The following is a 144,179-nucleotide window of genomic DNA, read 5'->3' as shown; positions in this document are numbered from 1 at the left end:
GGAGGGCCAGAGAGAGAGGGAGACACAGAATCTGAAGCAGGCTCCAGGCTCTGAGCTGTCAGCACAGAGCCCGACGTGGGGCTCGAACTCACAAGCTGTGAGATCATGACCTGAGCCGAAGTCGGACGCTCAACCGACTGAGCCACCCAGGTGCCCCTAGGTGAGTCCATTTTAGGTTTTCTAGACATTCTGACTTCAAGCCTATAACATGTGGAGCATAATAACTTCTGGGTCAACCCACAGAGATGTAAGAAGTAATAAATTGTGGGGTACTTGGGTGGCTCAGTCGGTTAAGTGTCTGACTTTAGCTCAGGTCATGATCTCGCAGTTTGTGGGTTTGAGCTACCCATTGGGCTCTGTGCTGACAGCTCAGAGCCTGGAGCCTGCTTTGGATTCTCTGTCTCCCTCTCTCTCTGTCCCTCCCCTGTTTGCTCTCTCTCTATATCAAAAATAAACATTAAAAAAAGGAAGTAATAAATTGTGGTAAGTGGGGGGTGGTTTGTTATGCAGCAACAGATAACTAAAACAGAAACTATGACCTGGCATTGATTTTGAGTCTGGTAGAAGGAAGGGAGAAATTTGGAGGAACTACAAAAAGACTGTTAGTGGAGTCTGGAAGGGCAGTGAGGAAATTCCTATTGGAAGCTGAAGAACAGAGAACCTGAGTTATACGTTGGCAGAACAATGATCAAAACTGTTTGCTTGTGGTATTCCGGGAAACAGAGAGAGTACCTACTGAACTTGTGGATCTGACTAAGGAGATTTCTGGGAAGGATGTGGAAAGTGCCACTGGCTTCTTTTTGCTCCTGTGGTAAAGTACAGGGGGAACAAGCTGAACCAAAGAAGGAACTGTTCAGATTTCAAGCAGAACTTAGAACTAAAGAGGCTCTAAACATGTGGGTTTGTTAATAAAATTGTTTTTCACCCTCAGTCTCTACAAAAAAATTTCTCAAAGTATGAAATGACCTTCATTTGAAGATGAAATCCAAGGTGTTGGTAGTGAAATATGTCTTCAGGGTTCAGGTCTGTGTTATGGGATCTGAAAGACATAAGGAGTATCTCAAAGATCCTCTCCGACAAAGATATTTCTAAGAAGCTAAAGAGTATTTTCCCATGGGATTCTGATTTGCACTCCCTAAACAGAGAAAGGATTGTCTTGAAGAGATTTGTGTGTGTGATTTTGTTTATTAGGGTGAGTTATAATTTGATACATAAAAATGCAAAGTATGTACTGAAATTATACTGGCCTAGATTAAAAGGACAGAGACAAATTCAAAATAAGAAGGTGCCTTAAGATCCTCAAACTCCTCTGGGGAGGAGGAAGCAAGCCAAGGAAAGAAGCTTAGATGCAAGCCTGGGTCATTTCTCTTGGAAAAATAAGGATAGCTCAGAACAAAGTCTAGAGCACAGAGGGTGGAGGTAAGAGCCACAGAAAATCACTCTCAGGAAATTGAACTAGGTCATGATAAAAAAACAACAACAACAACAACACTGCCTATATGTGTCTGGCTGAATTTAAAAATTGCTATGGACCAGTAACTGCTGTGTTTTTCCCATTTTCAATCTTTTTGAGTAGAAGTACCTATTGAAGTTTTCCTTGCCTCTTCATTGTATGTTGACTGTGTGAGGATCAGAAAACTTGTGTCTTTAGTTGACATGTCTTCAGATCAAAAAGAACTCCACTCAGGAGACCTTGATCGCATCTAGACCTGACTTAGATGATGAGATTCTGTACTTGATGAGATAAGACCTTGAGAGCTTTGGAGAGGGTGAGTGTATTTTGAACGTGGGAAGGGCAGGACACATTAGAGGCCAGAGGGTGCTTTGTGGACTGTACTTTGGTGGTCCTTAGTGAAACTTACCTTCTGGTATTCCCTTCCTTATTGACTCTGGGCTTGGCCACATGGCAAGTTTTGGAAAATGGGAATTTGGCAAATTTGATGCAACTGAGGACTTGATAAGCACTTGTACATTGGGAGTTGCTCTCTTGGAGCAATACTTCCTGAAACCTAGACACCAAACTATGAAAAGCCCAAGAAACCATATGGAGGAGAACTGAGGTCCCAGAAAACACTTCAAGCTAAACTCCCAGCCAATGGCTAGCACCAACTTTCAGCCATGTGAATAATGTCATGTTGGATTTTCTTATCAATCCAGCATCCTAGGCAATATCATATGAAGTGGAAGAGCTACCAGATTAACTAATAGAATTGTGAGAAATGTTATGTTCTCATTCTTTTAAATTATTAAATATGTGGCTGGTTTGTTATGCAGCAATAGATAAACCAATCATGAAGCTAATAATTTTTATTTCATTTACTTATTTATTTAATGTTTACTTATTTTGAGAGATAGAAAGAGTGTGAGTAGGGAAGAGGCAGAGAGAGGGAGAGAGAAAATCCCAAGCAGGCTCTGGATTGTCATTTGATTTCAAGAACCATGAGATCATGACCTGAGCTGAAATCAAGAGTTGGACGCTCAACCAACTGAATCACCCCGGTGCCCTGGGAGGCTAATAATTTTTGGATAAAATTGTGCAATAGCAGGATAGAATATCTTTTACATTATGTTGAACTTTTGCCATATTATCACAAAAGAGCTATTTTTGTAAAAATAGTCAAAAGTTGTATTTAATTTTTCCCAAGCACTTTGTGAATCTGTTGACAGTTGAATATCTTTATTTATTTTTTAAATGCTTATTTATTTAAGAGGTGGGGTGGGAGGGAGACTGAGCCAGGAGGGGCAGAGAGAGAGGGAGAGACTCCCAAGCAGGCTCCATGTTCGGTGTGGATCCCAGTGTGGGGCTCAATCCCATGACTGTGAGATCATGACCTGAGCTGAAATCAAGAGTTGGACGCTCAACAGACTGAGCCACCCAGGTGCCCCCTGAATATCTTTATTTTGAACGTATCTTTTATGTTATCATTCTTGTTTATTTTCTCTTTGTTAACTGGCAAATTATGCTATATCATTTATTTCTGGCTTTGCATATATTTCAAATAGTTGTATAATATTTCTTTAATCAACTAATGAAATTCTGCATCTTTTGCAGTATTTACAATTTCTTTTCACAGTAGGCTTCTACTGTATTTGACTTTATTATCTGCTATAATGGTGAGGAAGATATTGATATCTTGAAAGGGAGGGGCTTTGGTTAGAGATTAATTTCATCAGAAGTCAGTTTATTAATACATAGGTTTGCTTTATGATGACTTTGCTTCTCCTAAACAAGTCAGATATTGTACACTCATATACTAAGAGGTCCCCTGTACTGCCATAAATATAGCTGGGCAGGCCCTGGTACCAGACAATGCTGCACTTTCTGGTGAAAGCTGAGTTGAAGCATGTGTGTTTGGCTTATGGTCTAAGAGGAGTTTCCTACTTTTCACCCTGAATCCAAATCTTGGCACAACCCACTCAGGTCAAACTTTGGGGAGGGAGAGAGCTAGAAAGAAGTCTGGGTCCCCACACCTGTCTTAGCATGCCATTATAGGTGTGAAAGAGGTGGGAAACAAAGAGATGAATGCCCTGAGAATTGATCTTTCTCACAGCCTGCACAGGAGGAGGCTGAAGAGAAGTTCTTGGTGGCCCTTAAAGGCACCAAGAACCTACTTACGGTAGATGGGACCTAGTGAATGTCCTATGCTCTTATCAATAAAATTAGCAACTCTTCATCTCTTGTGGGAGGGTGGAGGAAGGAGGGGGTAGAGAAATAGAAAAGTAGAAAGGATGGAAGAATCCCATCCCTCTTCAATATCCATCTTATTGGAGGAGAATCTACCCATTGAGGGATGAGATGTGGGGAAGTCACAAAGTTGAGGAATGGGGGAGTTCTTCCACTCTGAGGGCAGATCACTCTGTAATTTTTTCTTCATTCTCCCCCATGGAAAAGAGGAGAGAGAACCAAGCAAAAGAATTGCGCCTCTGGGCAGAACCATTTTAGCAATGGACTAAGAGATGGTGCTCACAGGACATGAGCTTGTCTGAGTTGAAGTTCTCATTACTTGTTGTTGAAAAAAGTTGCATAATTTTTTAAAGCCAAGTTGTCCTAAAGTCTGGCACTAGAGCTAGAAGGATATTGACTCCAAGGGATGCTTGAAGTGGAGGGAGCAGGTCTTGAGAGAAGATCTGGAGGTGGGGACAAGATCAAGTTGTAACAGAGGAGCACAAAGACGGGAAGGAACGGGTGTACTTTGAATTGGTTTACTTTAAATTTTTTTTAATGTTTATTTATTTTTGAGACAGAGGGAGACAGAGCGCTAGTGGGGGAGGGGCAGAGAGAGAGGGAAACAGAATCCAAAGCAGGTTCCAGGTTCTGAGCTGTCAGCACAGAGCCCAACTCGGGGCTCAAACCCATGAACTGTGAGATCATGACCTGAGCCGAAGTCGGATGCTCAACCGACTGAGCCACCCAGGCGCCTCTGAGTTGGTTTACTTTAAAGGGTTGTTCCAGAAGAGTTAGATCTACTTTTTATTGGTAAATGTTAAGCTTAGTTATGTCCACAAAACTCATTTTTATAAATAATTAGCAGGATATTTATAGTTATTTTATAGCATAGCTATAATCTATCCCTTTAAACACACAAATTCAATACACAGGAACATTTAAATGAAATAACCAGTTTTAGTGTTGAACAAACTTCAGAAAGCTGATGTACATTTATAGCTACAGAACATGTGCATTCATTAATTCATTCAACAAATTTGGAGCACCTGATGAGTGCCAGTCACTATATCTAGTGTTCATATTATTAAAGCAGATTCAGGAAACTTATTTTTTTTTAAGTTTATTTATTTTGAGAGAGAGAAAGAGAGAGAGTGAGCGCACGTGTGGGAGAGAGGGAGCAGAGAGGGGCAGAGAGAGAGAGGGAGAGAGAATCCCTCATGGAGCCTGACACAGGGCTTAAACCCATGAACTGTGAGATCATGACCTGAACCAAAATCAAGAGTTGGACACTTAACCAACTGAGCCACCCAGGTGCCCCTGGAAACTTATTTTTAAAAGCTGTAATGTATAAAGTGGGGTCACTGGCACTAAGTCTTAATGTTTTTAAATGGAACAAATGTTTTAAGTGGAACAAAGTCAGTAATGGAAAATTTGGGAAAAGCAGATATTCTTGTACAAAGTACTTTACCTTAGGTGTAGAAGTTGCTAGAATACTGACCACTTATTCCTTGGCAATAAGAGCAGGGATAGAAAGGTTAATAAATGCAGAGTGCAGGTGAAGAATCACTTAGGGAAAAACCACTAATTGTAATGCCTTTAGGGTTTTGTTAAAAATGCATCAGTTGGATACCAAAAAAGGCCATAATCAGTGCTATCTACTTTCAATTATGTTTCAGAGCAGTATTTGTTAACCCCTTTAATGTGATGCTTTCATAGTAAACATAAGAACACCCAAACTTCTACACTTTCTATTCATTTCTAAACAGTCCTCACAATGTCCTACCAAGCCAAAACGCCTGTGAGACTCTTCCCCCAGAATAAGAGACCCTTTCTCCAGCAAACTTTTCAACAGGATTTTAATTCTTCTGTCAGCTGGCAAAAACATTGAGCCAGCAGATTGAAAACACACAGCGGTGTGTATATTTGGAGTCTTTGTAAACTTTCCCATGCATGCAATGCCATTGGCTTTGCACATCCCACCCCCCCCAGCAGATACTGACAGATACTGATGAGCTGAGATATCATGCAACTGCTCAGAGGTGAAAACCGGTCTATGCAGTTTTGCATTTGCAGTCTATTGAGTGGGCCCAGCTGCGGGCCTCCCCTGCAGCAGGGGGGCGCTTCCCTTTTAAGAACTTTGCTCCACTTCAGCCTCCGTGGCTTCCAACACTTCCCCAGGAGATTTCACTTCCTATGGGAAAGAGCCACTGTTGACACTGTCTCAGGGAAACTCATGGCAGCTTTGTGATAATCACACATATACCCTCTTTCCACCCCTCCTTAACGTTGGCTTGTTTTTTTTTTTTTCCCTTTCATTCCAGGGACATTGATGTGAAAGGAAGGTCAATGAAAACCACCTTGCTTTCAGTCTGAGGGTTAGTTGTACTCTAACATGAAAAAGGAAGATTTTCTTTCAGAGACTGGCCTGGCATGCTTAACCTTAACCTTGTCAGTTACAAGGACGTTTAAACATTTAAATGAAGGCGTTTCAGAGGATGTTGAACTAGAAGATTTTCAAGTTGCTTTCTCAGATAAAGGTTGTTCTTTCTCAGATAAGGTTATGTCTTCAAAGGCACTTTTTTTTTCTTTCTCCAACTTATCGATGGTACCAGTTTGACTTTTGGTGGATGTATACCCCAAGGGCACATAGTCTCTGCTTTATTCATTTCTATACTCTCAGGGACTGAAAAGTGCCTGATGCACAGTAGTTGAAAGGTAAATGTTGATAGTTATTTGTTGAAACAAATATAGAGTGATTACTATAGAGTATAGAGTGTAAAATGCTCAACCCATGCCTCATATTTCCATTTAGTATCTAAAAATTTACACAAGAGGATGTTGGGAACTTGATTTGATAGACTTAAAATTACAACAGGAATTCTTGATTACCTGAAAAATGAACTAGTCTCCCTGTTTCTGTTTTGCCAACCACTGCCGTTGGCAGTGACTTCGTCAAGCAGTAGAGTGAGGAAGCAAGCATAGCACATTGTTATGAGGTGCTTGTCCACCCCAAACTTAGCTCGTTTTTCTTACTGAAATGCATATACTTAAAATGGCACAGATTAAGATGTCTATCATGAGGTTAGGCCCCTGTTTCTGTCCTCTCCTGACCGGACAAAACTGTCATAGACTCATGGTCACCGGAAGGGTCATTTAGTCTAAATATTAGTCCCCAAATTGGATGTAGTTTCAACTACTGTAGGCGATGGCCACATGTTCTAAACCTTCCTCCTGAAAATGTACCATGCATTAATGTTTTTTTCTCAGCAGTCCCATAACATTCCTGTTATAGAGCAAGATTCCAACTATTTTAACATACCAAGTTATCTTATAAGAAAGAGGCCCCATTTAGGAGCCAGGGGACCCCAGGCAGGGATTCTTAACCCCATACCCCATTCCCAGCACCCCCAACTGCCTGTAGTTATGTGACCCCGGGGAAGGCATTTCACCTCTTGGGACTCTAGCTTCTTTATCTGTGAAATAACATTGGCTTCCTGCCTCCCAAGGATACCAGAAGGAAGAATGAGTTAACATTTACATAGCTGCGTTGGGAGACTCCAAGAAAGGCAATGCATAAGTAGGAAATGTGATATAATAGAAAGAATGTCTTTTATTTTTAAGTTGGTCTTTGGTCAATCTTTCTGGGTCTAATCTCTATGTATAATAACAAAAGAACAGGCAAGTGTAAAAGAAAGCTCTGAACCTAATTCAGGTAGGATCACTCTGAATGATAGCTGCTGGGGTGTTTTGTTCATTTGTTAACTTTGGGGTGAGGTAACTTGCTATCGGGAGAAGCATTTGACTCGGGACTGTATTTAGGCAAATCAGTAGGCACTCCTATTGGAGAAGAGCAGTTGGCATAGATGGACTGGTTGAAATTTGGAGTTTATCACAATGGTAAGCTCCCAGAGGGTAGGGATTCTGTCTTGCATCTTTATGTCTCCCATATCTTTCCAGAGCCTGACATAGAGCTGCTAATTAGTTAGTGTTTGTCTAGTGAGTGCACTAGGATCTGAAGTGTAGCCTCACTCTTTGCCTGTATTGTGTCCTTCTTCCTGAATTGCAAATTGGGAGTAATGATACCCTCTTTGCAGGCTACTGTGAGGGTTAGATGACTGATATGTGTAAAGTGCCCAGAGCAGTGTCTGACACACTTTTGGGGCACATAATCACAATAACTGTTGTCTCTCTCACCACTAATGTTGGGGACACAGGGTAGTGCTGTGGCCAAAGCACAGAGGGGTCTACATCCTGACCTTGATACCTATCAGTTCCCAGAGAGTAATGGTTTAACTTTTTGAAACTCGGTTCCTCATCTGTGTAAGAGGGTGCTAAAATTTGATCCACTTAGCAGCTCAATATCTACACTATAGTCCAGTATAACAAAGGGTCTGGTATCCTTTTAAAGCTCTTTTGTTGTAACATACATCAAGAAAATACATGGAACATATTTATGAAACAGAGTTAATGACTGTATGGCTACCACCAAGGTCAAGACATGGAACATTGCCAGCACCCCAAGAACCCATCATGTGCACACAGATCATTTCTACTCTTCTCTCATTTAACATTATATCATGTGCACGTCCTTTGGAATTTATAAAATTTATGTTTAATTGTGATAACCTACTGGAGTACATAAATGTGCGACAATTTGTGAGGCAGTCTCTGTTGACAGGGTGGTTCCCATATACTATATTAAGTCCTTATAAACACAGATCTGTTTTGTTCCCCTTTTTGAAATATTTTATTTTTGAAAATTATTTTATTTTTTATTTTAGAGAGGGACAGAGAGGGCATTTGAGTGGAGAAGATGGGCAGAGGGATAGAGAAAGAATCTTAAGCAGACTCCACACTCAGTGCGGAGCCTGATGCAGTGCTTGATTCCATGACGCTGAGATCATGACCTGAGCCAAAATCAAGAGTTGGATGCTTATCCAACTGAGCCACCCAAGCGCCCCTGTTTTGTTCTCCTGATATGCAAGTTGCTCCTTGCATAGTTACTACCATTTCAAGAATTGTAGCTGTACAATATACTTTAATATCGGAAGGGCAAAATTATTCATGCTAATCCTCTTTTAAACACATCTTAACTATTCCACTTATTAATTTTCCTTTTTTTTTTTTAGTTTGAAGCATCCTCAAATGGACACAAAAGTTGCAGATTAAGTACCAACAAATTTTTTTCCTGAACCATTTGAGAATAAATCGGTCCATGATGCCCCATTATCTGCAAATTAGTGTGCATTTCCTACAATCAAGGGCATAGAAATAGAAAATTAGCATTGATAGATTACCATCATTGAAATGTCAGGCCCTATTCAAGATTTGCCACTTGTCCCAGTATTGTCCTTTATAGCAAAAGGACCCAGTTCAGAATCATACTTTGCTTTTACTCTTTTGCATGTCTTTTCCATCCCCTTCAATCTGGGACAGCTGCTGGGTCTTTCTTTGATTTTTGTGAATTTGACACTTTCAAAGACCATAGGCCAATTATTCTGTAGAATATTCCGCAGTTTGGTTTGTCTGATATTTCTTCCCTATTATATTTATGTTACACACCTTTAGCAGGAACATGATAGAAGTGATGTTGTTCTCACTACGTTTTATCAAGTGTCACGTGATTTCAATATGTCCCATTACTCAGGTGGTTTCTGCCAGACTGCTCCAACTATAAAGTTATCCTTTTTGTCCTTTGTAATAAATAAATATGTTGTTGGGAGCTATGTGTAACTAGGTAAATATTCCTGAAATGTTTTTCATTCATGGATTTACGATTGTAAATAGTAAACTACAGTAAAACCTTGTCTTGTGAGCAACTTGTTCTGCGAGTGTTCCACAAGATGAACAACATTCATTTTTTCTTTTTAAGTTTTTAATGTTTATTTATTTTTGAGAGAAAGAGACAGAGCACAGATGGGGGAGGGGCAGAGAGAGAGGGAGACACAGAATCCAAAGCAGGCTCCAGGCTCTGAGCTGTCAGCACAGAGCCCGATGCAGGGCTCGAACCCACAAACCATGAGATCATGACCTGAGCTGAAGTCAGCTGCCTAATTGACTGAGTCATCCAGGTGCCCCCATGAGCAAACATTTCTAACAATTTTAACTTGATAAATGAGTGATGTCTTGCAATATGAGTAGTATTTGATGCCGAACGTCACATGATCACAAGTGAGCCATTGGTTCTTGAAATTCAGTTTGATATACAAGTGCTTTGGATTACACGCATGTTTCTGGAACAAATTATGCTTACAGACCAAGGTTTTACTGTATTTATAATTACAATTATCATGCATAGTAAACTATAGAATCCATTTATTAAAATTATTTAAATTATAAAATCCATTATTATCATTATTAATTTTAATTGATCACTGAAGCTCCTTCAGGCTAGGCTGTGTGTGTGTGTGTGTGTGTGTGTGTGTGTGTGTGTGTGTGTGAGGATGTCCCCATAGTCTTAGTGCAGTCTTAGGCTTTAACAACTTCAGAAGTACAAGTGCTATAAATTAACAAAAAAATGTCATTGGGAAGTTTCGTTATTTATACTTGTTTACACTTAGCTTTTTGAATTTTGAGTAATAAATTTTTATTTTAAGGTTTGTTTGAACAGTTTTATGGATGAGAATTTCTGAGACCAGTGGCTTGGTTCCCATTAGGGGAAGTTTCCTGGTTTGGTCAGATCTGTCACTGGATGTATCTCCATTAGATTTTTTTCTTGTGAGATCACATCAAACTGGCATGTATGCATAAAATCAACTTTGTTCCAACAAACTAGATAACCTAGGTGAAATGGACAAATTCCTAAAAGGCACAAGTTGCCAAAACTGACTCAAAAAGAAACAGAAAATCTGAATGGATTTATAACAGGTAAAGAGATCGAATCAGTAATCAAAACACTTTTGACAAAGAAAAGCTCAGGAACACATGGTTTCACTGGTATATTCTATGAAACATTTAAAGTGCTAATACCAATGCATCATAAAATCTTCCAGAAAAAAAAAAAAGATGAGAGGAAACTCTCATTCATTCAATGAGACCAGTCTTACCTTGATACCAAAACAAAACAAACATCATCACAAGAAATGAAAAATACAGACCACTATCATCACAAGAAATGAAAAATATAGGGGCGCCTGGGTGGCGCAGTCGGTTAAGCGTCCGACTTCAGCCAGGTCACGATCTCGCGGTCCGTGAGTTCGAGCCCCGCGTCGGGCTCTGGGCTGATGGCTCAGAGCCTGGAGCCTGTTTCCGATTCTGTGTCTCCCTCTCTCTCTGCCCCTCGCCGGTTCATGCTCTGTCTCTCTCTGTCCCAAAAATAAATAAACGTTGAAAAAAAAAAAAGAAATGAAAAATATAGACCACTATCTCTTATGAATATAGATGCAAAAATCCTCAAAAAAAAAAAACCTAGCAAACTGACTCTAGCAACATATAAAATGGATTGTACACCATAACCAAGTCGAATCTGTCCCAGGAATGCGAGGTTGGTTCAACACATGAAAATTAATACACCATCTTACTAAAATTAGAAGATAAAAATCACATGATCGTAAACAGACAAAGGAAAAACATTTGGCAAACCCAATACTCTAATGAAAAAACATTCAACAAATTAGAAATTCGAAAAAGGAGGGAACATCCTCAACGTGATAAAGGTCACCTGTGAAAAGCTCAGGTGGGATATTTGTCATATTCATAACAAACTATTAAATGAAATTAGTTAAAAAAAAGATTGAGGGGAGAGGAAATTGGCAGTGACTGTTTATGGGTATGGTGTATCCTTTTGGGGTGATGAAAATATTCTCGAATTACATAGCAGTGATGGTTATGCAACCTTGGAATATACTAAAAACCACCGAATTGTACACTTTAAAGGGGTGAATTTTATGGAATGTCAGGTCTCAATAAAAAAAGCAAAGCAAATGAGAGTCTCAAAGGAAAACCCTCATTTTTTGTATGACCTGAAAGCTAGAATTTTAAAGGAAATCTTTTATGTCACTGGAGAGTAACTGATGAAAGTTTTACAAAGTTTAAAAATTGACTAGAATCATGTATGGCACAATATAGTAATTAAATAAATTTAAAACCGTTTTCTTTGTGTTTTTTTTTTATATCTTATTTTAGAGAAAGAGAGAGAGAGAGAGAGAGAGAGAGAGAGAGAGAGAGAGAGAGAGAGAGAGAGACAGTCAGTCTTAAAGCAGGCTCCAGGTTGAGTGTGGAGCCCGATGTGGGTCTTGATCCCATGATCCTGGGATCACGACCTAAGCCAAAATCAAGAGGTGAACGCTCAACTGACTGAGTCACCCAGGTGTCCCTAAAACAGTTTTCTTTGTATACCATTGACATACACTAAACTGCATATGTTAAAATGTACATTTTGGTAGGTAAGTTTTGACACATGAATACACTAAAGAGAACATGACCACAGTAAAAATAACTAGCATATTCATTATCCCCAATGGTTTCTTTATATCTCTCTGTAATTCTACCTTCTCACAATCTCTCCCTGGGCTCTAGGCACCCCCTAATCTTATTTCTGATACTATATATCAGTTTGCATTTCTTGGAATTTTGTATAAAAGAAACCATATGATGTACTCCTTTTTTAAGAGTCTGGCATCTTTCACTTGGCATAATTATTTTGAGATTCTTCCATGTTTTGTGTTTGTTAATAGTTCATTCCTTTTCTGCTGAGTAATATTTCGTTGTCTGTCAGTTAGTTTACCCATTTACCTGTGGAAGGATGTTTGGGTTGTTTCTAGTTTTTAGCTATTTCAAATAAAGCTGCTATGGACATTGATATACAAGTCCTTGTATGGAATATGTTTTAATTGTCTTGGGTAAATACCTGGAGTAGAATGGCCTGATCATATTTTTAGCTTTTTAAGAAACTGTCGGGGTGCCTGGGTGGCTCAGTCGATTGAGTGTCCAACTTCAGCTCAGGTCATGATCTCATGGCTCGTGGCTTCAAGCCCTGTGTCTGGCTCTGTGCTGACAGCTCAGAACCTGGAGCCTGCTTCAGATTCTGCCTCCCTCTCTCTCTGCCCCTCCCTCCCTCCCTCTCTCTCTCTCTCTCTCTCTCTCTCTCTCGCTCAAAAATAAATAAGCATTAAAAAAATTAAAAAAAAAAGAAACTGTCAAATTGTTTTCCAAAGTGGTTGTATTGTTTATATTCCCACCAGCAATGCATGAGAGTTCCAATTCCTTCACATTCTCAGCAGTACTTGGTATGGTCAATCTCTTTAATTTTTGCTCTTCTGGTAGATTTGTAGGGATATCTTGCAATGGTTTTAATTTGCATTTCTCTAATGACTAACAATGTTAAGTATTTTTCCGTTCAATTGGTTGCCAACCTAACTGCAAGTAAAGTGTCTGTTCAAGTGTTTTACCCATTTTTTATATTGGGTCATTTGTCTTTTTTTTAAATTGGGATTTGGATATTCTTTTGTGTCCAGATATGCATCCTTTATAACATATATGCTTTGCAGATATTTTCTTTCAGTCTATAGCTTGATGTTTCATTCTCTTCACAGTGTCTTTTGAAAAGCAGAAGTTTAAAATTTTGATAAAGCACAATTTTTGTCTGACCCAAGTTAGGAGAGGTTTTCTCTTAAAAGCTTTAGAGATAATTTTTGCATGTGATGCAAGGTATGGATTGTAGGTTTTTATTTTGTTTTTATTTGTTTTTTTTTTTTTTTATTTTTTTTCAACGTTTTTTATTTATTTTTGGGACAGAGAGAGACAGAGCATGAACAGGGGAGGGGCAGAGAGAGAGGGAGACACAGAATCGGAAACAGGCTCCAGGCTCTGAGCCATCAGCCCAGAGCCCGACGCGGGGCTCGAACTCACGGACCGCGAGATCGTGACCTGGCTGAAGTCGGACGCTTAACCGACTGCGCCACCCAGGCGCCCCTATTTGTTTTTTGGCATAGAGATATCCAATTGTTCTAGCACCATTTGTTCAAAACACGGCCTTTCTTCAATGGATTGCTTCTGAATCTTTGAAGAAAATAGTTGTAGAAAATCATATATATATATATGAGCTTATTTCTGCACTCTTTATTCTGTTTCATTGATCTATGTGTCTGTATTCACACCAAAGCATGCTTATTGATTAAGTTTGTAGTAAGTCTTAAAATGAGGTAATGTTAGCCTTCAAACTTTGCTCTTTATTTTTCAAGTTATTTTGGCTATTCTAAGTTCTTTGCATTCTGTATGAACTTCGGAATCTGCTTGTCAGTTTCTACTGAATAGTCCACTGGGATTTTGATGGGATTACATTGAATTTGCAGATCAGTTTGCTTAAAATTGACACCTCAACAATATTGAGTTTCCTGACCTATTGGTAAAGCATATATCATGATTTTTCAAAGTTCTTCAATTTCTCTCAGTAAATATTTTATAGTTTTCAGTGTACATTCTTTCACATATTTTTTAATGAGATGTATTCTTAGGTATTTCATGTATTTTGATGCAACTATAAATAGGTATTTTTTAAATTTCAATTTCCAATTGTTCATTGTTAGTACATAGAATACAACTGATTTTTGTATATTGATCATGTATTCTGCACCTTGTTAAACTTGCCTATTAGTCCTAGTAGCTTTGCTATAGATTCACTTGTATTTTCTAGATAGATGATCATGTAAGCTATAAATAAGTAGAATTTACATATTCCCTTTTCAATGCGTGTTACTTCTTTTTATTGCCTAACCCTGGCTAGAACCTTCAGTAATTTGTTAAATAGAAGTGGTGAGAGTGGTGTTAGGTGGAAATATTCGGTCTTTCACATTAATGTTAGCGGATTTTTCACAGATGCTCTGTATCAGATTGAGGAAATTCCTTTCTATTGCTAGTTTGCTGAGAGTTTTTAGTTAAGAATTCTCTCTTGTTCTCTCTTTTTTTCTTTTTGTAATCATGTAACATGTATATTTCTGAGTTCATAAAAGCTTGAAATAGCACTAAGACTTTTGGGACAAAGATGTATATTCATATACAGATAGTCACATACAGTTACATTTATTTCTATATTATTTAAAAATAATTTATATTATATTGAAAACAATGAACCACAGGGTTTATTCCGTTTTTCTTCCTTTCCATAATTTTAGCTCCTTTCTCTGACAGTAGAAAACTGGCTTCCATTATCCTTAATATATTTGTTTATTTGGTCAACTTCCTGTGTGTATCCATTCTCCCATCACTGCCACCATCGCATATCTCCTGCAGATGCACTTGGCCTCTGACACTCACTGCTGGTAACTTCCTGATATGGACACTCTCTTTACCTTGCTAAGCCTCTGACTCCATGCCCTGAGCTGCCCTTCTGCATGGACACCACCTTACTCTAACCATCCTCTGACACTCTGCACTTGTTATCACCTTCCACATGGAAGCCCTTTCCCCTGGCTTATGCACTGACATCCTGTACTGTACAACTATGTGAATGTCCTCCTTACCCCTGTTGGCTTCTGAAGCTCATGTTGGGCTGTACCCATATGAGGCCCCCTCTTTGCCCTACTTAGACATGAATCTCTGAAAAAATTGCTCTCCCCCATGGTTATCTTCCTCACCTTCTTGGGCTCCAAAGCCCATGACATGCTGTTCATATGCAGAGACACCCCCCAGCCCTGCTGGAGCTCTGATATCCTACACTGGGCCACTCTTTTGCATGGATCCCTCTTTACCCTTCGTGGCTCATTCCTGTGGTGGGCAGTTGTATTCTGAAATCTACTTCCTTTATTTGGTCTCCTCTATCCCTCCTCCCATCCCAGCTTGGAGATGTAATATGCTTGGTCCAAACCAAAGGGTTTAGGACTGAGTTTTTCAGGAAATAATATGAAGAAGAGGAAGAAGAGGAAGAACTCACTCATTTGCTTTTTGCGATTAACTTAGAATAATTTTTTAAAATCAAACTCAAAAAAGTTCCATTGTGTTTTTGAATGAGATTTTGTTAAACTTATTTTAGAAGGAAAGGCATATTGACAGTACTGGCTCTCTCCATCTTTAGAAGATTCCATCACTAATGGAACTGTCATGTTTCATCACTGCAGAAGAGTCTCCATAAGGCAATTGTAGCCACAGTTAAGGTCAGCTAACACTATAATTAAGGTCAAAGCTCAGCATGCTTCAGGGTACTGAAGTGAGTAGAGTATAACACTAGTTCTGGCCAAATTTATTGATATTGATGCATTTACTAGAGAGTGTAGATTTAAGTACTTCCAGAGATGGCTCAATAGGTTACTTGATTGGTTGACTAAAATTTGGATTCAATGATAGCATGTATTTAATGAGATTGAGATGTCATAGCTTCCAAGGCATAATGTGCAGGAGGGAATCCAGAGGCTTAGGGGGTTAGGGATATCGAACTAAATGTTTTATGCATTACCTGCACAGCCAGCTCACAACTACATTCCACAAGATGGCCCAAAGATACTCCCTTCCCAAAGGCAATGAGATATATGTTAGTGAGGGGAGCACCTGCATCCTTAAAAATCTCTGTGGTTGCTCACCTTTCTAGGCAAGGTATGACTATAGATGCTGTTGTTTAGTTGGGTTCCCAGATTTTAAAGGGGATGATGGGATTTTGAAGTAGCAGGGGACAAGTGGTAGCATTTAACTGCCTAAGACAAGGTGAGGATATCCAAGGTAAAGGGCAGGAAGGACATAATAGTAATCAGAATGTTTTGAATGGCAGAGATCTTTGGCAGTGGCTAGTTGATCATGGTGTCCCTTAGAACTAAATATATAGAGTCTGCTAGAGTATTGCTTGGTCTGTAGAACAGGAAAAACTGCAGGCCTCATAGCAGAAAACCAGACTTAAGTTGTCACAGAGGAGAGCTGAAGCTTCTTACTCAGTTTCCAGACATAAGTAAATTCACAGAGACAGAGCCCCTGGATTGCAAGATAGACCAGGTACCCTTAAGGAAGGACTTGACACCATTGCCACAAGTATACATTGTAAATATTCTTCTAAGATTTCTTTTTTTTTTTTTTTTTTAGATTTTTTTAATGTTTATTTATTTTTGACAGAGAGAGAGGCAGAGCATGAGCGAGGGAGGGGCAGAGGGAAAGAGGGAGACCTAGAATCCAAAGCAGGCTCCAGGCTCCGAGCTGTCAGCACAGAGCCCGATGTGGGGCCCGAACTCACAAACCGTGAGATCACGACCTGAGCCGAAGTTGGATGCTCAACCGACTGAGCCACCCAGGCGCCCCTTCTAAGATTTCTTTAAAAGGACCAAAGGCAATTTACTAGAATGTGCACTGGAAAAAGGAAATACCAAGAACTTTTGGGGGATTACTAGACCCTGGCTCTGAAATGGCCTTGAAATCCCAGAGGGTCCCAAAATCAAAGTGAAATTTTACCATGTTCAGATTGTAGATGAAGTTTAGGTCAAATCAGACCCATATTGGGCCGGTTTGGTCCAGAGACTCAGCTAGTCGTTATTTCCCCAGTTTCTGAAGGTATAAATGGAAGAGACACGGTTGACAACTGGCAGAATCCCCACATTTGCTCTCTGACCCGTGGGTGATGGCCACCGTGGTAGGAAGGGGTAAGTGGAAGCCCCCTAGGACTTCCATTCATACCGAGACAGTAAATCAGAAGTAAGACAGTATCCCTGGGGGGATTGCAAGAACTAATGCTGCCACTGAAGGCTTGAAAGAAGTGTAGATAGTGGTATGTAGTGTAAGCCCGGATAGTTGGTTATTTTTTTCTTTTTTTCTTTTTTCCTTTTTTGTGATGCAAATTCTTGATTTAAGCTTTGATTGCTGAGGCAAGCACTTCAAAGAAGCATGCACTTCAAAGACAGCTATCTTGAATGAACACAGTGCCAGCCACAGGACTGGATGAAGAGTCAAGCTGCCCCGAGTCTCCTTTCTTTTAGAGATCTTAGTTGCTTTTGATAACTGAGCATTTGGGCTGCTGGTTTTTCTCTTCCCAGGCCTTAATTTTCTGCTTTTATGTTTTAAACTCATCAATAAAGAATGAGTCTGCTAAACCCTAGGCATCCCACCCTCAATCCCAATAAAAGCAGAACTCCAGCCTCCTGCTCTCTCTTCCTACCCATCACTTTGCTCTGTGGCCTCAGGTGTGCCATGTAATTTGCAGGACTTGTAAGAAATATACTTGTTTTTCAAAGTTTCCTGATGGCTATTGCTGATGGTGTCTTGCAATCATAATAAGAACCACAAGGGCTGGTCCAGCCACAGCATTGGTTATCAATAGGCTGAGACCGATGCAAAACATGATACTACGCATCTCCATTGAACTCATCAGTTTCGCCTTTGCAAAAGTCACATGGATCTTGAAGAATGAGTGAAGTCTACTATAAACTAATGAGGTGATAACTAAAGTTTCAGATGCTGTTTGAGATGTAGTATCTTTCCTGGGGCACATTGACACGTTCCTTGGCATTTGCTTCACAGCTCCTGACCTGGTATATGTCCTTTCCTCCATATCAATTTGTAAATACCACCAGAAATAGTTTGCTTTTACTTGTCAGGGCTGACAGTACACTTTCACAGACTTGCCTCAGGGTAAACCAATTCTGTTGTTACATTTATTCTGCAAGATCTTGATTGTCTTGACATTCCACAAAACATCATACTCTACCTTGCTGATGGACATGATGATGATTGGATTTGATGTTCATAAAGTGGCAAATACTTCAGGGAGCTTCTAATGTGAACTGGAAGGTGGGCGATCCCACAAAAATTCAGGGGCCTGTGACCTCATTGAAGTTTCTGGAGCTTTAATTTTTTTTTTTAATGTTTATTTATTTTTGAGAGAGACAGAGACAGAGCGTGAGCGGGGTAAAGCAGAGAGAGAGGGAGACACAGAATCTGAAGCAGGTCCCAGGCTCTGAGCTGTCAGCATAGAGAGCCTGACATGGGGCTCCAACCCACAAACCCTGAGATCATGACCTGAGCTGAAGTCGGAGGCTCAACTGACTGAGCCACCCAGGTGCCCTGAAGTTTCTGGTGGTTTAATGTCACTTTTCCAAAGTGAAAGTAAAGTTGCTGTTCTTTGGACCACCTACAATGAAAAAAGAGGAAAAATGCTTGGTGAGCCTTTTTGTATTTGGGGAGTACTTGACTGTGTTACTTGGGTCATCTACAGAATCAACTGTAAGGCTACCAGTTTTAAGTAGAGACGAGCAAAAGGATGCCCTGCCATGAGTTCAGGCTGTAGCCTAAGCCACCGTATCACTTGGGCCTTTTTACCCATCAGGTTCAATGATAGTTAAAATGTCTGTGGCAAACGGGCATGCTGTAAGGAGCCTCTGGGTGAAGACCAACAGGCTAGTCACAGCACCAAGCTGTAGGATTTTGGAGCAAATCTATGCCTTGTGCTGGATATGAGTATTTTCCTTTTGAAAAATAGCTTCTATCTTGCTATCAGGCCCTGGTAGAGAATGCCTCACCATGGTGTATTGGGTGACCATGTGATCTGAGTTTCCCATCATGAACTAGGTATTGTCTGACCCACCAGCCATAAATTGTGTGTGTGTGTGTGTAGCAATCTATGGTCAAATGGGAATGGTTTGTGAAAGATTGAACAAGGAAGTCCGAAATACAAGTAAGTTGAGTAACAAGTGGCTTAGATTCCTTTTTTTTAAAATTTATTTATTTAAACAAATTTTAATGTTTATTTATTTTTGAGAGAGAGAGAGAGAGAGCGTGCATGAGTAGGGGAAGGGCAGAGAGAGAAGGAAGCACAGAATTCAAAGCAGGCTCCAGGCTCTGAGCTATCAGTACAGAGTTCGATGTGGGGCTCGAACTCATGGACCACAAGATCATGACTTGAGCCGAAGTTGGACGCTTAACCAACTGACCCACCCAAGTGTCCCTTATTTATTTATTCTGAGAGAGAGAGAGAGAGAGAGAGCATGTAGAGGAGGCGCAGAGAGAGAGAGGGAGAGAGAGAATCCCAAGCAGACCCCATGCTGTCAGTGTCCCTTATTTATTTATATTGAAAGAGAGAGAGAGAGAGAGAGAGAACATAGGAGAGGGGCAGAGAGATAGGGAGAGAGAACATCCCAAGTAGGCCCCGTGTTGCCATTGTGGAGCCTGATGTGGGGCTCGAACCCACTGACCATGAGATCATGACCTGAGCCAAAAATCAAGAGTCAGATGCTTAACTCACTGAGCCACCCAGGTGCCCCTTAGATTCCTTTGACTCTGAAGGTGCATCGCCCCTTCCTTTTCCTTCATCTGTGGCCTCTTGGCCATGTTTCTGATGACCAGTTGACTCAGGAAGAAATAACTTAAGCCTGGTTTACAGATTGTTTTGTATTTCAAATGGGTATCACTCAGTGTTGCTCAGGCCCGAACATGAAGGATACTGGTGAAGGAAACTACTCCCAGTGGGTAGAGCTTCAAGCAGCACGTTTAGTTGTACACTGTGTCTAGACTCAGAGATGGCAGGTAGTATGGAAAGACACTAACTTCTGGATGGTTGTGGTGAGCTGGTCGGATAGTATATTACTAGTCAGGGTTCAACCAGAGAAACAGAAGCCATAGGCTTTTTATATATGAATATGGCTTATATGTAATATATACTCTCAGCCTTATATATATAAGCCATATATAATATATAATCTAAGCCATATATATATATATGTGTGGATATGGATATGGATAGGGGCACCTGGGTGGCTCAGTCAGTTAAGCGTCTGACTTCGGCTCAGGTCATGATCTTGTGGTCCATGAGTTCGAGCTCCGTGTCGGGCTCTGTGCTGACAGCTCAGAGCCTGGAGTCTGCTTCAGATTCTGGGTCTCCCTCTCTCTGCCTCTCCCCTGCTCATACTCTGTCTCTTTCTCTCTCTCTAAAAAAAAAAAAAAAAAAAAAAAAAAAATTAAAAAAATATGTATAAGGATATCTATAGTTACGTATACTTAGAATATAGATGTGTGTATCTATCTATATGCATATACATAAAAGGAGATGAATTGGTTCACATGATTGTGGAGGCTGAACAGTCCCCACGATCTGCCGTCTGCAAGCTGGACACCCAGGAAAGCCGGTGGTGTGATTCAGCCTGAGTCCAGGGGCCTAAGAACGCGGGGACCTAATGGTGTGAGTGGAAATGCTTCGTTCACTTTTAAGCCCGATCTTTCATTGGTAGAATTGTTGCTTCCCCTCCGGGCTACCTTGAGCTCTGCTTGTGCAGAACTTAGTCCCCAAAGAGAAGCTGCTTGCCGGAGGACACGCCCATGGCCCCAGGTAATGAACCCCCCCATCGGTGAGGCACTCTGCCAGACGTGACAAAGAAGAGAAGCATGACTGATGTTCCCGGTGAGGAGTCCAGGAGAAAGACAATCTCTCAAAGGCACTTGTTTCTGGAAAATCCATTCTGGGTAGAGTTGGAAGAGATTTGATTCTGTCCGGTTTATACAAGAAGAGAGAAATCAGCCATACATACTGACTTTTTTTTTTTTTTTTTTTTTTTTTTTTGCTTGTCTAAATGGAAAGAAAAGTCAGGGTTTTAAGGCCTGTTGAAGTGGACAGATCTTTTCCAGGCCTTGGAGACGCCTGAAGATGCATTTGAAAAACTTTCTTACCATCTTGTCTGTATAAATTGCAGCATACGACAAACACAGAGCAGGGTCGCCGGTTAATTCAAATTTCATGTTAGTCCAATTACATACTGATTTAGCCATCACTGGTGATTATGCTAAGGTTATTACTCTGCATATATTTACTTCTAGATGGACGGCCCACTTGTACCTTTAAAACACTGCCTATTTTGTCCATATTCTCATAATGTAGTTAAACGCATATATTCTGCAGTCTGATGCTGGGGTTTGAACCCTGGCTCAGTCACTGTCTAGCTCTGTGATCTTGGGTCAGTCAGTTAACCTCTCTGTGCCAAAGTTTCTTTATCTGCAAAAAGACGATGATAGTAGTATCTACTTAGGAGTGTTGTTTGGAGAATTAATTCAGATAACACAGTCAAACTCCTTACAACTGTGCTTGGTCCACAGTAAGCAATAAATACATGTTAGCAATTATTAATATTGTAATTTGGCAACACTTGCTCTAAGTTGGCTTGCCAGGAATATAAGTCATTGTATATCCCCTCTCTCTCTTTCTCTAGCAGACCTACAGAATACCTACTAACTAGCTGTTACGGACTAAATTGTCTCTCCTTCCTTCTCCTCCCAAATTCACACGTTGAAACACTAACCCACAAGGAGACTGTATTTGGGGGTAAAGACTTTAGAGAAGTAATTAAGATCAATGAGGTCACAAGAGTGGGGCTATTCGGATAGGATGGATGTCGTTATATGAGGAGGAAGAGACATCAGATCTCTCTCTCTCTCTCTCTCTCTCTCTCCCTACATGCACAAAAGGAAAGGTGGAAAGGCCGTGTGAAGACACAGAGGGGAGGCAGCCATCTACAAGCCTGGAAGAGAGACTACACCAGAAACTGACCCTGATGACGTCTTGACCTTGGGCTTTTGGCTTCTAGAACAGTAATAAAAGAACTGTCTGTGCTTTGAGCCACCTGTCGGTGGATTTCGCTATGGTAGCCCTAGCAGACGGAGACCACGACATTATGAAATTTCCTAATTTACATATTCAGTCAGAGACAAGCGAGCAGTGCTGATATACGGTGTCTGATGTTATCCTTGAACACCATTTACCCATTGTGTGAAAATCTGGTATCTACCAGGGGGCTTGGGGGTGGGGGTCATATACCATGAGGGCTACTGTTATCTCAAGCCCCACTCTTTTATTTTTTTAAAGATTTTTTTTATGTTTATTTATTTATTTATTTTTTAATTTTTTTTATTTTATTTTTTTCAACGTTTATTTATTTATTTATTTATTTATTTATTTATTTTTTCAACGTTTATTTATTTTTGGGACAGAGAGAGACAGAGCATGAACGGGGGAGGGGCAGAGAGAGAGGGAGACACAGAATCGGAAACAGGCTCCAGGCTCTGAGCCATCAGCCCAGAGCCCGACGCAGGGCTCGAACTCACGGACCGCGAGATCGTGACCTGGCTGAAGTCGGACGCTTAACCGACTGCGCCACCCAGGCGCCCCAATGTTTATTTATTTTTGAGAGAGAGAGAGAGAGAGAGAGCATGCACAAGTGGGGGAGGGGCCGAGAGAAAGAGAATCTGAAGCAGGTTCCAGGCTCTGAGCTGTCGGCCCAGAGCCCAGTGCAGGGCTGGAACCCACAAGCAGTGAGATCATGATCTGAGCCGAAGCTGGATGCCTAACCGACTGTCTGATCGGCGCAGACACATCTGTCTGTTTTTAGGCGCATCACAGAGGGTTTTGTAAGAATAAGAATTTGGTTGATTGAGTCGCTGAGCAGATTCTGGGCTAGTGTGACAGAATGTTAGCTGTGGTTTCCCATTCTCTTAACAGCGCAGGGCTGCCTGGAGTCCTGGTGATCCCACTTCCGGGGATGCCCAAAGCCCTCCCTTGCCCAAGACAGCCTCTCTCCTGGCCTTTTCCTCCTGAGTCCCTGTCCTGCAGGGGAGGGACCTGCACGGAAGAGTTGCCTTCAAAGACTGCCCTTGCTGGGTGGCAAGCAATCATGAATTAAATTCCCCCGGCTGAAGATTTAGGGGCCACAGGGAGAAGACTTGGGAGCCAGGGAGAGGTGAGGCCCAGGCTTGAACCCTTGTCTCCTGCAGCTTTATCCTCTCTTCTCCTTACCTTTCCTTCCAGAATTCCCTGAGTTTTCCCTTCAACGCATAGAAGAATTTAGCTGTGTGCCAAGGCTCAGACTTGTAGAAATAAGATGCTTAAGGAAAAGAGGCTTCTGTTTTAAGGCAGTTCTGCTTATAAATTTATTATAAATATATCATACATATAATACCTATGATATAAGTACCATGGGATGCACATTACATGCATGATTATATGTATGATGTAACACACATATAAAAATATAAAAGTATTTATAAATGATCATCCTCTTTTTTCTTCGTACTGCATTGGGAACACTTAATGGTAGTTCAGAGATAAAAGGAGCTGGTGAGTTTAGAGAGAAAGAGACTGTTGAGCCTGTATCTCCCTCAGACTGACGCACGGACGTGTGAGAAGCTGGGTGGAATTTACTGCATTTATTTCTCAGGTGTAGGGTGTTCAGAAGCTGTAAATAGGAATTATGTAAATCGTGCAGCTTTAGGAAAATCAGGACAGCATGGCTTTTCGAATCTTTTATGAAGGCTTTCCTGAGATTACCATTAAGTCATAAGCAACATGAGAGAGAGCGAGCGAGACAGATCGGCAAAAGTTTATTGGCCCGCTCTGGGTTTCCCAATTCACCGCTGCGAAGCAAAAGTCAGATTTGATCTCGACACGCGTTGACTCTAAAAGAACGACCCAGAAAATGTCAACACGTCTACACGGTACTCACGCAAAGGAACAGCGATTGTTGGTTTGGAACAGGCTTTCCGCCTGGAGAGCTCCGACACAGCGCATCGTGGGGCGCGGGAGGAGGGCCGGGCCGCGGCTCCCGGCAGTCAGTGACCGTCTCCCGCAGGCCCCGCACTCCCCCAACGGCGCGCGGGGCCTCGGGGGACCTGCCCTGCGCGCCGCAGCTCCCGAGCGCCCCTGGCCGGCCGCCCACCTCCGCCCCGGCCGCCTCTCCGCCCTCTCCCGCCGCAGCCCACGCCCCGTCGCGGGGGGCAGGGCGAGAGGCGGGCGGCCGGCCCGCCCCGAGACCCTTTAAAGCGACGCGGACGCGGGCCGGGCGCCGCGAGCTCGGCGGCGGACAGTAGCGGCGCGCCGAGCCCAGCGCGCAGGGCTGCCCTTCGCGGGCCGGCGGGGCGGGCGCTCCCGGCTCCCCGACGCCTCCCGCGCCCGGCGGCCGCGCGCCCTCGCTCTGCCCTGCTGGTCCCGGGCGTCCCCGCCATGCGCCCTGGCTAGTGCGCCCGGGGCGCAGCGCCGACCCGGGCCGCGCCCGCCGTCCGCTCCCGCCGCCGGCATGCTGCGCCCGCTGCTGCTCGCCGCGCTCTGCGTGGCCGGCCGGCTCGGGGCCGCCCGCGGCTGCCAGCTGCCCTCGGAGTGGAGACCCCTGAGCGAGGGCTGCCGCGCCGAGCTGGCCGAGATCATCGTGTACGCCAAGGTGCTGGCGCTGCACCAGGAGGTGCACGGCCTGTACAACTACCTGCCGTGGCAGTACGAGCCCAGCGACGCGGGGCTCTTCTACTCCGCCGAGATCGAGATGCTGTGCGACCAGGCGTGGGGCAGCATGCTGGAGGTGCCCGCGGGCTCCAGGCTCAACCTCACCGGCCTGGGCTACTTCTCGTGTCACTCGCACACCGTGGTCCAGGACTACTCCTATTTCTTCTTCCTCAGGTGAGCGCGGCCCCTCCCGCCCACACCACCTCCTCCGCCCGCTGGCCTGACCTCCCGAGGGCACCGTTATCTGGAGCCGGGTCAGCACCTCCAGGGAAAGCTGTCCAGGCCCTATTAGAATGTCCCTTGGGCTCCTTTCCTTGCTCTTTATTCTCTCCTGCTCTGTCCCACGTCTAGACATGGGGGCCTGGGGGCCTTTGGCTAAAGCTGTCGAAAAAACAGGGGTGGTTTCACTGCTGAATGCACAGAGGAGTGTTTCCAGCAAAAGCTCAGGGTGGTTTCCAAAATCCATTTGACTCCTTTTTTTTTTTTTTTTTAATTTTTATTATTTTAATTGGATTCACTGGGAGTAGGTTGAGATGCTGAGGGGTAAAAAAAGAAACAAACTTTGAAATCAGACTGTTGGAGTTCTGGCTCTGCTCTTCGTGTGATTTTTGAGCAAGTTGCCTTCTGAAGAACCTCCATACTCTCCCTTTCATAATGTGAGAAACAAGGTTGGTGGAGACTAACACACAGTAATCATGCAGAACACCTGGTACAGGTTAGAGGCAGAACAAATAGTCCCTCTGCCATCCCGCCCCCCCTCCCCTCCCTGCTTAAATGCCAAGATAGGAATCGTGTGGAATGCAGCCCAGCTGTCCCTTTGTTTCCCCCCCCCCACCCTTGTCCACCACCGGCAGACCTCAGTGCTGGGCTTTTCAGAATAGCAGAGGTTTGTGTGGGGGCCTGCTGGGGGGTGGGGGGAAGACTGTCTCCCAGTGCTTGGAAGAGAATAAATGAATCGGGCTGGAAGTCCCTCTCTGACTGGAGACTCCTGGAATCTTGTGAAGTTCGGTGAAGATTGGCCTGCAGTCACGATGGAATTCACGTGTATAAGAATTCAGTCAATGGGCTTCAAGTTTGAAATAGAGACTGGCAGGTGCAACCCTAAATGCATTGGCTGTCTCCAATTGAATGAGAGTGACACAGAGCAGCTGAGAGGAACATGGAACTGGAATCTAACCTACATGTCAAGCGAGTGAGTGAATTGATCCACAGTTAACACTAGTGATGGTTCCAGTCTTCTCAGTCCATAAAGTAGCACTAAGAATATTTGGAATGACTATGACCTCAGTCTGCAGATCACTTTTAGCTCTTGAGATTTCCCACCACTCTGGGAAAGAAAACCTTAAGGTCCACCGAGGGGCGTTCATAAGCTCGTGGCAACACATGTTTTCTGTATCGAAGCCAGATCTCTAAGTTTAGAATACATGGCGTGCTTTGTGTTTGCTGCCGTGGTTTAGCTAGATTAAGTTGTTTTTCTTCTTTTAATTGCTGTTGAAATATAGTTTCTAAATAAAGGCAGCAAGGAGTGAGACCATATTCTTCTTGGTACAGAAACTTAGACTTTTCATATTTTTCTTTAGGAAGGACACCGAGAACCCAGCTATAAAGCTATTAATCACTGAAACTTTATTTTCCAAAGAAGTAAGAGCTGGAGAACTTGAGCAGACATGATTTATTTTCTGATTTTATCATGAAAGAGTTTTGTCCAGGGGCTCTGTGGTGGTCAGCCAGCTCTTTCTTCTTTCTCGTTGACATATTTACAAAAACTTAGGGCAGAAATACAGAGTCAACTGGTAGTCTGACAGATTTCCATTTCACAGAGCTGTGTTGCCCCGAAGTGTCCTAACAACTGCATACAAATCATTTCTCCGCTGTTACTCCGGACCCAGTGAGGCAAGAACAGATTCTGGGCACTGTCACTGGGGAAAGCGGCAGTGGCCACTCCCTGGTCCGCCCTGCACCACCTTTTTGTGCTGGAGGTTAACTTCTACCTGCCCTGTCTCTGCGTGATTTATCTTTGCAACAGGCAATTTGTCCTTTGTAAAAATGTTAACATCTGAACTGCACTCACTCCATGCCAGATACTTTTTCTTTCTCTCTTTTTTAAAACTTTTTTTTAAATGTTTATTTTTGAGAGAGACAGAGCTTGAGCAGGGGAGGGGCAGAGAGAGAGGGAGACACAGAATCTGAAGCAGGCTCCAGGCTCTGAGCCGTAGCACGGAGCCCGATGCGGGGCTCGAACCCACAAACCTGGAGATCATGACCTGAGCCGAAGTCCGATGCTCAACCGACTGAGCCCCCCAGGCGCCTCTTCACTTTACAATGCAGTTCTTACACTACCACCAAGAAGGTGCTATTCTCTTTTTACAGACTGGCACAGTGAAGCTTAGAGAATTTAGGAAATTTGTGTCTCCTGTCAGAAGACAAGTAGCAATGGCAGGATTCGAACCTTACAACTGGCTTATAACTGGTCCTTATAACTGGCTTTCCTTTCATCAAGAAATAAGGGACACCCTGTGAGAAAGGCCACTTGGGCGATATACAAATAGACCAACACATCTGCATCCCCTCTCTCCAACCCTTCACCCAAACTCATCTGTTGGAAAACCTTAAGGATAGATTCGTGCAATGTGAGGCAGAGAAACCATTAGAAATAGTAAGTCCTCTAATGAGAGCCATGAGAGACATGGTGGTGTAAAGGCAAGATTGTCACGGTCTTGACAACTGTTGATTAAAGCTGGTGTACCCTATGGCTGTCCAGTCTGCAGTTCTGCTTTTTTCCCCCCCATTAGGATGGATGAAAATTATAACCTCTTGCCTCACGGAGTCAATTTCCAAGATGCCATCTTTCCAGACACTCAAGAGAACAGAAGGATGTTTTCCAGCCTTTTCCAGTTTTCGAATTGTTCTCAAGGGCAGCACCTGGCAACTTTTTCCAGCGACTGGGAGATCCAGGAAGACAATAGGGTAAGAAATGGCTGTGCCCTACGTCACAGCAAAGTAATAGAAAAGCTGCATCTTGTCTGAATTTTGTGACCAAATGAGTCAAGAATACTCTTCCAGAAGCCCAGACCAAAGAGTATTATCCCTCCCACTCCTCTGGCAGTTAAAAAAAAAAAAAAACAAAACAGAACACTGTTCATAAACTGTAGCTTCCTGAGGCTTTACTACTTGGTATCGGGATCCTCATAAAGTGAGAGAACAAGATGGAGTGAAGGTGGGCACAGTGCCTCAGTTTCCTCTACTGTAAAATGGAAACAATCTACATCATAGGGTTGATGTAATATGATTTAGCTATGTAAAAAAAATGAAAATATGTAAAGCCCTTAGCGTAGTGCCTGACGGAGTATGTACTCAGTACATGAGAGCTGTTAGGACTATTATATCATTAATGTTGTTGATAGCATAAGGCTCTGGGCAGTCTTTTAAGGGAGAAGAAAAAGTCCTCAAGGAAATGATTGCTATAGCTAACACTTCTTTGATGGTTAACTCTATTTGTTAAGACGTAGAGATACAGGGTAGCCAAAATGGTTGTGGAACGTAAAGGTTAAGATAGTTTCGGGTAAAGGGGCGCCTGGGTGGCTCAGTTGGTTAAGTGTCCAACTCTTGATTTTGGCTCAGGTCATGATCTCACGCTTTGCGAGACTGAGCCCTGCTTTGGGCTGTGCCAAGATGGCGCACAGCCTGCTTGGGATTCTCTCTCTCCTTTTGCCTCGCCCCCTTCCCACCCGCCATGTGAGCACGTGTGTGTGCGCATGTGCTCTCTCTGTCTAAAAATAAACTTAAAAACAGTAATTTGGGGTATGAAAATATAAAAGGGATCTGTCCATCTGGGACAGATGCCAGAGTTGGGGGGAGATTTTGAAGACTGTCCCTTTCCCAAATAGCGTTGGCATATTTGAGCTGGGATGATTGTGGGGCTGGCTCAGTAGAGGAGGTGGCCAGTCCCAGTCTCTTAAAAACATCCGAGATGTTTTTAAGGCAGTGTGACAGACTGACTTCTGGGAGCGTTCTGATGTTGGGTTTTGGGTATACCACGGGACAAGGACTCATATTTTTTGAGTTCATAACCTAATTTGCACATGTTGAGTGGCTCACGAGGGTCCCCAAATCTAGAAGTATAAAATGGTAGTCAGTAGTTTCTCTCTCATCTCTGACACCCACCCACCCATTTCCCACCTACCCTCCAAGTAGCTACTGTTACTAGTTTCTTATAAATGTTTAATGAGTATTTTCATCCAAGAAAGAATTCACAGTTGTATATTGACTGTGTTCTTTTACGCAAATGGCAGCCCACTCTATACACTTTGCTATACTTTGACTTTATTCACAAATAGATCTTGAGGATCTTTCCATATTAGTGCAGATCAAGTTGCCTTAAAGAGCTGCATAGTGTATTCCATTGTATGCATGTCACCATATAAATATATAAATAAATATATATATATTTATTAAATATAACTTATTGTCAAATTGGTTTCCATACAACACCCAGTGCTCAACCCAACAGGTGCCCTCCTCAATGCCCATCACCCATTTCCCCCTCTCCCCCACCCCCATCAAACCCTAGTTTGTTCTCTGTATTTGAGTCTCTTATGGTTTGCCTCCCTCTCTCTAACTTTTTTTTTTCCCCTTCCCCTCCCCCATGGTCTTCTGTTAAGTTTCTCAGGATCCACATATGAGTGAGAACATATGGTATCTGTCTTTCTCTGCCTGACTTATTTCACTTAGCATAATACCCTCCAGTTCCATCCGTGTTGCTTCAAATGGCCAGATTTCATTCCTTCTCATTGCCAAGTAGTATTCCATTGTGTATATAAACCACATCTTCTTTATCCATTCGTCAGTTGATGGACATTTAGGCTCTTTGCATAATTTGGCTATTGTTGAAAGTGGTGCTATAAACTTTGGAGTACATGTGCCCCTATGCATCAGCACTCCTGTATCCCTCGGGTAAATTCCTAGCAGTGCTATTGCTGGATCATAGGGTAGTTCTATTTTTAATTTTTTGAGGAAACTCCACACTGTTTTCCAGAGTGGCTGCACCAGTTTGCATTCCCACCAACAGTGCGAGAGGGTTCCCATTTCTCCACATCCTCTCCAGCATCTATATAGTCTCCTGATTTGTTCATTTTGGCCACTCTGGCATGAGGTGGTATCTCAGTGTGGTTTTGATTTGTATTTCCCTGATGAGGAGTGACGTTGAACATCTTTTCGTGCGCATGTTGGCCATCTGGATGTCTTCTTTAGAGAAGTGTCTATTCATGTCTTATGCCCATTTCTTCCCTGGATTATTTGTTTTTTGGGTGTGGAGTTTGGTGAGTTCTTTATAGATTTTGGATACTAGCCCTTTGTCTGATATGTCATTTGCAAATATCTTTTCCCATTCTGTAGTTTGCCTTTTAGTTTTGTTGATTGTTTCCTTTGCGGTGCAGAAGCTTTTTCTCTTCATGAGGTCCCAATAGTTCATTTTTGCTTTTAATTCCCTTGCCTTTGAGATGTGTCAAGTAAGAAATTACGGTGGCTGAGGTCAAAGAGGTTTTTTTCCTGATTTTTCCTCTAGGGTTTTGATGGTTTCCTGTCTCACATTCAGGTCCTTCATCCATTTTGAGTTTATCTTTGTGTATGGTGTAAGAAAGTGGTCTAGTTTCATTATTCATGTTGCCATCCAGTTCTCCCAGCACCATTTGTTAAAGAGACTTGTCTTTTTTCCATTGGGTAGTCTTTCCTGCTTTGTCAAAGATTAGTTGGCCATGTTTTTGTGGGTCCAAGTCTGGGTTCTCTATTCCATTGATCTATCTGTGTGTTTTTGTGCCAATGCCATGCTTTCTTGATGATTACAGCTTTGTAGTAGAGGCTAAAATCTGGGATTGTGATGTCTCCCACTTTGGTCTTCTTCTTCAATATTACTTTGGCTGTTTGGGGTCTTTTGTGGTTCCATACAACTTTTAGGATTGCTTTTTCTAGCTTCGAGAAGAATGCTGGTGCAATTTTGATAGGGATTGCGTTGAATGTGTAGATTGCTTTGGGTAGTATTGACATTTTAACAATATTTATTCTTCCAATCCATGAGCATGGAATGTTTTTCCATTTCTTTGTATCTTCAATTTCCTTCATAAGCTTTCTATAGTTTTCAGCATACAGATCTTTTACATCTTTGGTTAGGTTTATTCCTAGGTATTTTATGGTTCTTGGTGCAGTTGTGAATGGGATCAGTTTCTTTAGTGTCACAATATATTTAATCAAGCTCTCTGTTAATAGGTGGTTGGGTTAATAGGTGGTTAATAGGACATTGCTATTACAGGATGCAGACATGTATGATATTATACATACCTCGTTTTGTAGGATTGCTGAGTCCAATTTTTAGCAAATACTATGTACCTAGTATAAAGCAGCTGCTGTGTTAGGTGCTAGACTTTCAACGTTGAGCAAAATACAAAGTCCCTGATCTCCTAAAGCTTACAGTCCTATTGTTGGCGATTGACACAATCAAAAGACCCCATTAGTGACTTCATAATTTTTAATGGAAGCAAATGATCCAAAAAATAAATAAAAAGAGAGAATCTGACCTCGACTTAAGGGTTAAGAAAGTCTTCTCTCCTGAATTGATACTGGAGCTAAAATGTGATGGATGAAGTGACCTCCTAGTTAATGTTGGGATCAGGGAGAGATGAGTGTAATCCAAAGGAGGACAGTCTGTGGAGAGAGGCCCTGTGGTAGCATAGTACATGGTGCATTTGAGGGCATGAAAGAAAGCTCCTGTGTCTGGAGCAAAGGGAGTAAGAAGGATGAGGCAAGAGCTTGAGGCAGTGCCAGACCTAGTGAAGATTTGGGTTTTGTTCTGTGAATGGGAAGCCTTTTGTGTTCTGAAAGGAAGGGTGATGGGATCAAATTTACATTTGGAAAAAACCAACTGGATTGGAGGAAATCCAAATGATGTGGTGAGAACAGGTAGTGGTTATAAAGCTACCAGATAGTTGCTGGACTAGGGTAGAGGCAGTAGGGATGGAGTAAAGGAGGCAAATTGGAGAGTGATTTGGGAAATGAAATTAGTAGGTATTCCTGATGGTTTGGTGGGAAAGGAGGTGGGCGAGGGTCAAAGATAACTCCTGTGTTTCTGGCAGGTAAACCGCATGCCAGGACCAACACTGAGAAATGTAGGCAGGAAAGGTTTGGTGGAGGAATTCATATGGCAGATGTTGGACATACTGAGTTGCAGTGTATTTGAACCATCTGAGTCATTTTGAGCCAAGTGAGATCTGGAATAGGTGGTTTGGAGCTTTGAGAAGAGCTCTGAGTAGAGGATAGACCTTTGGGACTTAACAATAATTGGGTGTCTGTTGAGACTGAATATGAACGAAACTCTCAAGGGAGAGTACATAGGAAGAGCAGAGCATGGGCCCTAGGGTAGGACTAAGCCTTGTGGGATGCTAAACCTGGTTGAGAAGGAGCAGTCAGACAGGGAAAGGGAAAAGTAGGAGAGTCAAGGATACAGGGTATTTGCATAAGTATGAGTGATTGACAGAGCCAAAATCTGTTGAGAAGTCAAGTAAATTGATGACTGAAGAGCAACCTCTCTTTGGTGGTCTAAATGAGAACCTAAACTTCCCTAAAAGAGGGAGTAGGGTTATGGGGGATGAGTGAGGGTGGACAACTCTTTGATGAAGTTGGCCTGTGGATGGCTTAATACGTATAAGGCTGCAGATGACAGGGCAGAGTAGTTGAGGGGAGGTGTCTTGTTGTATTTAAAGATGGCGGCCATTCTGTTCACACCACTTGGTCTTTGTTTTCCCACTCTGGAGACATTGCCTCCTCAAGTAGACTAAACTATCCAAGGGTAGGGAGATCTATTTTATTTACTGTTGTATATTTGGTCCATTTTTTTTTTTTTAATTAAAAAAAAATTTTTTTTTCCAACATTTATTTATTTTTGGTACAGAGAGAGACAGAGCATGAACGGGGGAGGGGCAGAGAGAGAGGGAGACACAGAATCAGAAACAGGCTCCAGGCTCTGAGCCATCAGCCCAGAGCCCGACGCGGGGCTCGAACTCACGGACCGCGAGATCGTGACCTGGCTGAAGTCGGACGCTTAACCGACTGCGCCACCCAGGCGCCCCTATTTGGTCCATTTTTTATGGGCCTTAAACATTTGTTAAATGAAAACTGTTTCTCATCCAGAGATATCTGTTGTCCAGAGAGATCTCTGTCTCTTTCTGATTTTCTAAACTATCTAAAATCCATACACAATAAAATTTGCTGTCTTTATATGCTGTTACAAGTTTTGATAAATGCCCATGGTTGTAAAACAACAACTACAACCACAGTGCAGAAAAGTGCCATCACTGCAAAGAGCCTCACTTCTGCCCTTTTTTGGTCAGACCCTTCCCTAACCTGAACTTGTGGGAACCACTGAATTGTTCTCCAACACTAGTTGTGCATTTTCCAGAATGCCATATGAGTGGAATCATACAGTATGTTGTTTTTTGTTTTTTGTTTTTTTTTTTCCAGCTTGGTTGCTTTTACTTAGCATAATTCACTTGAAATTTGTTTGTTTTGTATTTATTCATTTTTTTTTAAATTGCTGAGTATTCCATTGTAGGGAGGTACCACGGTTTTAATTATCTAGTCCTCAGTTGAGAAGAGACTTTAAGTACATGATTTTAGGCTATCGGAGCATCCATAAAGATCCATGTACAAGTTTTTGTAAGAACGTCAATTTCAGTACATTTTGGGTAAATACCTAGGATAGGTTCACTGGGCTAGAAGGTAGGTGTATGTTTAACTTGGTAAGAAACTGCAAAATTGTTTTTGAGAGTGGCTGTGATGTTTATTTGCATTAGCAATATATGAGAGCTCCAACTGTTCCTCTCAGTACTTCATATGGTCAGAAAATATAGACATTCTAATCGGTGTGTGGTGGTATCTCATTGTATGTTTTTTGTTTGTTTGTTTGTTTGTTTTAGATTCCACATGTAAATGAGATCATGGTATTTGTCCTACTCTAACTTATTTCGCTTAGCATAATGCTCTTAAGGTTCATCCTTCGTCCATTGTTGCAAATGGCAGGTCTAAATAATCCTTTGTTGTATATATACACCAGTTTCTTTATCCCTTTATCTGTCAATGGACATGTAGGTTGTTTCTGTATCTTGGCTCTTGTGAAAACTGTTGCACTGAATTTTGTGAGTGCAGATAGCTCTTTGAGGTACTGAGTTCATCCAATTTGGGTTTATACCCAGAGGTGGGATTACTGGACCTCATGGTAGTTCTATTTTTAATTTTCTTGAAGTTCTACATTGTTTTCCTTAGTGGCTGCACCAGTTTACATTCATATCAACAGCGTATGAGGGACCTACTTCTTCTCCACACCTTGCCAACACATGGTATCTTCTAGTTTTTGGATAATAATTGTCTTAACAAGCTTGAGGTGCAACCTCATGGTGCTTTTGGTTTGCGTTTCCCTGATGAGAGTGATGTTGAACTTCTTTCCATATGTGTTGGCCATCTGTATGTCTCTGGAAAAGTGTCTAGTCAGGTACTTTGCCCATTTTTAAATTGGATTGTTTTTTGTTGTTATGGGAGTTCTTTATGTTTTGGATATTAACCCCCTATTGGATAGATCATTTGAAAATATTTTCTCTCATCCAGTAGGTTGCCTTTTGATTTGGTTCACTGTGCAAAAGGCTTTAGTTTTATGTAGTCTGATTTTTTAAATTTCTGCTTTTGTTGCTTTTGTCTGAGGAGACTGATGGAAAAATATACTGTTCAGATTGATGTCTAGGAGTTTACTGCTTATGTTTTCTTTTAGGACTTATATAGTTTCAGGGCTTACATTTAGAGTTTTTAATCCATTTAGAGTTTATTTTTGTATATGGTATAAGAAAGTAGTCCCGTTTCATGTTACTGTTCAGTTTTTCCAACACTACTTATTGAAGAAACCATCTTTTCTCTGTAGTGTATTCTTGCCTTCTCTTTTGTAGATTAATTAACCACATATGTGTGTGTTTATTTCTGGGCTGTCTATTCTGTTCTTTTGATCTGTGTGTCTATTATTGTGCTTGTACCATACTGTTTTGATTACTATAGATTAGTATGAGATGTGGGAAGATGATACCTCCAGCTTTGTCATTCTTTATCAAGATGGCTTTGGCTATTCATGGTCTTTTGTGGTTCCATACAAATTTTGGGATTGTTCTGTTTCTGTGAAAAAGTGCTGTTGGTGTTTTGATATGAATTAGATTAAATGTGTAAATTTCTTTGCATACTATGGACATTTTAACAATACTTACTTTTCCAATCCATGAGTATGGTATGTCTTTCCATTAATTTGTGTTCAACTTATTTCATCAGTGCCTTATAATTTTCACAGTATAGACATTTCAACTTGGTTAAATTTATTCCTAGGCATTTTACTGTTTTTGGTGTGACTATAAGTGGGGTTGTTTTCTTAATTTTTCTTATTGTTCATTATTAGTGTGTAGAAATACAACAGATGCCTGTATATTAATTTTGCATATTAGGGTTTCCTGTATTTAATGTCCTATCATTTGCAAATAGGGAAAGTTGTACTTCTTCCTTACCAATTTGGATGCCTTTTGTTTCTTGTCTAATTTCTCTGGCTAGGACTTCCAGTATTATGTTGAATAAAAGTGACAAGAGTGGGTATCCTTGTCTTGTTCCTGATTATGGGGGAAAAGCTTTCAGTTTTACGTTGTTGAATATGATGTTAGCTGTGGTTTTTCATACATGGCCTTTATTATGTTGAGGTATGTTCCTTTACTCAGTTTGTTGAAATTCTTTATCATGAATGGATGTTGAATTTTGTCAAATGCTTTCTCTGCATCTATTGAGATAATCTTGTTTTTATTCTTTTTGTTAACGTGGTGTATCATGTTCAGTATTGTGGGTATTGGATCATCCCTGGAATAAATCCCACTTGATTGTGGTGAGTGGTCCTTCTAATTAATTTTTGAATTGAGTTTGCTAATAATTTGTTGAGGATTTTTGCATCTATGTTCATCAGGGATATTGGCCTATTTTTAAATTTATTTTTATTTTTTTTGTTGTTGTTGTTTGTAGTGTCTTTGGTTTGATATCAGAGCAATGCCAGTCTTGTAGAATGGATTTGGAAAACTTCCTTCGGTTTTTTTGAATAGTTTGAGAAGGATAGGTATTAACTCTATTTTTTTTTAAGATTATTCTAAATGTTTTATTTATTATTTTGAGAGCTAGAATGAGTGGGGGTGGAACAGAGAGAGAGGGAGATAGATTCTGAAGCAGGCTCCAGGCTCCGAGCTGTCAACGCAAAGCCCGATGCAGGGTTCTAACTCACAAACCGTGAAATCATGACTTGAGCCGAAGTCGGACATGTAACTGAATGAGCCACCCAGGTGCCCCTAACTTTAAATGTTTGGTAAAATTCACCTGTGAAAGTGTCTGGCCCCGGACTTTTGTTTGGGAATTTTTTTTATTACTGAGTTAGTTTCATAACTGAGTCTGTTCAGATTTTCTGTTTCTTCCTGATTCAGTCTTGGAAGTTTGTATGTTTTTAGGAACTTCTCTGTTTTAGGTTTTCCAATTTGTTGGTATATTATCGTTGGTAGTATTCTTACCCTTTGTATGTTTGTATTGTTGCAACTTTTGTTTCATTTCTGAATGTAAGTCTTCTTTTTTCCTTGATTTGGTTAAAGATTTATTAGTTTTGTTTATGTTTTCAAAGAACCAGTTCTTTGATTGATCTTTTCTATTGTAATTTTAGTCTCCATATCATTTATTACTCCTCTGATCTTTATTTCCTTCCATCTACCAACTTAGGGCTTTGTTCTTTTTCTAGTTGCTTTAGGTATAAAGTTAGATTGTTCGAGATTTTTATTTTCTTTTCTTTTGACATAGGCCTGTATTGATATAAAATCTCCCTTGGAAATGCTTTTGCTATGTTTCCTGGATTTTGGAACATTGTGTCTGTAATTTCATCTGTCTCTAGGTGTTTTTTGATTTCCTTTTTGATTTCTTTCCTGACCCATGGGCGGGTTAGTAGCATATTGTTATGCCTTCATGTATTTCTTTTTTTCCAATTTTTTCTTATAATTTCTAGTTTCATACTTTTGATGTCAGAAAAGATGCTTGATAGGAATTTAGTCCTCTTAAATTTATTGAGACTTATTTTGTGGCCTAACTTGTGATCTATACTGGAGAATGTTCCATGTGCACTTGAAGAGATTGTATATTCTGTTGTTGGATGAAATGTTCTATATATGTCTGTTGAATCCATCTGGTCAAACATGTCATTCAAAGCCACTGTTTCCCTATTGGTTTTCTGTCTGGTTGATGTATCAATACTGTGAATGGGGTGTTGAAGACTCTCAGTGTATTACTGTCAATTTCTTTTATGTCTATTAATATTTGCTTGATGTATTCATGTGCTCCTATGTTAGGTGTATAGGTATTTATAATTGTTATGTCCTTTTATTGGATTGATTTCTTTATCATTATGTAATGCCCTTCTTTGCCTCTTTTGACAGTCTTTGTTTCAAAGTCTGTTTTGTCTACTAAGTATTGCTACCTTGACTTTTTTTTTAATTTCCATTTGCATGGAATATCTTTTTTCCATTCCTCCACTTTCAGTCTGTAGATGTCTTTAGCTATGAAGTGCATCTCTTATAGGCAGCATATAGATGAGTCTTATTTTTTGAACCATTCTGTCACCTTATGTCTTTTTATAGGAGCATTTAGAAGACTTACGTTTAAAGTAATTCTTAGTAGCTATGCACTTCCATTTTGTTGATTAGTGGGGTTTTTTTTTGGTAGAATTTTATTTTTTCAAGTATAACCAACCTATAGTGTGATATTTGTTTTAGGTGCGCAATATGATTCAGCAATTCTATACATTCCTCAGTACTCATCACGATAAGTGTACCCTTAATTGTCTTTAATACGCGCAGTCCCTCACCCTACTTTTCTTTGACAGCAACTGCTTTGGTATCTGTATTTAAGAGACTTTTTTTTTTCTCTGTTTTTGTTTGGTGGTTTTGTTTCTTAAATTCCATATATGCATGAAATCGTATGGTATTTGTTTTTCTTGGACTGATTAATTTCATTTAGCATTACACCCTCTAGATCCATTGACATTGTTGTAAATGGCAAGATATCCTTTTTATGACTGAGTAACTCTCCTTTGACTATATATACCCCCACATCATCTTCTTTTTTTTTTTTTTAAATGTTTTTATTTATTTTTGAGAGAGACAGAGTTGGAGCAGGAGAGGGTCAGAGAGAGAGGGAGAGAGAGAATGCCAAGCAGACTCCATACTGTCAGCGCAGAGCCTGATGTGGGGCTTAAACCCACAAACCAGGAGATCATGACCTGAGCCGAAGTTGGACACTTAACCAACTGAGCCACCCAGGTGCCCCTACCCCACATCTTCTTTATCCATTTGTCTATGGATGGATACTTGCATTGCTTCTGTATCTTGACTATTATAAATAATGCTGCAGTAAACCTATATATCTTTTCAAATTAGTGTTTTTGTTTTCTTTGGGTAAATACTCAGTAGTAGAAGTACTGGATCATATGGTAATTCTATTTTTACTTTTTGGAGAAACCTCACCTCTTTACTATGTTCCACAATGGCCGCATCAATTTGCAGTCCTTCTAACAGTGCACCAGGGGTCCTTTTCTTCCACATCCTTGCCAATACATGTTATTTCTTGTCTTGTTGATTTTAGCCATTCTGACAGGTGTAAAGTGATGCCTTTTGTGGTTTTACTTTGCATTACCCTAATGCTGAATGATATTGAACATCTTTTCATGTGTCTAGTGACCATTTGTATATCTTCTTTGGAAAAGAAAGTCTATTCAGGTTCTTTGCCCATTTAAAAAAATTTAAAAAATTTAAGTTGATTTATTTATTTTGAGGGGGGTGCAGAGAGAGGGAGAGACAGGATTCTTTTTTTTTTAATATGAAATTTATTGTCAAATTGGTTTCCATACAACACCCAGTGCTCATCCCAACAGGTGCCCTCCTCAATGCCCATCACCCACCCTCCCCTCCCTCCCACCCCTCATCGACCCTCAGTTTATTCTCAGTTTTTAACAGTCTCTTATGGTTTGGCGCTCTCCCTCTCTAGAGAGTGTTACGCTAAGTGAAATAAGTCATACAGAGAAAGATAGATACGATATGTTTTCACTCTTATGTGGATCCTCAGAAACTTAACAGAAGACCATGGAGGGAGGGGAAGGAAAAAAAAAAGTAAGAAAGAAAAAAAAGAAAAAAAAAGTTAGAGAGGGTGACAGGATTCTAAGCAGGCTCCATGCTGTCAGTGCAGAGCCCAATGCAGGCTCCATCTCTGAGATCATGACCTGAACTGAGACCAAGAGTCAGATGCTTAATTGAATCACTTAGGTGTGCCCCGTCTTTGCCCATTTTTAAGTTGGATTATTTGCTTTTTTTGTGTTGAGTTGTGGAAGTTCTTTATATATTTTGGATACTAACCCTTATTTGGATATGTCATTAGCAAATATCTATTTCCTTCAGTAGGTTTCCATTTTGTTGTTTCCTTTGCTGTGCAAAAGTTTTTTGTGTTGATGTAGTCCCAGTGGTTTAATTTTGCTTTTGTTTCCCTTGCCAGAGGAGACCTATCTAGAAAGATGTTTCTCTTGCCAATGTCAGAGGAATGATTGCCTATATTTTCTTCTAGGAATTTTATGGTTTCAGGTTTCACGTTTAGGTCTTTAACCCAGTTTGAGTTTGTCTTTCTATCTGGTGTTTTGTAGTTACTCTGTTGCTTTCTTCTCTTGCTCCTTTTTTTTCCTTTGTGCTTTGATGACTGTACTGTTATGCTTGGATTGCTTTCTCTTTATTATTTGTGTATCTATTTGAAGGTTTTTTGGTTTGTGGTTACCATGAGATTTATATATAACATCCTATGTATATAACAGTCTATTTTTTTTTAATTTTTAAATATTTTGAGAGAGGGAGAAAGCGCTTATGCAAGAGAGAGTGGGGGAGGGGGAGAGAGAGTGACAGACCAGGTGAAGCCTGATTCAGGACTCAAACCCACAGACTGAGACCATGACCCGGACTGAAGTCCAGAGTTAGATGCTTGTTGGTGGGAATGCAAACTGGTGCAGCTGCTCTGGAAAACAGTGTGGAGGTTCCTCAAAAAATTAAAAACAGAACTACCCTACAACCCAGCAATAGCATTACTAGGAATTTATCTAAAGGATACAGGAGTGCTGATTCATAGGGGCACATGTACCCCAATGTTTATAGCACTGCTTTCAACAATAGCGAAATTATGGAAAGAGCCTTACTGTCCATCAGCTGACAAATGGATCAAGAAGGTTTACATATACAATGGAATAGTACTTGGCAATAAGAAAGAATGGAATCTTCCATTTACAATAACGTGGATGTAACTGGAGGGTGTGAGACTAAGTCAGTCAGAGAAAGATTTTATATGTATTCACTCATATGTGGAATTTGAGAAACTTCACAGAAGACTATGGGTGAAGGGAAGGGAAAACATAGTTACAAACAGAGAGGGAGGCAAACCATAAGAGATTCTAAATACAAAAACTGAGGGTTAATGAGGCAGGTGGGGGAGGGGGGAAAATGGGTGATGGGCATTGAGGAGGGCAATTGTTGGGATGAGCCCTGGGTGTTGTATGTAAGCGATGAATCATGGGAATCTACTCCCAAAGCCAAGAGCACACTGTATATGCTGTATGTTAGCTAACCTGACAATAAATGATATTTTAAAAAAAGAGTTCGATGCTTAACTGAGCCACCCAAGCGCCCCTAGAACAGTCTATTTTAGGTTGTTGGTTCCTTAAGGTCTAACACATTCTAAGAGCACTATGTTAAAAACCCCCCACATTTTAGGTAATTTGTGTCCTATATTACATGTTTTTATTTTGTGTATCCCTTAAATAATTGTTGTAGATCTACCTGATTTTGCTGTTTTTTTAACCTTTATGCTAACTTTATAAGTAGTGAATATAATATCTTTACCCTTTTTTAATTTAAAAACATTTTTTAATGTTTATTTTTGAGAGAGAGAGTGAGTGTGAGCGGGGGAGGGGCGGAGAGAGAAGGAGACACAGAATTCGAAGCAGGTTCCAGGCTCTGAGCTGTCAGCACAGAGCCTGATGCGGGGCTCAAACTCATGAACTATGAGATCATGACTTTAGCCTGAGTCGGACATTGAACTGACTGAGACACCCAGGCGCCCCTATCTTTACTCTTGTTTGCATTTATCAATGGGAGTTTTTTCTCCCACAGTTTTCTTATGTTTGTTTATGGCCTTTTCTGCTTAAAGTACCTGTAACATTTCTGTAAGGCCACTTTAGTGGTGATGAACTCCTTTATCTTTGGCCTGTCTGGGAAACTCTTTGTCTCTCTGATTCTGAATGATACCCTTGCCAGGTAGAGTAGTCATGGTTGTAGTGTTTTCTTCTTTGAGCACATAGATTATACCTTGTTCTACTCCCTTCTCGCCTATAAAGTTTCTGCTGAAAAAATCTCATGGTCTTACGGGTGTTCTCTTGTACATGACCAGTTGCTTTGTTCTCGATGTCTTTAATGTTCTCTTTTTATCTTTCACTCTTGACCTTATAATTATTATGTGTCTTGGTGTGAATATATCTGGATTCATCTCATTTGCGGCTGTCTATAATTCTTGGCCCTGGATGTTTGTTTCCTTCACCAGGTTAGAGAAGCTTTCAGCTGTTATTTCTTCAAATAAGTTTTCTGCCCATTTCTTTTCTCTTTCTGGGAACTGTACAATGGGAATGTTAATCTGCTTGATGTTATCTCAGAGGTCCCTTAAAATATCTTCATTTTTTAAAATTTGTTTTTCTTGTTGCTGTTTCTCTTGGATGATTTCCACCACCCTGTCTTCCAGATCGCTGCTCAGTTCTTCTGTATCCTTTAATATGCAGTTAAATCCTTCCAGTAGGTTTTTCATTTCAGTTATTGTATTCTTCAGCTCTGATTGTTTTTTATATTTTCTCTTTGTTGAAGTTCTCACTGTGTTCATCCATTCTTCTTCCAAGCTTGGTGAGCATCTTTGTGATGATTACTTTGGCTACCCTATCAGGTACGTTGTTTATCTTCATTTCATTTGGTTCTTTCTGAGGTTTTGTTGTCTTCTTGCATTTGGAACATTCTCCTCTGCCGCCTCATTTTGCCTGGCTGTGTGTGTGTTTCTGTGTAGATCAGCTACATCTCCTGGTCTCGAAGGGTTGGCCTTATGTAGAAGGAGTCCTGTGGAGCCCAGAAGTGCAGTTCCACTGGTCATCAGAACCAGGTGTCCCGGGGTGTCCCCTTTGTGGGTACATGCACCCTCCTGTTGTGGCTAGGCTGAGACATGTGGGCATGCTGGTGGGTGGGGCTGAGGATTGAAGCTGGCTCAGAGTTTCACCTGTGGTTGCTGTGTGCACTGTTGAGTAGGGCTTCATCCCCTAGCCCTAGGCAGGGGCCGCTTTGGTGGAGCCCTGGTTCTGAGGCCATTACCCACATCTGGGGAGACAGGAGCCACTTTGTGGGGGTGCTGGTTCTAGTTGAGACCACCTACTAGGTATGGCAGGGTAGGAGCTGAATTGGGGGGGGGGCATATCTGCCACAGCAGGAGCTGATTGGCGGGGGGGGGGGTACTGATTTTGGCCAAGGATGTGGGCTGGGTGTGGTGGGTGGGAGCTGGTTCTGCTAAGGCCACCTGCCAGATATGAAGTGGCAGGAGCCACATTAGAGGGTGGGGTGGGTGGGTTGGACAGGGCATGTTTGTGGTGCAATGCAGGGGTGACACAAGCAGTACTAGCAAGGTAGATGGAAAGTGTCAGAAGTGGTGTCCATCCATGTCAGGCTAGCTAGGCTGAAGGAGGGCAAGAAAAATGGCACGTGCCAGCACTTAACGTTCCCGGATAAAATTCCTGCAGATCCGAGCCTCTCTGGCACATGCCCTAAAATTGGTCAGTTCCTGGGGCGCCTGGGTGGCGCAGTCGGTTAAGGGTCCGACTTCAGCCAGGTCACAATCTCGCGGTCCGGGAGTTCGAGCCCCGCGTCAGGCTCTGGGCTGATGGCTCAGAGCCTGGAGCCTGTTTCCGATTCTGTGTCTCCCTCTCTCTCTGCTCCTCCCCCGTTCATGCTCTGTCTCTCTCTGTCCCAAAAATAAATAAACGTGAAAAAAAAAATTGGTCAGTTCCTGTCCTTCATGTATCGCCCAGGTGCTTTTCCAGCTGTTGCCTCTGTGCTGGGTCTTGGAGCAAGTGAGTTCGTGCATGGGCCCTTTAAGAGTGGAGTCTTGGTTTTCTAAAGCCTTTCTGTTCTCCTGGAGTTAAGTTCTACTTAACTCTAAAGCCTAAACTCTAAACTTAACTCTAAACTCTATTTTTCTAAAGCCAAACACTATGGTAGCTCATCTTGGTGCAGGCCCAAGTGGGGTTTGAACCCCTCACCTCTCATGGAGGACTTCAATCCCTGTACTGGTCCTTCTGCTTGTGGGTTGCCATGCTAGGGGTGTGGGTCCTGATCAGACTGTCTGCCTCTTCTACACTTCTTGATGTGGCCTTTTCTTTATACCTTTGGCTGTGGAAGAGCTGTTCTGCTAGTCTTTAGGTTATTCTTAGACTTGTTCTACATGTAGTTGTAGACTTGGTGTGTTTGTGGAATGAGGTGAGCTCAGGATCTTCCTATTCTGCCATCTTTTTTTTTTTTAAGTTTATTTATTTTGAGAGAGAGGGAGGGAGAGAGAGGGAGGGAGGGAGGGGCAGAGAGTGAGAGAGTGAGCGGTGGGGAGAGAGAATCCCAAGCAGGCTTCTCACTGTTAGCGTGGAGCCCATTGTGGGGCTCTAACCCACAAATCGTGAGATCATAACTTGAACCAAAGTTGGGTGCTTAACCAGCTGAGCCACCCAGGCTCCACCTATTCTGCCATCTTGATCTTAATCCCACATTGTGTTCTTGACATCACCATTTACTTTGACAAATATATTCATTAATATAATTGAGTTTTAGTTGTTTCTAATACTTCTATTTTTTAGCTTTTATAGAAGTCAGTGTAATTTGCTTACCACTGTTACTGCAGTGTTCTGTTTTTGTCTATATATTTACCTTCATGAGTTTCATACTTGTTTGTACTCCTAGATTTCTGTTAAGTATCTTTTATTTCAACTTGAAGAATTTTTTTTTTTTTTCTGTAAGGCAGGTGGTGAACTCTTGAAGCTCTTGTTGGTCTCAGGAAGTCTTTATCTCACTTTCATTTTTGAAAGTTAATACTCTTGGCCATTTGTTTGTTTCAGTACTTTGAATATATCATCCCGCTCTTTTTTTTTTTTTTTTTTGGCCTGCAAGTTTTCTGCTAAAAAGTCCTCTGATAGTCTTTTTGGGGAGGAGGTATATCAAGTCACTTTTGTTGTTGTTGCAACTTTGAAAATTCTCCCTTTCACTTTTGACAGTATGATAGTAATGTGTCTTTGTATGGGTCTCTTTAGGTTTATCTTACTGGTGTTCTTAAATTTATTTTTTTCTCAATGTTTATTTTTGAGAGAGTGAGCAGGGGAAGGATAGAGAGAGAAGAAGACAGAGGATCTGAAACAGATTCTGTGCTGAGAGCAGAGAGCTTGATGAGGGGCTCGAACCCACCAACTGTGATATCATGACCTGAGCTGAAACTGGATGCTTACCCCACTGAACCACCCAGGCACACCTATCTTATTGGTGTTCTTGAGATATCCTGGATCTAGGTGTCTGTTTCTTTGCCCAGGTTTGGGAAATTCTCAGCCATTATTTCTTTCAGTGAATTCTCCCTTTCTCTCTCTCTTGTCCTTTTGGGACTCCCATAATATATATCAGTTGGTCTTCTTGATAGTCTCTTAAGCTATCTTTGCTTTTCTTAATTTTTTATTGTTGATCTTTTGATTAGATGATTTCTGCTCACCTGTATTCAAGTTTACTAATCCTTTCTTCCACTCCTTATGTTCTACTATTGAACCACTCTATTGAAATTTTCAGTTCAGTTACTGTATTCTTTAGCTCGAGGATTCCTATTTGGTGCTTCTTTAATATTTAAAATAGTAGCATACAGATCCTATACATATTTTGTTGGATTTATACCTCATGATTCTATTTATTTGGTGTTATAAACAATGGTACTCTTTTTAATGTTTTTATTTCTAATTGTCTTGTTGCTTGTCTATAGAAATACAATTGATTTTTTTTCATATTAACCTTCTAACCCACAATCTTGGTAATCTCACTAGTTCTAAAAGCTTTTTGTAGATTCCATTTTCTGTGTAAATGATGATGTTGTCAATGAAGAGTTTTATTTCTTCCTTTCTAGTCTGTATGCTTTTTATTCTTACTCTCTAGGGTTTAACATATGAGCTGTGTAGCAATGGTGAGTGGACTGCCTATTTTAAGTATGTTAGGTACAGTTCTGTGGGTTTTGATTTTTGTTTTTTGTTTTTGTTTTGTAGATAGGTTTTATCAGGTTAAGGACATTCGCTTCTATTTCTAGTTAGCTAAGAATTTTAACCAGGAGTTGGAAGCTTAGTATGCTTTCTGCACCTTACATGATCATGAGATTTTTCTTTAGTTAATAAAGTGAACTGCATTGATAGTCAAATTCTGAACTACACTTATATTTTCAGGATAAGATCTATTTACATATTGGTGGAATTATTCTGCTAATATTTTGTTGAGCTTTTATACCTTAAAAAAATTTTTTTCGTTATTTTTGAGAGAAAGAGAGAGAGAGAGAGAGAGAGGCAGAGAGACACCCCGTGCAAGCGGGGCAGGGGCAGAGAGGGAGACACAGAATACCAAGCAGACTCCAGGCTCTGAGCTGTTAGCACAGAGCGTGACACAGGGCTTGAACTCACAAGCCATGAGATCATGACCTGAGTAGAAGTCGGATGCTCAACTGATTGAGCCACCCAGGCTCCCCTACACCTTCTTATGAGGAATATTTATAGTTGTCTTGTAACCACGGAAGGGTTATCAGGGTAATCCTAACTTCACAAAATGAGTTTTGTTCCCCCCTCTTCTTGAATGAGATTTTAGATAAGAAGTTTTGGATGAGATTGTGTAGAGTTGGCGATTTTTTGTTGTTGTTGTTAAATATTGATTAGTTTGCTACGGGTCCCATAACAAAATGCTGTACAAGGGGTGGTTTAAACAACAATTTTTTTCTCTGGCAGCCCTGGAGGCTGGAAGTTAAGATCAAGGTGCCATCAGGGTTGGGGTTCTCTGAGGCATCCCTTCTTGGCTTGCAGATAGCTGTACTCTTGCTGCCTATTCACATGTTACTCTGTGTGTGTGTGAGCATCACTAGTGTCTTTCCATGCATCTGTGATCTCCTCTACTTATAAGACACTAGTCAGGTGGGATTCGGGCACACCCTAATGGCCTTGTTTTAACTTAATGACTTCTTTAAAGGCCTCGTCTCCAAAAACAGTCATATTCTGAGGTAGTGTGGGTTAGGGCTTCAATATAGGAATTTTTCAGTGAATAATCTGGTCCTGGAGTTTTCTTTTGTTGGAAGGCTTTAAACTATTCATCAAATTTCTTTGATAGGTCAGTTCAGGTTACCTATTTCTACTTGGCTATATCACAGTGACCGGGCAGACCTGAGACTTGGTTGGCCTTAGGACAAGGTGGGTGAGAAAAAAGAAAGAAGAAATCCAGAGACTCACTCCATACTCTGTGGTATGCTGTGTCCCCTTTCCTGGGTCTTCTGGATGGGAGTAAGGAATTTGTCCTGGAGTTGGTGCTGCCCCGTTGCATGATTCAGCCTCCTTTGGTTCAGGTTTCATTGTCTCTACTTGCTTAGTTTTTAGAGTCATCAGGTAGTTGCTTTTTGTCTTCTGTGCAGAGACTTTCTTTGTCATCACCAGGAGTCATAGGCTGCGTTCAGCTTACTTTTATCCTGAATGGCACCGGAAGCCGATGTTTCTATTTGGGCCCATTAGGGACATCTGGTCAAGCTTGGGTAGACCTACTGCAGGGAGGGAAAGAACAGCATTTACTTGATTTTCTCATGATCAAAAGCAAATAGAAATGGGAAAGAGGATATTTAGTTTTTAAACTGAGTTTTGAGTCTGCAATGAATCAAGAAAATCGTAAAATCAAGACAATACCACATAAGAACTCAAAAAGTAAGTCTCTTAAAAGTTAGTTGCAATGCAGGATCTGAAACCTTATCAATGAAGTGTTTGCATTCCTACCTACAGGAAAGTCTGTCTTTAGTCTGTCTTGTACTTTATTTATTTAAATAATTGTTTATTTTTGAGAGAGAGAGTCAGCAGGGGAGGGACAGAGAGAGAGGGAGAGAGAATCCCAAGCAGGCTTTGTGATGTCAGCACAGAGCCCGATGCGGGGCTTGACCTCATGAACCACGAGATCATGACCTGAGCTGACACCAAGAGTTGGACACTTAACCAACTGAGCCACCCATACGCCCCCTGTCTTGCACTTTAAATGAATTTTTTTAAACCCATGTGTGATTTTGTAATGTGATGAATTGACTATATGGAAAATCAGTTCACAGAGTGACACAGATCTTGCAGATTGACTTTTAATTGTATTTAAAAATCCTAATATCACCATAGATCTCGTGAAGAAAGTCTTTTAGCCCTGGGAAAATGTCCGGCACACAGTGTTAAGTTGGCCAAAATTCCAATTTTTGCTTGAAATTTGAATTTTATCACTGGAAACAAATACTTTGAGTTTTTTTTTTTTCTTTGCAGTGACAGGCTTACTTTATCCATTTTAAAGGAAATGACTGTTAGATACTCAAATCTGAATAAGTATAGTTTGAATTTTTTTTTTTAAGTGAAAATAGTGTTTTGGGAAGAAAGCCACTAGATCAGCTCAGAACGCAATCACCTGAGTGCCTTTCCTCAGGATCATCTTTGTACTTTGATGAGTAGCAGTAGCACTTTATGTGTGCTTCTGATTTCTTCAGAGTATTAAAAAAGTGTATTCAAGGGTCAGGATTTAATTAATGATTTTTACTGCTTTACCAAAGATGCTAATTTAAGCTTGCTTCTCTGCCTACACAGAGCACTGGACATACAATGACTGTTAGAATTTGATGCTAGTGCCTTGATTTGCACCAGGTGCCAATGCTAGTCTTGCTTCGTTTTGCTTCTGTACCAACATTGCAAATGTCAATCCATTGACAGAGACCTCTCGGTATTATTCTGAAGAAGGTTTGCTCCCTTGGATGAGCTGAAAGGATCTTGGGATCCCCCAGGAATCCTAATACTTTCAGAACCACTGCTGTAGATAAATTCGATGACGGGAGAATGGAAGAGGAGGTGGTATTTGGGCTGAGTGTTCAAGTCTAACTGTGAAAGGGGTTATGTGACTTCACATGGAGGCCCAGAGTTTCACAAGACTTGGCGGATGCATTGATCTTGCGATGATTTCAGCAGTTGGGCACCCAGCATTTGAGAATAGTGGAAAAATGCATGGTTAGGGTTGGACCACCTTGTGGAAGGCCATAGATGACTTTGGAAAGAATCCAGGGCTGGGGATTCTGAGACACTACCAACTAAGTAATGTTAATCCTGGGCAAATCCATTTACCTTTATGGATCTTCATGCCTAGCACATAATTACTATATGCTTAATATTTTGTTCTTTGGGATTAAATTATATCATCTCTAGAAAATGAAGGTTTTTTTTTTTTTCAAAGAGTTCTATAAACACTAAACGTTATTTGTGTTCTTAATATCCCCACTGAATCAACTGAGTCCAGATAAGTCTAGTGGAATGTGGGAAGACCGTGACAGAGCTGGAAGTGAGACCATGGTCTCCTGACTTCAGGTCCATTCTCTTTATTTTCTCCATCCTTTCTGCTCAGTGGTCTCCTGCCTCCCATACCTGCTTACAGAATAACTATTACTTCCCTGACCTGCTTTCTACTTACTTTCCTTCCTTCATCCAGCTGCTCTGGTTTGGTCTTCCAGTTATGCTACTAGACAAACTTCATTTTCTGGGTGGCATTTTAACAAATACAATCAAGTAATTATTTGTGCAAATATTTGTTTAATATCTATGTCCCCCACCCAGAGTGTAAATTCCATATAGACTACTACTACTCATTGTAGTCCCAGGACCCAGCATGGTTTCCTCCCATGGTAGGCCTATATACTATTATAAATGAGGGGCTTATTAAATATCACATCAGGGATGAGGACAACAAAGGCTTTAGAAAGTCAGACAAAGAAGGGACCAGTAAGGCCTTGGGGTCTAGGAAGAGTTCAGATAAGAGAGAGGGCTTGATCTGGGTGTTGTAAGACACCCAGTAATAGATGGTTTTCAAAGTGCTTTTGAGGTATGTAGGATTCACTTACTTTTTAGGTGAAAATAATTAACCTACTCTCAGAATGTCATTACTAGGCCATTTCTATGGTTAGAATGAGCCCAAACTGTGAAGTATGTAGAGTGGTGGGTCTTTTTCATTCATTCATACCTTTATCTGATGCATGTTTATTAAACACCCACTTTGCGTCAGGCACTGAGAGTTCAAAAGAGAACAAGAAAAAAAGAGCTCCCTGCCCTTTTGAGGCTTACATTGCATCAGAGCAAGGGAGGGGTAGTCAATATATCAATCAATACATCAGTCAATATGAAAAATGTCAGATAATCCTGGGTGTTTGGCAAAGACGTAAGAGGATGGTATGATGGGGAGGAACAGGTAGCTACTTCAGGTTGAGAAGATAAACTGAAATCTGAATCCCACAGGGCTAGCCATACAAAGATCAGGCAGACAAGCATTTCAGGTAGGAAAAAAAGCCAGTGCCATTGACATGCCTAGCATGCATGAGGGATATGAAAATGTGAAGGGAGCACAGTTGTTGGTGAGCGAGTGGAACAAGGTGGATTTGGAGGGGTCAGCAGGGGCCAGACTACTTAGAATTTTCTAAACACAGATAGGAAGTGTATAGCCCTTTATACTTGGGAGAGCCGTTGAATGGAACAATCTGATCTGAGTGATAAAAGCTTGATTAGGGAATAGCAGTGGGGCTGGAGAGAAATGGCTGGATTCTGGATGTACTTGGGAAGTAGAGCATTTCTTTTGTTCTTCCAATTTGTCCTTCATCAGTCCATTCCTCTGTCCCTACTTTAAGATATTTACTCTGTGTCCTGTTCCTACAAGGCCTTGGCCACTCCCAAGAGTTGGCTAAATACTCTATTTTGTGCAGTAAAATGTTATACTTGCTTTAAGATCTACATCTATTAACTAATGATTTGCCTCTTAAAAGAACTTTAAGATAAATACCATGTGATGTCACTTATATGTGGAATTTAAGGAACAAAACAAATATAATAATAATAATGATGATGATGATGATGATAGCAGCTAGACTCTTAAATACAGACAACAAACTCTGGTGGGTGCCAGAGGGGAGATGGGTGGGTGGCGGGAATGGGGGATTAAAAGTACACTTAACATGATGAATACTGAGATATATATAAAGTTGTCATTATATTGTACACTTGAAACTAGTATAACACTGTATGTGAATTAAATGTGAAAAAAGTTTTAAGGTGACCATTTGCATCTTGATAGGGCTTTAGAATGAGTCTTGGGTTCTAACTCTGCCTCAATACCAACTGTGATTTGAATATCATTTACTCTGAACTCCATTCCCTTATCTACAAAATGGGTCTGATTATACCTACTATGCTTCATTCATGGCACTGTGATAAGTGTGATGACTTGTGTAAACATTGAAAGTACCAGGTATGTGTGAAACGTTGTATCACGGCTTTCATGCCCCTATATACGTTCTCCTTCATCACATAGCACACAAGACTAAGAAGAGAAGGTCTTGAAGCAGACAGGCTTTGATTCCATCCACAAGAATTTTTGAGTACCCCCTCCGTTCTGTGCACTGTGTCGTGTATTATGGAGCTCACAGAAGACAACTTGGAGTCTGAACTCCAGTGTCTACTTAGATCAAATTAACCCATGTGGAAGGCTGGATACTGCTGCTGGGTCTTTTGAGATGGGAGGGATTTGGATAGGTGTAGAGGAAGGAGGAAAAGCATGAATGAAGGAAGGCCCAGAGTTTAGACTGAGCATGCATTAGAGCACAGTAGAGCTGCAAGGCAGGGAACTGAGGGGAAAATGAGAATACACAAGTGAATGGGTCCATGCTAGAAATTCTTCACTCATTTTTTAAAATTTAAATCCAAGTTAGTTAACATATAGTGTAATAATGGTTTCAGGAGTAGAATTTAGTGATTCATCACTCACATATAACACCCAGTGCTCATCCCAACAAGTGTCCTCCTTAATGCCCATCACCCACTTAGCCCATCCCCCCCAAACCCCCTTCATAAAGCCTCAGTTCTCTGTATTTAAGAGTCTCTTAGGGTTTTCCTCCCTCTCTGTTTTTATCTTATTTTTCCTTCCCTTCCCCTGTGTTCATCTGTTGTGTTTCTTAGGATCTCACTCATATGTGGAATTTATTATATTTATCTTTCTGACTTATTTCACTTAGCATAATACACTCTAGTTCTGTCCACATTGTTGCAGATGGCAAGATTTCATTCTTTTTGATTGCAGAGTAATATTCCATTGTGTGTATGTGTATCCTCTTTATCCATTTGTTTCATTTGGTTTTGAGTAGGGGGAGTTCACACTAAGAGGAGGATTCCCTATGACACGTAGAGGTGATGGCTTGTGGTTGTATTGTGCAGGCTGTCCATTCTTTGGATAGCACTACACACTTGGCAAAAGATACCATCAAACTAAGTGTTTCATTGAAACACGACCATTGCTCTTAAACACTGAGGAATGCCATCACTATAGGGTTACTTTTTTTAAAAAAACGTGTTATTTTAGAATAATTACAGACTCACAGGCAGTTGCAAAGAAATGGAGAGTGGTATCTGGTATCCCTTACCTGTCTACCGCCCCCCGCCCCGGGAACATCTTGGTTAATTATGATGCATTAGCAAAACCAAGCAATGACTGGTCAAGTCCACAGAGCTGATATGGATGTTACCAGTTATAGACTGCACGTATACATATACAACTCTATGAAATTGTGTCACATGGATAGCTTCCTGTCCTTACTACCACATTTAAGGTATAGGACTATCCTGTCACCCCAAGGCTCCCTTGTGTTACTTCTTTATAGTGATACCTTCTTTCTTGACCATTCCTGAACACTGGCAGCTACTAATCTGTTTTCTCCCCCTCTAGAATTCTGTTACCTTGGGTGTTCTGTAAGGAGTGCCATACCCTACATAACTTTTTGAGATTGTCTTTCTTCATTCAGCATCGTTTCTCTGAGGTAATGTGAGTTGTATTTCTTTTTATTGCTGAGTAATACTCTGTTATGGATATACCATTATTGTTCAACCATGCACTCACTGAAGGATATTTAAGTAGCTTCTGGTTATTAGCTATTATAAATCTACTCTGAATAATCATGTAAGGTTTTTGTGGGGACCTAAGTTTTCATTTCTCTGCAGTAAATGCCCAAGAGTATCATTGCTGGATCATATGGGAAGTTCATTTTTCATTTTAAAAGAAACTTGCAAACTATTTTTCAAAGTGGCCAAATCGTTTACTTTCTCACCAACAATAGGTGAGTGATAGTTTTTGGCATTACTACCAGCATTTGGTATTACCACTGTTCTTGGTTTTAGCCATTCTGATAAGTGTGTAGTGCTATCTTTTTGTGGTTTCAACTTTTTATTTAATGAGCTGAGTGTGTATTTATTCACATGCTATAAAATTCACCTTTTTAAAGTGTACAATTCATCATTGGTTTTTAGTATATTCACAGATGTTTACAACCATCCATTTCCAAAGCCTTTTCATTTTTTCGAAAAGAAACCTGGTTCCCACTACCAGCCATTCCCAATTCTGCCCTCCTGCTAGCCTCTGGCAACCCCTGGTCTGCAGTGTGTATGGTTTTGCCTATGTTGGTCTCTTCGTATAAATGAAGTATTGTGGCGGCCTCTTGTATCTTGCTGCTTTAACTTCACATAATGTTTTTAGGATTGATCCGTGTTGTAATATGAATCAGTACTTCATTCCTTTATAAGGCTGAATAATATTCCATTGTGTGGTTATACCACAGTTTGTTCATCCGTGGACAGACATTTGAGTTTCCACTTTGGCCCGTTATGAATAATGCGGCTGTGAATATTCATGTACAAACTTGTGTGTGGATGTATATTTTCATTTCTCTTGGGTTTATGCCTAGGAGTAGAAATAGTAGGTCATATGGTATCTCTTTGTTTACCTTTTGAGGAACTTCCAGACGGTTTCCCAAAACAGCTGCTCTATTTTACATCCATTCCAGTGTATGAGGATCCTATTTCTCCACATTTTCAACACTTGTTATTTGCCTTACTGATTCTAGCCATCCTAGTGGCAGTGAAGTAGTATCTCTTTATTCTGTATGTATTTCCCTAATAACTGATGTTGAGCATCTTTTCATAGGCTTGCTGGTCAATAGTATATATCTTCTTTGAAGAAACGTCTGTTCAGGTCTTTTGCCCAGTTTTAATGGCTTGTCTTGTCTTTTTATCACTGGGTTGTAATAGTTCCTTATATATTTTGAACAGTAGACTGTTGGATCAGATTACAGCCTATCAATAGTAATGCTGTTGGCTAGAGATGTCTGAGGTGCTTGCCAGGTCTGTACTGCTTGTGGTGAGCCCCACAGACATGTGACCGTGCTGGAGCCCATGGTGTGGCTGGAATGACCCCTGTGGCTCTTACTAGGATTGCAAGATATACCTCAGGGAACTTTGCTGGGGGAAAAACACCAAAGACTTATTATAGGTTCTGGAGAATACACATACACTGAAGGCCAGAAAGCAGGGTTACAGGTAGAAAGATAGAGGGGGGTGCACGTACCTGGGGCCCCACCTTTATTAGGGTCCAAGGGCAAGTGGCTAGCATTTTGGAGTTTTATTCTTCATTGTGGAATGGAAAAGAGTAGGAATTGGAGCACAGGAATGGGAAAATGGGGTTACTCACATGGTCTGAGTACCTAGGTTACCTAGGGCTTCATAAAAGGGAAATTTCATAATTGGGTAGCCTGATTTCTTACCTAGTTGTCTAGCTAGTATCTGTGTTATCCAGCAGGCAGTGTGTTTATTCCAGATGGACGTCTTTGAAATGGATGCCTTGGCAATCAGAATCTTTATCACATATTTTACAATAAAAACTTAACGTCAAACACTTCCACTATGTAGACCATCATCAGATTCACGATTTGCAAACATTTTCTCTCAATCTGTGGGCTGTCTTTTCACTGTGGTCTCTAAAAAAAAAAATTTTTTTTTTCATTTTGGAGAGAGAGCAAGCATGAGCAGGGGGGAGAGACAGAGGGAGAGACAGTGAGAATCGCTAGCAGGCTCCACAATCAGCGAGGAGCTGGATGCAGGGCTTGATCCCATGACCTTGGGATCAGGACCCAAGCCCAAATTAAGAGTCCAATGCTCAGCTGACTGAGCCACCCAGGTCCCCCTCACTGTGTGTTGATTTGTATTTCCCTAGTGACTAATGATGTTGACCATCTTTCCATCTCCATGTTTACCATCTGATGGCCTCTTGGGTGAAATGTCTTTTCATGTCTTTTGTCTGTGTTTGTCATTTCCTCCCACTGCGCCTATGGCTATAGACCTTTCCCCTTATATATTAAGCGTCCTCAAGCTTCCTTGCAGTAACACCAAAGTGGATCAGAGACACAACTGTTAAGCCACTCATAGCTATAGATTTTTTTTATAGTGGTAAAAATACATAACATGAAATTTACCCTGTTAACACATATAGGCATATAGTGCAGTGTTGAGTATATGCATCTTGTGCTACAGCAGATCTCCAATCCTTTATCATTTTGCATGACTGAAACTCTAGATCCATTGAATAGCAGCTCCCCATTACCCCCATCCCCCAGCCCTTGGCAACTGCCATTCTACTTTTTGTTTCTAGGGTTTTGGCTAGTTAAATAAACACATTGTGATGTGCTCATCACAAGTGCACTCCTTAATCCCCATCACCTGTTTATCTCCTACCCTTTCCCCTCTGGTAACCAGCAGTTCTCTACAGTTAAGACTCTATTTCTTGATATACCCTCTTGTATCTCTTTTATTTTTTTTAATTTACTCATTCATTTTGTGTCTTAAATTCCACATGTGAGTGAAATCATATGGCATTTAGCTTTCTCTGACTTATTACACTTAGCGGTGTACTCCAGCTCCATCCACGTTGTTGCAAATGGCAAGATTTCATTCTTCTTTTTAATGGCTGAATAATACGTCGTTGTATGTATTTATATATACACCACATCTTCTTTATCCATTTATCCATTGATGGGCACTTGGGCTACTTCCCTATCTTGGCTATTGTCAATACTCCCGCTATAGACGTAGGGGTGCATGTGTCCCTTTGACATATTGTTTCTGTATTTTTTTTTCTTTTTTTGTTTTCTTTTTTCTTTTTTAAAATTTACATCAAAAATAGCATATAATGCAACAATGATTTCAGGAGTAGATTCCTTAGTGCCCCTTACCCATTTAACCCATCCCCTCCCACAACCCCTCCAGTAACCCTCATATTGTTCTCCATGTTTATGAGTCTCTTCTGTTTTGTCCCCCTCCCTGTTTTTATATTATTTTTGTCTCCCTTCCCTTATGTTCATCTGTTTTGTGTCTTGAAGTCCTCATACGAGTGAAGTCCTATGATATTTGTCTTTCTCTGACTAACGTCACTTAGCATAATACCCTCCGGTTCCATCCACACAGTTGCAAATGGCAAGATTTCATTCTTTTTGGTTGCCGAGTAATACTCCATTTTATATATATACCACATCTTCTTTATTCATTCATCCATTGATGGACATTTGATCTCTTTGCATACTTTGGCTATTGTTGATAGTGCTGCTATAAACAAAGGGGTGCATGTGCCCCTTCGAAACAGCACACCTGTATCCCGTGGATAAATGCCTAGTAGTGCAATTTCTGGGTCGTAGGGTAGTTCTATTTTTAGTTTTTTGAGGAACCTCCATACTGTTTTCCAGAGTGGCTGTACCAGCTTGCATTCTGATCATAGGGTAGTTCTATTTCTAACTTTTTGAGGAAACTGTACTGTTGTCCAGAGTGGCTGCTACAGTTTATATTCCTGCCAACTGTGCAAGAGGGCACCTTTTTCTCTATGTCCTTGCCAACACTTGATAATTCTTGTGTTGATTTTAGCTCTTCTAACAGTTGTGAGGTGTGGTATCTCACTGTAGTTTTGATTTGTATTTCCCTAATGAGTGATGATGAGCATCTTTTCATGTATCTCTTGGCCATTTGTATGTCGTCTTTGGAGAAATACAATGTTAGTGTCTTCTGTATTTTTAAAATGAATTATTTGGTGTTATTGGGTGTTGAGTTTTTAAAGTTTTTTTCCCTATATTTTGAGTACTAACCCTTTATCAGATATGTCATTTACAAATATCTTCTCCCATTTTGTAGGTTGCCTTTAGTTTTGTTGACTTTTTTTTTTTTTTTTTTTTGTCCTTTGCTATACAGAAGCTTTTTATTTTGATGAAGTCTGGATAGTTTATTTTTGCTTTTGGTTCCATTGCTCTGGAGACAAGATAAGAAAGAAGTTGACTATGGCTGATGTCAAAGAGGTTACTGCCTGTGTTCTCTTCTAGGATTTTTATGGTTTTAGGTCTTACATTTACATCTTTCATCCAGTTTGAATTTATTTTTGAGTATGATGAAAGATAATGGCCCAGATTCATTACTTTGCATGTGGCCCTCCAATTTTCCCATTACCATTTTTTGAGGAGACTATCTTTTTTCCATTGGATATTCTTTCCTACTTTGTCAAAGATTAATCAACCATATAGTTGTGGGTTTATTTCTGGGTTTTCTTTTTTTTTATTTTTAAAAAACATTTATTTATTTATCTATTTGGAAAGAATGGGGGAGGGGCAGAGAGAGAATCCCAAGCAGGCTCTGCACTGACATGTGATGTGGGGCTGAGTCTCCTGAACTGTGAGGTCATGACGTGAGCTGAAGTCAAGAGTCAGATGCTTAACTGACAGAGCCATCCAGGCACCCCTGATTCTGGGTTTTCTATTCTGTTCATTGACCTATGTGTCTATTTTTGTGCTACTACCATCCTGCTTTGATTACTATAGCTTTGTAAAATAACTTGAAGTCTGGAATTGTGATGCCTCCAGCTTTGCCTTTCTTTGTCAAGACTGCTTTGGCTATTCTGGGTCTTTTGTGGTTCCATACACATTTTAGGATTATTCTAGTTCTGTAAAAGTGATGTATTTTGATAAGGATTGCATTAAATATATACATTGCTTTGGGTAGGATGGACATTTTAACAATATTCGTCAAGTACATGAGCATGGAAGTGAAGCATTTCTAGAGTTTGGTAGGCTGGGAAATAAAAGTTCTGACTTGTGTTCCCCAAGTCTCCTGCAGTTGCTTTGTTCATTAAATTCTTTCTTAATGTTTCATTGTCCCCATGTGGACATGGAGGCTGAATGTGTTGACTGTCCTCGCAGGGGCTTTTGCAAAGAGGCACAAGGGTTTTGTAAGATCTCTGGCCATCAGGATGTGGTTTTAAATGAGAAATGGTGATCATTCTTTTCCCCTTCTGTCTTGGAAGCGGAAAATCTGCCACCATCTGAGCTCTCCCTGTGGGCATCTTAGCTCATGCAGGCTTTTCTTGCGAAGCTGAAACGTGTCTTTGCCTTAATCCGCCCCCCCCCCCCATCCTCGCTGTAGGCCCTTTGCTTCTGTATTATCCTTCCTGGCAACTGATCAGCAGCTTGGGCCCTTGCCTGTCTGTGCACACACTGTAGTTTTGCAGACAGGAGGGGACATTACTGAGGGTTGATCTCCATGGTTAGAACAAATGCTGCCCGTGAATCTTGGGCCATAGGAGGTGTCCCTTGTCTCCCCCATATTGTGCTGGCTGTCACTGGACAGACGCTCTGAGACACTGTCAAGCTTCAGTGCCCCTGGCTGGTTCTCGTCTTTTAGTTTAAGCATGACAGAGCCATGCTTTCCCCCTCAGCACCTCTCCCACCACAGGGCCTAGGTAAATCCAGATGCTGCCAGCATGTTGTGGGGGTCATGGTCTCTGGAGTGCACTCAGGGTCAGCCCATTATTTCTGCACAGACACAGGATGAAGAACATCTGGGGCTAGAAGGAGCTGAGAAGCCACCTAGTCCAACCTCTTGATACAACATCACAAAAGAATTTCCTAGGAAAACAAAGACCCACCCACAGCGACATCTCTTGGCGTGTGGCCTAGTGATGCTGTTTTGACTTTATATAGAATAACTGTCATTTGAATGATACAACTACTAATGAACTAGAAGCTAGCATAGGGTTCTAAAAGTGTGCAAGCCTTTGTTACAGCTTTGGAGTAAAGCGAAAACAGTCGTAGCCAAAGAGGAGGTGAAATCCCACGTGTACACACAGCCACACACATGCACAAAAAAGTAAAGGAAGGAAACTCTTGCACAGTATCAGATGGTAACTGTATAGGTGCTCTCTGTTTTATTTCTGTTTATTTCCTCTGAGAAGAGGATCCTTTTCCAGTTTCTTGTTCTCTGGACGGAGAGGAGAGTGGACTTCTCAGTTTTCCAGGCAATTGGTTGTAGTTGTGTGTGGAGACCAGGGCTGGTCTCTCTGTCTGTCTGGTTTTCCTCTCTGGGTTCTCCCTGCAGACCCAGGTTGGCTGCCCGCCTGATGCCCACGGCTTCTTGCCTGGTCTCGTTCTTAGTGTCCCATTGTCCAGGCCCCACCAGTACTTGGCTGACCCATGTCCTGTAGTAACCCCAAGGCTTTGCTAGAAAGTTGAAGCTGATCCCATAGAATAAGTCAAGTTAAAGTGATAAACGGTAGTAGTGACATCCTATGTTTTCTGTAAACTTGTACATTTGAAAGCTTTTGATCCCTTAATTCTAAAAAAAAAAAAAAAAAAAAGTGGAGCAGGCCTTTCGAACAAGAGGCAGAAATTAGCTTTTCTTGATGCTATACTGGGTCACTCAAGCCACATGGCTGATCTGTCCATACTCCAGCCATGCACAGCCTATGTCCGAGTTGGTTCCTCTGCCCTGTCTTCCCTAAGGAAGATTAAGTCCACGTTTATTTAGGCGTGTCTTTTTAAGTATCTATCTGTATATAATTAGGTCATAAATTACTAATGAACAGGAACCCTAGCTTTTAAATCTGATCATTTTTGTGGATAGCAGGAAGTCAATATGTATCTACTAATGATGAAATATTAATATGATTGAAGGAGTCAGCACTAAATCTTTCCTAGTGTGTGTAAACTGCTTATAAAATAGCCTTATTGGAAAGACCCTGTGAGGGCTTGGATTTTGTGTTATAAGAGACACTAGTGAATTAAAATCCTGTAGTGAAGGTCATTTGTTTACCCTCTAGCCCATGTTGGAAATAGGTTTATTTCGTGGCTAGAATTTTTTTTAATGTTTATTTTTGAGAGAGAGAGAGAGCGAGCATGAGCAGAGGAGGGGCAGAGAGAGAGAGAGAGAGAGAGAGAGAGAGAGACACACACACACACACACACACACACACACACACACACACACACAGAATCCAAAGTAGGCTCCAGGCTCTGAGCTGTCAGTACAGAGCCCGATGTGGGGCTCGAACTCATGAACTGTGAGATCATGACCTGACCTGAAGTCAGACCCTCAACCCACTGAGCCACTGAGGCACCCCTTGTGGGCTAGAATTTTGTGCTCTCTGGAGAGAGCTGAGGAGATGAGTTTAGTTCGTATTGTCAGTATTGTGATCAGCTACTCTGTGGGGCAGTGGGTTTACTTTCTTTCTTTGAGAAACTTTGTCAGTGTTGATATCACCAGGCACATAGGGATGCCAGGGAACAATGTAGAAGGTGCTGCTTATGCTTTTTTGTATGCGCCAAAAGTGATGGACGCCATATTGAGTGTTGGACTAGGGCAGACCCAGTGGTTGAAGCCTAGTGCTGCTCCAAACTGATGCTGTGACCGTAGGAAGGTCACTCAGCTTCTCTGAGCCTCAGCTGCTTTATCTGCAAAACTGGGATCACGTTTCACAGGGTTATTTTTAGATTTTTTTAATTTTTATTTTTCATCTTTGTTTTTTGGTTTTTTGTGAGTTTTTTTTTTTTTTTGAGATTAAAGGAGCTATTCAACAAGCTTGGCACAGAGTAAGAAGCATTTAGCTGGTGAATGGGAGCTAATTTGGTAAATCCCCAAATGGCTTGCTTTTTGGCCCATTTAATCGCCACCTTCGAATGTTGTGTGTGTATACGTATAGAGCTTGCAAATCGAGAAATGGTGGATTCCAAGTGGACATCTCTTCTCTCTCAATCTTAGACCCCAGAGGTTAGACAAGGAGACTCAAAAGCCTGGCATGCTGTGAAATGTCTCCTGTTTTGGCTTGTGGGATTTTCTCTCTGGGGAGAGCAGGTGTTTGATGCCTGCCACGGAGAGGGTTCTGTACAGAGAGAGTACTCAGGGCAGGCAGGCTGGCTGTATGCTCAGGACTCCTATTGTCATCGACTGAATGTGTTTCCCCAAATTCATATGTTGAAATCCTAATCTCCAATGTGATGATTGGGAGGTGATCGTGAAGACCACATGGTGGGATTAGTGCCCTTATAAGAGAGACTTTAACAAACTCACTTGTCCCTTCTGCCCTGAGAAGAGGGCCATCAGTGAACCAATAAGCCGTCCTATGCAGACAGCAAATCTGCTGGCACCTTAAACTTAGAATTCTTAGCCGCTACAACTGTGAGAAGTACATTTCTATTGTTTATAAGCCACCCTGTTTAGTAGTTTTTTAAAAGTTTTTAATTCCAGCTAACATAGTGTTATGTTAGTTTCAGATGTATAATATAGTGACTGAACAATTCCATACATCACCTGGAGCTCATCACAAGTGCACTCCTCAATCCCCATCACCTGTTTATCTCCTACGCTTTCCCCTCTGGTAACCAGCAGTTCTCTACAGTTAAGACTCTATTTCTTGATATACCCTCTTGTATCTCTTTTATTTTTTTTTAATTTACTCATTCATTTTGTGTCTTAAATTCCACATGTGAGTGAAATCATATGGCATTTAGCTTTCTCTGACTTATTACACTTAGCGGTGTACTCCAGCTCCATCCACGTTGTTGCAAATGGCAAGATTTCATTCTTCTTTTTAATGGCTGAATAATACGTCGTTGTATGTATTTATATATACACCACATCTTCTTTATCCATTTATCCATTGATGGGCACTTGGGCTACTTCCCTATCTTGGCTATTGTCAATACTCCCGCTATAGACGTAGGGGTGCATGTGTCCCTTTGACATATTGTTTCTGTATTTTTTTTTCTTTTTTTCGTTTTCTTTTTTCTTTTTTAAAATTTACATCAAAAATAGCATATAATGCAACAATGATTTCAGGAGTAGATTCCTTAGTGCCCCTTACCCATTTAACCCATCCCCTCCCACAACCCCTCCAGTAACCCTCATATTGTTCTCCATGTTTATGAGTCTCTTCTGTTTTGTCCCCCTCCCTGTTTTTATATTATTTTTGTCTCCCTTCCCTTATGTTCATCTGTTTTGTGTCTTGAAGTCCTCATACGAGTGAAGTCCTATGATATTTGTCTTTCTCTGACTAACGTCACTTAGCATAATACCCTCCGGTTCCATCCACACAGTTGCAAATGGCAAGATTTCATTCTTTTTGGTTGCCGAGTAATACTCCATTTTATATATATACCACATCTTCTTTATTCATTCATCCATTGATGGACATTTGATCTCTTTGCATACTTTGGCTATTGTTGATAGTGCTGCTATAAACAAAGGGGTGCATGTGCCCCTTCGAAACAGCACACCTGTATCCCGTGGATAAATGCCTAGTAGTGCAATTTCTGGGTCGTAGGGTAGTTCTATTTTTAGTTTTTTGAGGAACCTCCATACTGTTTTCCAGAGTGGCTGTACCAGCTTGCATTCTGATCATAGGGTAGTTCTATTTCTAACTTTTTGAGGAAACTGTACTGTTGTCCAGAGTGGCTGCTACAGTTTATATTCCTGCCAACTGTGCAAGAGGGCACCTTTTTCTCTATGTCCTTGCCAACACTTGATAATTCTTGTGTTGATTTTAGCTCTTCTAACAGTTGTGAGGTGTGGTATCTCACTGTAGTTTTGATTTGTATTTCCCTAATGAGTGATGATGAGCATCTTTTCATGTATCTCTTGGCCATTTGTATGTCGTCTTTGGAGAAATACAATGTTAGTGTCTTCTGTATTTTTAAAATGAATTATTTGGTGTTATTGGGTGTTGAGTTTTTAAAGTTTTTTTTCCCTATATTTTGAATACTAACCCTTTATCAGATATGTCATTTACAAATATCTTCTCCCATTTTGTAGGTTGCCTTTAGTTTTGTTGACTTTTTTTTTTTTTTTTTTTTTTGTCCTTTGCTATACAGAAGCTTTTTATTTTGATGAAGTCTGGATAGTTTATTTTTGCTTTTGGTTCCATTGCTCTGGAGACAAGATAAGAAAGAAGTTGACTATGGCTGATGTCAAAGAGGTTACTGCCTGTGTTCTCTTCTAGGATTTTTATGGTTTTAGGTCTTACATTTACATCTTTCATCCAGTTTGAATTTATTTTTGAGTATGATGAAAGATAATGGCCCAGATTCATTACTTTGCATGTGGCCCTCCAATTTTCCCATTACCATTTTTTGAGGAGACTATCTTTTTCCCATTGGATATTCTTTCCTACTTTGTCAAAGATTAATCAACCATATAGTTGGGGTTTATTTCTGGGTTTTCTTTTTTTTTATTTTTAAAAAACACTTATTTATTTATTTATTTGGAAAGAATGGGGGAGGGGCAGAGAGAGAATCCCAAGCAGGCTCTGCACTGACATGTGATGTGGGGCTGAGTCTCCTGAACTGTGAGGTCATGACGTGGGCTGAAGTCAAGAGTCAGATGCTTAACTGACAGAGCCATCCAGGCACCCCTGATTCTGGGTTTTCTATTCTGTTCATTGACCTATGTGTCTATTTTTGTGCTACTACCATCCTGCTTTGATTACTATAGCTTTGTAAGAAAACTTGAAGTCTGGAATTGTGATGCCTCCAGCTTTGCCTTTCTTTGTCAAGACTGCTTTGGCTATTCTGGGTCTTTTGTGGTTCCATACACATTTTAGGATTATTCTAGTTTTGTGAAAAATGATGTATTTTGATAGGGATTGCATTAAATATATAAATTGCTTTGGGTAGGATGGACATTTTAACAATATTCGTCAAGTACATGAGCATGGAATGTCTTTCCATTTCTTTGTCTCATCTTCAGTTTCTTCCATCAGTGTTTTATAGTTGTCAGAGTACAACTATAGTTAGTTGAATTCTTAGATATCTTTATTTTTGGTGCAATTGTAAATGGGATTGTTTTCTTAATTTCTCTTTTTGCTGCTTCATTATTGGTGTATAAAAATGCAACAGATTTATGTATGTTGATTTTGTATTCTGCAACCTTACTGAATCCATTCATCAGTTCTAGTAGTTTTTTGGTGGAGTCTTTAAAGAGTTTTCTATATATAGAATCATGTCATCTGCAAATCGTGAAAGTTTTACTTTTTCCTTATCAATTTGGATGCCTTTTCATTCTTTCGGTTGTCTGATTGCTGTAGTAGGATTCCTAGTACTATGTTGAAATAAAAGTGGTGAGAGTGGACATCCCTGTCTTGTTTCTGACCTTAGGGCAAAAGCTCTCACTTTATTCCCATTGAGGATGATGTTAGCTTTAGGTTTTTCGTATAAGGGCTTTACTATGTTGAGGTATATTCTCTCCACACCCATTCTGTTGGGGGTTTCTTATCATGAATGGATGTTGTACTTTGTCAAATGCTTTCTCTGCATCTATTGAAATGATCATCTGATTTTGAGCTTTTATTTATTGTGATGTATCATGTTGATAGATTTGTGAATATTGAAACACCCTTGTAACCTAGGAATAAATACCACTTGATTGAGGTGAATGATTTTTTAATGTAGTATTGAATTCAGTTTCCTAATATTTTGTTGAGAATTTTTGCTTCTATGTTCATCCGGGATATTGGCCTGTAGTTCTCCTTTATAGGGGTATCTTTATCTGGTTTTGGTATCGGGGTAATATTGGCCTAATAGAAGGAATCTGGAAGTTTACCTTCCTTTTCTATTTTTTGGAATAGTTTGAGAAGAACAGTTTGAGAAGAAGAGCACAATATTCTTTAAAAGTTTGGTAGGATTTTCCTCTGAAGCCATCTGATCCCGGACTTGCATTTGTTGGCAGTTTTTAGATTACTGATTTGATTTCTTTGCTGGTTAATGGTGTGTTCAAATTTTCAATTCCTGTTTCAGTTTTGGTAATTTCTGTTTTTAGGCATGCATCCATTTCTTTTACATCATCCAATTTGTTGGCATAAGGTTTTTCATAATACTGTCTTATAACTCGATTTCTGTGTTTTTGGTTGTTACATCTCTTCTTTCATTTGTGATTTTTATTTATTCGGGTCTTTTCTCTTTTTTTTCTTGAAACTATGACTAGATGTTTATCAGTTTTATTTTTTTCAGAGAACAAGCTCCTCATTTCATTGATCCGTTCAAAAAATTTTTTTTCTTAGTTTCTATATTCTTTGTTTCTGCCCTAATCTTCATTATTTCCTTTCTTTGCTGGCTTTAGGCTTGCTGTTTTTCTAGTTCCTTTAGGTGTAGGGTTAGGGTGTTTATTTGTGATTGTTCCTGCTTGAGTAAGGCCTGTATTGCTATAAACTTCCCTCTTAGAACTGCTTTTGCTGCTTCTCCAGAGGTTTTGGACCTTGGTGTTTTCATTTTCATTTGTTTCCATGTATTTTTAAATTTCTTCTTTTATTTCCTGGTTGACCCATTCATTGTTTAGTGGTATGTTTAACCTCTATGTATTTGTGGTCTTTCCAGATTGTTTCATGCGGTTGACTTCTAGTTTCATAATATTGTGGTTGGAAAAGATGCATGGTATGACTTCCATCTTCTTGAATGTGTTCAGGCTGGTTTTGTGGGCTATTATGTGATCTATTCTGGAGAATATTCTGTGTTCACTTGAAAGGAATGTGTATTCTGTTTTAGGATGGAATGTTCTGAATAAATCTGTTAAATCTATCTATTCCAGTGTGTCATTTGAAGCCATTGTTGATTTGTTTTCTGTTTAGATGCTCTGTCCATTGATGTAAGTGGAGTGTTAAAGTCCCCCACTATTATTGTTATTGATTAGTTTTTAAATGTTTGTTAATAACTGTTTTATGTATTTGGGTGCTCTTAAGTTGGGTACTTAAGTATTGACAATTGTTCTATCTTTTTGTTGGATTGTCCCCTTTATTATTGTATAGTGTTTTTCTTTGTCTCTTGTTAATGGTCTTTGTTTTAATATCCATTTTGTTTGATAGAAGTACCCAGCTTTCTTTTGATACATTTGCATGATAGATGTTTCTCCATCCCCTCATTTTCAATCTGTAGGTGTTTTTAGGTCTAAATTGAATCTCCTGTAGGAAACATATGGATGGGTCTTTTTTTTTTTTTTTTAATCCATTCTGTCACCCATTGTCTTTTGATTGGAGTGTTTAGTCCATTTACATCCAAAGTAATTATTGATAGATATACCTTGTTTAGTAATTTTTAAAGTAGGCTGAATAGACTAAGCTACCTGTCAATATTATGATCCAGTAGTCTTACTGGATTTTTTTTTTTAAATACTTAAAAAAAGAGTTTTATTTATTTTTGAGAGTAAGAGCCCGGGAGAGGCAAAGGTGGGGATGGTGGAGAGAATCCCAGGCAGGCTTTTTACTGCCAGCATGGAGCCCAACATGGGGCTCAAACTCACAACCCGTGAGATCATGACCTGAGCCAAAATCAAGAGTTGGATGCTTAACTGACTGAGTTACCCAGGTGTCCCAAAATACTTTTTTTTTTTTTAGAGCAGTTTCAGATTCAGTGAGAAATCAACTAGAAGGCACAGAAATTTCCCATATAACTTCTTCCAAATAAGCAGTATCAATATACCCAATATCCCCAATATCAACAGTCCCCACGGAGTCATATATTTGTTGCAATTGATGAATATTTATTGACTGATCATCATTACCTAGAGTCCATAGGTTACATTAGGGTTCAATTTTGATGTTGTAGATTCAATAGATTTGGACAAATGTATAACGACATGCATCCACCATTATAGTATCAAATGGAGTAGTTTCACCGTCCTAACTTTCCCATATACTCTGTCAATTTAATCCTTTGTCCCCACCCTAGTCTTACTGGATTTTCATAAAGAATTAAATTATTTTGCATATTGGACAGGGAATATTTAGAGGTCTATCTATCTTTTATCTATTTATATCATAAGACTATGAATAAAAGTAGGCTCATGGACCAGGTGAGAAAAACAAATTCTATATCCTGTTTCCTTGTGGCCTTGGATTCTTGCCTTGACAATTCAACTTCATGTGGTGGAATTTTGTCTTAAAATTCATGGTCACTCTTGCTCCCATCCCTACCACTCCTAACCGTTTACTTCTTCTTGCTTTTGCATTATACTAGGTAGTCTGGGGGGAGGGACCATGTCTTCCCCATCTTTGTCTCCTGGAGGTTAAAGCAATTGCTCAGTGAGTGAGTGCATGAATGCTCAGTTACCGGTTCCTAAATTGTCACTTGCTTTCATTCAAGACTTTCCATAATCTTCTGCTGACCACAGGCTGCCCTTCCCTCACATATGCTGCTGCCCTTGCCCATCTTTCTACCAAGCCATCTGACAAAAACAGGGCAGAGACCTGGGTTACCAGAGACATGCATAGATTTCTTCTCACCAAGCCAAGGCAGAGGCTTTGAGCAGAGAGAGCAAGGGTGTGAGTTGGTTAACATGGCATTGCTCCAGTGTCTGGACCTCATTTGGGGAGACTTGAGAGCTTAGATGTAAATCATGGCAATCTTAACCCTGAACAGATTCTAATTTGTCTTTAAGGCAGTGGGAGGCAGTGTGGAAGGGTATGTCTTAGGGACCAGGGTTGCACGATTGCACCATGTCCTAAATTTCTAGCCTACCTCATTGAAACCTGGCAAAGTTAAATCTTGCATATGCAAACTGGGACTGTGTTAACTGTCACCCTTATTAACACAGTTAAAGGATGATAGGAGTGCAATGCCTTGAGATTGTTCTGTGAAAGTTGCTGGTTAAAATGTACCATGTATCCATTTTTTTTGGTCAACTGCTAGGGGCAACTTTTTGAGTGGCAGAGGATGCGGGCAACAGAAGGACTACTGTTAGCAGGACTTGCCCACCTGATGCCTGGTGGTGGGCCCCTGCTTGATCAGAGCCTTCTGCTGCAGGTTTGGCCCTCTACACAAAGGAAGACTTTTGAGTCCCAAGACCGCAGGTGGGGTGTTCAGTATTGATAGGCCCATCCTTCCTCTAATTGAAAGGCAACCAGGGGTGGGTTGGTTTGGTGGATTTTCTTTCTCTTTAAGTCTTTTTCTTCAAAGGCTGTTGAAACCCATTGTGTCCTTTATAAGGCTGTGTTCCTTTATAAGGCCGAATTCATGTCCATTCAGCAGGTAGAGTAGGAGCTGAGAAGAATATGTGAAGGTTTTTGTGTGTTCAGAACTTGGGCCAGTGGCTATGCCCACAACAAACCTTAGTGTTTCTTTTGGAGGGTTTCCAGAGGCCTGGTGTGTGCATGTGTGTGTAGGGGGTGGGTGGGAGGGCCAGTGAGCACTTTTCTCACTAAGCCCTCTGAGATGGGCCAGGGAAAAGGAGAACCTGAGTGGAGGACATTTATTGAGACGGAGATGGCCCCTGCTCTCTGCTGAGTCAGGGGCTTGGCAGGAAGATGTGAACAGTGGGATTGAAGCCCACAGCACTACAATAGTTTAAACCTAAGAGTGAGACTGACCAGAGAAGCCCACATAATGAGTCACTTAGCATGGACCTGACTCCTGGCCTTGCTAGCTTTTTGAATCTCTTAACCACAGGAACCTCAGATTCTTCATTTATCACAGGGCATACAAGGTAGGCATAACAATACCTGACTTGACGGGGTTATGATTTCATGAGGCAGTGCATACAAAACCCAAGTCTCTGATACATAGTTACCATTTTCAAACACCTCCTATCAATTATTAAGCTGAGGGAGGACTGTTAGCAGGCTTGTTACTGAGGAGACTGTGCTATAGCTCCAATGAAATCCTAAGAAGATGCAAATCTGGTCATCAACCTTCATCCCTGGATAGGATTCAAGAATATGGTGGTGGTTTGTGCTGTACTAAGACTCATCGAGGAATCCAAGATATTGAGACATCAAAGGGCCACAGCAAGCCTCCCAGTTGGGCAGTGATATGAGATGATGGAAGCCTGCCCATGTAGTGGGCCCCAAGGACCCAGCTGCTCAGAATGGTGGGTTCCTCTGCCAGTGGGTCAGCACTGAAGGATGCCCCAGGGCTGCTCAGGGCTGCATCTACTTCTGTCTCCTACAGTCTTACAAAGCTTTCAACAGCTGCATGCCATGCTCCAATTTTGCCACACAGAATGGCATTTCCCAGACATGCTGCCTTTTTCTATTGGGCTACTCAAAGTGACCGTTAAATCATGTCTTGGAGGCCTTGGGGGCATGTTTTTTTCAAGATCTGTGAAGGTGAACCATGAATGTGAATGACTGTATGAGCTCTGGGATCAGTCTACTCATGTAAATGATGGGATAATACAACTTACTTCATGGGGGGTTGTTAGCATGGGGGGTTAAATGTGTTAGCTCATGCTTATATACTTGATGCACTTAGAGTAAGGGGTCAATAAATAATGGCTCTATTTTTATTTCTGTGATCATCTTCTATTTTCTCCCATCTACCTCCATTTTCTCCTTCCATACTATACTTTCATTTTGGGTTTCAAGAAGTTTCCAGGAAGGGGTTGGGATTGTTGGGACTGGCTGTCTTATATCTTGTATCCCATCCCCTTCTCTCACCCCCACCCCCCATCTCTGTCCTGATGCACTGAGTTAGCCCAGTTTTCCTCCTGTGTGCCTGAAAGAAATCAGATCTTGCTCTCCATAACGTTGGTTCTGCCATTGCAGGAGCTGGCAAGAGTGTGTCCTTATCAGACCTTGAGGGACGGGTCTCCAGGGCAAGGAGGAAATGAACAGACTATTGGTTTGGGTATACTTGGGGCTTCTCTGGGCTGTGGGAAGAACTCATAAAACAACGTGCAGTTGCTTTTTGGGGATTCAAGGGAGAGATCCTATCACTAGGGAAAACTAGTCCTCTTGTTGACCTTCTGGCTCACCTTTTCTCCTCAAAATCTGGTGGGGGGGGGTAGTCTGTTGGCCTGCAGGGTATAGCTCAGTTTTGGGCTTCTTGACTATGAGCTCAGCTCTGAGCCCCGCTGTTGACTGACAGCCAGAGCTTACTCCATCTTTGCCCCATGCCCTCCACTTGCCATTATCTTCGGGCCAGGTCATCATTCTTTTCTTCCCTCCCCACCCCACGCCCTTCTGCTTCTGAAGGATATTAGAAAGCCAAGTTTCAGTGGATACAATGGCCACATGTATGTTTTCCATATTCCTTATGATTGCTGTCTGTTAAATATATCCATCCACTATCAGCTCCATTCCTTCTGCCGGTAGAGATAACAACTGTAAAAACAATTTCACTGAAAAATAGGAGGAAAGGAATGTGGCCAGTCCCTGCCAGCAGGATAGTCATTTGGGTGGCAGTGGAAACCTCTGGCCTGTGCTGAACTGCCCTGTTCTTATGTTCTGTTGATGATGATGCCTTGCATGGAACATGCCAACCGGCTTGGCCAAGTACAGAAAGCAGCCCGTCTAATAAATGGAAACTCCAGACAGGAAGTTTGAGAATCTGGCCCTGATTTCCGCATGGGGTGAGATTTTTTTTTCACTGTACCTGATAGGTCTTTCCTATCCAAAACATTTCACTGTAGTGGCCTAGATTATTTCAGATTTGGGATGCTCTAGCCATTGCTCCTTATCCCTTATCATTTGAGGGGCTCCTGGCCATGTCATTTTACCATCTTGGACAATTCTGGATATCTGCCTAGTTCTTGGGTGTTTTCACTTCTCATTTGACCTTCACAACCACAAATGGCATTATAGGTGAGAACCTAGGAGGTAAGTGACCTACTCAAGATCCTATAGGTTAGTAACAGGTAGGAAAAATAAAATTCAGGTCCTTTAATGTTTTTTTTTGGCACTCCCTTTTTCTTTTTGTAGTACATCATGCTACTTGGAGAAGAGCTGAAGTGTCATTCACAAGAGGCCTTGGGCATTTGAGACCTGGGTTGGGTTAATCTGGAAGCCCAAAGTCCAGTACACATTGGGAAACCTGGGCCACGTGTGAGAGGATACCTTCTCATTGACATGGAGATAGCAACAGCCTTTAAGTAGCCCTGAGAGCCCACCTGATAATCACTTCCTTTGACTTTTTGGAGGAGACTTTCATATTACAGGAGTATGCTTGTCTCCCCCTACCTTTCCCTGAATAGACTATTTTGGTCCAGACAGGCAAGGACTCCTTCCCCAAAGGATCTCCTTCAGGAGTTGGGGATGAGGCCAGGATGTATTGCTTGCTGTCCTGTCCTTTTCCATTGCTCAGGCCTCCCACCTTCGTTGGACTTTCTGTTGAGCCTCCTTGTTCAGCCTTTTAACTTAGCCTGTGGGTTGATCTGCCAAACCAGTACTCCTGCTGGGGTAAGGGCTTGAACTATGCTACTGATACTGTTTCTTACATCCCTAAGGGCAGGGCTCAGCTAATCTATCCCCCCAACCATGATCCAGCAGACTATTTATTAGCACAAGAGACCTCAGGTCTTCAAGAAATAAAATAAGCTGTGCGCTTTGATTTGTCTTCTCTAGGTCTCTAGCAGAGCACATAGTGAGGGCTCTATAAATGGTTCTTACGTTTTTTATTCCTCACAACAATTCTGAAAGCAAGGTTGATGTTGACCCCATTTCACAGATGAATAACCAGGGTTGTAGGAGAAGCCTGCCCAGTCACACACGGAGTTGCAGCAGTGGGATTCAGACCCAAGTCAGTCCAGATCCAAAGTTGGGGTTCTTCTGTACCACCATACTTCCCCCTGCTGTGCTGTTCACTCTAAGCTGATTTCTGGGGTTCCTCATTTTTGAAGGCACTTGGGTTCTCTAAGTGGCTATGGAACAGGTTTCCCCACCCCTCCTGGTGGGAGGGGAGTTGGCAAGAACTAAGACAGGGCTCCAGCAAAGAATGGGGTGTGGCTTAGGGTAGCGAGTCAGGTCCAATAGGGCACCCAGAATGACAATCTGGAGAGTAAGGCAGAAGCCCAACTAAGTGGTTTGGACCTATGGCAGAGGCTGGGGGGCATTTGAAGTTTGGGCTTTGGAAATTGGGGAAAAGGTGCAAGTGAAGCCTGAATATGCTGTGCTTTCTTGGAGTTCGAGCCTGCATGGCTATGAGTAAAATGACAAAACCAGAATATCACAAGTGAAGTTGGGGAGAGGGGCTGCCTTGGGGGCCTTGGGATGGGAACAGTGAGCTTAGTCTGGGTTGTGGATGGTGTGAGAGATGATGGTTTGACATTGAGGGTTGCTGTCCTGCAGGCAGTGGGTGTGAGAGTTGAGGAGTCTAGGAGGAGATGTGTGAGGCCATGAGGAAGAGTGAGTGCATCCTGGAGGACACAGGAGAGAACCAGGGTTGAGGAGTCCAGCCTTGGGGGCTTAGCTGCAGTTGGGGCTGGGAATAGGGATAAGACTCAGCCCAGCAGACAGATGGAGAGCCATGGGAACCATGGGTGGGAGAACAGGAGTCCACAGTGTGGTGGGATGCACACATGGAGACAGCCAGGAGGAAGAGGGGAGTAGCCAAGAGCTGAAATTCAAGGCATGGAAAAGACACTGTTATGGATCTGGCGAGAAGGAAGTCCTTGGGGACTCCAGGGAATGGTTTCCTACTTTTCCATAGCTCCACCTATAGTGGTCTATGACGAGAAGTTGTGCTCTGAGGGAGTGGTGTGAGGTCCTCAAAGAGTAAGTTGTGTTCACTGTGTAGGATCTGTTTAGACAAGAAAATGTCCTAGTTCATTTTAGGAAGGACACTAGCCATTGTGTTTTCTACCCTGGTATTGGTGCAGCTGATCACAGTGGCCCCTTTCCCACTTACTTCAGCAAGGTAGTTTTATTCCATCATGTAAATAGTCTACAAGGCCTCCTCCAGGGATGGCAGGGAGGCAGGCATCTGAGGGCAGTAGATGGCTTGAGGTCTGATGCCATGTCATAGCAGTCAAGGACTTTTCTTCCATTCAAAATACACTAACTTTGTTTATTTCTGTATTAGAGAAATTAGCCTTGATGCCACACCTGTAAGTGGATAGATTCCCCATTTATTTTTAAAAAAATTTTTTTAACGTTTATTTATTTTTGAGACAGAGACAGAGCATGAACAGGGGAGGGGCAGAGAGAGAGGGAGACACAGAATCTGAAACGGGCTCCAGGCTCTGAGCTGTCAGTACAGGGCCCGACGCAGGGCTCGAACTCACGGATCGTGAGATCATGACATGAGCCGAAGTCGGCCGCCCAACTGACTGAGCCACCCAGGCGCCCCTAGATTCCCCATTTAAATGATGGACACTGAGAAGTTGAGAAGTCAAAGGATTTAATGACGTGCCTGCCTTTGCAAAGTGCTTTATAATTGCTTACTTTATTAGTCAATTTGTGGAGTGACTTTTAAAGAACTTTTTAAGATTCTCTAATTTGTGTAGAGACACACTGTTTAAGAAAGAAAAATAGGTCCTTTAAAATGACAAAAGAATTAATTTAATTATCTTCTTTGCCTGGGAGAAGACTCCAGAGCTTACAAAAATTCAAGTTGGGGCTTCTGGTAAATTAGGCTATTTATTAAATGGCACCAAGATCAGTGCATTGTGTTGTATATTGGATCAGCTTTTGAAAGGCAGAACTACTGTTTCGAAGGGAGGTGAAGAGAGGCCTGTGTCCATGTCCTGCCCCATCTTGGATAAATCACTCAGCTCTTAAGACTCTTAGGGTGCTGGAAGAAGCTGGGAGAGAAAGATATTCCAGAAAAAACCAAAAGCACAGGAGGTTGAGATTTGGAACCTTGTGTGGAACTGTGTACCCTGGACAGATGACTTAAAATTTCTGGGTCTCCATTTCCACCCTGGGGTCCAACTGGGATCATAAAACCTGCCTTCCTCCCAGGTTTGTTGAGATGATGCAAAGATAAAATATAGGAAATTGCTTGGACTGCCATCAAGCACTGTACAAAGTATGGTATGGTGAAGCCTCTCCATTTTTGGAAAATGTTGGGATTTGAGCTCACTAAGTAGTCCTTGGCTTCCTCACCTTTGTTCTGATTTAAATGTGTGGAGGATTTTTTGTTTTGTTTTTTAAACTGATCAAGATTGTATTGGAAAATCTGGTTCCTATCTGTAGATGAGTGGGCTGTTTCCCAAACTTAGGAGTTTATGGACTGGCCCACCCAGGTGGGCACAGGCAGCCCTAGAAAACCGCAGCCATGTCTGTGGGTCCTGATGATCTAACATTTTCAGCTTTGATGAGAATGCTGGACTGGCAGCTTTCAAGAGGATAAGGGGTGAGGGTAAGATGGAGTAAGGCATACTCCCTTCCTGGTCCTGAATACACCAGTGAGAATTCACTCTCTGTGTATGGGGCGATGTGAGTGAGGGTCCCAGTAGAGACTGGGAATGTACCTCTAACGAAGGACCCTCTACAGAGAAACTAGACATCAGGGGAGAGGAGATTACTCCCATGGATAGTACCATTTGGAAGTAACTCAGTGCCCAAGAATGGTTGCTGTGGGCTTTGAATTCAATGCAGACTATTTATATCACTTCCAGATGCCTCTTGTCTACAGACCGTGACAGGTATATTGAGACATCACTTTGGGAACATCTGGGAAAAGGCTTGCAAAGAGGACATATAAGTAGGATGCCTGGATGGGAGATTGACTTTCTACGCTGGAGACTCTTAATGATGTGCATTTGATATTCATTTTCATAGAACTCCAGGATTGATCATCCAAAGTGAATTGTATTCTGAATCCCTTTTGCTAGCCACTTGAGTGGGATCTCCTTTTTCCACATGTTATTTTATAGTTCGTATATAGTAATGGAGCCTTCTCTTTAAAGATGAGCTTCCAGAAGTTAATGACTCATGATCGCAGGAGAAGAGAAGCATTAATGATTAACGGAAGATTACTGCCTTGTGTATACATTTTGACTATCATGGCTAATCCTTGTTAAGATGAACTGTTAGTCATTTTTTATTAAACTCTGATGGTTTTGACAGTATATTTGCCTCTCTGTGCCTTATGAGACCTTCAGTGGCTTACAGCTATAATCACACACACACACACCACACTCGAAATCCCAATCTAATCTTTAGGAGTAGGAATCAGAAATACATATTGAGCCCTAGGTGATGAGCTTGCTAACCATAATTTCAAGATTAGTGTACATGTGAAGTGTGTGTGATTGTGAAAGTATGCATACATGCAGTTGGCAAAATACTAGTATTTGGAAGTCCTTCTCTTAACACCTTTTAGAATACTTTTATAGATAAACCTCAGTCCTGAAGGCCTGGTGTGTTTTTAGCACATCTACGACCAGTGTAATTTTTGGTAAGTCTTTTGCCCTCAAAGCTTTTCTTTTTTCTTCTGTTAACTTACATCACTAAGGATGCCTTTGGTTGCATGTAAAAGGGAAATCTGGGCTCAACTGATATGAAACAGTAAAACTAATATATTATCACAGAGACGAGAGAGCAAAAGCTATGGCAGCTGCAGACCCAGTGTCATCAGGACTCTGTGTCCCCCTGGGTGACTGTCTTGGCTGGCGTTCTCTCTGTGGTGCCTTTGTCCTCAGCCTAGCTTCCCTTATCATTGCAAAAAAGCTACAGTCATTCTACGCATCAACTCCAGACCTAACAAGATCCAAAAGAGGGAGACCTTCTCTCTTCCCGTGTAGCTTCTATTGAAAACAAAAATTATTCGCCTGAATGGTCCCCCTCCCCCACAACCAGCAAGCTTTCTCTCATGTCACTAGCCACAAGTGTGTCACATACCTGTGCCTAGTGGGGTCTCCTTAATTGGCTTACAACAATAAGGACCCACTTCCCAGGACAGCCCCTCCAGAAGTAATGGCCGTCAAAAAAAGGGTGAAGCTTTAACAGCAGGGTTAATTAGGATGGGGAAAGGATTGAACCAACCAACATCATAAACCCTATAGGATTATTGTGGAGAATATGTGGCATAACCTATGGCTTAATGAGTGAACACACACAGAACTTTTCAAACACTACTTGGGATGTGGGAAGTACTCAGTATGCGTTTGCTTATTGTGACGAATTTATGTTTTGGATGAGCTTGAGTGACTCACCAATAAAAATAGCATTGTGAGTGGTGGTGTTTTATTAAAGATAAAAGGAGGGGGGATGCTCAAGGGAAATAGGGGAGGAAATCCAGTTGATACTTGGAGGCAAAGAGGAGGCCGAGTGAGTAGCTGGCCTATATTTGGTCATCCTCTTTCCATCGGGAGGAGCTAGTCCAGCCTTCTAAATAAAGGAAAAATGCTATTGCCCAAAGTGTTAATGAATTCCAGCCCCAGGAGTCTCCTCTTTCCCACAGCTATTTTCTTTCACTGGTTGAAAGTGGTATTTAACAGCAGAAGTATTTTAAAACAGTCAGAGGTTTCTTAACCAAATAAAAACTTTAGACTTTATTGCTTTTCATGAGGGAGGAATGGAGCTAGAAACCCGTGTGTTGTGTGTCTGTGTATGTAAATGTAAATATCTTTTTATGAGATGTACACATACACTTGTAAGAAACCATATAAAATTGACAGTCCTAGGCAAGAAAAGGGAAAAGAAAAAAAATTGGCTCTTGAAGCTTTTAGCCATAACTAAAAATAATCTTCCATGTTTGATACATTACTCAAGAAATCTCCTTTGTGTATCCTGATTTTAGAGTTCATTTTCACGCTGTGTGACTTAAAGAGGGTCCCTGTTCAATCTGATGGCCTTTGATGCCATTTGGGACTTAGGCTTTTGTTCTGGCATCTTATTATATTTTTTTTAATTTTAAAAATATTTATTTATTTTTGAGAGAGAGAGACAGACAGAGCATATGCTGGGCAGGGGCAGAGAGAGATGGAGACACAGAATCCAAAGCAGGATCCAGGCTCTGAGCTGTCAGCATAGAGCCCTACATGGGACTCGAACTCAGACCATGAGATCATTACCTGAGCCAAAGTCTGACACTTACCCGACTGAGCCACTCAGGCACCCCTCCCTCCCTCCCTCCCTCCCTCCCTCCCTCCCTCCCTCCCTCCCTCCCTTCCTTCCTTCCTTCCTTCCTTCCTTCCTTCCTTCCTTCCTTCCTTCCTTCCTTCTTTAATGATATGGCATTTAAAACATAACGGGATAAGTATAAACCTACTTTTCATTTCTTTAAAAGAAGAAAGGGGGGCGCCTGTGTGGCTCAGTCAGTTAGGCATCTGGCCTCGGCTCCGGTCATGATCTCACGGTTTGTGGATTCAAGGCCTGTGTCGAGCTCTGTGCTGACAGCTCAGAGCCTGGAGCCTGCTTCGGTTTCTGAGTCTCCCTCTCTCTCTGCCCCTCCCCTGCTGTCACTCTGTCTCTCTCTCCCTCTCTCTGAAAAATAAACATTTTTAAAAAATTAAAAAGAAAGGAAGAAGCCGTTCTAAATGTAAAAACCCATTTCACATGTTAATGAATCGAGTTTTATTCTGATAGCCTTGAAGAGATTTGGGGGGTTTTTGACTGTTAGGTGTTTTTTTTAAATGCAAAGCAAATGACTTGAAAGGTGTCCATCTGACAGTAGAAGTTGTCATATCAAATCCTTCTGCAGGGAAGCCAAAGAAAGCAGGGAGAAATTTTGGAGCTTTTACTGTGGTGGGAAATCAGTTTCTGTTTTCATGCTTTTTGGGCTTTTATCAAATTTTACTTTGAATCTTCTCAGAAAGTAATGTCCCATTATTTATAATCACTTGCAAGAAATTTGATGTTTGCCAGTCTATCTGGTTTGGCACTTAGCATCTACGAGTCCAAGTAATCATCCTTTATCAAAGAATTACATTTCCTCCAACTTACACCCCTTAAAAATGGGTCAGATGTTTCTCTACATTTCTGGAATCTCTTCTTTGAAGTTGAGACTTCAGTTAGCTATTTGGAAGCCGTATAAGAGGGTAGTTAGAACCAACTTGGATCACCAGAGAGGATTGAAATGGGACCTGTACTGATTTCAGCTGAGGACTTGGGGGTTGGGAGCCTTTATCCATCTGTTGTGCTTGGAGCTTAAATTCCGTTAACTTAATGCAAAGCCCTCCTTAGGAAATCAACCTAATGGACATGACCAGCTGTACTGAGTTGCTGTAGGCTTAAGAGCAAACATGAATGGAGAGCTGAGGTACATGTATACTGTACCCAGAGCCTTGGGGAAGAAGCAACAGGAAAAACAACCAAAATTATGCATGCCAACATCTCTGCAAGGCTCACAATGACCATTTCTATTAATAGTTTTGCTACATAGACTGTAGCTAGGATAATTTAAGACAGATGAAAGCTTTTTCCCCTTTCTCTAATTTGCATGCTACTTGGCTTTATTCTTGTTATGTTTTTCTTTCTTTTTTTTAATTTACATCCAAGTTTGTTAGCATATACTGCAACAATGATTTCAGGAGTAGATTCCTTAATGCCCCTTACCCATTTAGCCCATGCCCCCTTCCACAACCCCTCCAGTAACCCTCTGCTTGTTCTCCATATTTAAGTCTCTTATGTTTTGTTCCCCTCCCTGTTTTTATATTATTTTTGCTTCCCTTCCCTTATGGTCATCTTTCTTGTATCTTAAAGTCCTCATGTGAGTGAACTCATATGATATTTGTCTTTCTCTCACTAATTTTGCTTAGCATAATACCCCCTAGTTCCATCCACGTAGCTGCAAATGACAAGATTTCATTCTTTTTGATTGCCGAGTAATACTCCATTGTATGTATGTGTATATATATATATATATGTGTATATATATATATATGCATGTATATATACATATATACATGCATATATATATGTATACATATATATATATGTATACATATACATATATATATATATATATGTATATATATACACCACATCTTCTTTATCCATTCATCTATCCATGGACATTTGGGCTCTTTCCATACTTTGGCTATTGTTGATCATGCTGCTATGAACATTGGGGTACATGTGCCCCTTCGAAACAGCATCCCTGTATCCCTTGGATAGACACCTAGTAGTGCAATTGCTGGGTCGTAGGGTAGTTCTATTTTTAATTTTTTGAGGAACCTCCATACTGTTTTCCAGAGTGGCTGTACCAGTTTGCATTCCCATCAGCAGTGCAAAAGAGATCCTCTTTCTCCACATCCCCGCCATCTTGTTACTTGGTTTTAAAGGAAATATGGGTCTTAAGCAAGGAGTTGCCCCACCTGCTCTTTTCTTTCCTGACATGTTCTTAGGAACAGCACATTTTGTGGGTAGCAATCACTTGTCAGGCTCTGGTGACGCTAGGTTTTCACAGAAGCCCTGGGATGTGTATACTGCTCTTACCCTCATGTCATAGATGTAGAAACAGAGGTGTGGTGGGGTTCAGCCACTTGCTGAAGCCACTGAACTAGTGAGGGCAGAGTCTGGGCTGGGGCTTGCATCAGTGGGATTCCAAGCCCTTCACAGCACCACATAGAGTGGTTTCTGGATGGTGGTGCTTTTTGCCAACACCTTAAAAGATCCCCATATTGCTAAGTGGAGGGTGTATTTCACCTGCTGTTAAGCACTTCTGTTCCCCCTCCTACCTGCTTTCCTCCCACTGAGTTACCATATTCTAAGAATACCAACCTAAACTGTAAAGGATGAAAAAGTCTAATTGTTACTAAAAAAAAAAAAAAAACCCCTTTTGTTTGGGCAGAGCACTTTTTATCCTACCGAATACTTTTCTATTTACCATCCTGCTTGGTGAGGTCAGTAGGGCTCATTCATTCTGGGGGTCAGGGCAGAAATCCCAAGCTTGTGATATGGCTGGTAGAATTTGGGCAGCAAATAGGATCAGTGTTGACTTTTCCAGACCCTTGGCTCTAGGGCAGGGTTGGGCAGCCTTGATCTCTTCTCAGCAGAGATCCTCAGGTCTCCTGGTCATTTCCCACATTTCTTCCACCGTTGGGTTGCCCCGCCCCACCTCCTATTTTGATTCTGTATACCTTGTCATTGTGGTGGGAAAGTTCTCGAGCCTCGAACCAAAGCACTGGAGGCACATGGAGTGTTGTGGGCTTCCATTTGTTTATTCCACATAGGTCATGGTTGGAATGACCTATTATAAATCTCCCATGCTTTGGCAGCTGCCTTCCCTAGGTCAATAAACAGACAAGCCTTGAACTGAAGGATGGGGAATTTCCATCCTCTGAGGCACCAGGACCCAGACACATGGTTCTAGCTCCCCATGATCTGTCTTGCCCAGCTTTCCTCCACTCTGGCTTTTCTTCCCACCTCTTCCCAAACACACACAATGGGAACATGAAGAAACCATGCAATGATCCCAAAGGTCTGTAGAGCTGAAGGATAAAAACACAACAGTTTTTCAAAAGTCTTAGGTCTGTTCTTTTTATTGCCTTTCTCTTCAAGGGCCATACAGTTATGCTGAGAAAACTCTTAGGAGGGAAAATTGTAACTTTCTTTAAGTCTCATATTCTGGGTGATCTGTGACACAGGTGTTCTGGAAGAGGACCCAGCCCTGGCTTTTTCCCTGACCAGCCTTGAGTTCCTGGCACAGCACTTACCTTCTCTGGGGCTCTGGTGTTTGTATGTTTACTCTTGGTTGTTTACTGTAAACCGAGGGATTTGCACTACATGATTCACCAGGTGTTTTTCAGCTCCGACATTTTGTTGTTTGAGTGGAGGAGAAATTGTGTCCATTGTGTCCATAAAGATGATTCTCCCTGCACCCATCCTTGGCTCACCCTTACCCCTGTATATGTAGAACACTTGGGTAATTAGTATTTGCTGAGGAATAATAAAGCATATCTCTAGTCTTTGTAGCTTGTAAAATAATGAGGGTGGGTGAGGAGGGAGTGGTGGCCTGCTCTAGTTTAGGATGAATTTAGGGCAGTTGTAGTAGTCCATAGGTTAGAATCTAAGATGGAATTCTTCATCACCTCCTCCCCACCGCTTGTGGACATCAGCTGTTTTTGCCTGCCTTGTTTTGGGCAGTGGTACCCTAACTTTCATTGACTGTCTTTTGCCATTGGGTTCATACATCTTACTTGCCATTGGCTTCATAGAATCTCTGTGATCTAGATCTGGCCATTTAGAAGCCATATTCCCTGGCCGTGGTAAGTGGTTAAGAAATGGGCAGAAATCTAAGCCACGTCAGTGAGATTTGCTAGAACTACAGGGACAGAGGCTCTCTATTCCCACTGGGGTTGCCAGGCAGGAGGAATGTGTGTCTGATGCTGATGGCCATCTTCAACACGATATGGGATGGACCTACTAAGTGTGAGGTTGATGCTGGGGAAACTAGAGCAGAGGAAAAGAGGGGGCTTCTGAAGCCATTGTCCACATATTTGAGTCCAGCCCTGCCAGAATGTAAAGCAAGGCCTGGGCTAGTCAGATATATAGGCCAATATATTCCTTTTTCCCTGCTCAAGTTTTGGATTGAGCTTCTGTCACCTACAGTTCAGTCTCCATGAAAAGCACTACTGCCTTTCTGTCACATCCTCTGGGCAGCTTTTTACCCTATGGGTTGAATCTGTTGGGATACATTTGACTTCAAGACTGTACCCACAGCAGCTTAAACGGGTAGGGTGTTTATCAGTCTCCTATAACGAGAAGCCCTAGGCAACATGGGTCCAGGATTGGTATTTAGCATCATCAGATGCTTAGGTTTTTCAGGGTCCTGGTATCTGCAGCTGCTGGCTTGGCCTTTAAGGTTGTACCTTCATGGTGCAACGTTGCAGCTCTAGAAATTGCTTACTCACATAGCTGCTTGATTTTATTTAGGCTCATCAGGATTCATCTCCTGGAGCTGGAAAGGCCCTTTTCTCTGAGTCAGTGAACAAAATCAGGGTTCCATGGGCAAGAAGAAGGGGATGAGGGGTCGCTTTTGGGTCTACCAATGGGTCTCTATGCCAACTCCCCAGCTGTAATGGGTAGAGGGCCCATTATGGTCCATCTTAACCATATTCCTGCTCCATAGAAATTCTAGAGGGAGGAAAATTGGTCTGAGGTCTCATTTGTTTTGCTCCCTCAGGACAGCACAGTAGATCTTGAAAGGCATGGAATGATGGGTTAAGAATGTTTTCCTCTTTTTGACCATGGGGATGGTGGTTTGGCAAAACAGCAACATAGTGGCCACAAGTCACTGAGACAAGGATGAAGTTACTGAATCTGGGACTTGGTTTCAAACCAGATGATCCACAGGCCTCACTTTGAACTTTCCTCCCCACCCCTTCACTTGCAGCACCCTGCTCTATGACAACTATGTACAGGCCTAGAAATAACTGGGCTTTGCTTCAGAAAGATGGTACTTTAAGACAGGAATCAGAATTTGAGGTGATAGAGTAGCATGAGGAGTGGAATCCTACTTGAGAACAGGTATAGCATTTTCTTAAGCAAAAGACTACAGGTTGCCTAACAAATGTGTCCTCAAAAAGTTAATTAGATTTTATTTGAATTAGGAGAGCTTAGTAGTTAAATCTTAGAGTGACTCTATAGAAATGGAAGTAAACAATTTTAGTGACTCATAACTCTTGTTTGTTATATCAAAAAGTCTAACGGTGGACACATCTGAACAATAATAGAGTTTTCCTAAACATTTAAAAAATAAGTGATAATTTATGCCCCCAAAATGAAAAACAGTCTGCTATCATGGGCAGTGTGTGGTGATCGCGTGAAGTACTGGGCTGTGAGTGACAGACAGCTGGTGATGTCTAGGTGGGCTAGTCCACAGGCTAAAAATTGAGAGGCAGATGGTAATGGATGTTGGCAGGGCTATCATGGCAGTCTCACAGGTGACGAATGCATCGTGACTGTATGGGTCCTGTAAGTTTTATGGATAACAATCATTTTGGAGTGTTGAATTATAATCGGGCAAATATATATCCTATTCAATAATCTGTACCCTTGAAGGAGGTGTAAGACCACTCAAAATAAAAAAAAAAATGGGGTTGTCTGAATGAAGCCTTTCGTGAACATCATGTTTGTCGGAATTTAAAATATCCAAATTCTAGAAATACTGATAATTTAGAATAGGTAAGATAATGAGCATTCTGGGTAAACTACTACAATATTTGTTTTCAGACTGAGGATTTTCAGATGTTATTACATAGCATGACTTCTCCACACTACACCAGAGGTGGGCGAACTTCAGTGCATAGGCCATACCTGGCCAGCTGGTTACATCCAGCCCACTGCCTATTTGTGTATGGCCCTCAGCTAAGTATGGTTTTTACATTAAACAATGTTTATTTATTTGAGAGAGATAGAGGCAGAGAGAGAGAGAGAGAGAGCATCTTAAGCAGGCTCCAAGCTCAGAGCAGAGCCTGACATAGGGCTCGATCTCCCCAACTATGAGATCATGACCGGAGCAAAAATCAAGTATTGGGTGCTTAAGTGACTGAGCCACCCCAGGGGCCCTTTTATGTTTTTTAATGTAAAAAAAAATCATGCGATGCATGAAAATTGTATAAATTCAAAATTCAGTGTGTTTAAATAAAGTTTTATTGGTTCACTGCTTTGGTCAACCCTTTACATATTGTGTAAGGCTGCTTCTATGTTACAATGGCCAAGATCAGTAATTGTCAGGCCACGTGGCCTATAAAAGTGAAGTTATTAACTGGCCCTTTACCAAAATAGTTTGCTTACCCCTGCTCTAGAGCCTTTCAATGACTTGTTAATTCTCTTCTTCCCACACAGAAGGTCCTTTCTCTTGGGGTCAAGCTGTCTGAGTGTTCCCTAGTGCTGAGTGCCCATGAACTCTCTGAGCCTCTTCCTCAATCACAGATACACAGGGTTGAAACCTGGGTGAGCCCTCCTCTTGGCTCACTGTCCCTCAGCAAATTAAGAAGGGGACTCAGGAAGAATTTTCCCTGCTCACATTTAAATTTAGTTGGTCCCTGAGTAGCAGAGGAATAACATCTCCATAGTATCCCTATGAAAACATGATTAATCATTTACTTCCTATTTTCCTTTTGCTTCGGGCCATATCAGTATTCTATTTGCATGTGTATATTTTAGTCATTTTTTCTAATTCCCTCAGCATTCCCCTACATAAATAATGTGTGAGGATATGCTGAGATGCGCTAAGGGTGGGCAGAGGGGTCCAGGAGGACTGATTGGATTATCATTCCTATCTCCTATAAATCCTTATTGAATAAGATCTCCTGTTACCCTCAGGGAGCTCAAAATCCCATGGGGAAATAAAACACATAATCAAATAAATTGCAACAGGATGTTAGAAATACAGCAGTGGTTGTGCACACATTACAGACGTAGTATGGCTGAGAACTTGGCTGCTGCTTCTTCAGAGGTTGGGCTTAAGGGCACATGGTCAGGAGCGACTTTGAAGAAGTCATACCTGACCTGGAACTTCAGGAAGAATGGGTCTGTTAGGGCTCTCAAAGGAGGCTGGTATTTCAAACAGAGGACACCAAATGTGCCATGGCACCAAGTCCTAAAACAATCTCCTGTGTTTGGAGAATTCAAATTAGTTCATTATTGCTAAAGAAAGAGTTTCAAGATGGAGAGGGAAGAAGAAGGTGTTGTTAGGAAGGGAGGAGGGAACTTGGATAGGAAGGGGAAGAGGTGTCATGGGCCAGTTTAGTGTTGAGTTTAGAGGATGCCAACTGAATATGTCAAGCTGGAGACCAATACTGTTGACTAACTAGTTCTCTAAATCTAGCTGAGCATTCTTGTTATACCTCAGTGAAACACGATTTCTTTGTAGGTTAAGGTAAATGTTCACATTGGTAAATAATTATTGTGGGGTTTCAGGATTGTCCTGACTCATTTGTTAAATTATTCATCCAACTAATATTTACTTATGATCTACTTTGTGCCAGGGACTGCTCTAGGAACTGAGGGCAAGCAGTGAGCTGAACAGACTTTTTCCCTCGTGGAGCTCATGTACTAACTGGTGCCCACTAGCTGTTTGTGGCCCTTCGTTGTTTGGCTACATAGAAGGTTTGGAGAGAACCACACAGGCCTGTTTTTTGGTCCTATCTGATTTGGCCCAATCATTTTGGCTTTGTTCTCAGTGTGGCCACAGGAAGTCATTTTCTGTTTGGCACTTTCCTCCTTTTTTGGTCATTATGACCATTTTGGTGCAAACACCTCTCTCAAATATATACACGCTTTCAGGCTTCTGGGAGGTGCTTTGGAGAGAGTTTTCTGTTAGCTTGAATTTATCAGGTCTGAAGCCCTGTTGATCATATTTAGTTTATTTATTCATTTGCTAAGTATTTATTGAGCTTCAGCCTGTTAGAGGGAGCCCTTGGGTTCACTGCATAGTGAGAGCTTCTGGAAGGATGGATGAGAAAAGGATCCACTTCCAGGAGGTGGTGGGGGTGGATCTGTGTCTTAAAGAGAATAGCAGATGCAAGAAGGGAAAGCCAAAGGGACAGGAAATGTTGGTACTCTAGGAGAGAAGTCAGGTGTGTGTGCACCTGAAGCATGCTCAGAGAGACAGGTACAGTGCGATCCCCAGTCCATTCTTGCCACCATTTTGATGCATATGTCCCTGAGCCTCTACAGTCACCAAACATGCATACCCTCAACCTGATGTGAGCATCTCATTTCTTGACAGTCTGCGCCCATTGTGATCAGGTTTCAGAGGAGTCCATGGTTACTCTTGTCAGAAAACCCAGACATAGTGGTATTAACAGAATAGTCTTGTGTTCAAGAACCTAATATGACCTCGAAGAGACAGGCCAGGCTATTACTTCCACTGATTTAGAATAATGAGCCAGTTGTAACTTCTCTCTCAGTAAGCAAGCCAGCCATGTTGTGTTAGGTACATTGGTATATATTCTGTAGGAGTAGGTTCAGCTCAAGGACCAGAAAACCGAGGAGGCTGAGGTAGAAGTTTGTTCTTCTCCCATGCAGTAGTCACTGGACAGTTTGTGCTGGAATGGAACTCCAAGGGGTCAAGGCCTTCCATCTAGTTGTGGCACTGTGCACAGCCTCATGGTTCAAGGTGTCCATGCCAGCTCCAGTCGTCATGTCTGCATTCCAGCCAGAGTGAAGGAGAAAAGGGTACAAGAAGGACATGGTTTTTTCCTTTATGAAGCACTTCCCAGGAATTGTGTTCACCTATCTAACATCACATGCCAGAACTTACTCATTTGACCACATTTGGCTCAAGGCAGGCAGACATACATGGGCTTTATTCTGGGCAGCTGTGTGCCCAGTTATACAGTCCTTGTAGGAGCTCTGATGCTGAGGAAAAGGGAGAACCAAATTGAGAGGCCACTGGCAGTGGTGTCTGCCTCTTTTGCCATTTAGCTAATCCGAAGTCTTCCCTCCCAGGAACTGAAAATCTTCTGTGTTGTTGCAATTCACTCATAGCCGGGGATCCTCGTAATGTCACAAGATAAAAGCAAACTGGCTTATGAGCAGTTGTGAGTTGTGACCAGACTGGTTGGTCTTCAGTTGGTCCCCAGATCTTTATTCAGTGTTGTTAGAGATCAAAGGCATTGGACCTTGAGTCAAGGAAGGGCAAATCCTGTCTGACAGCGACCTTCACATTAGAGTTGGAGAGATCAGCTATCACAGGAAAAGTCCTGCAAGTAGAGAGAAAGAAGAAAAAAAGAAGAGAGGTGCAAGGTGAGGGTAGACCTTTACCTGTGCCATGCATGTGTGCTACCTTCCTTCCTTCCACCACATCAGATGCTTATCCCTGACGTCCATGCCTGTGAAGCCGTGCTCTCCCCATTCAGGATAGTGTGGTGGCTAAGAGCTGGGCTCTGGAGGTGGACTGCATGGGTTCAAAGCCTGGCTCTCTTGCTGATGGCTGGGATATCTCTGGTCAGTCCTGTAGGCCCCAACCTCCTCATCTATAAATTGGGGATAATGCCAGTTATAGAAAGCATCCCCCAGGATTGTCAGGAAACTGAGCTTAGTACTGCCACTGGCCCTTGGTAAGGCCTCCACAAATCTCAGCCATTATTATTGTATTAAAGGAAATTTACAAGCCACTCATGTCTTCATGCAAGAGGCACGTTCTTTATGAACTTATGATAATGCATTCTACCTAGTCAAGCCCTGATAACCTTCTGTTTGCCTCCTCCTGTTGTAAACACACACACACACACACACACACACACACACACACACACACACACACACAGAATAATTAGAAGATCTGGGTTCTTGCCCACCAAGAACCTTGTCCTTGTCTCATGACACCAGAGGCGATATGAGAGCTTATAGCTGAGGTGGTGTGCCACACTGTGGAGGGGCAAAGTAAACTCAGCTGGGATTGCTTAAGCTATTTTGGGCACCCAGCAGCCAGGCGCATAGGGTTAGAGGCTCAAGAAATGTTTGCTCTAGAGAACTAAGCAGAAGATCATGAGTGTGGAATCTCTGGCCATCTCTGGCATAGACTTGAGGAAGAGTGTCCTATCCTCTGGATTACTAGAAACTCAAATCCAGATCATACTTACCAAACGCTTGATATGCGAGGCCCTTGACAAGCTAAACCCCTTGTCAGGAGCCCCTTTGCCACCTGATGTGTCCTTCTGAGTTGGCCTCAAAGAAGGAAGGTGGCGGTTGCTTTAAGGCTACATCAGGCACACCAGAATCTGGGCAGGAGGCAAGGCTGGGCTTTCCCTTTGGAAACTCTGGGGAAGGGAGCAGTTTTTGACAGAAGTAAAAGATATTTCTATTTATTCTATATGTTTTCTATCTGGGGATAGATGCAGGAGGAAAAGCCAGGAATAAGAGGGCTGGCCCTTAGTTTCTTTTTTGTTCGGTTTTCTGTGAATTTGATTTCTTCCTGTGGCTTCTGAACTCCCTTATCTGTGTGGGGGAGGGGCTGCAGTGACGTCCAGACCCCTCCCCTCCACTCCCCCAGGCTGCTCCCTGTCTTTGATCAGTTCTTTCTTCAGAACTAGGAACACCAAGGGTTAGGCTGCAGGCTTTCATGTTCACTTCTGCCCTGTTTAGATTTAGGGGCAGAAGACAAGGCAGAAGGGTCAATTGTCTACCTTCTGTGTACATTTGACTTACATTATTAGCTTAATCCTCACCACCAATGTAGGAAGGAAATGAGCTTATATGTTCAGATAAGGATCTGAGAGGTTAAGTGAGTAGAAGTTAGGCAACTAGTAGGATTCGAACTCGGATGTATCTGACTGAAGACTTGGGCTATTTCTGCTCTGCCTTCTCCTTTGGGCTAGAGAACGTTGACCCTGACCCTCAGGTGATTTCTACAGACAGGAAGCCCTCCAAGGGTCATGTGGAGTGAAGGTCCTGCAGACCCTGTCATTGCAGTCTCCCGTGTGCTGGCCACACATTGGAAAGGCGGCAGCTCTGTCCATATCACGTGACGTGGTGGTACAGCCTCGCTCCCAGGAGGAACCGTGAACCGGGCTGTGGCTTAGGGAAAAAAACTATTTCAGTGACTCTTTTTCCAGATGCCTTAGTTTTCTTTTTGTGTTGTTGCTTCTGTAACTGAAATAGTCTGATATATTTTGAGCTGTTTTCTTTTCTGTGTAAAACATCTGCCAGCAGGGTCCTGTCCTTTTCAGAAAAATCAGTGCGTTTTCAGACATTTAGGTCTGCTGTGTTCATGAAGAAGAAAAATTAGAGATGGTGAAGGCCCTAGGACAGGCATTTAATCCACCCTGGCCAGCTCTATCCTCCTTTTAAGGACCCCCAGCCTCCTTTGATGAACTATGCTGGTACTGAACAATCTTTATGTTCTGGAAATTCTTAGGATTAGCCGATTAGTGAATATTTTTATTAAATCATTCTCTGTAAGAAGAGTTATTTTTTGGTCAGTCTTAATGCAATTGACTAAGCCCTTGATTTTCATTACACTTTTAAGTAATTATTAGAATTTGGTCAGAGTCTCTTTTAAGTCACACAGTAGTATTTTGCATGGCCTTCACGTGAGAGAGACTAACCTTCACAGAGTGTCTGATTTATTCTTAGAGGTCAGCTGATATCCGGACAGAATTGATCCACTCTTATCATTTATTGCCTACCAATAATCTTCACTATAAAATATAAAACTTCCTTCTCGGGCAGCTTAAAAGCTACAGGTCCAAAGAGAAACAAAAGCAAAAATAAATTATTGGGACTACATCAAAATAAAAAGTTTTCGCACAGCAGAGGGAATAGTCAACAAAACTAAAAGACAACCTACTGAATGGGAAAAGATAATTGCAAATGGCATCTCTAATAAGGGGTTAGTGTCCAAAATATATACAGAACTTCTAAAACTCAACACCCCAAAACAAAATAATCCTACTAAAAATGGACAGAAGACATTCCTCCAAAGAAGACATCCAGATGGCCAACAGACACATGAAAAGATGCTCATCATCACTTACCAGAGAAATGCAAATCAAACTTACGATGAGATACATCTTATACCTGTCAGAATGGCTAAAATTAACAACACAAGAAATGACAGGTATTGGTGAGGATGTGAAGAAAAAGGAACTCTCCTGTACGGTTGGTGGAAATGCAAACTGGTGGAGCCACTGTGGAAAACAGTGTGGAGGTTCCTCAAAAAGTTAAAAATGGAACTACCCTATGATTCGGTAAATTACTGAGTATTTACCCCCCAAATAAAAAAATGTTAATCCAAAGGGATACATGCATCTTTACATTTATTGCAGCATTATTTATAATAGCCAAATTATGGAACTAGCCCATGTGTCCATCAATAGATGAATGGGTAAAGAAGAGATGGTATCTATATACAATGGAATATTAGTCATAAAAAGAATGAAATGTTGCCAATTGCAACATGGATGGAGCTAGAAAGTATAATGCTAAGTAAAATATGTCTAAGAAAGACCAATACCATATGATTTCACTCGTGGCATTTAAGAGACAAAACAAATGAGCAAAGGGCGGGGGAGAAAGGAGATATAAACAAACTGAGAAACAGACCCTTAACTAGAGAGAACAAACTGATGGTTACCAGAGGGGAGGTGGGTGGAGGGTTGGGTGAAATAGGTGATGGGGATTAAGAGTACACTTATCATGATGCGCACTGAGTAATGTACAGAATTGTTGAATCACTATATTTCAGTACACCTGAAACTAACATAACACTGTAGGTTAACTATATGGGAATTAAAATTAAAAACTTAATATAAAAAAATTAAAAGAAAAAGCTACAGCTCCAGTGGGTTGGACACAGGTTGAGCACTGGAGTACAAACTGATCTTACTCAAAAAGAGGACATCTTTTCTACTAGAATTAGAAATTCTAGTAGAAGATTAGAGGGTGTAGATACATGTAATGATTGGGGAAGAAAGTTGAGGGGCCTTTATTTCTGTGTGTGTATGCCTTTATTTCTCTATAAAGTAGGAAACAAAGTCATCTTCTAAGAGGGAAGAAAGAGTCTGTAGAGAGGAGGGATTTGAGAAATGTGTTACAGGTTAGACATTGTTGTTAGGACCAAGAAAGAGAGTTGGCTGGACACACACAAAGGAATGACTAGGTAGAGCTGAAGTTGTGGATTCAGTCACAGTGGTAGAAGGAGGGAAGATAGATTTTTTTGTTATATCTAGGGCTGGTGTATTGTCAGGGTGTTTATTAGAAAGGACAAAGGGGAATTGAAGATGTGGTTAAGAATGTAGTTGAAGTCAAGAGTCAGATCATAATCTTGTGGTTCATGGGTTCAAGCCCCGCACTGGGCTCTGTGCTGACAGTGCAGACCCTGCTTGGGATTCTCTCTCTCCATCTCTGTGTCCCCGCTCCCTTGCTGGCGCGCTCTCTCTCAACACAAAAATATGTTGAAGTCCTAGTTCAATGATTAACTCATTCATTAAATATTTATTAAGCAACCATTGGAGACCATGTGACTGGGTAGGGAAGGAGGTCAAGATAGGAGTAAATGGATACTATTGAAGAAATGGAGAGTCAGGAGACTAGAAGCCTCAGGAGGTTGAGGAACAACCAAGGAAGTGAGGGCATGAGAAATCTGGAAGGATGATAATGGAAGCCAGTGTTTCAGTAGTTCCGTATATGCGCTAGGCACTATTATGGGTGCTTTGCACACATTAACTCTTTTCAATCTCAGCAACCTCATGAGTTAGAACTACATTACCCATGTGGAAAGATCAAGTAATCTGTCCAAGGTCTTTCAATTAGTGAATGTGGCAGAGCTGCGATTTGAACCCAAGCAGTTTGGCATCAAAACTCAAGCTTTCCACAGTGTGCTTTACTGCCTCTAGAAGCTTATGGTCAGAATAGGATGCAGGGTGTTAGAGGTGGAAGGTTCCAAATGATCACACAGTAGGAGAAAGTGACTAAAGCCAAGTGTGGGCAAGGGTCACTGTAGACAAGAAGGCTGAGTGCCTTCTCCATGGGATTGCTGATGTCCTCTAGAATGCTGACAGGGCTAGGGGCTTGAAGCTAAAAGCAGTCACAGATATGGCAGGTGATTAGAAGGCCAGTAGATGTGGTGATTGTGATACAGTCAGATGGCCTGAGTCCAAAAGTTCGAGGGTTATTACGTGTGGGTGGAGGAGTAACAGTTGGGAAATGCCATTGTTGAGGGAGGAAGAAACTAATCCTCCTACCAACCCTGAGCCTGAGGGATTGGGAAGCTGTGTTCTTGGGAAGGAGCCAGACTTCAGCTAAGCAGACAGATGGAAGGAGTGTCCTTGGTGTGAGGTGAAGATGTTTAGGGATTTATTTTCTAAACTGCAGGATTCCAGGAATTGGGGAGGGAGGAGAGTTTAGGCAGCCTGGTTCACAAGGGTATAAGAACACAAAAAAGTTAGAATAGAAGTAGGGCAAAGGGTGAGAGATTGAAGGGGCTCACATTCAGGGTAATAACTGAGACATGGCTGATTGTTTGCCTTCAAGGTTCCATATAGGGCCCTGTATGAAGTTGCATGGACCTCAGTCATGATTCCCATAGTGGCTGTCATGCAAGGGGACAAGGTAGACCATCCATCTGAGCCAGGCCAATGAACACACTTTCCATGAGACTGTCAGCTTTCCCTTAGCCACAGCAACGAGCGGTGAGTTGGCTTATTCTGAGCTCTACTCTAACCCTAGCTGATAGATTTTTAACCTTTACTGTACCACTGAGCTCTTTGAAAGTCTGGTGGCACTAATGGATCCCTTTTCAGACTAATATTTTTAAATGCATCAAATAAGATGCCCAGGATTACAAAGGTAACCAATTAAATGTACATATGTTATCAGATTATGAAAAACGAATTTGTGCTATAGAAATATACATGCTCTATTAACACATTATAAAATAAGAACTAGCAGCAGGTCTAATAACAATTATAATTTCAAAGTAATGATGATTGTAAATAATATATTAAGATACAACCTTGAGGTGAAGATTCCTGTGATTTTTATTGCTCACAAAATGTCAGGTAATGATAATACTGCTGTGGTCTGTTGACCACATGCGTGATAGAGGGAAATGCTACATTTCAGTAAGAGATTAGTGAAAAAAATATTGTAATAGTTTCCCGCCCAAATCCACACAGCTCCTTTGGGTGGTGGGAACCCCAGATTCAGAACCCAGTGTAGAGGAAGCACACATGTAGGACCCATAGTCTTGAAATGTGGACATTGGAGGATTTCTGGATTTTTCCTTTCCATTCTATCTGCCATACATGGTGAATAGCTACTTAGAAACTCCTATAGTTCATAATTGTTGCATTTCTGGATGGACCTCATTCATAAAGTTTTGGGAACACAGTGTCATTATCTGAGCTTTAGAGTGATTTGTGCCCCTCACTGCGTTAATTCATAGTGGGACCAGAGCCTGGGACAGCCCCATGTCATTGAAACTCCATCCTTACAAGCATCTCCTTTGCTCTGTGCTGCAGCCCTCTGTCTAGGATGTGGGTTTTCACCCTTAGCACTGGTGACATTGGGGGATGGATAATTTTTTGTCATGGGGGCTGTGCTGTGTACTGGGGATGCTTGGCAACATCCCTGGCCACTAATGGCAGTAGCATTATCCCTCAAGTCATGACACCCCAAATTATCTCCAAATACTACCTAATGTCCCTTATGGGTTGAATTCATCCCTGACTGAGAAATTGCTCTAGAACATGGTTTCAGCTGTTAACCCCGATCATTACAGCCCCTATCTGATCTGGTAGTTGTCAATTGCACAGGAAGACAGTTGTGCAGTATCAGAATGGCATCCCATCCCCTTTATGTCATGTTAACCTCTTAATAACAGGGGAGAACATTCACAAATTGAGGGGGACTTGTCATTGCGATCGTGAGAACATTTCCCACTGTTCCCAATATTCATCACCAGAAATTAATGCTTTCCCTCAGAATAATAGACGATTATACTTTTCACTCTGTGAAATGTTTGCACATTGCTTTTGTGACATGTGTTTTTTGAGGGCACATGGCAAGTAGGTGACCTGTTGTCACTGAAAAGAAAAGAAACTGAGGGGCGCCTGGGTGGCTCAGTCGGTTGGGCGGCCGACTTCGGCTCAGGTCACGATCTCGCAGTCTGTGAGTTCGAGCCCCGCGTCGGGCTCTGTGCTGACCGCTCAGAGCCTGGAGCCTGTTTCGGATTCTGTGTCTCCCTCTCTCTCTGACCCTCCCCTGTTCATGCTGTCTCTCTCTGTCTCAAAAATAAATAAACATTAAAAAAAAAATTAAAAAAAAATTAAAAAAAAAAAAGAAAAGAAACTGAAAAATGTTGAACCATTTCCTAGAACACTTGACAATCTTCTTTCCTGGACAGCTTTTTAAAAAAGATTAGAGACCTATTTGATGAAAAGGATTTGGCTGAGGTTTTTCCAGGAGCAGGAAGGAGCTTGATGACATCTGGAATTCTGTTCTTCTAACTGTTCAGTTATGGAACACTACAAAAATAATCATCATAACCTGCTCCCAAGTTAGCATCTCTCATCATTACATACATACATACATACGTACATACATACACACATTCATATGTGTGCAGTGGTTTTATTTGAAAATGGATCTTTTAACCATCATTTCTCATTTTATGTTTGCAAACCACTTTCTAACAGTCTTCAATTCAAATTTCCATGTCTTCATTACAAAAAGACATTTCACGGGCCAGGTACAGAACAGAACATTGTTCTTCATTCTAACATTTCTCCTATTGTGTCCTGACGAATAGGAGATTCTACAGATTACCTTACCTCTCCCTCTTTGATTTCTTAGCCTGCTTTTGTATAGCATTGTACAGTTTTCAGAGACCTTCCATATATATTTCCATGTTGGATACTCCCCCAAATTCTGTCAGATAGGCATCATTACTTCCATTTTAAGTATAAAGAAACTACCTCAAGAGGTAGAGCTTACCGTCTCAGGATCATGGTGTTGGATTGTCTGAATGAGGTCAGAGGCATGTCAGTCTTATTCACCAGTGGAGAAAGGGTGAACCAGTACTGGGGCTCCATGAAGGCTAAGAGCATCACTGTGAGGGTCAGTGGCTGACAGTAGTGGAGAGAAGCTGTGGCAGAAAGAGGTAGAATGGGCTTTGTGCCCCGTGGACTCTACCAGCATCTGTGGATGTCGGTATCCTCACAGGGAAACTGTAGAGCCACTGGAGTAGAGCAACTGTCCCACTTAGTGCTCCCAAGCTCTGCTTCATAAAAGAGCCTCCTCAGAGCCCCTTGTGGCCTTGCTACCTCAATGTTCATGACCTTAAGAAAAGGCAGAGGCAGCTTGAATAGGTCGTCTAACAGGACATGGTGCAGAAATAAAACTCAGAATGGGACAGGGGTCCTGTTTCGGCAACATTCCCCCTGTAGAACTTCAGAATTCTCTTTTAGTCTGATGATCCCAGTTGGCCTGGATCCTCCATGTGTTAATCAGGGCTCTTCAGAGAAACTGAACCAAGAAGATAAAGATAGGAATCTGGGAAAACCTCTTGGAAGGAATTGGTTCACAGGATCTGCCTTGTGCAAGCTGGGGGCCCAGGAGAGCCAGTGGTAGAGTTCCAGTCCAAACCTGAAGACCCAAGAACCTGGGGAGCCAGCGGAATGAGCCCCAGTCTGAGGCCAACAGCCCGGAGTGAGGAGGGCTGGTGTCAGGGGACCAGAGAAGATGGACATCCCTGCTCAAGCAAAAAGCAAGAATTTGCCCTTCCTCTACCCTTTTGTTCTGTTTAGGCCTCAAAAGATTGGATGATGCCCACCCACATTGGGGAGGGTGATCTTTACTCAGTCTACCAATTTAAATGCTAATCTCTTTCAGAAACTCCCTGAGAGTCACACCCACAAATGTTCTACTAACTTTCCTAGGGTCCCTCAGCCCAACCAAGTTGACACATAAAATTGCCCATCATCTCTCATGGTTCCTGAGATTGAGCCCAGTGTCAGGCTTTGTGATGATAGTGCGGGGGTCTGATTGTAATTCTCTCTCTGCCTCTCTCTCTCATGTGTGTTCTCTCTAAGGTAAATAATAAAAAAATTACCCATCGTACTTCCAGTTGAGGTCAACCTGGTACCTGTAAACATCTTGCTCCCTCTAGGGTGGGTATCAAAGCGGTTCCTTTAACAGTGATGATCCAGAGATGGGGACATGCCTATCCCTTCTCTTGGGTGCTGGAGGACTAGGAATGTCCTTAGTGGAACAAAAGCCCCTTGCCACATCAGAAGCAGCTCTGCAGGGAGGCTGACACTTCACAGTTGGGAATGGAATGGGGGTCAGGGAACAGACTACTTACATACCTCACACTCAACTCCAGCAGGGGCTCCTGTCTGCAGAATCACTTCGCGTGTCAGTGCAGACAAAATGACAGATCAGGTGACGTGGATCAGGGTTAAGATTTGGCTGTTGGGGCCACCTGGGTGGATCAGTCAGTTAAGTGTCCGACTTCGGCTTAGGTCATGACCTCGAGGTTCTTGAGTTCGAGCCCTGCATCGGGCTCTGTGCTGACAGCTTAGAGCCTGGAACCTGCTTTAGGTTCTGTGTCTCACTCTCTCTCTGCCCCTCCCCAGCTCGCATGCACTCTCTCTCTCTCAAAAATAAATAAATGTTAAAAAAAGACCGCTGGTATAAATTATTCACACCTAAGAGGAGTTCTAGGGGAGCTTACTAAAGTTATGCAACATCCTTTATTTAAGAGACAACTTTGTTTGGTGCAGTCCTGAGTGCAGTCCTGCCAAGGGTCAGAAAGATGGGTCCCTAATGCTACACTGCTCTTAGTTCACTTCTTCAACTCACTGAGGATATTAAGCATTACAATTCCTGAAAAAACTGGAGAGAGACTTAGCAGGGAACAGCTGAGAAAAGGGAGTCAATTCATGTTTTGTCTTTCTTTCCTTTTGTTTTCTTTCTTACATTCTTCTCTTCTGGGGCCAGGGTCTTTTGAATGTTTTCTTCGCAAGATTTTGGCTTTCCCAGCTCTCTGAGAGAGAGTAAAGTTTGGGTTTTTGCGTGGCAAGTGTTGGAAATAGTTCCTGTGGTACCGGCTGGCTTACTTCCTATGCCTTGGGCCCTGGTTTTCTTAGACACCTCCTCCAAGCTTTGAGTATGTCTTTATTAAGCTGTATTTGAATAGCATCGAGATGCCATTTGCTGGGCTGTGTTTGAACACGCTGAAGCCCTGGGTGTGCACACCTGCATTCCTTGATGGCTCCCATATGCCCCAGCAGGCCTTGAGGTTAGAAGAAACTTACTTATGACTTGGCAGTGTTCATCTCCTTCAGGCCTAGGGGCTTCTCTGAAGACCTTTCTCCATTTTTGCTAATTTTCTGGAATTCGCTCACAGTCTGTGATGTATAGAACCTAACATTAGTACTTTTGAAATGCAGATGGAATTTCACTTGAAATTGAATTGAAGAAATGGCTCTGCCCTTGATGATTCTAGCGGGGTCTAAGGGATTCTAATGCGGTTCAAATTGAGTTAAGTAGTTTCAGCGAATTCCTTGGACAATGAGAAGCAATCTCTTTGGAGTGTTTTGGAACAAAGAATGTGAATTAAAGAATTCACTCTTAAAACTTTGCTATTATTGCTCTTTATTTATGTGGTGGTACTAATCATCTCTGGATGAGATCTTTGAATCAAAAAGAGCTCTTTTTGCCATTTTTTGGCATAAACGACCCAGTTTCTCTTAAATCAATGGCCTTAAACTAAGAACAGGAAAGAGGATTATTATAGCATAAAAGAGACTCAGGAACAACCAAATGCAATATAGGAGCTTTATTTGGATCATAATTTGAACAAACCAAAAGAAAAAACAAGGACATCTGTGAGGCATTTGTACGGGGTATTCGCTAATATTAAGGAATTGTTATGAGTTCTGTTAAGTTATGGCTGTTATGCTCTTTAAAAAATACCTTTATCAGCTAGAGAAGCCTACAAAAGTATTGACAGGTTAGATAATGGGATATCTGAGATTTTCTTTAAAACACTTTTTCAGACAATAGTAGGGGAAGGGCCAGTGGGTAGATGAAATAGAAGATGCAAATACTAGGAAGTGTTGAAGGTGGGTGATGATAGGTACATGGGAGTTCACTACACCAATCCTTTGACTTTTATGTTTGCCTGGAAATTTCCATAACAAAAAGATTTTTTTAAAAAAGGATTCCTTTTCTGGGTGGAAATGGAAAACAGGAGTGGCAAAAATCACATCAGCTGATAAGAAGAAGATAGGATGTTAGGGTATCTTTTTTTTTGCTGTTAATATCTACTCTAAAAAATCTTTAAGTACTTGTTTTTGTTTTTGTGTCTTTACAAGATGTCAGTTTCTCTGGGGAAGTGATTATGTTTCATTTATCTTTCTAATGCCCTCACTGCTAAGTCAGGGTTCCCTGACTTTACTTCATGTATTCTTTTTTTTTTTTTTATTTTTAGGAGTATAAATATCTCTGATTATAATGTCTTCACATTCAGTGGACTCTTGATGAAATAGCACCTATTTTCTTGAGTAATATTTCCACGTGTGGGAGTCTACTTTCCTGATAACAGTATAGCCATACCAGCTTTCTTTTTTTTTTTTTTTTTTAAATTTTTTTTTTCCAACGTTTATTTATTTTTGGGACAGAGAGAGACTGAGCATGAACGGGGGAGGGGCAGAGAGAGAGGGAGACACAGAATCGGAAACAGGCTCCAGGCTCTGAGCCATCAGCCCAGAGCCCGACGCGGGGCTCGAACTCACGGACCGCGAGATCGTGACCTGGCTGAAGTCGGACGCTTAACCGACTGCGCCACCCAGGCGCCCCAGCCATACCAGCTTTCTTACGCAGAGTGTTTCCACGATATGTATGTATGTATGTATGTATGTATACATTTTCCATCTTTTTACTTCGAACCTATTCGTGTCTGTATTTAGAGTTCATTTCTTGTAGACAGCATACAGTTGGGTTTTGCATCTGTGTCCAATTTGATCATCTCTGTCCTTTTAAGTAGCATTTAGTCCTGGGCCTTCTAGGAGATGCCAGCTTTTCCGTCCCTGCTCTTCTTTGGCTCATAAACACGGTTTGAGCTTTGACAGCCTTGATCAGACTATCCTTATGCACAGTACTCAGCTCTGGGCACCATATGAGGATGGGATAAGAATTTCTTGAGATGTAGAATCAGACCATGAGGGGTCTGGAATAATGCACTGTGAGCAATGGTCCAGGTAGCCAAGGATGTTTACCCCAGGATGAGAAGGAAAGCTGGTAAATGCAGATAAAAAGGGCCAGCCAGGAGTCCAAGGCCAGATACTCCCATTGCATGTTTTTGGCTTCTGCAATCATTCTTGCCTCTGGCATCAGCCAGTAGCCAGGAACCAGAAGCTTGACTATACTAGTCCCGCCTAACCTGGAAGCACATGTGTATAAAAGATCAGTAAAACCTGAGCCAGATGCTCAGCCTTTGGAAGTGACTCCACTGGGCCAGCACTGGTGTGACATAAACAGTCTTTTCTGATTCCCTGAGTGCTTGTGGCTTGTCTCTTCCAGGGCACCAAGTATTCGCTGCAAGAAGGATAGATAGCACATAGAGAACGTAGGATGTATATTCAAACATTTTTCTGTGTGACTCCAGAAACAGGAGTTAAAACCACTTGTGGCACATTTGGTTAAAAGGTACATGGGTGCAATTACCTTTGGGTTAGGTTGTTGTGCTAGAAAAAAAAAAAATAGTGGCTTGGATACCAGGCGTGGCTGGATTGTGTTGCCATAGGGCGCTAACTGACCACTTGTCAGACGAGATACTAAGAATTTGCCTTCGTTGGGTAAGAGATTGCCTTTGGGACCTTGAAACATATGATTCAGTGGTCTGGATGTTGAAATTATTCTTAACAGTGGGTTACAAAGGATTTTGAAGTGGGAAAAGGAAATCTTGATCTTTTGACGAGGATGACTTACCTGTTGAATATAAGCCAGAGAGTCAGAGAGTACACCCCAGTCTGGGGACATTAACAGTTCTCCTGTTGGCTGTAGATCTTGGCACCTTGAACCATCTGTGTGGGGTTTGCTTCTTATATGCCTTCTGAGATCCGCTTCCCCACCTACCAGCTTCCTGATGGAGACCCAGTGGTCTCACCCAAGGTTGTTGCTCTCTGATTGGGCTCTCCTGGGATCATGTGCCTTATTCAAACCATCTCTGCCTCCCAAACCTGCTTTTGCCCCTGAATGATATGGGTGGCTCCCTCTCCATCAGCACACAGAAGCTTCTAGAACTTAGTTAGGCTAATTCCATCCTCTACACCTGTGACGGTGTTACCACTGTCATATCCAGTTCTCACTTTCCAGAACTGCAAGTCTTCCTTGAAATGTGTAGCCACTCTTACTGTATTCTCTTCCATTCTTGTCGATGGTCCCCCATGCTCTTGAGACCTGACTTGCCTGCATATTTTGGAGAGTCTCACACACATGCACATACACAGAGAATGTGAGAGAAGAGTAGGAGTTGGAGCCTGGATAATCCAGTTTGAAAGCCTGTGTCTTAACAGTGACATTCAGAGGAAGAAGTCAGGAAATGGGTTAGGAGCAGGAAAATGGATGTTAACCTGGGCCCTTTATGGTGAGCACACCTGGCTGTGTCACTTAGCCTATTCTCAGAATCATCAGAGTTTAGCTATTCTTAGGCTGAGTGAAATGTGACAGATTGGCTGCCATGGCAACTGAGTTATAAATTTTGTTTTGGCAACGGATTTCCACTTCAGAAGGCATTCTAGGATTTCTTCTTCAACCCACAGGCATAGGATTTCCTAAAACATAACAGAAGAATATAACATGCTTGCTTCTGTTCAGAAGTCTTTGCGGGCTCCTGGTGCAATGGGTTGTGTATGGCAAAGTGGCTTAAAGACAGAATTGGAAATAAAAAATGTCTAGCTCTTTGACTTCTTTGCAGCTTTCTGGGAGATTAGGAAGGGCTGTAAAAACTCAGAGCTTCATCTGGAAGGTTGTATAGCCTAAGCTAATGATGCCAGATATTAAAGCAGAAATTGAGGCCATGACAATTCTATAGCATCTGAAACCAGTCTCCTCCAAGGTACAAAATTGAGGTCGCAAATGAATCTCACCAGAACTGGTGTTTCATCAGTTCACCAAAGGGAGGAAATTCTAATCCCTCTTGGTTTCAGTGCAAAGTGCAGCCATTCCTTGGGGATGTGTGCACTGCTGAGTTCACGTGTCCTTATCAATGTTGGCCATGATGCACATGGTAGAGAAGGTTGTGTCCAGAGGCTGTATGCTCAGAGTAGGGCTCTGACTTGCAAAGCTCGATAAACTCACATTTATTGAGCACCCAATAAGTTCCGGGCATGGAGTGAGGTGGCGAGTGTTGGAGATGGCAGGGGGCGGGAGGGGATTGCGCAGACACATATGTTGCCTTTAAAGATCCGATTGTCGATTGAGTATAGAGATGAAGACAAGTTGTGCTTGACTGTGATGTGTTTCCCAAAGCTAGACCCATCTATCTGATAACAAAATATAACATAATTGGTTCTAATTGCTGCCTCTGCAAGATAAATGCAACAAGAGAGGTTCCAAGCGCCCCAAAGTTCAAAGTGGGTGGATTACTTGCAGTGGAGGGATCCAGGAAAGACTGTGCAGAGGTGATGTCAGAGACTGGCCTTGGGGAGGGTGTGGCTAAGCGGATGGGGGTGGAGAGACCTCCCAGGTGGAGGAAGCATCAGGGACAGACTCAGAAGCGATCTTTGGGGGCATGTTTAGGGAACAATAAGAATAGTTCAGTGTGTTGGGGCGCCTGGGTGGCTCAGTTGGTTGAGCGTCAGACTTCGGCTCAGGTCACGATCTTGCGGTTTGTGAGTTTGAGCCCCCCGTCGGGCTCTGTGCTAACAGCTCAGAGCCTGGAGCCTGCTTTGGATTCTGTGTCTCCCTCTCTCTCTCTCTCTGCCCTCCCCAGCTCATGCTCTGTGTCTCTCTCTCAAAAATAAACAAACATTAAAATATTTTTTAAAAAAAGAATAGTTCAGTGTGCCTGGTAACTTAGTACTTGTGAAAGAGGAATTTTAAATTGGGAAGCTAGGTGTGGACCATCTTTTGGCAGCTCTCATTGCCTTTGAAGGTTTCTGAGCAGAGAAATGACATAATGTAAGTGACCAGCATGTGTTCCCCAAGCAGGGGAACATCATCCAGAGATTACTTTACCTTCTAGAAGATTGAAGTTACAGACAGTGGGCCTATGGGACGTCTATAGTAGGCCTTTCCAATCTGGTTTTGTCTGCTCATTTTCTTTCCTGTGTTCTGAGGCTTTGAGAGGCTCCAGATAGTCTCCTTCCCCCGACTGACTTTTAAAAAGAAATGATTTATTCTTCAAACCTGTCAAGGGATTGTCTTTCTTGTCTCACAAAGAGAGGAGGCAAAGAAAGGACGACGTAAGTCTGAAGAGTGAAGATTTCGTAAGTATCAGAGCGTGAGTATGTCTTCCAGAGACTCGAAGGGTCCCCTCCTAGGCTGTAAATTGGCTTTTGGGGAATTGTCTCTTTTTACACATTCTGCTGGATGAGATGTGACATCTAAGGGGGCATTTTTGGCCAGACTCCACTGAAAGGGAAGAGGTTGGAAAGGCAGGCGCATTAGGGTTCAGATAACAGAGAGACTCTTACTTTCTACCACCTCCTGGGCTCCCCCAGAAAGGGGAGTGAGCAGGGCAGTTGTGGGAAAAAGAGCTGAGAAGGAGGAAGAGGAGAGCAGGGAGCAAAGTGATGGATGGGAGTGGGGGCAACAGGTCAGGGCCATTGGACAGATAGGGCACGACGAATTCAGTGTCCAACACATCTGCTCAGGTGCCTGACCTTGCCAGCCACCCCACCTTTTAGATACGGTGGCCTCATTTTGTGGAGGGATGAATGGGGTCCAGGAGGTTGGGTCAGCTGCCCAGGACCATGCAGCTGCTAGGAGGCGCTAGAGAGTAACCTGGAGCTCCTGACACAGAACGGCTGGAGGGGGGGGGGGGGGGGAGGCGGGGCTGTCACAGGGCTAGGCTGGGAGGAGGCACAGGCAGCAGACCCTGAGCTCACCCAGCAAGGAGGTCTAGACGCGTTTGGAAGGAGGCCCAGGAAGCCGGGGCCCCTCAGGAGCCTGTGCCGTGTAGACTGTTCACAATGCTGCCTTTATTCCCAGACAAAGCTCCTCCGTAAAAATCGAAGGCCATTCATCTGTGAGGGCGGAAGCGGACCCACTGGTAGAAGTTAGGGCAGGGTGGAAACACTTGGGGAGTCCAGAGGTAAGACATTGGTGATGGCTGCATAACAGAGTGAATGTACTTAATGCCACATGTTTAAAATGGTTCGTTTTATGTTCTCTGTCTTTTACCATCATAATAAAAAAAAAAAGCATTAAAAAAATAAAGGCCTGGGTTTTCCTCTGGACAGTGAAGTCTGTCTCCGGGTAGGACTCCCTGGCTTCCAGTTCATTGGGAGGACCGCTGTTGGGGTGAAGGGGGGCTGCTGCCTGCTCTGGGAGCTTGGGCTGACCTCGCAGGAGACGTGCACCAGCAGCCTTAGGGACAGGATCATGGCACAGCAGCCGCTCTGGCCACAGAGGACGCTTAAAGTTTGTGAGTGAAAAGGTCACCTTCTCAGGGACTGGAGCGGAATTCAACGTTCATTAACGGAGTTTTTTAAAGCCGGGGCTGACGTCCTTCCTCGCTTAAGTTGCCTTCCTAATTCATTTAAAATTGAATATCCAGACTGCTCACAAGTGGGATTATGGAAGAGGGAGGAGAAGACAGTCCTCTGGGATGGTGGTTTCAAGTTCTAATTTTTAGTAATTAGAATCCCCGTATCCCGGATAAATATCATACGTAGTGTGTCTGTGTTCTCATGGGAGCAGCTGGAAGGTGGTGTTTCTGCAAGGAGAGTGCCCTTGTTTGTGCTGCCGAGGGTTGAGGGTCAGGGAAAGCCCTAGAGCGGAAAGCTGAGCCCCCTGGAAACTCCACTTGGGGCTTCAGGTTTGCAAAGTAAATCACCTCCTTTGAAAACCTCAGTAGTCTATCAGTAGAGCTTCGGAGCTTGGCTTTTAAGATAGATGGTCTGGTTGTTGTTTTTTAATGTTTTCCTATTTAAAAAAAAATTTATTTAAATTCAAGTTAGTTAATGGACATTGTAGTATTGGTTTCAGGAGTAGGACCCAGTGATTCATCACTCAGATAAGACACCCCACATTCATCCCACCAAGTGCCCTCCTAACGCCCATCCCCCATCTAGCCCAACCCCCTACTCACCTCCCCTCCAGCGACCCTCAGTTTGTTCTCTGGATTTAAGAGTCTCTCATGGTTTGCCTCCCTCTGTTTTTATCTTATTTTTCCTTCTCTTCCCCTATGTTCATCTTTTGTGTTTCTTAAATTCCACATGAGTGAAATCATATGGTATTTGTCTTTCTCTGACTTACTTCACTTAGCATAATACCCTCTGGTTCCACCCGCAACATTGCAAATGCCTAGATTTCATTCTTTGTATGGCTAATAGTCCATTGTATATATAAACCACATCTTCTTAATCCACTTATCAGTCGATGGATATTTGGGCTCTTTCTATAATTTGGCTATTGTTGCTAGCGCTGCTATAAATATTTAGATAGATGGTCTGATGTCCAGTTCAAGCTCCATCACATTACCACAGGGCCCTAGGCAAGGTAAGTTACTTCAGCTCTCTGGGCATCATTTTTATAATCTCTAAAATGGGGGAAATAGTACAACCTGCTATATGGGTTGAATGTCAGAATTTAATAAGGGAATGAATCCAAGACACCCAGTACAGTGCCTGGCACATAGTCACTGCTCAGTAAAGGGCAGTTACTGTTATTCTTTCTCTAGCACCAGAATATAGTGAAGGTGAGGTCCTGAGTCTAGGGAATCTTAGTGCCTTGGGTAAATAACTACCCCCATCCCCGGTGACTCAGTCCCAGAGCCATTAACCAGCTCTGACTGGTCAGTGATGGACTGAGAAGTTCGCATGCTTAGCAACTGCCTCTTGGTGACTCGTGGTTGGGAAGCCTAGATGCCACGTGTGCTGGGCTCTGAGTCACTGCCAGTCCCTGGGCCAGTCCTCCTCTTTCCCGAGCCCAGGTTTTCTCACCTAAAATGACCTTTGCAGAGTGATTCCTGCAGGGTGAGGACTTCATCATAACACATCTCCCTGGGGGCTGAATGCCCACCTCCACTGCAGCATCTTCATGCCCTGGGTGCTCGGGGAGCTCACTGTGCTGAGCAGCCACAGAAGGAACTGCATGGTGCTAGGCCACCAAGGCATATGTGACAGAAATGCAACCCAAGAGCAGATAATCCGTTCAGAGACTATGACCTGTACATCATCATTTCTAATTGTCCCTGTGAAACATGCGTGCATACATTATCTGTGTAAAAATGTGTTACAAATAAAAGCACAGCTTCCTTGACACGTGTGCTCAGACCCAAGCCCCTCCTGGCACCAACCGTGCTAACGGTAAAGATCCTTCCAGATCTTTGAGCAGGGCTTTACATGCAGATATGTGGACCTTAAAAATAAAACGCTTTTGTATCCTACAACATGAATGGTTCTAAAAGTTGGTGGGTTTTATTTTTTATTTTTTCACTTGATAATACATGTTGGAGCTCTGTCCTCTTTCAAGTTTGAATTTCCTATAATATTTCATAGGGTGGATGGGCTGTAGTTTATTTAGCTGTTCCCTTCCCGATGGGCATGGAAGTGGTTCCCAATTTTTCAGTCTTATAAAGAATTCTGCGGTGACCCTCCGTGTTTATGCCATTAGGAACATAACGTGTAGGAACATCTGTGCGTGTTTTTCTAGAGAGGGAATGAGCAGAGAAGATAATGCAACTTTTATAGGTTAAACCCACTATGAAACAAAATTTCCTGTCTGTATTCCTTGAAGAGGAACAAGACAGGGATAGAATCAAGAGTGTATTTAAGGGAAAATAATGGGCAGGGAGATAGATCAGAAAAACCTATACTAGGAGCTAATTTTTAAAGTTATGTAATCATCAAATATTAGTCTGTAGTTTTTCATCTATTTAAAATACGTATAGAGCTGCATAGGTCCATTTTAAGGTTTTTCTAGAATCCTTGTAGATCTAAAAAATGTGGCTAAAAAATTTATGTAGTCACATCACATTTACCCAAATAAGTTCTAGGTAAATTGAAGAAAGACACATGAAATATTAAACCTTAAACAAGCATAGTGCTTTAAGAAAACAATTTGGCAAGCTAAAGCAAAATTCTTAGAAATACTCATTTGCTTCTAATCTGATAATCTAATAATTTCACTTCCAAGCATTACCCCTAAAGAAACGATCCTGTTAAAGAAAAATGTGGTATATTTTTCTCTTTAACATTATTTAAAATAGTACAACATTTAGACACAGTGTGTATTCCCAATAAAAAGATATATGGATAAGTAAATTAAAAAAAAAACTTATTAAGGGGAACCTGGGTGGCTCAGTCAGTTAGGTGTCTGACTTTGGCTCAGGTCAGGATCTTATAGTTCGTGATTCCAAGCCCTGTGTCGGGCTCTGTGCTGACAGCTCAGAGCCTGGACCCTGTTTCAGATTCTGTGTCTCCCTCTCCCTCTGCCCCTCCCCTGCTCATGCTCTGGCTCTGTCTCTCTCTCAAAAATAAAATAAACATTAAAAAAGAAACAAAGAATAAGTAGACTTGATAATGCTGTTCGGGGCACAGGCAGGGTACTGAGATAGGCATTAAGGGAGGTCACACACAGGGTGGTAAGGAAACTCATCCGAGGAGGTGACACAGGAACCAGAAAGCTGCAGACAAGCTTGCCATGCAGAGTCATGGAACAGCACTCCAGAAAGATGGAACAGAAAATTGTTAAAGAGGTGGCTAGGAATATCTTGCGTTGCTTATATAATGGAGCCCTAAAGAAGGCATATTTAAAATTTCTCCTCACAGCTAATATCTATTTTTCATTTGTCACAGAGTCTGGCTGTAACTGCCCTGGGTAGAATTCTATGATCTCATAACAGACACATGGAAATGTAGCCTGAACCATGTTATTGAAACTTTCAAGCTCACAAGCACTTGAGCCAGACACCACGCCAGAAAGGACAGCCCTTGAAAGTTGGCAGATACACATCAGTTTGCTTTAGTATTCATTTGTCATCTGTTCTTTAAAGATTTTCCAATAATATTTTTACCTAATATTAACTGCGAATTGATTCTGGGACATGAGTTGATCGACTGAGGTTGGCAAAATGTAGGGATAACAGTCAGCATTTACTGGCTTTAAGGCTGGCTAAATATATCTGGGCATATTCTCACCAATCTTTTCAGTACCCCTACTTGACAAAAGAAGGAAAATGTCTATATAGCCAGCGACTGGCAGAGCCAGGTTGGAAGGAAGGTCCCAGCAAATCCTACCCCAGCTCTTTCTCTGTCTCCACGAAGAGACAGCACCATGACCACCTGTCTTGATTCAGTAGCAGAAAAGTCTGTTTCTGGGTTTGATAAACTCTCCCAAGCGAACAGACTTTAGGTTGAGTCAGGCCCTGGAGGTGGCTACGTGGACAAGTCTTCAGTTGCTGAGAAGTAAACAGGACCACACTCACAGCTCATAAATTCCCATCCTATTTCCCAGTAGGGCAGGTGGCAGGAGCTCTTTGGGGTTTTCAGCCAGGGATGATGCCAGGAAAACACACTAGCCATTGGGAGGAAAAGTAGAGCCTGGTCCTTAGCTGCCCTTCTCAGAGGGAAGAGCTTGGAGACTGAACCCCAAGTACTCAGAACGCAAGACCTTAAGAGACCCCAGTGAAATGAGCGTCAGATCGGAGGGGAGTCAGGCTGAAGGTGCCTCTGGGGGAGAGAGCGTGGGCAGAACAGACTGGCTCTGGGGGTCCCCTCCTCAGTAGGCTGCTGGGTCCATGGTCCAGCCTCCTCACTTTGAGCATTGTCACGGGCACTGGCTGAGATCAGAGGGGACTGTCTTTATTTATTTAATTTTTAAAATTTATTTTGAGAGAGAGAGGGAGAACAAGCTGGGGAGGGGCAGAGAGAAGGAGAGACAGAACCCTAAGCAGGCTCCACACCATCAGCAGAGAGCCTGACATGGGGCTTGATCTCACAGAATGTGAGATCATGACCTGAGTGGAGATCAAGAGCCAGACGTTCAACTGACTGGGCCACCCAGGTGCCCCGAGAGGGGACTATCTTTAGATCACCCTGGATCGAGCTCAGAGGCCTATAGGGCAAGGTGGAAGCTTGAACTTGTTTAATCACCTACTGTTCCCTTGGGCAACAGCAGTGACCTAAGGCATGGAGATTAAGTGGTTCAGTGCACCTCACTCTGTAGGGGTCAGCGCACTCAGAGCTGAGGCAGGAATGAGCTTGGCCCCTCACCCGCCATGGTAGCACACCTGTCATCTGCTGGGTTTGGGGAGGAGGTTGAATTATGAAGCCCTTTCATTTTTCCTCTCCCAGAGGCCGAGATGCCACAGAGCACATACACATCAGAAGCCAAGTGGTCAGATCTTTACAAAAACCTGAGATTCCAGTGACCTTCAAGGGCATCCATCCCTCCCAAGGGAATTCCGGCATCAGCAAGTCTCTAGTGGACCTGCTTCACCTGGGAGTCTTTTCTCCACTGCACCTTGGAAAGTGCTTAGCATTTGCTGAGAGCTGGTAGCAGCCTTACTCAGGGATCTTTGGTTTCACTTTCTTCTCCCCTTGGTAGGTCTAGAAGAGCATTGGGGGTTGGAGTTTGTATTCCGTGGTGTAGTGCTCTCCAGTCTTTATATCATAGGCAGTGGAGAAGGATATTTGCAAAACTCTTTAGGGAGAGGCAGATTCACCCACAAGAAGCTTAGAACCTAGACTGACCTGTCACAGAATGGGACAAGTTTGGTATCCATCAGTGAGGACCACTTGAATGCAATTGAGTAATTTTATTCATTCATTCATTCATTCATTCATTCATGTGTATTTTTGAGAGAGAGAGAGCACACATGTGAGCAGAGGTGGGGCAGAGAGAGAGAGAGAGAGAGAGAGGGAGACACAGAATCTGAAGCAGGATCCAGGGTCTGAGCTGTCAGCACAGAGCCCGACCACGAACCATGAGATCATGACCTGAGCTGAAGTCCGGCACTTAACCAGCTGAGCCATCCAGGCGCCCCTGAGTAATATTTTTATATAGAGAGAACAGTAGGGATTTACTAGGAAATTCATTCATTTCATGTATGAGTAGCAATTAAAAGATCCTCTTTAAAGTTAATTAATTTTAAAAGTAACTAAACTCCTATGCCATTTTCAACCACACCAAAGGATTTTCACAGTGGACATTGAACAGAAGTTCTCTGGGGAAAATGCTGCAGGCTGCAGTGGCCTGGCCGGCAGCTCTGAGCGCCTCCCTGGCCAAGAGGATCACGGTATCACACGCTTGTAGTCGTCCATTCTCGCTGCCTGTTGGCGGGCTCTGCTCTAGTCAACTGAGATTTGCGGTAAAACCGTTATAGATGTTTATTTAATGCGGGACCAGTGTGCAGGGCAGATATGTTAATGAGTACTACATCAAAGAGAGAGACATAATATGCGACATATCTGAACTTTATGTGGCCCCAAAAAATCCCTTTGTCCCCATGCAAGTGTCTCATGAGATGAGCAGCTCTTTGCGACACTTTGTAGTGAATTCATCTCAAGATAGAACTTTATTTCTCTAGAACTGAACTTAACCAGTACACTTCCTTTTTCATGATGGCTGTCACTAATCCAAGGCAGCACAGACTTTCCTGGTTATAATCAGTTGAGGATTTAAGCCCTGGCTATCTGACACCCCGGCCCCTCCAGTCCCCACCCAGCCATCGCTGCTCTCTGGAGCCAGCCTCTGCAATGGGATCCCATCTCCTGCATTTACCTGGGTGTCCCATAACCCAGCATCTCCGCCTTAGTTTTCACTGTCTTTTCTCCTCTCCTCACTGTTCTGCAACTTTTGTGGGATTTGGTACAGGGATATAGGAAACAACCCAGCCAGTGGGTGGACGGGGAGAGTATCAGAAAAGGAAGATGCATGAATTTCAACGAACCTCAAAGCCTGTTAGTCAAAACCGACCTTCTTCTTTTAAGAGTCGGGACTTCATAAGGATCACGGTGAACTCAGCACCCACTTTCAAGAGGTAGCTTCTGCTCCTCTGTCAGTTACTCACTTTTAAGTCATTGGACTTGCTTGGGTTTCCATCTGCATCCTTCCTTCCCACCCTTTATTAAGTGCTTTCTGTGTGGTGGGGTGCTCGTTGCAAAGATGAAAAGGTGGAACTGTTGTACTCCGGGGGCTCACAGTCTTAGGAAAAAGCTGGACTTGCCAACAGGCCACAGTGTGATAAACTTGACCAGGGAATCGGAATGGTGACGCGGCTCTGCCTGGAGGAATCAGGGAAGGCTTCACTGAGGAGGTCACTGTTGAACTGACACTTGGAGAAGCAGAAGAATTTTATCAGTTGCATAAAAGTGTGAGGAGTGGGTCAGTGGAGATTTTCTAAACAGAAGGAGGTACATGTGCAAAGGCACAGTTATGGGAGAGAGCCCAGTGTGGCAGTACTCTGACCAGGAAAAGCTTAAGCTCAGGTGAATACTAAAAGTTCCATTTATTGTTTACTTTATGCTAGGTGCTATGTCAAGTGTGTGACATGTGTTACCTGATTTCATCTTCAAAGCAAGTCTGTGGCGGAGACGTTAATACCCCCACCTTCCTACCCAGGATACTAGCTGCCTCCTGCTTGGTGGGAGGGGAGGGGAGGAGAGAGGCAGGTGGAGGGGCCGCCTCCAGGCCTGCTGCCCAGGGGAAGGAGCACTCCTGCCCCAGCTCCCTCCCCAGACCCTGCTTGCCTATCCTCACCCCGTCACCTTCTAGCCACAGCCTCTCTGGGGCATTTGCTTTCCCATCTATTGGGCTCCTGGCACAGGGAGACTCCTCTTTTGACTTTGGGTGGAGCAAAGAACCAGATGCCAAGTCAAATACAGTCATAGGAATCTCAGGCTGTTTCTCCAGAGAGTCCAGAGCATTGTGCGTGCACCTTGGCACTCCTGCCTGCTTGCTCACTCCTCTCTGTCTCTCGGGTTTAAAACGACGGTGGCACAAAGACAAGGGGCAAGGAGAACTTGGAGGCTTACCATCGACCCCCCAAAGAGGTCCTGACTCACACAGAGAATGAAGGAATCCCTACCTCTGCCCTTGACTGGGTCAGAAAACGTGGTGCAACATAAACTTTGGGAACTGACGGACAAATCGCACGACCGACAGATCCCCTCGTCACCATACTGACAGTGAATGTACCTGAGCAGTGAACATTTGTAGGCTCTAGAGAGCTTCTCTCTCCGGTGTTGCCCGGGAAGCATGTGGGAAACAGTTGGCTAGTCATTTCAGAAAGAGCTGTTTTGTTAATTTCCGTCTGGAGGTTTGAAATTGGCAACAGTCCAGTAGATGGAGTGAAAAGGATCCTTGATGGGGATAGTTGAGAGCCTGGGCTATGACCTGACAGCCCAGAGTAGTGATCACAAATCAGTGCTTTGAAAGTAGTGTGACAAGGCTGAGGTATGAGCAGTGTGGATCTGGGGGCACTCAGGTACCGGGTATTTTTCCTGTCCCTTTGCTCCCCTTTCAATCTTCAGTTGTCCATTTCCCCAGCCAACAACCCATCCAGTTGTCAGATGTTGCCTTTGCATCTCCATTTGCCTCAGGACACTGTCAAGAGTAAGGCTTGGGAATTTTTCCTGCAACGGGCCAGATAATAAATATTTTAGGCTTTTTGGACCCTACAGTCTGTGTCGCAACCACTCAGCTCTGCCACTGTGGCAACAGAAGTAGCCGCAGACAATATGGAAACAAATGAATGTGGCTCTGTTCCAATAAAACTTTATTCACAAAAGTAGGCAGTGAGCCCCATTTGGTCCACCAGCCATAGTTTGCTGACCCCCTGCTCTACATTTTAATCCTCGCATTTTTTTTCTTCCCTTTTTTTAATCGCAAGAAGAGGAACAAAGTGTTAAAAAGGCAAGCTGTCGGTCTGTGTTGTTTCTTTTGGACTTGCCTTTCCTCATTTTTAACATTTCAGAAAGTACACTTTGTCTTGTCTTTATAGGTGGTTATTTAAATTGAAAGCAGCTGTGGAAGGCAAGAATCCTCTCAGTGAGTATTTGGTATGTCTGCTGCCATTGAAATAATTTTTAATATACTCTGGTTTAGCCAGGTACAGAGTTTATTGGTATATTGCAGAATAATTCAGGAAAACTTGAAACCATATAATGCCACGCATGGTAGAATAAATGCTTCTTGCTGAAATGAGTGCACATACAGAAGCTGAGACTGTTTAGAAATAATTTTAGAAATTATTTAGAAGTGAGTTGATGGTATATGGATCCTATATAGTGATTCTGTGTAGTAAGACTATTGATCCTTAATCTTTCATATTCTTGTGAAACTTCCCCAAAGCACCCGAGATTGCTAGGGAAAGCAGAGAACACAGGATGGTTTTAGGCACAGGTGAGAAGCTCTCTGGTTTTTCCTGTCATTGGAGACATGACCACCCAGAAGACCACACACTATGATCACTCAACCTCACGGATGCAAAGGGGCCCATCTTGGCCTCCTTCCCTGCTGGCCTGTGGACCTAAGGATAGACGAGGATTAACAATTAGTAATCAGTCTGACAGTTCATGATAGCGAGGCACAACCACCTGACTCACCCTCCCCAAACTCCCATTGAAATGCTCAATGGGAGTGCATACATGCATGTCCAGAAAGTAGTTATGATAAATGCCAAAGGGAAAAACAATTAGAACTGATGGCATGATCCTAATGGCTTGATCTAAGTCTAACGTGGCATGATCCCAACTTTGTTTAAATATTTATACTTGTAGAAATGATCCTAGTTAGAACTATATTAAAATTTCAACAGTGTCTATCTCTATACAATAGGAAGACAGATGATTTTAATGGTCTCTTTTTGGTCTCATAATTTAAAAAAGTTTTTCTATAATAAACAAGTGTTGCTTTTATAGTTCAAAAAGGTGTTATTTAAAAAAGGTAATGGAGATCCTAGCCCACTTTTTGTCTTGCTTAGAATAAAAGAGTAGGCTCCCCTACAACAATCTGCCCATCCACCCTGAAGCAGGCACCCCATTCATTGATCATGTAGAACTTTCCAGAGAAGGACAACCCTGGATACAGGCTAAATGCTGGGGTGTTTAGACATCTGCTGGGCAAGGGCTTTTTTTCCTCAGCCAATCAGCACCAACGATTAGGAGTCTTTTGTTTTGGAGTCACCTTATAGGATCATTTGTTTCTCTTTGGTTCTTCAAAGAAAATGTGGCAATACCTATTTCAGCTTGACTTGTTCCTTCCCCTCCTTAGCTTACTGAAAATTACCAGAAAGCTAAATCAACAATGATGTGCCTTATCTTTATTTATGTATCTCTCTCTATATCTATATATATAGATATATAGATAGATATCTAGGTATATAGATTGATATCTAGGTATATAGACCTAGATATCAATCTATATATCTAGATATAGTAGATATACATATCTATATGTGTACAGATACACATATCTATGTATATCTAGATATAGATATATATATCTATATATATCTATAATCTAGATATATATATTTCTACATATCTAGATATATATGTATATATATATATATATAGCAGATTTCTAAAGAGATTAATTTCATTTGGAAAGCATTCCAGAGAAAGGACAGTTTCTTAAAAGAACACGTATATTTGAAAGCATAGCTCTTGTGTAGAAATTCTTGCTTCCTTAATAGGTGATGGGCAGGATTCACGCAACTTCCTTGGGATACTGTTGACAAGGGCTTCCTTATTTTATAGGGTTAGCCTCTGTTTGTAGGGTTGAGAGTCTCTCTACTTGCAGGCATAGCCCACTTGACACGGAAAGACTTTCTGCCTGGGAAGGGGTCCTGGGTCACACCTTGGATTGGTGACGTTGGCCAAGTTCCTTCTGTGTCTTTCTCCAACTCAGATCCTATCCAGATCAGGGAGAGGTTGGGGGGATCAAGAATGACATATTCACTAAGGAACTGCCATCACCCTGTCCATCCCATCTTAACTACCCCTGTCCCTCACTCTGCCGACACAGACACACTTCCGGGTGACTCTTCTACCTCAGTTTCTTTAGGCCATCATCCAAGTGGTCTCCCTCTTGCTCTGCCTCCCTGGAGTAGGTAGCACCTGGCTCCTTGGAGAATGTTGATGCCTTAGAAGTGATCACTAAAGTCCCACCAAGAGTACGGATCTTATTGTATCCTAGTATGTTTGCTTTTATTTATTTTAAAATGCAGCTTTTGAAGAATGTCATAAAATAGAACTTAACTTTCTCTTTGATGTTATGTCCAACACAATATTGGATTCTGTCCTTCCAAAATTTGAACAAACATGTTAAAACCCCAGTACTTCTGGTTTAATAGAATTTGCTTGGACTCTTTGATCCTATTCTTGGTTGCAGAATCTGCCATGCCTTCTAGAAAGAGCATGACCTAATGAGAGAGTGGATATAAAGTGCTTAGGCTAGCATAAGGAAACCCACAGGAAACCCTCAGTAGGTTATACAGATAATATCTTGTCATATGCAACATAAATAAGGAGGTCTCAGGTGTCACCTATGCCCACTTTCTTTTCTATTTGAGGGGCTCATTTTGGCCAGAAGAGGGCACTGTTGCATGTGTGGTCTCTCGGCTGTTGAAGTGGCACCCAGGGGGGCCAAAGCTCTTGACTAAATGACAGGTATTTTTGGAACGCCTAACTTGATTCGGATCTTTCAGTGTAGGGCTAAAATGGCCAGCAGGCAAAGGTGAATTAGGCCTTCAGGCGTCTGTGATACGAGCTGCGCAGTGAGCGTGCTGCCAGGGCTGTGTGGTACTTGCTGTGTGCCGTGTGAGTACCTCTAGAGCACTATGCAGACGTTACGTACAATTGGAGGCCTGCGGAAGGGAGCAAGGAGGCAGACCTGCAGAACATTATAGGGTCGAGACCAGGCCTCCACGAGGAAGGGAGAACATGGCAGAGGCTCAGAGATGAGGAAATAAACCAACAAGACAGCCAGGAGCCAGGTTGCTTTGGGCATAAAGTGTCTGAACAGAAGGATGAAAAAGATTGGAGATGTAGGCTGGGTCCAATCACAGAGGTTAAGGATTTTAAGAGATGGAACTCTCTCTTAATAACGGCTAGCATCTAGTCGACGAGGGGGTCTTAGTCTATTGAGAATGCATGACAAAATCCCACAGACTGGGTGGCATATAAACAACAGCAGGGTATCTCCCTCAGTTCTGGAGGCTGAAGTCGGAGATCAGGGTGCCAGCAAGCCGGGTGAGGAGCCTCTTTGGAGTCATATGCTCGTCATATCCTCAGGCAGAAGGGGTGAGGGAGCTCTCAGGCCACTTTTATAACCACCTCAATCCCATTCATGAGGGCCCTGCCCCCAAAGACCCCACCTGCTAGTGCTACCACATTGGGCATTAGGATTTCAATATGAATTTTGGAGAGGATACAAACACTGAAACTGTAGCATGGGTATGGTTCTAAGCACTTTCAAGGATTTAAGGAGTTTTACTTGTAAACAACCCTCCGCACTGGGTACCGCGACCATCCCACTGCACACATGAGGATGCTAAGCATTGCAGGCTCGGCTCTGTGGCAAGCAGACTCTGAGCTGAGAGTAGTAGGCGGGAAGGTGTTTTTAGAGAAGATTTTTGTTGTTGTTGTTGTTATTTTTTTTATGTTTATTATTTTTGAGAGAGAGAGAGAGAGAGAGAGAGAGAGAGAGAGAGAACAAGTGGGGGAGAGGCAGACAGAGAGGGAGACACAGAACTTGAAGCAGGCTCCAGGCTCTGAGCTGTCAGTGCAGAGCCTGACGCAGGGCTTGGACCCACAAAGTGCAAGATCATGACGTGAGCCAAAGTTGGACGCTTAACCGACCAGGTCCTTCAGACCCAGGGAAGCCGGCTGGGTTCCCTCAGACGTTTTCCAAGTTGGGATGCGGGTCCTGGCCTTCATACCCTGTGTCAACCAGTCATGGGATGTGGGTGCCCAGGAAGGAGGTGTGACCTCAGCTGTGGTAGCTTTCAAGGTAGGGGCAGTTTCTGGAGAGCCTCAGTGGAAGGCTGTGAACCAGCAGCCCTCTGGGAAGCAGGAGGAATTGCTCCCTCAGTCCCACAGTGGGGTTGGCTGATGTAGCACAGATCCCACCACCCTGAGTGTAAGAAACTTGCCCAAAGTCGTACCAGTCATCAGTGGAAGAGGCAAAACTTGAGCAGCCTGGCCTCAGAGGCTGGCTGTTTCACCATCATGGTGTATACATGGGGATTGATGGATGTTTCTAAACAGAGGTAAATTGCAGCTCAAACCTTACTTTGGTTGCATAACTCTTTTTTCTAAATTTATTTATTTATTTTTGAGAGAGACAGAGAGGGACAGAGAGAGGGAGAGAGAGCATCCCAAGCAGGCTCCGCGCTGTCAGCATAGAGCCTGACGCGGGGCTCCAACTCATGAGTTGTGAGATCATGACCTGAGCCGAAACCAAGAGTCTGATGCTTAACTGACTGAGCCACCCAGGCTCCCCTGGTGGCATAACTCTTGATAGTGACATGTAAATGGGTGGGAGAATGATTTGGGAGGTGAGGTATTTTTTACAATGAAGGTAATGCTAACAAATTTACAAAATTATGAGAGTACAAAAGGATGTACGGTGAAAATCTCCTCTGCACCCCTGTCCTCTTGGACACAGCCATCCCGAACAGTTTCTTGCGTATTCTTCCAGACACAGTATATGTGTACTTGAGTATAGATAGATGGGGATGCCATATTTTCATACTCTTGTATCACAAGATCCACACTGTTCTGCACCTTGATTTTATAGTAAGGACATAACTTTGATATTGTTATAGTGCCCATCATGGCAGCTGCCTTTTTCTGTTAGATGGCAGATGTTTCCGTCGTATGGATTTACTATAATTTATTGAACCGACCTCTCTTGATGGACATTTTTAGATTGCTTTCAATCTTCTTGTTTCCCGCAGCTTTACTGAGATATCATTGACATCTAGCATTATGTAAGTTTAAGGTGAGCCATGTGTTTGTTGGACACATTTACAAATTGTAAAATGATTACCACTTGAGCTTTAGGTAACACTTCTGTCATGCCACATAATTACCCCTTCTCTTTTGTGGTAAAATCATTTAAGATCTGCGCTCTTAGAAACTTTCAAGTTTATAGTACAGTATTGTTAACTTAAATTACCATCTTTACCTTAGATTCCTATAACTTATCATCTGATAACTGGAAGTTTGTAAGTTTTGACAACATCCCCATTTTTCCAACCTCCCAGCCCCTGGTAACTACTATTCTAGTCTGTTTCTGTTTAGCTTTTTTAGATTCCACATATAAATTATATCATACAGTACTTGTCTTTCTCTGACTTATTTCACTTAAGATAATGCCTTCAAGGTCCATTCATATTGTCACAAATTGCTGGCTTTCCTTCTTTCTCACAGCTGGAATAATAACCCATTATATATATATATATATAATATGCGTATACATTATTTATATATGCATATAATGTATATGTATATATACCACATCTTTATTCATCCTTTGATGGACACTTAGGTTGATTTCATAATTTGGCTATTTTGACTAATGATGCAGTGAATGTGTGAGTGCAAATATCTCTTCAAGATTCTGTTTTTATTTCTTATGTATGTATATGCCCAGAAGGGGAATTTTTAATTTTTTAAGTAAACTCTATACAGTTTTCCATGGTGGCTGTACCAATTTGTATTCCCACCAAAAGTATACAAGGGTTCCCTTTTCTCTGCATCCTCACCAACACTTGTTATCTCTTTTTGATAATAACCATTTTAACAGGTGTGAGGGGATATCTCAATGTGATACTGAATTGCATTTCCCTGATGATCAGTGATGTCAAGCACCTTTTTGTGTACCTGTTGGCTGACTATATACCTTTGGAAAAATGTTCAGATCTTCTGTCCATTTAAAAATCAGATTGTTTGTGTTACTGCTATTGAGTTGTAGGATTCTTTATATATTTTGGTTATTAACCTGTTATTGGATATACAATTTGGAAATATTTTCTCCTAGAGGTTGACTTTGCTTTTTTTTTTTTAATTTCTTTAAATTAAAAAAATTTTTAATGTTTATTTTTGAGAGAGAGAGAGAGAGAGTGGGGGGGGGGGAGAGGCAGAGCATGAGTGGGAGAGGGGCTGAGAGAGAAGGAGACACCAAATCCAAAGCAGGCTCCAGGCTCTGGGCTGTCAGCGCAAAGCTTGATGCGGGGCTCAAACTCAAGAACCGTGAGATCATGACCTGAGCCGAAGTTGGATGCTTAACTGACGGAGCCACCCACGTGTCCCTTTTTTAATTTTTAAAAGTTTCAATTGAAGTATGGTAGACATGTAATATTTCACATGTACAACATAGTGATTGAACAATTATATATATTATGAAATGCTCACCGTGATAGGTGTATTACAATATTACATAGGACTATACATGATACACCGTGATAGGTGTATTACTATATTACATAGGACTATATTTTCTATGCTGTACTTTTCACCCCTGTGACTTATTTATTTTATAATTGGAAGTTTGTACCTCTTAATCCTTTTCATCTGTTTTGCCTGCCTCCCCCCACCCCTTCCCCTTTGGCAACCACTGGTTCTCTGTATTTATTCAAATCCTCTATCCATTTTTAAATTGGATTATTTCCCTTTTTGGTGTTGAGTTGTAATTTCCTTATACATTTTGGATATTAACCCCTTGTCAGATATATCCTTTGCAAATATTTTCATCCATTTGGTGCCTTTTTATCTTATTCATGATTTCCTTCACTGTGCAAAAGCTTTTTAGTTTGTTAAAGTCTCAATTGTTTATTTCTGCTTTTGTTTCCCTTGCCTGAGGAGACAGATCCAGGAAAATATTGCTAAGGTTGATGTGTAAAAAGACTACTGCCTATGCATTTTTTTAAACGGGTTTTAAAGTTTCAGGTCTCATATTTTTAGGTCTTTAATTCATTTAGAGTTTTTATTTTTTTTAATTTCTTTAATGTTTATTTTTGAGAGAGACAGAGACAGAATGTGAGTGGGTTAGGGGCAGAGAGAGAGGGAGACACAGAATTCGAAGCAGGCTCCAGGCTCTGAACTGTCAGCACAGAGCCTGACACGGGGCTCGAACTCACGAGCTGTGAGATCATGACCTGAGCTGAAGTCAGACGCTCAACTGGCTGAGCCACCCAGGTGCCCCTTTTTAGAGTTTTTCTTGTGCACATAGCTGTCCAGTTTTCCCAGCACCATTCAATAATGAGACTTTTTTTCTCCATTGTATATTATTATCTCTTTTGTTAAATATTAATTGACTATATATGTGTGGGTGTATTTCTGGGCTTTCAGTTCTGTTCTGTTGATCTGTGTGTCTGTTTTTGTGCCAGTGCCATACTGTTTTGATTATTAGAGCTTTGTAGTATATCTGGAAATTTGGTATTGTGAAACCTCCTGGTTTGTTCTCAAGATTGCTTTGCCTATTTGGGGTCTTCTGTGGTTCCATATGAATTTTAGAATTTTTTTGTTCTAGTTCTGTGAGAAACAGTATTTATATTTTGATAGGTATTGCACTGAACTTGTAAACTGCTTTGGGTAGTATGGGCCTTTTCACAACATTGTTCCAGTCCATGAGTATGGCATATCTATTTATTTGTGTCACTTATTTCTTTTATCACTGTCATAGTTTTCAGAATGAAGGTCCTTCACCTCATTGGTTAAATTTATTTCTAAGTATTTTATTTTCTTTGATGCAGTTGTAAATGGGATTGTTTTCCTTATTTCCCTTTCTGCTATTTCATTATTAGTGTACCAGAACACCATAAATTTCTGTGTTTTGATTTTGTATCCTGCAACTTTACTGATTTATAGGATACAGGTTTTAGGGGATTTAAGATTCTCTCTATATAGTATCATGTCATCTGCAAATAGTGATATTTTACTTCTTCTTTACTAATTGGATACCTTTTGTTTTTCTTGTGTGACTGCTGTGGTTAGGATTTCTAGTACTATGTTGAATTAAAGTTCCACTGGTGTGTTGAGAGTGGACATCCTTGTCTTGTTCTTGATCTTAGGGTGAAAACTTTCAGCTTTCACCATTGAGTTTGATGTTAGTTATGTGTGTGTCATATATAGCCTTTACTGTATCGAGGTATATTTTTTCTATACCTATTTTCTTGAGAGTTTTTATTATGAAGAGCTGTGAATTTTGTCAAACACTTTTTCTGCATGTATTGAAATGATCATATGGCTTTTTATCCTGCATTTTGTTAATGTGATCTATCACATTGGTGGATTTGGATTTATTGAACCATATTTACATCCCTGAAATAAATATCACTTGATTATAGTGAATGATCATTTTAATGTATTGTTGAATGTGGTTTGCTGATATTTCATTGAGGATTTTTACATCTATGTTCATCAGGGATGTTGGTGTGTAATTTTTTTTTTTTTTTTTTTTTTGTAGTGTCTTTGTCTTGTTTGGGTATCAGGCTAATGCTGGCCTCATAGAATGTATTTGGAAGCTTTTTTGTCTCTTCTACTTTCTGAAACAGTTTGCAAGGGATAGGTATTAACTATAGCAACTAAATGTTGCTAGAATTCACATGTGAAGCCAGCTGGCCTGGAATTTGTTGGGAATTTTTTGATTACCCATTGAATTTTGTTACTATTAATTAGTCTGTTCAGATTTTCTATTTCTTCCTGATTGAGTCTTGGAAGATTTTATGTTTCTTGGAATTTTATCCATTTTTTCTAAGTTGTCCAATTTGTTTGCATACAATTTTTATACTTTCTTTTTCATTTCTGATTTTGAGTCCACTCTTTTTTTTCTTGATTAGTCTGGCTAAAGGTTTATCAAGTTTGTCTTTGCACAGGACCAGCTCTTAGTCGCACTGATATTTTCTATTTTATTTCTAGTCTCTTTCATTTACTTCTAATGTAATCTTTATTATTTTCTTCCTTCCACTAACTTTGGCTCTGTTAATTTTTTTCCTCATATATGTGTAAGATTAGATTTTTTTTGAGATTTTTCTTGCTTTTTGAGATAGGTTTGTATCATTATAAACTTCCTTCCTAGAACCGCTTTTGCTATATCCCAAAGATTTTGGGCCATTGGTTTTCACTTTGTTTGAAGGTGTGTCTTGATTTCATCTTTAATTTTTTTATTGACTCACTGATTGTTTAGTAACATGGTGTTTAGCCTCCATGTGTGCATGCTTTTTTTTTTCCAGTTTTTTTCATATATAAATGATTTCGAGTTTCATCCCATTGTGGTCAGAAAAGATGTTTGATACAATTTCTGTCTTCTTAAATTTATTGAAACTTGTTTTGTGGCCCTAACATGTGATCTATCCTGGAGAATCTTCCATGTGCATTTGAAATAATGTGTTTCAGGCATCTGGAGGTGAAACATTCTGTATAGATCTGTTAAATCTGAATGTGTCATTTAAAGCCACTGATTTCTTACTGATATTCTGTCTGGATGATCTATCCGTTGATGTAAGTGGGGTGTTCAAGTGTTCTATTACTGTATTACTGTCAATTTCTCCCTTCATGTTTGTTATTATTTGCTTTATATATTTAGGTGCTCCTATGTTGGGCCCTTAGATATTTATATCTAAGGGATATATCCTCTTGTTGGACAGATTTCTTTATCATTATGTAATGACCTTTTCTGTCTTTTGTTAGCTTTGGTTTTAAAATCTCCCCCCCCCCCCGATATAAATATTGCTATCCCTGTCTCTCTTTTTTTGCTTCCATTTACATGAAGTTTTTTTTTTTTTTCATCCTTTTACTTTCAATCTGTATGTGTCTTTAGGTGTGAAGTTAGTTTCAGGTAGGCAGCATATAGATTTTTTGTTTTTCTTTTTTTTTTTTTTTTTTAATCCATTTGGTCACATATGTCTTGATTGGAGCATTTAGTCCATTTACGTTTAAAATAATAATAATAATTCTTTTTAATGTTTATTTTTGAGAGAGAGTGGAGCAGGCAAGAGGCAGAGAGAGAGGGAGACACAGAATCCAAAGCAGGCTCCTGGCTCTGAGCTGACAGCACAGAGCCCGATGTGGTGCTCAAACTCACGAACCCTCAAATCATGACCTGAGCTGAAGTCAGATGCTTAACCAACTGAACCACCCAGGGGCCCCAACATTTAAAGTAATTATTGATAGGTATATGCTTGTCATTTTGTTCGTTGTTTTCTGGTTGTTTATGGTTGTTTCTCTCTCTTCTCTCTTGCCTTGTGGTTTGATGGTTTTCTTTAGAGTTATGCTTGGATTCCTTTCTCTTTATTATTATTTTTTGTGTGTGTCTATTACAGGTTTTTGTTTGTGGTTACCATGGAGTTCATATATAACATCTTATGTGGATAGCAAACTTAAGTTGCTGGTCACTAAAGTTTGAACCCATTCTAAAAGCACTCAATTTTTACTGCCCCCTTCATATTTTATGTATACATCACACTTGACATTTTTTTTACTTTGTGTATCCTTTGACTAATTATTATAGATTTCATTTCATCAATAGGTTTGTGTGATAATCTCCATACTGCCTTTATAAGTGATTAATCTATTATTTTTACTATGTGTTTGCTTTTACCTGTGTAATTTTTGCATTTCATACCTTTTTTCTAGTTATGGTGCTTTTCCCTCCAACTTAAATAAACTTGTCAAGTAGAGTATTCTTTACTGTAGGTTTTTGGCTTTTATTGAATATACTGTGCCACTCCTTTCTGGCCTGTAAAGTTTCTGCTGATAAATCACACGGTAACTTCAAGGAGTTTCCCTTGTATGTTGCTATTTTTTTTCTTCTTGCATTTAAGTTTCTCTCTTTATATTTAATCCTTGTCCTTTTAATTATTATTTGTCTTCGTGTGGACCTCACTGAGTTCATCTTGTTAGGGGTAGTCTGTGTTTCCTGGACCTGGATGTCTGTTTCCTACCCCAGATTAGGAAACTTTGTAGCTATTATTTATTCAAATAGGTTTTCTGCTACTTTGTCTAACTCTTCTCATGGGAGAAGAATTCCCTAGAATGGGAATGTTATTATGCTTGCTGATGTCACAAGAGGTCTCTTTAATGTATCCTCATTTTTAATAGTTTTTTAACCTTTTAATTCCAGTTAACATACAGTGTAATGTTAGTTTCTGGTATACAATATGGCGATTCAGCTTCTGGTGCTTATTACAAGAAGTGCACTCCTTGATGCACATCATGTGTTTAACACATTCCCCACCACACATTCCCCACCCATCCCCACCAACCCTCTGGTAATCATCAGTTTGTTCTCAGTAGTAAAGAATCTGTTTCTTAGTTTGACTCTTTTTCTTCCTTTTGCTTTCTTTTCTTAAATTCCACATGAGTAAAATCATATGGTATTTGTCTTTTTCTGACTGACTTATTAGCATAAGTATTATTAGCATAATACTCTCTTGCTCCATCCATGTTGTTACAAATGGCAATATTTCATTCCTTTTTATGGCTCAGTAATATTCAATTGTATATGTATATATATCACATCTACTTTATTCATTAATTAATCGATGGACACATGGGCTGCTTCCGAATCTTGGCTATTGTAAATAATACTGCTGTAAACACAGAGGTGCACTATCCCTTTGAATTAGTGTTCTTATATTCTTTTTTTAAATGTTTTTGAGAGAGGGAGAGCACAAGTGGAGGGGTAGAGAGGAAGGTGGACAGAAGATCTGAAGCAGGCTTTGCACTGACAGCAGTGAGCCCAATGCAGGGCTCAAACTCATAAACTGTGAGATCATGACCTGAGCTGAAGTTGGATGCTCAACTGACTGAGCCCCCCAGGTGCCCCAGCATTCTTGTATTCTTTGGGTAAATACCCAGGAGTGTGATTATTGGATCATAAGGTAGTTCTATTTTTAACAGTTTGAGAAACTTCCATACTGTTTTCCATAGTGGTTGCACCAGTCTGCATTCTCACCGACAGTGCAAGAGGGTACCTTTTCCCACATTCTCACCAACACCTGCTGTTTCTTGTGTTAATTTTAGCCATTCTGACAGTTGTGAGATGATATCTCATTGTAGTTTTGATTTGCATTTCCCTAATAAGTGATGATGAACATTTTTTCATGCATCTGTTGGCCATCTGGGTGTCTTCTTTGGAGAAATGTCTGTTCATGTCTCTTGCCCATTTTTAATTGAATTATTTGTTTTTGAGATGTTAAATTGTATCAGTTCTTTATATTTCTTGGATATTAACCCTTTATTGGATATGTCATTTGCAAATATCTTCTCCAATTCTACAGGTTGCCTTTTGATATTCTTGTTTCCTTTGCTGCTTAGAAGCTTCTTATTTTGATGTAGTCCCAATAGTTTTTTTTTTTTTTGCTTTTGTTTCCCTTGCCTCAGGAGACCTATCTAGAAAAAAATTGCAATGGCCAGTATCAGAGAAGTTATTGCCTGCGCTCTTTTCTAAGATTTTTATGGTTTCAGGTCTCACATTTAGCTCTTTCATCCATTTTGAATTTATTTTTGAGTATGGTATAAGAAAGGGGTCCAGTCTCATTCTTTTGCATGTTGTTGTCTAGTTTTCCTGACACCATTTTTGAAGAGGTTTTTTTCTCCTTTGGATATTCTTTCCTACTTTGTCAAAGATTAATTGATTGTGTAATTGTGGGTTTATTTTTGGTTTTCTACTGTGTTCCCTTGATCTGTGTGTCTATTTTTGTGCCATACCACACTGTTTTTATTTACTACAGCTTTGTACTGGAACTGGAAGTCTGGAATTGTCGTGTCTCTAGCTTTGCTTTTATTTTTCAAGGTTGCTTTGGCTGTTCAGGGTCTTTTGTGGTTCCACACACATTTTAGAATTGTTTGTTCTAGCTCTGTTAAAAATGCTGGTGGTATTTTGATATGATTGCATTAAATGTGTAGATTGCTTTGGGTAGTATAGACATCTTAACAATATTTGTTCTTCCAATCCATGAGCATGGAATATCTTTCCATTTCTTTGTGTCTTCAATTTCTTTCGTCACTATTTTATATTTTTCAGAGTACAGGTCTGTAACCTCTTTGGTTAGGTTTATTCCTAGGTATCTTATTGGTTTTGGTGCAGTTGTAATTGACATTGATTCCTTAATTGCTCTTTCTGCTGTTTCATTATTGATGTATAGAAATGCAACGGATTTCTGTACATTCATTTTGTATTCTGCAACTTCACTGAATTCATTTATCAGTTCTAGTAGTTTTTTGGTGGAGTCTTTGGGTTTTCTATATGTAGCATCACGTCATCTGCAAATAATGAAAGTTTGACTTCTTCCTTGCTCATTTGGATAACTTTTTGTTTCTTTATGTTGTTTGATTGCTGTAGCTGGGACTTCTAGTACTGTGGAAAAAAGTGATGAGAATCAACATCCTTGTCTTGTTCCTGACCTTAGGGGAAGAGCTCTCACTTCTTCCCCATTTAGGATGGTATTAGTTGTGGAATTTTGCTGTATGGCCATTATTATGTTGAGGTATGTTCCCTCTAAACCTACTTTGTTGAGGGTTTTATCATGAAAAGATGTACTTTGTCAAGTACTTTTTCTGCATCTATTGAAATGATCTTATCCTTTTTCTTATTGATGTAATGTGTCATGTTGATTGATTTGTGAATATTGAACCAACCTTGCAACCCAGGGATTAATCCCACTTGATCATGGTGAATGATTTTATTAATGTATTGTATTCAGTTTGCTAGTATTTTGTTGAAGATTTTTGGATCTATGTTCAACAGACATGTTGGCCTGTAGTTCTCTTTTTTGGTGGGGTGTCTATTTGGTTTTGATATCAGGGTAATGCTGGCCTCATAGAAAGAATTTGGAAGTTTTACTTCCATTTCTATTTTTTAGAATAGTTTGAGAAGACTAGATATTAATTCTTCTTTAAATGTTTGGTGGAATTTGCTTGTGAAGACATCTGGCTCTAGACTTTCGTTGGACATTTTTTGATTAATGATTGAATTTCTTTGCTGGTTATCAGTCTGTTCAAACTTTCTATTTCTTCCTGTTTTAGTTTTGGATAGATTATATGTTTCTAGGAATTTATCCATTTCTTCTAGGTTGTCCAATTTGTTGGCATATGGTTTTTCATAATATTCTCTTATAACTGTTTGTATTTCTGTGGTATTATTTCCCCTCTCTCTTTTGTAATTTTGAGTCCTTTCTCTTTTTTTCCTGCTAAATCTGGCTGAAGATTTATGAATTTTATTGATTTTTTTTCAAAGAAATGTCTCCTGGTTTCATAGATCTGTTTTATTGTGTGTGTGTGTGTGTGTGTGCGTGTGTGGGTGTGTGTTTTTTAAGTTTCTATCTCATTTATTTCTGCTCTAATCTTTATTATTTCCTTCCTTCCGTTCACTTTAGGCTTTGTTGTTCTTTCTCTAGCTTCTTTAGGTGTAAGGTTAGGTTAAGATTTTTCTTGCTTCTTGAGGTAGGCTTGTATTGCCAAAAATTTCTCTCTGTGCTACTTTTGCTGCATCTCAAAGGTTTGAACCATTTTGTTTTCATTTTCATTTGTTTCCATGTACTTTTTTATTTCTTCTATTATTTACCGGCTAGCTTATTCATTGTTTAGTATCATTTATTTGTGGTCTTTCCAGAGTTTTTCATGTGGTTGGCTTGTAGTTTCATAACATTGTGGTCAGAAAAGATGCATGGTATGACTTCAGTCTTCTTGAATTTGTTGAGGGTTGTTTTGTGGGCTAATATTTGATCTGTTCTGGAGAATGTTCCATGTGCACTTGAATAGAATATATATTCTGCTGTTTTAGGATGGAATATTCTAAACATATCTGTTAAGCCCATCTAGTCCAGTGTGTCTTTCAAAGCCTTTGTGTCCTTACTGATTTTCTGTTTAGATGATCTATTGATTTAGGTGTGCTGTTAAGTTCCCCTAATGTTACTGTATTTTATTAATTCCTTTATGTTTTTTATTAACTGTTTCATGTATTTGGGTGCTTTCATGCTGGGTGTGTGATCATTTACAATTGTTATATCTTCTTGTTGGAGTGTACCCTTTATTATTATGTAGTGTCCTTTGTTTCTTGTTACAGTCTTTGTTTCAAAGTCTATTTTGTCTGATATAGTATTGCTGCTCTGGCTTTGATATCCATTTGTGTGATAGATTTTCTCCATCCCCTCACTTTCAATCTGCAGGTATCTTTAGGTCTAAAATGAGTCTCTTATAGTCAGCATATAGATGGGTCTTTCATTTATTTTTAAAATTTTAATATTTTAGTTTTTAATTTTTATTTATTTTTTTTGAGAGAGTGAGCATGAATGGGAGAAGGGCAGAGGGAGAGAGAGAGAATCTTAACCTCCAGCTCAGTGTGGAGCCCCATGTGGGGCTTAATTTCATGACTGTGAGATCATGACCTGAGTAGAAATAAAGTGTTGGACGCTTAACAACTGAGCCACCCAGGTGCCCCAAGATGGGTCTTTTATTTTTTTATATATTCTGTCAACCTATGTCTTTTGATTGTAGCATTTAATCCTTTTACATTCAAGGTAATTATTGACAGATATATATGTACAGCCATTTTATTACTTGTTTTGTGGTTGTTTCTGAGGATTTTCTCTGATCCTTTCTTTCTCCCTTTCATGGTTTGCTTGTTTTCTTTAGTGATATATTTGAATTTCTTTTTCTTTATTCTTTGCATATTTATTAGTGGTTTTTAATTTGTGGCTGCCATTAGGTTTTTATATAACATCTTTTGTATATAGCAGTCTATATTAAGGTTTTTAAAATTTGAACCTATTCTTTACTCCTTTCCACATTTTTGGCATATAGTATCATATTTTACATCCCTTTATTTTGTGAGTTCCTTGAGTGATTTTTTACAAAAATACTCATTTTTTCTGCTTTTTTCCTTTCCACTCAGAGTCCCCTTTAGTATTTTTTGCAGGGCTGATTTAATATTCATGAACTCCTTTAGTTTTTGTTTGGGAAACTCTATCTCTCCTTCTATTCTGAGTGATAGTCTTGCTGGAAAGAGCATTCTTGGCTATAGATTTTTCCCCTTTAGCACTTTGAATATATCATGCTACTTTCTTTTGCTTTTAAAGTTTCTGCTGCAAAATCCCTTGCTAGCCTTGTGGGGTTTCCCTTATATGTTACTGTCTTCTTTTCATGCTTTTAATATTTTTTACCACTATATTTTGCCATATTAATTACTATATATTTTGGTGTAGATCTGCTTTTGTTGAGTTTGTTGAGGGTTCTCTTTGTATCCTGGATCTAGATATCTATTTCCTTGCCCAGATTAGGTAAGTGTTCAGCTGTTGTTTCTTGAAATAAAGTCTCTGGCTCGTTTTCTCTCTCTTCTTCTTCAGGGACTCCTATAATACAAATGATAATACATTTGATTGAGTCAGTCACTGAGCTCCCTAGGTATTCTCATTTTGCATAATTCTTTTTTTCTCTCTTTTATTCACCTTGGTTGCTTCCCCTTACTCTGTCTTAGAGGTCATTCACTTATTTCTCTGCTTCTTCCAGCCTGCTGTTCATTCCATCAAACATGTTCCTCATTTTGTTAATTAAGCTCTTTTTCTCTCCTATGTTAACCCTTATCTCTGTGTTAAGGATCTCAGTGATGCCTTCCACTCTTTTCTTAAGCCCAGTCAGTATCTTCATGATCATTAATTTAAGTTCTCTGTCAGGCATGTAACTTATATCTGTTTCACTTAGGTCTCTGGCTATGGCCTTGTCCTGTTCTTTCATTTGGGACAGCTTCCTCTGTCTTCTCATTTTGTCTAAGTCTCTGTGCCTGCTTCTTTGTTAGGAAAGTCAGCTGTTTACTCTTCCTGAGGGTAATTGCTTTATGAAGAAGAAGTCCTATAGGCCCTACCATGTAATGTTCTCTGTTCCCCAGGGCGTGGAACTTCAGGGAGTGTCTTCAATGTGTGCTGTCTCCACTCTGCTGTTTAGCCCTGGCCCTTTTATCTTTCAGGCCAGTCCTCTGCAGAGGGTCTCTTTGCCTGTTGTGGGGAGTGTTTGGCCCCTGACCTGAATGTAAACTAGGTGTGTTCTGGTGGGCTTGTGAAATGAGACCTATCATCACCACTGTCAGAACAGAGGCTCTGCAAAACTCCTGGGTCAGGTGAGGCAGTGTGGGTAAGGCTTTGGACTGGTCTTCTGGGGAATGGGGATTGCCACGATGGGACTAAATCAATCATGACTGGGAAGGGCACTTCTACCAGAGTGAGGAGGACAGAGGCCTTGGTGTAAACAAGTTAGGTAGCCAGTGTCTGCTCTGCACTGGTCCCTGCAGGTGATCCTGTGGTTATGCAAAAGGGTGGGGGAGGGAAATGGCACCTGCCAGTTCCTCTGTGCCTGAAGGGGTCTCTCCATGAACACTGTCTCTCTGGGACATGCTCTGAGATGAACAAATAACCTCCCCACTGTGTGCCCCAGGCACTCTTTGGATCACTATTTCCATGCTGTATGTCATGGGCTTTCTGCCCTGCCTTCTTTCCAAGAGCAGTCCCATTGCCCTCTGGGCTCTCTCCAAGCCAAGCCCACTGACCTTTAACTTCAGGCTTTAAGCCCCACTGATTGCCAAAAGTCATGAAATTTGTCCTCTCTTACTTTTTAAGCTAATTGCTATAGGGATTCATTCCCCCTGTGCATTCCCCTGTCTTTCTGGGTATTCCCAGACACCCGTCTGTCTTTCATCCTTCTCCATGACCTCACTGAGCATGATGTTTCTCTCCCAAACCATGTCTCCACACTTTATACCTTCTTCAATGTAGTCTCTTCAACCTTTACTTGTGGAGTTTGTTCTGACCATCTTCAGGTTGATTTCTGGGATATTTAGGATGATTTGATAATTACCTAGTTCTATTTGTGGGACGAGGTGACCTTAGGGGTCCTCTTACTCTGCTGCCATCTTCACCTCTTCTTTAATATACTTTTATCGTTTGGCTGCTCAGCGTGGTTACTTTCCATTACTCTGTCTTCCAGCTAGTTAATCCATTTTTCTGCATCCTGTAATCTTTTGTTGATTCCCTCTAGTGTATTTTTCATTTCAGTTAGTGTATTCTTCAACTACCTTTATATATTTTTGTCTCTTTGTTGAAGTTCTCACTGAGTTTATTTTTCCTTCAAGTCCACTACCTTTATGACCATCACTTTGAACTCTTTGTCAACTATAATGCTTATCTGTTTCATTTATCTCTTTTACTGTGCTTTTGTCTTTTTTTTTTTTATTCGAGATACATGCCTCTGTCTCCTCATTTTGTCTAACTCGCTCTGCTTGTTTCTATGTATTAGGTAGACCAACTACATCTCCAAGTTTTGAAAGTAGTGGCTTTATGTAGATGGGATCCTGTAGTTCCCTGTAGTTTAATCCCCTCTGGTCACTAGAACCAGGTGCTCCAGGGTTGTCCTCTGTGTGGGCTGTGTATGCCTTCTTGTGGCTGAACCATGACTGATGTGAGCATGCTGGTAAGTGGACGTGGCCCTCAGCTCAGCTGGCTGCAATGACGCACTTTACATGCCATGGGCACACTGGTGTATAGATCTCGCTCCATATGTGACCAATTTAGAGGTTGGGCTGGCAGGTAGGCAGGGTTGGCACTCAGCCTGGGTGTCTGCACTTACTACTAGGACTACTCTGGTGTGCTGATGAGTAGCGCTTTCTCCCTGGACAGCCAATGAAAGCCTTGGCTGCAGGAGCAGTGGGTGTACTGGTGTGTGGGGTTAGCTACCTCCTACCCCAGGGTAGGAGTCACTTCTGAGAGGTGTCAGTCCCATCCTGGGCCTGCTTGCTGGGTGTGGTGTGGTGGGAGTCACTTTTGAGAACTGCCTGCCAGGGTGGGGTATGCTCTGCTAGCAAGGTAGATGTGACATCCATTGCTAATACTCTAAGTATTGTCTAGTCTGGGAGAGGGCAAGAAAGATGTTACCTGTCAGCACTTTTGTTCTTAGAGAAGTCTCTTGCAGATTGCTGCCTTTCTGGCACTTGTCTTAAAATTAGTCAACAGATCTCTTTCACATGTGTCCGAGGTGCTTTTCAAACTATGTTTGGACAGAGTTATTTGGAATGCTGGGTCTTTAAGGGTGGAAACTTCATTTCCTATCACTCTTAGGGTCTTCTGGAATTAAGAACCACAGATTTTCGATGCCAGGCATTACGGGGACTTGTTTCCTAGTGTGAGTCCCTAGGGCAGGGGGTGGTGCCCTGTGTGGGGTCTGATCCCCTCTCTTTTCTATATTTGTGATATCCCTCACTTTTGTGATTGGTTGTGTCAGAGGGTTTGGTTCCTGACTACATTTCTCCCCCTTATTACCCCTTTCAGTGGGGCCTTATCTCTACCCCTAGCTGTGGAAGGACCTGCTCTACCAGTCTTTGGGTTGTTTCAGGGAGAGTTGCGATACATGTAGTTGTTGTCTCATTATGTCTGTGGGACAGGTTGAGGTCAGGATCCTCCACCATCTTCCCAGTTTATCCCTGGTTGTTTTTTTCATTTTGTTCAAGGTTCCTTTGCTGTGCAGAAGCTTTTTAGTTTGATGGAGCCTCACTTGTTTACTTTTGGTTTTGTTGCTTTTTTGTTTTGGCATGAAATCCAAAAATTCATTTCCAAGACTGATGTCTAGGAGCTTATCCTTTATGTGTTCTTTTAGGAATTTAATATTTTCAGGTCTTGCATTTAAGTCTTTAATTCATTTTGAATTAATTTTTGTGTACAGTGTAAGATAAGGGTCTAGTTTTCCCAGCACCCTTTATTGAAGAAACTGTGTTTTCTCCCTCATATATTCTTGCCTCCCTTGTTGTAAACTAATTGATTATGTGTGCACAGGTTTGGTTCTGGACTCTGTTCTGTTGATCTATGTATCTGTTTTTGTGCCAGTATCATACTATTTGATTACGATAGCTTTGTGATATAGTTTGAAATTAGGAAGTGTGTTGTCTCATCTTTGTTGCTCAAAATTGCTTTGGTTATTCAGGGTCTTTTGTGGTTACATAAAAACTTTATGGTTATTCTTTTCCTGTGGAAAATTCCATTGGAATTTAGATAGGGATTGAATTGAATCTTAAAGTTTTCAGTGTATAGGTCTTTAACCTCTTTGGTTAAATTTATTCCTAGGTTTCGTATACCTTTTGATGCAGTTGTAAATGGGTTTTGAAATTTCTATTTCTGGTAGTTATAAGTGTATACACTAATAACAGTGTATACACAGCTGATTTTTATATATTTTTGTCTCCTGCAATTTTGCTGAACTTGTGTATCCTAATAGTTTTTTTGTGGAATTTTAGGGTTTTCTATATGTAATATCCTGTCAACCGCAACTAGTGACAGCTTTACTTCTATTCCAATTTGAATGCCTTTTTTTTTTTTTTTTTTGGCTTAATTGCTGTAGCTAGGACTTAAAAGTGGTGAGACTGGGAATCCCTATTTTGTTCTTGATTTAGCATTTCACCGCTGAGTATGATTTTAGCTGTGGGCTTTTCATATATGGCCTTTATTGTGTTGAGGTACGTTCCCTTTATAACACTCTGAGCGTTTTTATCATGAAGTGATGTTAAATTTTGTCAACTGATTGTTCTGCATTGATTGAGATGATCGTATGGTTTTTACCCTTCATTTTATTAATGCGATACATCACATTGATGGAATTACAGATGTTGAGCCACACTTGCATCCTTGGAATAAATCCTATTTAATTGTGGTGTATGCTCTTATGAATGTATTACTGAATTTCATTTGCTAATAATTTGTTTTCTGTAGTGTTCTTGTCAGATTTTGGTGTCAAGTTAATTACTGGCCTTATAAAATGAGTTTGGAAGTTTTGCACATGGAGTGGTATTGATATTTCCTTAAATGTTTGGTAGAGGGGTGCCGGGGTGGCTTAGTTGGTTAAGTGTCCAACTTCAGCTCAGATCATGATCTCGCGGTTCATGGGTTGAGCCCTGCATCAGACTCTGCTGACAGCTCAGAGCCTGGAGTGTGCTTCAGATTCTGTGCCTCCCTCTCTCTCTGCCCCTCCCTGCCCCTCTGTCTCTCTCAGAAATAAATGAACATTAAAAAAAATTTTTTTGATGGTAGAATTCACCATTGAACTATCTAGTTCTGGACTTTTTTTGGCAGGTGTTTTGAGTATGGATCACAGATTTAATGTACTTACTAGTAAATTTTTTTTTTCTATTCCTTCATAAATTCATCTTGGTAGGTTGTATGTTTCTAGTAATTTATCCATTTCTTCCCAGTGTCCAATTTTAGTAAATAATTGCTCGCAGTAGTCTCTTAAAAACCTTTGTATTTCTGTGGTAATGGTTGTAATATCTCTTTGATTTCTAGCATATTCTGCTTATCTTTTCAGAAAATCACTTCTTAGTTTCACTAATCTTTTTTGTTGCCTTTTTATTCTCTATTTCATTTATTTCTGGTCCGATCTTTAGACTTTGTATTTTTTTCCTTTCCTAGATTCTGGAGATGTAAAGTTAGGTTGTTTATCTGAGATTTCTTGTTTCTCAGATTTTACTGTATTTCTGTAAATACAGAAACTTTTTACTGTAAGTTTTGGTATGTTGTTGTTTTCAATGTTTATTAATTTTTGAGAGACAGCACGAGCGGGGGAGGGGCAGAGAGCGAGGGAGACACAGAATCCAAAGCAGGCTCAGAGCTGTCAACACAGAGCCTGAGGTGGGGCCGAAACTCAGGAACTGTGAGATCATGACCTGAGCTGAAGTCTGACTCGTAACCAACTGAGCCACCCAGGGGCCCCTGGTGTTGTGTTTTGGTTTTGATTACTTTTTTGACCTATGGGTCAGGAGTATGTTTAATCTCACATATTTGTGAATTTTCCAATTTTCTTATAATTAATGCTATTTTGGTTTGAAAAGCAGCTTGATATTTGGGTTTCAGTCTTTTAATTTATTAAGATGTATGATGTGATGCCAAATATAGGATTGATCAGGGAGAATGTTCGATGAGCATTTCAGAAGAATTTATGTTCTGTTTCTGCATGAAATGGTCTGTATATATCTGTTAGGTCTATCTGGTTTCACATGTACTTTAAGTAGAATTTTCCTTATTGTTTCCCCTGCATAATCTATTCATTTTTGATGGGGGGATTGTAAAGTCCCCCATTATTGTATTACTGTGTATTTTGGCCTTTAGGTATGTTAATATTTCCTCTGTATATTTAGGTGCTCCTGTATAGGGTAAGTAAATATTTGCAAATGTTATATCCTTTTGATGAATTGATTCCTTTATCTGTGTTTATTACAGCATTTACCCTAAACTCTATTCTTTCTAATAACAGTGTGGTTACCCCAGATTTCCTTTAATTTCCATTTGCATAGGTATCTTTCCATCTTTTCACCCTCAGTCTGTGTGTTCTTAAAGCAGAAGTGACTCTTTTGTAGGCACCATATAGATGGGTCATGTATTTTATCCATGAAACCACTCTTTGTCTTTTGACTGGAACATGTGGACCATTATATGTATGAATTGCCATTTTGTTCATTGTTTGCTGGTTGTTTATAATTCCTCCATTCCTTTCTTTTTCTCTTGCTCTCTTATTTGATGTGATGATATGATTTTCATATATTGTTACCCTTTCACCTTGAAGAACAGTCTTTAATATTGCTTGAAAGGTGGGTCTAGTAGTGATGAACTCTTCTTTTACTTGTCTGGAAGACTCTCTGTTTCAATTCTAAAGGACAGTTTTGCTAGGTAGGGTATTCTTGGTTGGCAGGGTTTTTTTTCTTCTCTTTGTATCTATAGGCATACCTCTGGGATATTGTGGGCTCTGTTCCAGACCACCAAAATAAGGTGAATATTTCAATAAAGCAAGTAAAATGAAGCATTTGGTTTTCTAGTGCAAATAAAAGTTATGTTTACATTGTACTGTGGTCTGTTAAGTGCACAGTAGTATTATATCTTAAAAACAATGAGTATACATTAATTGTAAAACACTTTGCTAAAAATTACTAAGCATCTTCTTAGCTTTCAGTGAGTAGTAATCATTGATGGCTGCTGACTGATTAGGAGAGTGGCTACAAAAGGTAGAGGTAACTGGCAAAATTCCGTTAAGACAACAATGAAGTTTGCCATAATGATTGACTTCTTTTCATGAAGGATTTCTCTGTAGCATATGATGTTGCTTGATAGTATTTTCCCAGTAGTAGAACTTCCTTTTCAAAATTGGAGTCAATCCTCTCAAATCCTGCTCAGCTGCTTTCTCAACTAAATTTATGTCGCATTCTAAATCCTTTATTGTCATTTCAGCAATCTTCACAGCATCTTCACCAGGATTAGATTCCATCTCAAAAAGCCACTTTCCTTGCTCACCCATAAGAAGCAACTCCTGATCCAAGTTTTATCATGAGATTGCAGCAATTCAGTCCCATCTTCAGGGTCCACTTCTAATTCTGGTTTTCTTTCTATTTCCACCTCATCTGCAGTTGCTTCCTCCACTGAAGTTTTGAACCCTTAAAATCATCCATGAGGGTTGGAATCGACTTTTTCCAAACTTCTGTTTATGTTGATGTTTTAACCTCTTCCCATGAATCATGAATGTGCTTAATGGCATCTAGAATAGTGAATCCTGGGGCACTTGGATGGCTCAGTTGGTTAAGCATCCAACTTCAGCTCAGGTCATGATCTTGCAGTCTGTGAGTTCAAGCCCTGTTTTGGGCTCTGTGCTGGCAGCCCAGAGCCTGGACCCTGCTTCAGATTCTGTCTCCCTCTCCCTACACCCCTCCCTGACTCATACTCTGTCTCTCAAAAATGAATAAATGTTAAAAAAAAAATTCAGAATAGTGAATCCTTTCCAGAAGGTTTTCCATTTATTTTACCCAGATTCATTGGAGGAATCGCTATCTGTGGCAGCTAAATCTTTATAAAGTGTATTTTTAGCAATTAGATTGAAATATAAAGTGCCTTCTTGAGAGGCACCTGGGTGGTTCAGTTGGCTAAGCATCTGACTCTCGATTTCAGCTCAGGTCATGATTTTGCGGTTCATGAGATGGAGCCCCTCATTGGGCTCTGTGCTGTCAACAGCAGTATCCCTGCTTGGGATTCTGTCCCTCTCTGCTCCTTCTTTGCACGTGCTCTCTCTCTCTCAAATAAGTAAAACTTTCAAAAAAAAATGATTCCTTGATCCATGGGCGCAGAATGGCTCTTGTGTTAGCAGGCATGAAAACATTAATCTCATTGTACATCTACATCAGAGCTATGGGGTGACCAGTTGCATTGTCAATGAGCAATAGTATTTTTAAAGAAATTTAAAGACCTGTTGAGCAGGTCTCAACACTGGGCTTAAAATATTCAGTAAACCATGTTGTAAATAAATGTGTGTTCACCCTGCTTTTTAGTTCTATTTATAAAACACAGTAGGTGTAGCATAATGCCTGAGGGCCCTAAGATTTTCAGAATGGTAAATAAGCATTGGCTTCAACTTAAGGTCACCAGCTTCATTAGCCTTTAGCAAAAGAATCAGTCAGTCCTTTGAAGTTTTTTGTTTTTTGTTGTTTTTTTTTTTTTAAATTTTTTTTTCAACGTTTATTTATTTTTGGGACAGAGAGAGACAGAGCATGAACGGGGGAGGGGCAGAGAGAGAGGGAGACACAGAATCGGAAACAGGCTCCAGGCTCTGAGCCATCAGCCCGACGCGGGGCTCGAACTCACAGACTGCGAGATCGTGACCTGGCTGAAGTCGGACGCTTAACCGACTGCGCCACCCAGGCTCCCCAGTCCTTTGAAGTTTTGAAGCCAGGTATTAACTTCTCCTTAGCTATGAAAGTCCTAGATGGCATCTTCTTCCAATAGAGTGCTGTTTCATCTACATTGAAAATCTTTTAGTGTGGCTGCCTTCATTAATTATTTTAGGTAGATATTCTGGATAACTTGCTGCAGCTTCTACATCCGAACGTGCTGCTTCACCTTGTGCTTTGATGTTATGGAGATGGTGTCTTCCTTAAACCTGAAGAACCAACCTCTGCTAGCTTCACACTTTTCTTCTGTAGCTTCCTCACCTCTCTCAGCCTTCAAAGAATTAAAGAGAGTTAGGACCTTTCTGTGATCTTATAGCTGGTTTGATCCTGTCTCCAGACCACTAAAACTTTCTCCTCATCAGCCATAAGGCTGTTTAGCTTTCTTATCATTTGTGTATCCACTGGATTAGCACCTTTAATTTCCTTCAAGAAATTTTACTTTGCATTCACAACTCAGTTAACTGGTGTAAGAGGTTTGGCTTGAGGCTTGTCTCAGATTTTGCCACTCCTTCCTCACTAAGCTTAATTATGTCTAGCTTTTGATATAAACTGAGAGATATGTTTACATATCTCTTGAACACTTAGAGGCCACTGTAGGGTTATAAATTGGCCTAATTTCTCTATTGTTGTGTCTTGGAATAGGGAGGCCCAAAGTGAGGGAAAGAGAATGGGAATGGCTAGTTAGTGGAACTATCAGAACACACAAAGTTCACCTTCTTATGTGGTTGATGGCACCCCAGAACAAGAGTAACATCAGAGATCATTGATCACCATGGCATATAATAATGAAAAAGTTTAAAGTATTTCAAGAATTACCAAAATGTGACACAGAGACACAAAGTGAACAAATGTTGGGAAAATGGCACCAATAGACTTATACAACAAATTGCCACAAATCTTCAACTGGTAGAAAATGCAGTATTTGTAAAGCACAGCAAATATACCATGCAAGTTTCTATGGGCTTGCAAAACTTCTGCTGAAAATCTGCTGATAGTCCTGTGTTTGGGGGAGTCCATTATACATAGTAATTTTTTTGTTATTTTTGCTGTTTTTAAGATTTCCTCCTTGTCTTTAAATTTGATGCTTTAATTTTAATGTATCTCAGTGCTAATCTCTTTGGGTTCATCTTATTTAATATTCTGTGCTTCCTGCAGTTGCACACCTGTTGCCTTCCCAAAGGTTAGGGAAGCTTTCAGCCATTATTCTTTAAGTACGTTCTCTGCCTCTTTCTCTCTTCCTCTTTTGGACCCCATAATGTGAATGTTGGTTTGCTTGATGTTGTCCCGTAAGTCCCTTAAGCTATTTTCACTCTTTTTCAATCTCTTCTCTTTTTGCTGTTCTAATTGGATAAGTTCCACTGACCTGTCTTTGAGTGCATGGATCCTTTTCCTGTTTCTTCAAGTCTGCTGTTTAACTCCTCTGTAGTATTTTTCTGTTCAGGTGTTGTATTCTTCAGCTCTGTCACTTCCATTAAGTACGTACTTATATTTTCTTTTTGTTGAAATTCTCACCTGGTTCATGCATTATTCTTGGGAACTCTGTGGACATCTTTTATCACTGTTCTTTGAACTTATTGTCAGGTAAATCACTTACCCTCATTAAGGTCTTTTTCTGGGGTTTTATCTTGTTCTTTTGTTTGGAACATATTACTCCGTTTCTTCATTTGATCTCTGTACTGGTTTCTATGCATTAGATAAAATAACCAAGTCTCCCAGTCTTGAAGGAATGGCCTCATGTTGGAGATAAACCATATTATTCTCCTCTGGCTTAGCTCTTGATTGTCTCTCAGCATTTGTGATTGTCCAAGCAGCTTACTTTATTCTTAGTAGCTCCCAGTGGTGGAGGCTATGCCAAGACCTTTTAGTGTCTCAAAGGGGCAGATCTCAGTCAGCATCTGGATTCGTGCCAAATTGGAAGCCAGACCTTCCGGTATCAACTTTTAAAGTTTATAGATACATTTCTTTCAGGGGAGAGATGGGCATTTTTGTCTGCTCACTCTGTGCTGAGCTCTGTGGTGATAGACAGTTAAGAAGTGTTTCTTTGGTTGTTGTGGTCATGATGAACCCCTGAACATATGCCATGCTCTCAAGGGACATGTCCTGTGTGTCAGACACAAAAGCCAGGGTGCCAGATGTGTACACCAACTCCTTTCTTGGGGACGCTGGTGACGGAGGGAGAACGTGAAGATGACTCCCACTGGCCTCCACTCTCTTGGGAGAGTCTTATCAGTAGGCGTTTTGTTGTGTGTGAAATTAGAAGCCTGCTTATTAGGTCAAAACTTTGAGATAAACAAATATGCCTCTTACACAAAAGGATTGGGTGCTTTTCAATCTGCTGCCTCTGTACTAGGCCCTGGAGGGTGGTAGCCATTAGGCCTTTAAGAATGGTTTTAGTTTTGTATAGCCTGTGAGTATCATGGACACAAGCCCTGGTGACTTTCAAAGCTACCTGTTGCAGGGGCTCATCTCTCAGGTACACATCTTAAAAGTTTGAGTGCCAGATAGGGAGTTCAAACACTTTGCTCCTCAAGGAGAAGCTCAGAGCTGTGAGTTCCCTCCCAATTGTGGGGGTGGCACTAGGGTTGGGGTTGATGACAAGTGTGTCAGCCTCTCGTACATATTTCAATGTGGGATCTTTGCTTGTTTCCATAATATTCTGGAGTCACTCAACTAGTTTGTGGATGTCTTTCAGAGGAAAGTGTTCTTTAGGTGGCTGTATCTTCAGTGTGTCCATGGGAGGAAAGGAGTTCAGGATCCTCTTATGTCACTGTCTTGAACTGGTGCCCTGTCTCTTGTTTTTTTCATAATAACCATTCTAATAGGTAGGAGGTGATATCTGATTGTGGTTTGGATTTTCGTTTCTCTAATGATTCGTGCTGTCTAGCACCTTTTCATATACCTATCAGCCCTACTTAGGTATTCTTAGAGAAATATATTGAGATCCTCTGAGTGAGAGAGGCTGGAACTGTCTCATGGATCACGGCAGGGTCCCTAGGTAAGAATGAGGTCTCTCTGCATCTTACCTGATAACATGGAGTCGCCAATGCTTCTCCTGGGTCCTTTGGCATATTATGCTGGATCCCATAGCTCTCTCAAAGGCACTATTGCTTAGGGATGGATGGTCAATTTTTGTTGTGGGATGAGGGAACAAAAATGAGAGATGTCTTCAGACAGTATTATTTGTTTGTGTATATATGTTTGTACAGGGGGGAGTATTTTTTTTCATTTTTAAATGTTTATTTATTATTGAGAGACAGACACAGAATCCGAAGTAGGCTCCAGGCTCCGAGCTGTCAGCACAGAGCCTGACACAGGGCTCCAACCCACAAATTGCAAGATGATGACCTGAGCCGAAGTCAGTTGCCCAAACGAGCCACCCAGGTGCCCCCAGGGGGGAGTATTTTTTTTAAATAAAATTTATTGTCAGGTTAGCTAACATACAGTGTGCTCTTGGTTTTGGGGGTGGAGTCCCCCATCACTTACGTACAACACCCAGTGCTCATCCCAACAAGCGCCCCCCTGCTCAATGCCCATCACCCATCTTTCCCTCTCCTCCCCACGCCCATCAACCCTCGGTGTGTTCTATTTAAGAGTCTCTTATGGGGGAGTATTTCTATGAGATGAAGTTCCAAAATGACTAGGTCACAGGCTACATGCGGTTTTCATTTTGGTACATATAGCCAAATCACTTTTTCTAGAGTTTTATACTCATAGTATAGAAGTGCCTATTCCTGCAAACACTGACTTTTTGATTTTACCAATCTGAAAAAGAGCAATTCATTATAGCTCTAATTTGCATGAATCTTATTTATATTCTTTGTGTATTTTAAAGATTTTATTTTGTAAAGTAATCTCTACATCTACATGGGGCTTGAACCCACAATCCCAAGATCAAGAGTCACATGCTCTACCGACTGAGCCAACCAGGTGCCCCACTTTTTGTATTTTTGTGTCTGGGGTTTTGATCTTTAACTTGTTGATTTACTACAGCTCTTTTTTGATTGGAGTAACAAAATTTAGAATATCTTTTCTGTTGAAAACAAACAAACAAAAAAGAACCAGGGTGGCTTAGGTAAGAAACAAAAACTCAGTTTTACACCTAGGTGGCTCAGTTGGTTAAGCTTCTGACTTCTGCTCAGGTCATGATCTCACGGTTAGTGAGTTTGAGCCCCGTGTCGGGCTCTGTGCTGACAGCTTGGAGCCTGGAGCCTGCTTCAGATTCTGGGTCTCCCTCTCTCTCTACCCCTCCCTCGCTCGTGCTCTGTTTCTTTCTTTCTCATGGTCTCTGCCATGACCAGAACAATTTCCAGAGTGGGGGTATCTGATGCTTACTGTACACAACGCCCGTTCAGTAGAAATGCCCTGAAAGCCCTCTATGGACGATCCTCAAACATTAACTTGACTGGAAAATGTTTTAAATCCAGGTTAGAATTGAATAGACAAAGTTGCTGAATCAGCACAAAAAGCGAAAGATCACAAGCCCCCTCAGGAAATCAATAGTATACACGTTGGTAAGCATTTAAAAAGACAAAAATGCCCTTGTGCTTAAAAATTAAATTGTTGAAGGTACCCAAATACCGAAAGCAAAAGAGGGGCTTTATATTTGCCATGAGGGCGGGGTTCACATGGTGAGATGGAGAAGGGGCCTTGAAGGTAGTCCTCATCCTGGGGTTGGGGCTGTTGGCTAGGTCAGGGTCTGTGTTGTTGGGTACTTGGCAGCACCCAGGAAAATTGCCCTGGGGAGGTTATAATGAAACTCACCTGCCTCTCCCATGGCCTTTGCTTTCCCAGCTCATGTGTTCGTCAGTGCAGAAGGCCCTGTTTGAGGAGGAGGACCATGTCAAGAAACTGCAGCAGAAGGTGGCCACCCTTGAGAAGCGGAACAAGCAGCTTCGGGATCGGGTGAAGAAGGTCAAGAGGTCGCTGAGGCAGGCCCGGAAGAATGGGCGCCACCTGGAGCTAGTGAACCAGAAGCTCAGTGAGAAGTTAGCGGCTGCAGCAGGTGCCGTCCCACACATTAATGCCCTGGGGCAGGAGCCACCCGCTGCCACCTACCTGCGGGGGTAGCAGAGACTGAGCAGTGGCCTTGCCTGGCCCTGCTGGAGCATGCTGCCTCTTACCAGGGAATGTGAAGGGATAGCAGGTTTGTCTGTGCACTCTTGTAGATGAATTCTAAATATGAATTTGGTCGAGCGTCGTTGCTTAAAGGGGCAAGTCTTGCTTATTTCCTTGGCTGCTGGGCTCCCTTCCCTCCCTGTCTTGCTCCCAGGCCCGGTGCTTGCCAGTCCAGAGCAAGATCCTGGAGTGTCACGTGCTTGCCTAGGGCCTGTCCACCCTGGAAAGTGTACTTACTGTGGAAAGAACATTTTAGAATCTCTAGCTGCACAAGAACCCAGGGGTTCAGCCTTATTTCAGAGGAGAAGCAGTATGAGCTCCAGGACCACCATTAGTTCTGAGGAGGCATCTGCAGCAAGTCGTGGAACCTTCTGATGTCTTATTTGCTACATTTTTGAAAGGAGGATGGCAGTCTTTCAAAGCACCCAAGGATACCTGTAAATAAACCTGTGCATGGTGTCCCTACCCCGCCAGCATTTGCTCACAGCTGAGGCATTGTAAGACTTCATATGAGGTCTTAACAGGTAGCGTACTGAGTTGCGGCAGGGGGTGGGGGTGGGGAGCAGGTAATCGAGTAATATGAATTATACCTGATTTCTAACACCAGTTACCCAGAGCTAAAGAGGACACCTATGGGTCACTTTAATCTAAAGGGGAATTGCCTTTATGGACTGGCCATGTTTTAGCAAACCATGTTCCTGACCTGGAAGAGTCTGACCACTAACATGGCTCGCTCATGAACTCCATCTAGCTGCTCTGATTTTGAGGTGAGTTGACCCAGTACACCATTAACTTCCATTCTGCAAAGACACCTCCTTACCTAATGGAGTCAAGTTTCCCATCCAGGCAGTTCTACAGAGTCTTGCCACAAGCATTTTCACGGCAAACATTTTTGCCACATAACACACTAGCTGTAAGGTAACGTTGCTGTCAGAGATGAAATAACTAGTTGATAGTTAGGTTTAATTTCTCCACTGACAGAGTTCCCATTTTTATATTGCATGAATCTTAGCCCTCCTAATGGGCTATACAGTGACCAGTACACATGGTGGCCTTAAAATGGTGCATGATAACTACATATATGGACTTGATAGAAAATACAGCAACAAAACTAAGTAGAAGTGTGAAATAAGACTGTAAGGTCAGATTGCATACCATACTATCATGCAAAATGGTAATTCATGAGTTGAAATAACTCGGCTAGAAAAGCATTACAACATCTATCTAGAAGGCTTTCATCATACGATACAAAGCTTAGTTACAAATGTGCATCCTAGTATTTGGAAAACTAATACCTCTCTTGATGTAACATGAAAAAATTATTTCTTATGTCCTTTTTAAGGCTCCTCTTTTATTTTTTGTTATTTTATCTTTTATGGCCACATTGCCTTCTGGCCAATGTGTTATGCAGTGAAAATGCTTGTGGCAGAGATGCCTACAGTGAAAATACCGGACGTGGTTCCAGTAATATCAGACATGGTTCCAGGCATTCCAAGCACTTTCCACCTCCCTGGACTGTCCAATCCTGGGAGGAATGTTTTCACATGAGTCCACATGTCAGTGCATCCGGTTTTGTACATAGTCAGAACTCTTCACCCTCTTTGGAAAGACAGCTTCAAAGACAGTGCAAGTAAAAAGAGTATCCACTAGGTCTAACATCTGAGCCCTTACTTTAGTAGCATTTGATCTAGTCCCAGTTGTGTTCCTCAGAAGGTAGCTGAGTGGCCGTCTTGTGATGGTCTTCTGATGGACCTCCAAATCTACAAGTCTCCTTTCTGTGCTGTTCCAGATGGAACCTGCAGGTTCCTCATCAGGAAATCTCCCCCTAGACCACCCCAGACACTTCAGTGCTTGATGATGTTGTCCTTTCCATTAGAAATGGCAATTATACTGTCAGCTGTCCCTTCCACTGCTTGTAGGAAAACCAAGTTCTTGCTCTCGCAGCTAGTTGGGAGGATGGACTTGGTTCACTTGAGGGGCAAGCTGATGCTCAAGGGGAGAAGTCTACACCCTGGACTGGATGGAATGGCAGCTTTTGCTTCATTTCCAAGCTTCTGCTGCTCCTTTATAGCTGTATTCTTCATAGCATGATACAATGGTTAATTCTTCCTGGGGCCATTTCATTAAAGCACTTTTGCTTCCACCCAAGGGAATGACAAGCCTAAGGGTGATTTACAGCTAGTGTTTTGAGAACTGTGGAACTGGATCCCTACAGATGCATTATGTTCTACCTTTTTAATAAATATGAGCAGTATTTCAGCCACAACGGTAAGGCGATGTGTGTTTCTTGTGGGTCAGGGAGATTTTAGTATTTCCAGCTTTGGCCTGGAGAAGTACTTTAGATCCTTTTGGGGAAGCATCTATGAGTAACACCTGGGGCACAGAGGAGACTGAGCTCAAATCGCCTTTGATGCTCTCCTGGGAATATGGCCTGCCCCCCCCCCCACCCCCCTCTTTCCCAGGGTTCCCTTCTCTCAACACACCTGCAGAAAAGCAGTGGTATCCAGGTCTGCTCCTCCTAGGGGACAAGTAGCTTCATTAATCAATGTTTGCAAAAATACATTTGAATCTCTTGCCAAAGGGAACTCCCCAGTTATCTGCTGCCTTGTCATCCTACTGTGGCCCTTGCAACTGTTTATTGTACTAGTAGAAATTTTTTATGCACTAAGAATCCAAGAATTGCTCCAAAATGTATAGGCTTAACCAACCTGTTGTAGCTTTCTGAGATGCAGACCACTGTTTAGTTCTACTTTGGAAAAAATAGGCCTCCTCAAACCCCAAAGTCACAAAATAAATGAGAGGCAGACACAATCTAGAATATTTCAACTATACACCCAGGAGTTACTACTGCAACATGTGAACCACAGCTAGTGTGGGGTGGATCCTTAGGTCTCCAAAGTTTGTTTGTGAATGCCCTTGTTGGACTCCAGACCACTGTTTCTACTGATACTGCTTTTTTTTTTTTTTTATACCAGATTATGTCACCCTTTTCCTGGTAAGAGAAACAACAGAGAATGTCCCTTCTGTGGTGCAAAGTCCCATCTCCCTTAGGGGAGAGAGAACACAAACTCAGATCACAATGACTTTGAATCAAATTGTTCATTCAGCAACAGTCCATGTTCTAAAATGGTGTAAAAAATCAAGTACTCAGAGTATTCAGCTTTTTTACCTGTATTATCTCATTTACTAGCTCTAATAATTTTATAAAATAGTGATCCTGTTGCTCATTCTTAAGAATCTGGACTTTCAAGAGATTAAGTGAATTGCACAGTGACCACTGTCAGTATAGGTAGCCAATCAAGGATTCAACTCCATCTTGATTTCACTATTATCCTGATTTTATAGGTTAGCAAGTATGAACACTACTACCTCAAAGGCTGTTCAGAAGATTGAATAAAAATTTTCATTTAAATGCTTAGCTTGGCTCCTGACACACTGCAAGCACTCAATAGATACCACAAGAATAATTTTTGTTTCTAATAGTCACCACAAAGGCCCGACCAATGCATGTCAGAAATAAGAGCACATTTGGTGGGATTCTATATTAAATTCTACCCTCCTTTCCATTCACCATACACCGTCTCCAGTTCTTTTTCATGTTCCTTTCTGAGCCACCTCCCTTTTTCTCACAATCAGAAGCTGTTCCTCC

General features: G+C 41.5%; 1 protein-coding gene and 1 long non-coding RNA gene across 2 annotated transcripts in view; both read left to right on the top strand.

Moving 5' to 3' along the window:
- The window catches only part of LOC115518551, a 21,574-nt gene extending 15,320 nt beyond the window's left edge, over nucleotides 1–6,254 (top strand). Inside the window, exon 3 of the long non-coding RNA XR_003970300.2 lies at nucleotides 5,989–6,254. This is a non-coding gene — a long non-coding RNA (uncharacterized LOC115518551). The remainder of the gene's footprint in view (nucleotides 1–5,988) is intronic.
- Nucleotides 6,255–24,396: 18,142 nt separating this feature from the next.
- Nucleotides 24,397–142,796, top strand: CCDC3 (coiled-coil domain containing 3). The gene is made up of 3 exons (XM_030321482.1): nucleotides 24,397–24,998; nucleotides 27,617–27,791; nucleotides 140,207–142,796. The coding sequence occupies exons 1-3, from the start codon at nucleotides 24,625–24,627 to the stop codon at nucleotides 140,480–140,482; spliced, it is 825 nt and encodes a 274-aa protein (XP_030177342.1). The 5' UTR covers nucleotides 24,397–24,624; the 3' UTR covers nucleotides 140,483–142,796.
- Nucleotides 142,797–144,179: the final 1,383 nt, after the last annotated feature.

The sequence above is a fragment of the Lynx canadensis genome, chromosome B4, assembly GCF_007474595.2.
Source record: "Lynx canadensis isolate LIC74 chromosome B4, mLynCan4.pri.v2, whole genome shotgun sequence".
NCBI classification, from domain to species: domain Eukaryota; kingdom Metazoa; phylum Chordata; class Mammalia; order Carnivora; family Felidae; genus Lynx; species Lynx canadensis.
The sequence above is the reverse complement of the archived record's forward strand: the minus strand, read 5'-3'. Positions and strand labels throughout refer to the sequence as shown.

What these genes read in the sequence shown, in the direction of transcription:
- CCDC3 (XM_030321482.1), top strand. Translation starts at nt 24,625, where the DNA reads ATGCTGCGCCCGCTGCTGCTCGCCGCGCTCTGCGTGGCCGGCCGGCTC. An exon ending in TCCTATTTCTTCTTCCTCAG is followed by an intron (nt 24,999 to 27,616) that starts GTGAGCGCGGCC and finishes CCCCCCCATTAG; the next exon opens with GATGGATGAAAATTATAACC. An exon ending in AGATCCAGGAAGACAATAGG is followed by an intron (nt 27,792 to 140,206) that starts GTAAGAAATGGC and finishes TTGCTTTCCCAG; the next exon opens with CTCATGTGTTCGTCAGTGCA.